The following is a 133,657-nucleotide window of genomic DNA, read 5'->3' as shown; positions in this document are numbered from 1 at the left end:
CAGTGGGGATGATGACAGAAAATCGCTACAAGTTTATTTATTGATTTTTGTAATAATATAGGGAATTTTGTCCTTGTCATGTTATATATGCGCTAAACATGTGCAGTCCATCACCTCCTTTAGTAGCTTACAAAGAAATACGGCATGAATATAATATATGATCGGAAATATAATAAAAGGGTACAATGATCATAACTGCATCACTTGTGAGATGTGAGTCACTGTGGCATATGATTCATTCAATCAAGGCTGCAGACACATCTGAGTAAAAGAAGGTCTGACCCTGGTAACTTTCCTTGTAAAGTGAGGGTAAATGACTAAAACCAAGCACAAAATTGCCGTTCTACTACTGCTTTGAACAGCCTCTAACTGCGCACTGATCCAGCAGCCTTGTAAGCAGTGGGAGGAGATATTTTGGGCTTTCAAGGTTCCAGAAGTTAAATTACTGCTCCTGCATAGCCAAAGTTTTGTGACTTATCAGTGGGAGAATGGCCTGGATTGACATGAAGTTATTCCGGTTGAATTATCATTCCCAACAAAGAGCTGAGAAGATGAAAAACCAGTTTAGAAGGCCACATACAAAAAACCAAACCCAGGGATAGATGTCAACTATGCCCTTTAAAAAACCCAAACTTTCACATGGAAGTTATTTCCTGTGTGAGTTATGACACTATTGTGACAGAAGCAAGCAGCACGGAAGTAAAGCAGACGTCAACAAAATATGCACCTTTGAACCTTTTTTTTTTAGAGCTGCTACTCAAGATTAAAGGTACATCAGGGGGATTTTCATTTTAATTTGTTAAAATCGTGCAGCGTGGCGATTAGCACTGTGGCCTCACAGCAAGAAGGTCCTGAGTTTGACTCCACCATCTGGCCACCATCCACACAGAAAATGCCTTTCTGTGTGGAGTTTGCATGTTCTCCCCGTGTTTGTGTGGGTTCTCTCCGGGTTCTCTTGCTTCCTAAAGACACGCAGTTAGTGGGGTTAGGTTAATTGGTTAATTGGTCAAAACCGGTCAAAATAAATAAATTGCCAGGCAGAGCTAAGTTGAAATTTACAGTTATTGTCTTAAAATTTTGACTTCAGAGTAAGATAACACTTTGGAGTGTGGAGTATTAAGTTAGTAATTACTGCTAGCCTACATAAACTGTGCAGGCCATGCACAGATAAGGGCACATGTTAGTTACTGTGCAGTAACAGTTCAAATTCACCTACTAGAACTTTACTCACACAAACTGAAGCACAAATAACTGGACCATATAGCAAGCTACGTTATTTGTGATACAATTCGATTAAAATAAATTCCCCAGCAGCACAATCAAGATGGAGAGATGAAGTTCCCTTACTGGAATTCATGCAGATGAGGCCAAGGAAACACCTACCAGCTGATGTAATAATATGAGGGAAGGGAGAAACCACTGGAGGAAATGCAGTTTTAGGCGCTCCACGACAACCCAAGCAGTTCCTGCTTCGGTCGGTACCTCAAAGTGTTTGTAAAATGTCTCCCTGCTGAAAAATAGTGGCTTGATCTCTTTGGATTGGGGGAAAGTTGTTGGAGTTTTGTTCCTAAGTGAAAGAAAAAGAAAGCGTGAGAATTAAAGGTTGACTGTCATCAGCAATAAAGCAAACCTGAGCCAGAGCAAAAGCTTTTATTTACCTGTCAGACATGTTCCAACCTATGGCTCCACTTTGGGAAGTGACAAAAAAATTGGGTGAAATTAGTTTTGTCCAAGGGTCACCCTTAGAGGAAGTTTAAAGAGCTCGAACACCGAGTTGCTGGAGCTGAAGCGATTTCACATTGAAAGGTTTGTTTCAAAGACTCTTTTAGAAATCTGACTTTAAAGGCTAGAAAACCCCACCCACCAACCCAACACCCAGTTTTATTGGCTTAATAATCTGTTAGCCTAATAATACAATACTACAACAATATATGTTGTTTAAATTGTGCAGAATATTAATGTGTAAAAGTTTGAACCAAAATTTTTATACCTCATACTTTTTTCTTGACAGCCATCCTTCTAGTAAGACCATTATTTACCTCAGTGAACAGCAGGTCAAGGTCAAGGTCAAGTTTATTTATATAGCACATTTCCAAACTGTCCATGCTGCACAAAGTGATTAACAATTTAAGTAGCTGGAGCTGCAGCAGTAGCTGGATCAAATGAAGGGCTAAATTAATTTCTCAAGCAATGTGTCAGGTCTTGTGTTCCTATTTGTTAAGGACATGAATTTATGACATTGTTCATCCACTGTAGAGAGTTTGTTATGGACTGACACTCTTTTGTTCTCCACTTGTCCAGTTTACTCCAAGTCTTGAGGCACACCATGCTGAGATATGCTAAAGTTTTTGATTAATACCACTTTTTGGAATCACTTTGTTGGTGGAAAAATAATATTTTATGTCTGTTTATAAAACTGTTATCTTTGGCATTTTTTAAAAAATAGATTCAACTAAAGAAATTGGAGCAAATAATGTGTCTTTGGAACAGGCTTCTAGTAAAAATGCATAAAAACACAATTTAAAATTGATTCTCTGCTAATTTGTTTATTATGTGACACAACACTGGTCCATCCCTTGAGTAAGGCATATTTTATTGTGCTTTTAGGTCAGTGTTCAATGTTTAGGTCTCTCTTGCAAATGAGACATTAGGTCTCAATGGGACTACATGTATAAATAAAGGTTAAATGAAAAATAAATAAATAAATAAAAAGCTAGGCTAAGTTTGATTATATTTTTCCTGCTGTTATTGCTCCTTTGCACAGTTGTGTCTAGGAATATAATTATTAACTAAAAAGCCATTGGCACTCAGTTTTCTGAGCTATAAACTTTTCATCGGCCCCCTATATATTATTAATTTCAATCAGCATCTTACTTGCTGAATGCATTTTTTAAGGTTTACACTGAAACTCATATGACAGCAGCACTTATGGCGAACAAAAGATTCAATTTGCAGAAAATCTCATATTGGCCTGTAGCATGTGTTCAAATGAAGGTAACTCAATAACCGTCACCAAAATCTGTTTATAAGACTGTAGATTCACAACTATAATGGTCTATTGCCATGGTCACACATCCAAAACACTTTCTGTAATCTCCAGTCTAGAAAGGAGAAATAATTTAAGCCAAAGGGTCTGATGGTGAGGAAACATAAAGGGTAAGGAGGCTGGTGATTCACATGCTTGTGTTCATTTGTCTGTATGGAATATTGTATTTGTTTTTTAATTGTTATATTGTTATGTGTTGTATTTGTTGTAACGTCTAGTATCCTCTTGGCCAGGTCTCTCTTGGAAAAGAGATTTTAATCTCAATGAGACCTTTACCTGGATAAATAAAGGATAATGTTAGTGACATAAACCGATCATCTAAGAGCAGAACAACAGGAAAATGAGAAGCATGTGAGGAGATCAAATGGAGGTTATTCCATAAGGGAAACCATGGTGGAGCTGTTCAAGTCATTTCCGCTCCACAAAATTTCTGTCTGAAACTAGACCCTTTGGCTTTGTTCTCCTCAAATTACCATTATCTACACAAAAACCACTGATGCACAGGGAAATTGATCCATTCCCCACTGTTGACCATTCAGTGCAGTGACGTTTGAATCCCCATCTCCATTTTATCTGTTCAGAAAATGTGACATCAAAATTCTGCATATGCTAACTCCAAATCCACTACCTGCATTGAGACACATTATCTTATATGTTGGTTCACTGGACTATAACACAAAAACTCTGAATCAATAATCAATAATTATAATTCTTTGATTTTAAAATGATTTATCCTTATTAGTGACATTAGTCCGGGGGGGGGGGGAATTACTTGATCCCCTGCTGAACTTGTAATTTTGGTCACTTACAAAGAAATGAACAGTCTCTCATTTAATTTCCAGTTTCTTCTATTCCAATCTCTCCACCACCATGGGCAAGAAAAAGAGCTGACAAAGGACAAGACTGTATATTTGCACAGGGCTGAAATGGGCTACAAGACCATCAGGAAGTTTGGTGAGTAGGTGACCACTACTGGTGCAATTATTTGAAAATGGGAGAAATATAACATGACCATCAATCCCTTGGATAGCCACCGTACAGAACTTAAGTTTGCCAGTAATCATCGAAATTCAGACAAGGGCTGGTAGAACGAACTGTAGTCAATTGAAACCAAAATCAAGCTCTTTGGCAGTAACCGATCAACCACAACCAACCCAACATGTTTGGACAGAGAAGACCATCCCCACAGTCAAGCACGAAGGTTGAAACATTATGTTTTGGGATAGTTTTTTTGATAAGGTTACAGAACGACCTCACCACACTGAGGCGACAGTTGACGGAGCCACATACCTTAAAATGACAATGACCCAAAACATACCAAGAAGGCAACAAAGGAGTGTCTAACGAAGAAGCACATTATGGCCAGGGAGTGACTTATGTTGACAAGTGGCAGCCCAGAAACCCTAATGATTACATAGTTTCTTAAAGAGGAGTGGGACAAAATCCCTCCTGAAATGTGTGCAAACTTGGTGGCCTCAGCTACTTTTTGTTTGAACAAAGCCCATAATGGGTTTAAATGGACTGATACATATATTGCACCTTTCTTATTTAGTTCGAGAACTCAAAGCAGTTTCCATTAAGTTCCATTCACTCAATCACACACACGCATTCATGCATTGCTTTTAACTACACTTAATCATTTTTATCTACCATTTACATACATACTCCTATGAGTGCATGGGGGCAAGACACATGGACAGAAAATCCACTGACAATCCACCCACGTTCCGACTGGTAGGTGACTCGCTCTACAACACCAGCTTTCCCTTTCATCACATTGGAACAGATGTCTTGTACAATTTGAGTTGTCCCATTGATGACTATGGATGTCTAACCAGTGGCAGAGAATATCCTACTTAGTGTGTGTCAAATGGATGTCTTCTTTTATGAGTTACTTGATCCAAATACTTGGTTCATAACAATAAGACTGATAACCCAAATTACCAGTAAAAATAAAAAATTAATTCAGAAATTGAGACTTGACTTTTAAAATGACAAAAATGAGAACAGGCATCAGTGTTCTGGTATTATAGGAGTTATAAAAGCATTTGCAGTTGTAAAGCAGCAGGACCTTTGACACTTACAAAAGACCTCTGCAGTTAGGAGAAAGAGGTTTAATTTTGGCCTGTCATTGAGCTAATCACGAAAATACCACTAACTAGCAACAGTTCATTTACATGTTATTTTTGTCCGTGTGTCAGATTAAGATGATTATAGAGTAATAAGTTCTTGATGTGTTTTTGATGTGACAAAATACAAGCCGATCACTTGACCAGTCTTAATACCTTTTCACACATGAATCTGGACATTGTTGTCACAGTCGGCCACATGAGCACGTTTTTACTTTCTCGTGTGTATCACACAGCTGGAGACAGTGAACATCAACCCCATTCTCGCTACCAGAAATACTTCACTTGGTTTTGGTTAACATTCTTCCACCACAGAGTTTGGACAGAATACAGGTTGATTGTAAATTTGAAGGATTACCTCTCTATTTTCACATCGGCGCAAAGCGTTGCACTAGGACATCATGCTGCACTAGAGTTGACTGCACTGGATATCCACATTCTCACTTGCACACCCATACTGCTGTAACAGGGGTTGTATAAAGGACAGCAGCTTTAAAAATGCATCTTACATCTGATAAAACAAGAAAGGACAAAATGTTTTTCTCAGATAAGACTTATTTAAATGTACCTTGGCTTTGGCATTTCTAGTTTAACTCTGAGAGGACAAGTCTGTTACCTTTCATTCCAGGTATGTATCAGAGAGTTGCAGCGAGTGCATAAGAATTAGAAAGAAAATGTTCACATCGTGGCTTTATACAAAGCAGGAAAGGGGTCTGTGCTTATCCTTACACAATACAGGACCTTGTAAAAGCAGCTCTATCCAACTGAGAGTGATAGATGGCATGACAACCACATAAAAGTGTGCTTGACATTTACATTGGAGACTTGAAAATATCAGCCGAAATGCGAAGACATTACTCATCCAGCTGGATTGCCTGTTATTAATGGAGTAATGTTTCCCAGATCTTTGACACGGAAAATTTTTTTAAGTAAAAATGCTAGAAAGACGTCATGTAACACCAGATATTTCAATTTCTTCATGAGCAAAAAAAAATATTATGCAAGAAAGGCGCAAATTTTTTTTTTTTTTGCAGATCATGGTGCCATTCTAGTTTAAACCAGGGAGCCTTGGCATCTTTCCATTAACAACATTATTTACAGTTACATGTTTCTTGCATCAATTAAGCAACTACAATAGTAAAATCACTGGCATGATATTTTTTCAAATTACTGTTGCCCTTTAAAACCAGTATTATGACCCTAACACAGTTATTTTTCATCATGCTTCTCTCTGCAAGGTGTGAGTCAAAGTAAACAAAGAAACACACACAAAAAACAATAAAATCAGATTGATAAGAGAATATTCTGACCAGCACTCGCTGGTCAAGATCCTCACGCCACATGTGAGATGTTTCTGTCTCTCTCATGCATTAACCCACAGGAGACTCCCTCAGCTCCCTTGAGGACCACTACATCTGATACCAGCATACTGATGTTAAAAGCTCTAAGTCGGGGGAACCTCCATCCTGCCATACTCCATGTCAGTTACTGAGGAATGTCTGAGTAGCTCTGGGGGACTGTGAGTAAGAAACATGGGGGTTTTTATCTCCATCACTGTGTGGTGTCATGGGATGACAAAGCTGTCAGCCTCCAACCCTTAAGCCTTTCTTTTGAAAGAGAGTGTGTGTTAACATGTGCGCTCAGAAGGATAAAGCGCATACAGCTTGTGTGTCCATATCTGTGCCTATTTCCAGCACAAAATGTGTGGCACATACGCAGTACTCAGTACAGCTAGATGTAGGTGTGATTCAGCTCCACAGTGAGAAAATTATTTACACTTTAATAGACTAATGGCCCATTGTGCTGGGTGAGCAGTGTTACTGAGGCAATGAGGTCAATGGAGAAGGGAGATAATGAGAATGACAGTGATGTGTTGCCTCCATTAGAGCCCGTGTCATCCTGCTTGCCCTTTGATTTGATCACACAAAAAGTTCCAGAGCCTGATAAGCGAGACCCTCATCCCTCACTGTCACTGTCAAAAGAAGTCCTAACACACCAACTCTCCCCAACATGGAGGCCTAAACAGAATAAATGGCGGCTAAATAGAAAATAATCATGTTGCTCTACTTGAATTACAACAAAACTAAATTATTTCTTCCCAGCTGGAAAAACGATATATTTTTGGGTGAGTCCGTTCGCTTTCATCAACCCAGTTTTTCAAATGATAATTGATTACATACAGTAGAGGCATGTAGACCTAACTGTACGTAGGCGGCTTTATTGTTCACGGTGTAGCCTTTGCATTATTTCATATACATTTGGTGTGTTTGCTCTTTTATTTATAGTTATAGTTAAAATTAGAGTTTGGCCAATTATCAAACCATTTGTCAATCACTTCCCCACAAAATAAATTTAAATAAAAATGTCCATCTTTGGCTCTCATTTGGCTCTGTCTTCCCCGCTCTCACGACAGACCCAAGTTCAACCAAGCCCCATACTCCCCACCATTCTCGTCCATCGGGAAATTTCAATGTAGACAGAAGTAGACAGACACTGTGCAACCCTACCCTTCAGATTTTGTATCAAATTTAGATGCGATATTCTCTCAAATATATGCCAATTCATTTAACCAGTGTGTTATTAATAAAGTTAGATGACATCTAATCCATCAGCAACCTAGATTTCGCACCTGGTCCAAAAAATAGGAAGTCAAGAATGACAGCCAGCTGTAACTTTTATAATCAGATTGGGTCCAAATACACAAGCTGACACTATTCAGCTGACATTACTCAGCTGAGACCCGATACAATTCACACTGCTGCTCAAAGGGTGAACAACTTGCCATCCCCTTCCGGAAAAGGCAGGAAAAAAACAAGATACACAAAGACTAGCATGAAAAACATGCATGTCCTCTGGGTGAAGACACATTTAGCTGTAGAGTGAAAGCACATGATGTTTTCATTTGTGTTAGGCTCTGCTTTTTATACTCCAGATGACCTTGTCTATCTAAACAAAACATCACCATTTCCAGGTAGCGCTGTTTTATGCCTCAAAAGTGTGAATATCTACAAGCCGTACGAGGACTGTGATAAGAGTGAGTGTGTCCCAGTGTCCCTTTTCCAATTACCGAGCCTCTTTTTAGCTGTCAAAGGACTGTTTATTTTTCCGGAAATATCAAACTATTTCAATGGAATTTGAAAACATACAACAATAACTCTTTTTATTTTCTATTTTAAACACATGGCTAAAAGGGATTATTTATCCAGTCTAGTAAATATTGTCCATATTATCTTACCATACATTTCGGTCTGTGGCATACATGGAATGAGACATTCTATAAATCATACTATACAATTCAAGATTAAGTAAAAACTATTGAATCAAAGTTATCTGACGTTTCACTTCTGGCTACTGAGAACATGAATTTGAGTCAATAAGGGACTTACATTCAGTCATAACTAGGGATGGGTATCAAAAACCGGTTCTTGTTGAGAACCGGTTCCCACTGTTTCAATTCCTTGGAATTGTTTGCCATTTTTGCAAACGATTCCCTTATCAATTCCAGTCGCCCCGAATGACGTCACCACGTTGCATTTACCTGGCAGGGAACACGCCGCCTAAGCAGCACAAACGCTCAAAAGTTTGATTATACTTTACGAGAACGGATGACAACAGGGCAACTTGCAATACTTGCAAAGTAGATATTTCATTTAAGGGAGGAAACACTACGAATATGCCAAAGCATTTGCTCACAAAACACGCGATGACCTTAATAATAACCTTAAATGAATGTCGTGATTTTAATTCCGCTCCGGACTCGTGAATCTCAACCCAGCAGCAGCGGTAACGTTTGCACGTCCTCTCCCGTTAACACGGCAGGTAAATAATCAACTAACAGTGCATATTATGTTAGCGCAATCTGCCTTATTACAAAACCTGCCATTGCTGTGCATTTAGGTGACCATGATGAGAGAGACAGACAGAGTCTGGCTGGCGCTCGCTGGCAGTTGTCGCTGCAGTCTACCGGTAGCGTCTCCTTTCAGGCCAGGATAGACGAATGTCACCGAGCAGTGACTAAGTTTGTGGTCAAAGGTTTGCACCCATTTGCCACAGCAGATGCCCCCGATTTTCGGTAAGTGAATGTGTTTAATTGTAGGAAGGGACATTACTGGATATTCTTGTGTAATTGCTACAGAATAATTTATGTTATACTTTGTTATTGCTACAGAAGAATATTTATTTTATTATTTTACATTTACAATTTTTTTTCCCCGGGGACCCTGTGACACCCCATTGAAGAGCCATAGGCTGTGGATCTCTTAAGATCTCACTGTTGGGTTTGTAAGGCCATGTTACTCCTAAATTTCTATCTTGTTCAAAGAGAAGATATAAAACAAAGTTCTAAGCTAATCGACCTTAGTGTTCTCCTTTTTTAAAAAGAATCGATAAGAGAATCGATAAAGAATCAAATCGTTAAACAGAATCGAAAATGGAATCGGAATCGTGAAAATCTTATCAATACCCATCCCTAGTCATAACTACTCATGCTTATGACCAAGGAGAGTTTTCAGCAGAGCCATTGATTCTCTGCTGACCAATGCACAACTTACTGTCACAATACTGGAGTAGGAGGGTTACACAGCAAAGATAATCCACTTTCATGGGCCAGAAAAAGCCTATGGATCACAGGATACAATTCAGACAGAAGATTAAGGTAGAATTGAATGGCTGTTTGTGCTGTAACCTAGCATTCACACTGCATCACTACAAGGAATAACTTGCTGAAATAAGCTTCCTTCTCCTAGCCTGACATCAAAACTCCCTACCTTCCCATTCCAGATCTTTTTATTCTATTCACATCTGTCTCCTTCACATATTCCCATGTCCACCTGTTACTTTTAAAGCCACTGAATGATAAACAGCCCTCCCCCGGAGGTACTATGTGTTGTAGTATCATAGAGGGGAAGATGTCAAGCTGCAGACATATTTCTGGGATAATGTTCTTTATCACAACCCCCTGGGTTCTTGTGCTATCATTTTTCCCTTGAAAAAACACAAAGACTCAACCGAAACACAGACACACCCATGCTGTTCAACATACAAATGGATACAGTGCTCTGCAGGCACACAAACTGGATTCAAATACCGCTACACAACAGAATGAGGTACAGACGTGAAGTAAAACATATAATACGTCAAGCATGCAGTCTATACTCTACCTTGCTGTGAGTTCATTATCCATAGATTGAAAATGTAAGTTCTATGAGACTTTATCCTCTGGTGCAAAAAAAAAAAAAGCTTATGAAGAGGGCTCTTATTCAAGGATGTTGGAAGTGAAGTAAATGGAGGAATGATAGGCTGATGATTTTCTTTCAAAAGCTATCCTTGTTTGATCCTAAACTATACTCTCCCTCTGTCCTATTTCAAATGAGGCAGTTTAACTGCAGTAATTTGATTTTTCCCATAAAGTACAATGAAATTCAACAAAAGCAAACCAAAACAAACACACTAAAGTGCATTGCTGTTGCACTGGTTTATATGTTTGTTTTAGAAATCCGAAACAATTACTTTGCACGTAATAACTTTTACAACCAAACATTATATGGTTTGTGTCCATGAATCTCTTTCCATTTAACACAACAGCATGACCTCAGTTGTTTGATTTTGCCACATTCAAGTAAGTAAGTAACTACATAAAACACTTAATGACAGCATGTTGAAAGGATGAGATGGAAGCCACATGGGCACTGTGTGCAGTCTGTTCTGTAATTCCACGTATCTGTTACCATTTTCACAGGATGCCACCATAACAAAAAATGCACAAGAGACTATTAAAAAGGCTCACCAGCCTCCCTCTCTCAATTATGTCCATAAATGTTGTCTTCAACTGAACAAAGACCCATCTACAAAGGCTCAACGTTAAACTAATAATTGTAAAAATGTGTCTAAGCATAACTATAAACCTGTATTCAGTTTTCACTCTGGTACCATTTGCTGTTCTATGAGTGCAATAAAACACCTCTGATTCGTCTCATATGCAGCTTGTGAAGTGCTAACTGTGCTGTGGTTATCACCTCACAACAACAGGGTTCTGGATTTGAAATCAAAGCCTTTCAGTGAGGAGTTTGCATGCTGTCCTTGTGCCAGTCTCCTCTGGGTCATGTATTTCCTCCACCAGACTAAAGACACTCTAACTGCATTGGCACCCTGATAGACTGATGACCTGTCCAGGGTGTAATCTGCCTCTTGCACTATGACAGCTGGGATTAGCTCTGGGTCCCCCCACAACCCTAAATTGAATAAGCAGTTAAGAAAATGGATGGATAGCAACCACAAATCTTTATACATTTTGTACTCCATGAATAATGTGCCTATCACAATTGTTGAAAACAAAAACTTATTTGGATATATTCTCTACACTGCTCTGCCAAAAGGCTGCGGCACATAAAAGTAAAGAGATCAGGGTAATGATTTCTATATGAGAAGTTATGAAACTGTCACCATCTGCATTTCTATTTCTGTATGCTCTCGGGCTTGTCTCCATGACTGTTATAGATTTTCAGTTTCTGAAGAATGTTACTTTAACAAGCAGATGGGCCAGGTCATCTTAACATTGTTAGATCCAGGGTTGAGAGTAGTCATACGGCAGGGGTAAGCCCAGTGCTACTCCCTGCCAAATCCAGGTATTCTGATCATATCTCTTTGATTACTGCCTACTCTTTTGAGAAAAATAAAAGCGCATCTCCTTTGGCACAAACCTGGTCAGTGCCTCGGTATCACATGGAAATTGTTTATCCTTTTTGTTTGCGGTCATTTGTTGTAGTTTGCAACAAGTCGCACACACTTTTCCTGAGTAATTCTTCTTTAGTACATTTCTCATGCTTCTCCAGATTTGATAATCTTATGGGATGTACTTTGGTCATCAGGGAGCAATATATTTTTTTGGTCTTTGTCAAGCTGAAAGACAAAGGGACGACCACAACGCTTGAGGTTTTCTTTCTTGACTCCTTCGACCTTGTCAAGATTCCCACTTCCCACTTAAGCATCCCCACAAGATAATTCTCCCTCCATTGTGCTTCACAGTGGAGACGCTGTAGTTTACGTTGCATGGCCCTCCCTTTCTCCAAACATAAGCATCATCTCTATGGCCAAAGAGCTCTATGTTTTTCCCAGCATGCATAATCTTTCTCTGGGTTGTCCTTAGCATACTCCAATTAACGACTTGACTAAGTCATTCACTAGTGTCTTGGCGGTTGTTCTGGGGTCTTTTCGACTAGTTCGCCCACTAGTTTTCTTTCACGAGTCTTTGAATTCTTTTGGTTTTTACCTCTGCCAGGGTTGTTCTACATTGTTTGGTCCTCTTTGAATATCCTGATGATGCTCTTTTCTCCAGTTCTTGACACTTGGAAATGCTCTGATAACTTTTTATATCCTTCTCCTGCTTTGTGAGCATCAAGAATTCTTTTCTCAAATCTAAAATAGTTTTTGGCTTGATTCTTTCTCAAGTAACAGCTCAAACAAATACAAAGATACGTTTTTCAGGGCTGGCAAGTTTTTGTTTTTAGTAAATAATTTTGCTATTGTGTGCAAATAGAAATAATTTATGATTGCAAAGAAGACTAGTAAGTTTAAAAATGCTCTGTTAATAATCCAAGTAAAAAAGCACTTGGGAAGGGGGGAGGGAATCATCTGTAATCCTGGCAGAATTGGTGAAATACTGGCCATTAAAAAGTATATATTATATATTAATACATCAGGCATTAGCCAGTAAAAAGGTGGCACCTCTGCCACCTGAGACATCTCTTACAACAGACTGCAAGCTGTCCTTGATGTTGAAGGGTACATATATACCCACTGAACAGTATTCTGATTCTGATTCGTTCATAACTGCTTCAGTTGTCTAATAGATCATAGCATCGCACAGCTGCTGCAGAAGATTTGTCACCTGTGACGCAAATCTCCAGTTTACTCAAATCCCAGAGATGCTCTATTTAATTGATATCTGGTAACTGTGGAGGCCATTTCAGTACAGTGAACTTGTCATGTTCAAGAAACCCGTTTGAGAAGATTTAAGCTTTGCAACATGGTGTATTGTCCTGCTGGAACAGCCATCACAAATCAGCAACAATACTCAGGTAAGCTCTTATACACTGTTCTGCATACCTTGCTTATAATGAATGATTATTTGGGTTACTGTTACCTTCCTATCAGCTCAAAGCAGTCTGGTAATTCTCCTTTCACCTCTGGCATGAACAGATTACTTTTTTTTTGTTAGACCATTCTCTGTAAACCCTAGAGATGGCTGTGCAGGATAAACCCAGCAAATCAGCAGTTTCTGAAATGCTGAACACCAGCCCATCTGGCACATTCAAAGTCACGTAAATCACCTTTTCCTCCCCATTTTAATGGACAGTTAGAAATTCAGTGAGCTGTCTTGACTATGTTTACATGCATAAATGAACTGAGTCACTGCCATGACATTGGGTGACTAGATATTTGCCTTAACAAACAGTTGAACATGTGTACCTAAGTGGCCAGTGAGTGCACAATGTTAAGAAAAACTTTTTCTCAGCATCTCACTATTTGCTTTATTTGTGTTGTAGTTATTGTCATCATCATCACTGCAATGCCTTACAGTTTAATTTGAATCCAGATAATTTTAAATGTTTTTCTTTCTTTCTTCCTGGCCACACTTGTGGCCTACACACCTTTCACCCAGTGTAAACTTGAAAAATGAAAAATTTAACAGTCTGAAATTTCCCCTACCTACCTAACAACAGTAAACTTTATACAATGGAGTATGAGGGCCACATTAAGAAAATATATATACATTGTTGATCATTTTGAGAAAATAGTCAAAATTTTGAGAATGAAATTGAAAATTCGAAATACTATTTGGAGACAAAGGTCGAAACTGTATTTTAAGAAAAAAGTCAAAATGTGGAGATTTTTGTTGTTTCAACACAAACTGACACGGCTGCTATTCCCTCTACAGAATGTCTTGTTTAGGTGAGTTAGTGAAACAAGCTGATCCTACATCCTCTTTATTGCACGAGGGTGTAACCATCGGCAGCCTTGTATCTGTCCATTACAAGCCATTTCATGTTGTACAAATTGTTGCAAATCACTCTTAACCTCCGATCCTTTTGTCACCCAGCTCAAAAGAAACACTCTGAAATCACAAACACTTGCAATGCTTTTATTTAAACCAAACCTCTGTGCAGAGGGAGATCATGCAATGTCACCAGCAGATCTGATGGGGAAAACCTTACATTTATACTCGGTGGCCACACCCCTAATGGTCATTTACAGCATCCAACACAGCTTTCCTAAATGACTATATGTGGATATACGTATGTGTGTCTGCGTGTGACACCAATGCTCAAGCCCCTATCAAACAGGATGTGTGGGGATATGCCGTACCCTCTCTGCACCTCAGGGAGAAGGGTAACAAACTTCTTCTCTCTTTAGCATCCCCCAACTGTGGCTTCCTATTTCCCTTTATGACAGGCAGACCCCCACTGTCAATAAATTCCTCTCTCTCTACACAATTACACACACACTCAGGCCTATAGCTAAACCAACCTAAAACACACACACACACACACACACACACACACACACACACACACACACACACACACACACACACACACACACATTCACAAATCCTTTCCTATTCCTCTGATCTACAGCTGGACCCCCTCATCTAAGCAAACTTAAGCACATTTTATTCTAATCATTGTTTTCTTGTGCTCACAAAATACAGTCTTGCAAGTTTGTGTGTTTTTCTGTCTGACCAGATACAGCATTCTGCACATAGGAATACTCAGCATTGTTATTATTTCCTTAACTGTTGTCAACAAGTATTGAAGAGCAGGCTGGGAAGTAACGAAGTACAAATACTTCGTTACTGTACTTGGGTAGAATTTTCAGGTATAAGTAGCCTACTTTACCTGGTAATTTACTTTTCTGACAGCTTTTTACTTTTACTCCCTACATTTTAACACAAATAGCTGTATTTTTAAATTTTTTTTAAAACAGGCTCATTCAGCACTACATTTATGTCATTTATACTGTGGAGTTAAAGTGGGCAGGGACAAGTGAAGGTGTCCGTGTATTGTAGTCAGCATCTAGCTAGCGCTACAGAAGAGGAATGAGCATAAAGGGAGTAAACGTTTCGCAACAACATTTCTGTCAGCTCAACAAACATGAGCAAACATTTTTCTCAGAATTCTGAGCAAAACTTGTCTTAATGCATCCATTTCTGCGCAGTGTGTTTGTTTTGTTTTTTTGTCATATGTAGATCATAACGTCTTAGGGTTCTTGATCTCCAGAAGAAGATTTCTCCATTATGCTTGTATTAGACCAATGTGGTCAACGTTGAAAAGTGCAGCAGGGTTGGCAGAATACATTTGTATGTACTCTGTCAATCTTCATGGCATAAATCTGAATACATATCTGGGACCTTTCTGAGTGGATCTTACACATTTTCTCTTTTCCTGCATGGGTGTGACACGCTGATACTGATTTATGCCAACTTTGATTTTCTTTCTATGGACGATAACTGACAACATATACAAACAAAAATACAGAGGTTCAGCTGGATTAAGGTGATTTTGTATATTTCCTTTCAAAACTAGAGCTATGTTTTTTTCTTATGATTGTGGCTTTCACTGAACATTTCTTTTCATGCATATCAGACTCTCTTAATATCAGTTTAGAGAACTTGAAAAACAATTTTTAATGGAGCTGAGTAAATGTTTTATTTCTGCTGGTTGACATCAAAAGACTATACTACTACTGGCACCCAGGAGGCTGCCACCACAGGGAATGGTTTAAGTGGAGATAAATGCTTTCAGATAAATTTGTAAAACATGCCTGCTCCAGAGACTTCCTCAAGTGTACAGTATAAAGAAGCATAAACATTTAACACAGGAGGATTTGTCATTTGGGGTTACATTACTTGTACAGTTGCCAAAATTGCTGTTGAGTACGATTCCATTGAATATGTTAAACATTGAGTGCTGTATAATCTAAATGAAAAGATAAACAGATGAAGGAACACGAGGATTGTTTGATTTATCACAGTGCCTCTGCTATGTTCTGCCAAACACTTTTAACCCACGTGGTCCAGACACAATCAGTTGCTCTTTATTTTGTATTTTGAAAGGGACTCATTGAACATGGAACATAACCCCACCGTTAGTGGCACAAAATCAGGCTGTGTTACTGGCAAGAGCTCCTGTTGTGGGTGTCTGGAATATTAAACTGGGCCGCCTGGTACTCTGTAAGACCATGAGCTCAGCAGACATGAGCACACTGTTTGGCCATGATTTGTTAGAGACTTCAGCAGACAGTGAGGAGCTCTATCTCCTAGATGAACATAGAGCTTTGGAGCGGTGTTGTGCCAGTCGGTTCAAAGACGAGCAACAAACAAAGCTGAAAGTACGGAGATTAAACTGCATAGCAGCAGAGGGTGAATGACAGCTTTACTTAACCACTCTGCGTGAGAGAGTTCCAGCACTTACGCAACTGTGTACTGTATGATCACGTTAGCATTTTGGTTATTTAGTTCTGTTCCAAGCCTCACACGGATTAGTGATCATATTTTTGGCAACATCATTTAAGAGGAATTATCTAATATGGGCTTTGTCATTAAGTGTGCGAGTAGGAAGAGACAGAAGGAGCCCAATTATGTGTTTATATGTGAAGTTGTGAGGATGAGTGGATGTGCACAGCATATTACTTTATGTCTTGTCTAAAAAATTAGCAGGCTTAAAGGTTTCACTAGTAGTTAAACATAATCATGACGGACACTACAAGATGCTGTGTAGGTTTTATACATGACCTCTTTAATCTTACTCACAAACACAACCACATCGAGGCTCTGCAGGCACGTGGCCATTACCTACATGCATCTTGTTAACTGTCCACAATTTTGGAAGATTTTAGACATCCTGGACATTTGTGTGATAATCATGGTTACAGTGTAGGTTGGAAACCACTGTTCATGAGGATAAAAATATATACTCCCTGACCGGATAACAATTGTTGATAGAGGTTGCTGGGAAAATGATTGCTAAGCCCTTGTCATGTAGGCCTACAGAACGTGCAGTGACCCCTGAGAACTAGGGACAAATGTTTGTCCCTCAGCTGATTGGCAGAAACCTCCTTGTGATTGCTTTGATCGTTAACATGTTGCTGTGGTTTGAACGGAAGTGACAGACTTGCCTACAAACACTGTCCAGCTTATCTATGAGCTGTAATAAAACTGTGAAAAGTCTGACACAAACAAATGCAAATATGTTGGCTGCAGTGCTGAGATACTTCTTTTACTTTGAAGATGAACCTTCTTCAATTTTGGTTTGTGCAGCACTTTTTCAACTTGTACTACCGCTCGGCTAGTAGTTAGCAAGTGTTTGAAGACAAACATAAAAAACTGCAGGCAACCAGGCCACTCTGTTAGCAAACAAATCAATCACTAGGATGTTTTTGGTGCAGGACCTTCTTTGGAAGTGATTTCATCCAGTTTCATTACAGTCAGCATCCTCCAGGAACCACTGCCAGCCTGTCAGGAAAGTCACAATATTTCCTAGCAACCGGTGGTTTTATCACGTCCAATACTGGGAGAAAATTCTTTGGCAATGTGTGCATTGCATCACACAAGAGACCTCAATAGAGTTGTGAAAAAGATATTTTTCTTTCTTTCTTTCACTGAAGTATTCTCTATAAGAAAATATTCACGACTCCAGAATACTTTGGTAAACAGAGGAGTTCATATGGCTCGATACCAGTTTTTTATGTCCGATACCAATATTGTAAATTTGGATATTTGACGATACCGACATGAATCCGATATATTGTCTAACTCAGTTCAGCAATACTGGTCTTTTTATTTAAATTTTTGGTTCTGAAAAACAAAGGAAGAGCAATATCAGCATGGAATGGCGTTTATATTCAACAACTTAAAAAAAAATGTAGACTGGACCCTTATACTTAAAGCTTAATGTAAATAGACATCGACAGTGGAAAGCAGTGCCAATAATTGCAAACATGGCTTCTCATGACAGCAATACGGCTTTTTGCAAAGAAAAACTTGAGTCTATCCATCGTGCACGTTAAGCTTAACGTGGTGATGCTTTACAAGCATTCAGAAATGAACTTACATGCTTGTACTTCTCTGGGATAGCTTGCTTGGAGATGAATTGCCGGTTTGGCAGCACATAGCGAGGTTCCAACTGCTCCATTAAGTGTTGAAAACCAACATTTTCCACAATAGAAAGGGGTTGGTAATCAAGCACAACAAATTCAACAATTTTCTGCGTAATTGGCTTTGTTTTATTGCTTTCTAGTGGGAGATTCTCACGCTTCTGATTTTTTTTTATGAAAGCATGTGTTGGTATGGTACACTTTTCTTCATAGCATGGAGGCCTGGATCAATTACATGTAAAAAAACAACAACAAAAAACACCGCCACCATCATGCAAAAGACTTATATTGCATAAAGGTCTGGATCGTACGTATGTATATTGGATTGGTGCAACCCTAGTTCATGGTGGACTCAGTATCTGCAAGGTGCAGCAAGGACCTGTGGATCCACAAGCCCAAAACGTCACCCCTCCACCACCGTGCTTCACACTTGGCATGAGGTGTTTGTGTCAAACATGGCACTGTGAATTATTACCAGATGTTTCTACTTTGATCTTGTATCCAAAGGAACTTGTTCTTGTGCTTTAATCAACTTAGCAAACCTAAGCTATACTGCTATGTTTTTTAATGCATTTCTGGAGCTCATTAGATGGCAGAGTAAAGAGAGACAGGAAAGCACGGAGCGAGAGTGTGGGGGAAGACGCGCAGCAAAAGATCAGATCAGAATTGAACCTGAGCCACTGCATTCAGCCTTGCGACATATGGTAACCTGCTAGGGCTAAATTCTGGCCCCTTCCTTTTTTTTCTTTCTCTCTCTTTTTTTTTTTTTTGCTCCTGGCAACCTTTTGTAGAAGCTTGTGGAACCTTTTTTTTTAAATTGTACTGTCATGAACTTTAATATTTAAAAAGCTAACTGAGGTCTGAGGAGTCATGAGATGTGAAATTGGGTTTTTTGCGACTTCTCTGAGCCTTGCACTGTCTGACCTTGAGGTGAATTTGCTGGTTAGTCCACTCTGGGGAAGACTGGCACTTATCTATATTATCGTTTTTCACCTGTGAATAATCTTTCTCACTGTAGAATGATGGACTTCAAACTGTTTGGAAACGGCCTTTAAACCCTTCCCAGATTGATAGGATTGCTTCTCTACAATAATTCTCTCTACAATACTTCTTGATGTCTTTCCTCCTTGGGATTGTATCAACACACAACTGAATGCTCCAGACCTGCAAACTGCAAGAATGTCTGCTGTGAAGTTGGTCACCAGAGGTGGTAACAAAGTACAAATACTTTGTTACTGTACGTAAGTAGAATTTTCAGGTATCTGTACTTTACTTAACTTTCTACTTTTACTCCTTACATTTGTAAACAAATATCTGTACTTTCTACTCCTTACATGTTCAAAACTGGCTCTACTTTATGTTTAATGGTATGGTTTATAGTATTTATACTCAGGGGTTAAAGTAGTTCAGGTGCCCTTAAGTTATGTTTGCGGTACTTCAGCATCTAGCTATTGCTAAAAAAGAGGAAGAAGAAAGAAGGGAATTATGTTCTTTTTAAGTGTCAGATAATTTCAAACACAACATTTCTATCAGCTTAAATAATTATCAGCAAAACACACAAACTGTTTGTGTGGAGTTTGTCACACTGTGTGTTGTTAGCTAAAGGTCTAACTGTTGTATTTCACAGAGAGAGAAAAGAAAGAGATAACTTCACACTGAGACTGAGAAAGATATAGCAAGACAGACAGTACAGGAGAGGAGGAAGAGAGGATATATTTAAAGGCAAGGACTACTCAGTGGTGCTTGACAAACTGAAATTTTAATCACATATTAGATCTGTATGCAAAGTGTTTTGATAAATTGTGTATTTTCATGTTTTCAAAATATCCTGCAAAACAAACTAAACTATAATAACTTTGTGTTATTCAAATGTTGCATGAAAATACTGGGTGGCTTAGTGCAAGATAAACATTTTAGTTTGCAGTGTTGTGGTGAATTGACAGTAAAGCACTGTGTTGGACTGATGCACAGTGGATGTGGTGCTCATGGTCAGATTTAGATCACATTAAGTGTAGCAGAGATCAATTTGCATTTAAGCTGATGATGCTTAGATTAATTCACTGGATTCCAACTTTATATCAATTGTATAAAGATAGTATAAACTATATAGTGTCGATGTAGGAAATGAAAATAAGCCAAGATGTCTGTGAAACAGCTGCTGACATTTTGTAGAATTCGTTTGTGTAATTCTGTCACTTGATCATGTCATCTGATCACTGCCCTTATACAAAGAAAACTTGCTGAAGCTCATAATAGAAATTATTGTGAGCTGTGATTCTTTTCCCAATGCGGAGCCACTACACAGATCTTAGGGTTCCCCACCTGCTGCACCCCTGACTGTACTCATTTTACCATTTAGGTGTGGAGGCAACGTCAGCATCTACAATGTAAGCAACAGAAAACAGTTCTTTTCACTGCTTGTGTCCTACATAATGGAGCTGAGTACATTCATTAAAATTACAATTTAGATTTGAATAATATTTGTATTCTCGTGTACTAATATTATTTTACTGTTATATTAATATAACAGTAAGCTTGTGGGGATAGGTTAATTGGATAATCCAAATTGCCACAAGGTGTGAATGTGCGAGTGAATATGAGTGCGAATGGTTGTCTGTCCCTGTGTGTTGGCCCTGCGACAGACTGGCGACCTGTCCGGGGTGTACCCCGCCTCTCGCCCTATGACAGCTGGGATAGGCTCCAGCACCCCCCGCGACCCTGAAAAGGATAAGCGGAAGCGAATGGATGGATGGATTAATATAGTTACTTTTGTACAATATAGTTAGTTACCTTTGTAGAAATGTCCTTCAAGGAGCTACTTTTTACTTTCTTTTTTAGAGTCCAATTCACTGTACTGTTTAAATTTTAGTCGAGTAAAAACATTGCTTCAGTACTTCAACTTTTACTTGAGTATTTTGTTAACACAGGTATCTGTACTTCTACTTAAGAAAAAAAAGTTTGTACTTTTGCCACCTCTGGTGGTCACACTTGCAGATTGAAATAGCACTGACTGCACTTTTTTTTTGGCAGGTTCTGATTTTCTTTCTAATTCAGTAAAAAGGACCAGATGTTACAGTCCCTGATAGTGCGTTGCTTTAAATGGAGAAAATCTTGAGGGATGGCTGTTATGAGGAAAGGTAGCCCAGACACTCTACCAGTTTGGGACACATCGTCAGTAGTGGACCTTTGGATTCATCGGGTGTGTCGGCCATTATCACTAGACACCCTCATCCAAGGAGGCTCTGCCAGGGTTGATCAGCCCCTGGTGTGTGTCACTGGTTTATGTTAACTTGTTATTTCTCTTCTTCTTTCTTCTGTTTAGTTTCCTACAGTTTAAGAACTATAACATATAGCAAATACAAACAAACAAATACAGAATTGTATTTTCACAAAAAAATTACTAAAGATGATTTAAAAACGTTACAATTTTCCCCAAACTAAAGCAAGTTACAGGATTTTCTCTCAATTGGAAAAAAAAGTGATCTGCTACTGGAAAGAGGTACAAATACTGAAAATGAGCTGCTGTAAACCCACCTTTACCTAACACATTTTATCTTAGCATACAAATATAGATTTATATAATAAAATAAATGTCTGGTACTTACATCATTTCCCAGCATTTTTATAACTTAACCAGGAAAAGACATCAATCCTTTTCTTTTTTCTTTATTCACCTCCATAATGTTTCTTTGTAACTCCTTTGGTTGCTCATACCAAGGCTGCTGGCTACTTTGATGGCTCTGAGCTCTGGGTAGCTTTATCTTTATCGCCATCGTTAGCTTCTTTAAAATGTCTGTGTTCAGTTAAGTGAGGTGATTTTAGTGCCTTATAAGTTTGTTACAAACATTTTCGTGATTCCTGTGGAAGCAGTAAGGATGTACTTAGTTTTTCACATGACTGTATAAAGTCCAGAAAAACATTAAATATGAATCTGATCCCACTTTGTAGTCAGTCAGCACACGTAAATACATGAAGCATTCTGTAAGCACATTTGTCTTTAGAAAGCAGTCAGAGCGTAGTTTGAAATGAAAACTTCATCCATTCTTGTTAGAAATGATCTTCAAAGGCAGGGAGGATATTTTTGAGCACATGTGTGTATGTGTCCATGCAGCTGCTTCCTTTTCATGTTTGAAAATGATTATTATGTGGCTAATCCAGGAAATACACGCCCCTTTTCCGCTTATAGTTTTCAATGCAAACTGCATACTGATTGGTTAACTAAATGTAAATGTCTATTATTTGTTCTCCTTCCATTTCATTATTCTTGATTTTACATTTCACTATGTCCTTTGTCAACAAGCAGAAGGATTCAATAATTTAGAAACACTTGCATCGAAGAAGAGTGGGCCATTTGTAGTTACAAATGGCTTTATATTTGATGGAACAAAAAGGACGTTCCACTCTGCATTCAGACAGTAGAAAATGCACAGGGTAACAGAACAGCAGACACATTCACTGAGATACGGCATATACATAATGCAGAAGGCACAGAATACCAGAGAATGTATGATTAATAAGAAACCAGAATACGGGGCAGGAGGTTGGGCAGGAGGAGGCGTAAACAGCAGCAGCTGTGTGTAGCAGGTAGAAGCAAACTGCATAACCAGACCCTGGCCAACAGAAAAAAAGCTAGCACAGTGTGATAACCTTCCTGATAACATGTGTAAGTCCCCAATTTATATGACTGGACTACAAATAATGATTATCATCATGTTTGCGTTAGTTCATTAATCATAAAGTCCCGGAGCTGAAAGTGTTCTTTCTTAATTCCTTATTTTGTGAGGACTCTGTTATGTGACGGCTGTGTGCAGACAGGAATAGGACCCAAGGTGCAGACTCCGGAGACAAACGTGAACTCAAAACAGCTTTAATGTTAAACTCAAATATAACATAACTGGAAAAAAAAAATCAAAATAAACTTAAACCGGAGGACTGACAGAACACACAGCTAGGTAAACGGTAGATCACGACACAGACACAAAGAAACACAGGGCTTAAATACACAGAGGGAGCAATCAGGGTATGGGTAACAGGAGGGAAACACAGCTGGGGCAAATCAGAACTGACGAGACAAGGAAGCGTAACCTGAACACACTGAGATGAGACAGAGACCTTCAAAGTAAAACAGGAAACACAAAACACAGACTGAACAAAAGACAAAGACTCACATGCAGGCACTACAGAGGGAACAGAGACGTGGGACCAGGGCAAACACAGACACTGACTGGACACGGGGATATAGCAACTAAGGATACACAGACGCGAACTAGACAAGGGGATATAACTGACAGGGGAGACAGAGCGACTAGAGAAGACAGAGACATAAACCAAAAGACAGAACTCTAACAAAGAAACCAAAGACTAGAATTTATAAATAATAATAAACTCAAAAACCCTGGGTCAACGACCCAGGCATCCTAACACTCACAGCTGAGGACTCAACGACATTCAGTATTAATTATCTGAAATACTGAAGAAGCTTTAGTTTGATAAATGATCTCAGTAATGAGTCTGTTTTATAACTAAAACTGCATTTATCTTAAGTTGAACACTGGGGATAATATGTTATTGAGGAACCTAAAAACAATTTAAATATCTATACTGAGGCTGTTTTTTAAGGCTGAGCAGGAATGAGTTTGATCATGTGTTTGAGTTTTGGAGCACTGTTGCTTTTCCTCACCTCCATTAGATCACCATGTGGGCGAAGCCACCTGATGGTTTTTTTTTTTTTTTTTTGCTTTCTCACAGTCATTTTCCCTGCAGGCCAAATGCTATGCCAATCATCAGACCCCCCCATGTAATTCAATAAACAGACCTGAGGCCTTCTGGTGCTGCTGCTTCTACGGGGAAGTCTGTCTAACTAGCACACTTCAATCAACTCTCAGGCTGTAGCCGGAGCTCCTCAAATATAGCTGTCAGAATTTCCAGCCTTGAGAGATCTGCTGGAGTCTTTAGTAACAGCGAGTTAAAACACAAACTCCTCTTGACAAGAAACGCAAGTTTGATCATTTATAGTGTTTCCTCTGGTATTTAGAACAGTGAAATACTTTAAAAATTTCACAGTTACCTAAAGGAAAATACATCCCCAAAACATTAGATCCATAAATCAAGGTACTAGCTACAAGTCATTTTTTGTAGAGGAGTCAACTTCAGTTGCCAAAGAGATGAAGTGCAAAGCTTTTCTAGCCTTTCCCCACAGGGGTCCAATCCATCATCTGCTGATCTGCCTCTGAGTCTCTATTAGTCCCTCCCTCTCATTAGGGAAATAAAAGCCTTAATTGGAAATTGTGTTAATTCTCTGACATGTTTGAAACTGGATCTCCCCTTCTCTTTCTCTAAATTGGAGACACACTTGACAAATTTGGGGAGGCAGCTCCACTGATGCATATCCTGGTTTAAATGTTTTCAGCTTCGCCCACTTTCCCCTGTTCACGTCACATTATGAGCTCAATGATTAATGCCTTCAAAACTCACAAGCATGCTGGTTCACCAAAATTAATCGGCGGCGCATAAAAAGAATTTTGTTTTGAACAAAGAATAATCATGTTGATGACTAGTACAGCATAGGGGCTCATTGCTTTCCTCATGTAGGAAACACTCAGAAATAATAAATATATACTTAGAAAGATGTGGCTCGCAAAGGGCCTAGTTAAAGGTTACTATTGCTGTCAGGATTGGGGATGTTTCATCAGTCTCGAATGTGATCACTTGAAGCAATATTCTTTTTAAAAAATGCTCAGGTGAAACTACAGACTCTAGTTTCTATCATATCACCGCAGCCTGATGAAAAACATGTTTTTATAATGCAGTGAGCAAAGGAAACGGGACCACATTGTGAAATGTTGCTGAAATGTTATTCTGTGTTGAGACAGTGGGGACGTAATATTGGCTTTTTACGTTCATCAAGAGGTTATTGAGAACATAACGGTGTATGCGTGTAACAAACAAGAGCAATCCTGAAACAACAGAGGCCATTGAGAAATATATATATATATATATATATTTTTTTTTTTTTTTCAAAAAGCCGTTGTAAAGCTCTGTTACAAGTTGTTATTGTCATCATTAATTGATCTTGCTGTCTTTTCAGAGACTCATTTGTCTGTGGAATGTATGGCTGGTATAATACCAGATATTTAGCAGTCAGTACTACTGAATTTCTGCTACCTATTACTGGATGCTCTTGCTAACAGTAACAGAAGAATTACATGACTCAACAGAATATCCCAGATACTTTATGTAAACTCTTTTATTAAACATTTAAAATCACTGACTCGGTGGTGGCAGACCATTTATTTAAAACTGAGTGAAATGTTAGGATGGTTGCCAAGTATCCTCATATGTTTTTGTATTATACAGTGTATGTATTATTTATTAATGAAATTTCACTGCTCTCTTACTAGCACTACAAAAAGCAACAATTAACATTTTGCTTTCATAATTTGGGTTTCAAAAGGTTTCATGAGAGCTGGTTCTGCTGACATCCTTTGCGGCATTACAATGGTAAAATAAATATGTATGAATGCTTTTCAGGTAAAGCCTTCCTTTCATGTCTGACCTGGACTGGACTGGGTGTCTAAAATACTCGCTTTTGATCAAAAAGTGATTATAATAACACTGAATTGTGTTCAATTTTGCTTAAAAAAATAATTATAAAATCACTTTATCACTGAAACACTGATCTCTTGATTAATTAATCTAATAACTCTTTCAGTTCCATTTATTAGTAGTGTTTGTGTTGCTGCTGGTAATGATATTTGTATTGGCCTCAAAATCCAGTTCTGATGTGGCTACTGTTGCCAGACAAGGTAGGGGAAATTGCATTTAAATGCTGGCACATTTGAGTTGGAAGTGTCACAATTCTGGATATCAATTTTGATATTTGTATTCAGCTGCCAGCTTGGCTTATGCATTAGGGGCGTGTACTTTGGAAAATTTGGACAGAGGAACGTTTTTCATTTGTGTTTGGTTCTGTGATTGCCAATACTGGCTGATTCTGGCGCATTGTTCATGAGTAGTCTGGAATAAGTCCAGCAATCAGGCGTGTTTGATTAAGGTCCCTGTTTGACTACCTGGCGTCATGCGAAGTGAGAACACTAGAAAGATTCACCCATCAACAAAGTGGCCCTTTAACAGTGCACCAAAAGCAAAGGAGGGAAAAAAAATAATAACAAAAAAACCCAAAAAACAGCACAAGCAGGAATCAATCCTGACCAGGGCGTTTACCTATAGCTGCCACGGTTTAGTTCACAGCTCTAAATTTTGTGTGGCTGTTTAGCATATGAATGATGAGATATGATAAAAGGAGTTTAGAGAGGGCTGATGAATATGTGTGGTTTTGAAGCGGTTCTTGTGTGATCGTGTGCAGATGAGCGCGTGGGAGGTGTCGTGTGTGTGGATATGTGTGTGTGTGTGTGTGTCTGGAAGTGTTTGCTGATGAGGGTGACATTTGTGCTCACAGTGAGAGGTTTAACCACAAGCATCTGGGACTCTGAACCCTAAAACGTCAAGCCAGGAGAGGTAAGAACCAAGCTCAGCCTGGTAGTTTAGTCCTTTATCCTCCACATGTATGTGTGTCAAAGTGAAGATGCTGCTCTCCGCACACTCCACACAGGATTTCAGCACTCTGCACATACTCTGTGGATTCATCACCTTAGCAACCGGTCGATTGAAAGATGATGAATCATGCCAAAGACTGCTAATTTCTTTGCAGTTGTCAAACATGAACAATGGGTGGTAAGAAAGAGTCACAGAAACGTCACGGCAGACAGAATGTTGTGTGTGTGTGTGTGTGTGTGTACTTGAAGAACAATCGAAAGAAACAGAAAGGAAGAGTGGCAAAAAATGAGGCTAATCCGAGGATGGTGATAGAAGTACAAGTTGTGGTGGTGCTTACTGTTTATACTTTTCACTAACCAATAGGCACGTGCAGGATTGATAGCTATACACGAATGTAAATATAAATACAAGCCCCTGACAATTTCAGGTGAGAGCAGATGGTGTTGATGCTGTATGATTTGATTTCCTCCATGGCTCCAGTGAATGAAGCTGCAACAACACCTCTGACCTCATCCTCTCGATGTTTTATTGAGCCTGGATGCTCTTCCTGACAAATAACAGTCTTTGTTGTCAAGAGGGAGGGTCTGAGAGGTTCATCTGAGAAACATTAGTGCCACACAATAATAGCAGTGATGGTATAAAAGACACCGATTGAACACAGACATGTGTCAGCTGCAATACACTAGGATTCTGGGAATAGCATATTAAAAAGAGGCAGCCCTCAGATACTGCCAGCCTGGTATGCTGCTACTAATTCAGCAACAAGATGCAAATGTGGCTTCAGTTGATTCCTGTAGAATCAATAATAATGCAGTGCATGAACAATTTATGTCGTGCAGTATACTGAAGGCAAACAGCTCCCACTGCTGGTAAAGATGCTGGAGGCTTGTGCTGCAACAGAGACTCGGCTGCTTTTTGTAACGCTTTGAGCTTCAGAGTCTGTTTTCCAGTGGGGCTGGAAATGTGCCACGATGAGTGGTTTACTGACCAAGATGCCGTCACTAAACCGCTCATTGCCTAGAAGCAAAAGATGCTCAGACTTCTGGTACACAAAGTAATCAGCCATGATTTTGACAAATAATTACCTCTTTAGGTTGTTTATCTGCTCTCTTTTCTCCTGCAGAAGATAAATAACATTATTTTATCCCGGCAGAGCGCTCATACATCACTGGTTGCAAATGGTCTTATAACCAATTTGTGGAGCAACCTTGAAAAAATGATCTCATGCAACAACCCTTTGTTTATTTCAGTGTTTTGTGTATCGTTTACCACATAGATCTCCATGCCAAAAGAAAATGTAAAAATTAAACACTGATCAGGCAGCAGTCTTGACAGCATTTACTGCTTTTCTCTGTTTTATAAAATGTGTTTATGGTCAAAACTGTTACTTGAATAAAGGAGAAATATTATGTTTTATGCATGTTTTGTTTGTTTTCTGGTGATTTATAGATCTAAAGCAGAATTGCACACGAGAAAACAAAAGTCACTCCTCATTTTGTATCATTTGCTAGGAAAAAAAGACTTATATGGAAAGACAGTACAATTCTAACAAGCTTGAAAGTCTGTGATTTTGTGTCCAGTTCTCATGTAATTTGGCATACCTCAAACCCACTGAGACCATTTCTCATGAGATCTTCGTGAAGGGCTGTCTGCGTCTCTCGGGTGCTGCGTCAGGTCTCTGCTGGATGTTTTTAAAATATCTTAAGGGCATGATTTTCAGACACAGTTCATCTGCTGTAAGTAGTTTTACGTCTTTTGTCCTCCATAGTTTACTCAAATCTTTTAGGGATGCACTGCACACAATGTTTTCTTCTAATGGATATTTGGGAATAAAATTGTTGGTTAAATTGTTGAATTCAGCTGAAGAAATGGGAATAAATGATGCATTTTTGTGACAGGACTTTTCCCATTTTTATTTAAAGAAAATACTTAATAATGCTTTTTAACTGATTCTTGCAGCTCTGCAAGAGATTAATTAGTATTTAAGATATTTCATCATGACTAAGTCACTAACTCAAAATGAATCTTGACATGCTTGACACCAGCTGATGTTATTTTTGCTGTTACGGGCCTGATGATGTGTAACCCTGTAGTGTGAATGTTTGTGGGAGCTGGAGGTGTGGAATGTGCCATGTCCTGGTCACAGTGTTCCCTCCTCTCTACCGGTCACTCAGCAAGAGAGTTCCTGTGGGCAGAGTGAGAGAGCATCACACTCAGCCCACACATTTGTCCTCCAAAAACCACAGTCATCTTCATAGGCAAAAAAGAAGCGAAACAAATAAGGCTGTGATGCTTTGGGGCATATAGTCAAAGATTTGTAAAAAGTATGTCAGATAAATGCTACTATCAAATGAGACTATAAATGACACATGAGGGTGCTCAACACGTCTAAATGCTTCCTTTCTTGAGTTTTAGCCAATCTTTTTCTCAAAGAAAAAAATAAATGGACATGTGCAAGAGAACAAACTGGCTTTGTAAGAACTTATTTAGTAAATACTTGCTCACGAAGTAGTTGTGATGATTTTATTTTTCAATGTTGACCATGACTTCATCCAAGCCATTTCCACTTTACAAATAAGCACAACCCAAGGCAGTAACAGTGCATGCTTCTGTTTCTGGAAGTCATACACTATTTATAAGGAGGCTGATCTTGTGTATTATTCATTAGAGAGGCCCTTGTCTAAGACGTCTGCTGCATAAATTCAAGTTGGATGCTTTTGAATTACCCAATACTGTCTAGTTGTCCCCTGTCAGTTTAGCAGTTCAGTGAACAAATTGTCCTTTTCCCCTGCTTTTTTTGTACCTATCTCCCTACAATAATACAACAAATAATGCCAAAAATAACCAAACATTTTAAATTTGGGCCTTTTGCTAATGATTTTCAAGCCAGTTCTTCTTACTTACCTTCGGCATTTTCCCTGTTTCCTTTCTGTAAGAAGCTAGCTGAAAACTTTGGACTACAAAATATGGCTTCTTGACAGGCTGGATAAGAGCCAGAGATTAATAACCAGAGTTGGCAAAAGTACAGACATTCTGTACTTAAGTAGAAGTACAGGTACTACTGTTAAAAACTACTCCAGTAAAAGTTCTACTTCAACAACTTCAAAAAGTACCAGCTCTGAAACGCATTCAAAGTAAGAAAGTTAAAGTAGCTCTTTGGAGGACGTTTCTATTTTTGTGCAAAGCTAACTGAACCTTGTGCAATTTTAACACAATGATAAAATAAGATTAGTAGATGGAAATACAAACTTGAGTTTAACTATTTTTTATACTAATTATACGCAGCTTGAATCTAAAAATTCTGAAAAAAGCTCTATTTTCTGTTGCCTACATTGTGGAGGGTGACTTTTCCTCTAAGCAGATGTTTCATGAGTTGTCCTGTCTGATTTTCATCCTCTACACTGACAGTGCACTGTTTATGCTGTCTTTTTTTTTAAATGGTATAAAGTTGGTATGAAGGTGGAATTCAGTCAATGAATCTAAGCATATGAATCTGTGCTACACTTGATGTAACCTAACTCTGAGCATTAAACCACACATGAAACCTCAGCTAAACTACAGAGTATTTTCATGTAACCTTCAAATAGCAGTTAGTCTACTGCAGTTTGTTTTACAGCATATTTCACAATATGAAAAAACATAGTGTTACATGTACAGGCCCACTATCTAATTTAAAAACATGAGGACTTGCATGTAAACCCACTGAGCATCATAACCTTTAAATCTAACCTCTCTTCTCCCTCTCCTCTCCTGTCTTTCTTATTTTTCTCCATCTCTGTTTGCTGAGCTGATTGAAACATTGCATTTGAAATTACCTGACACTTAAAAAGCGTTACTCCTTTTGCACTCGCTCTTCTTTTGTAGTGCTAGCTAGATGCTGAAGAACCACAACCGCAACTTATGGACACCTGCAGGAAAAACCCCCAAAACAAAACAACACTGTCACACTTTTAACCCCTACATTTTGGCACATGTCATCTCTTTTTATGTGACATTCTCTGGTGATTAATAAACTTTCCTTTCATGTGTTACTGTTTAGGTTTAAATTGGTTTGATATTTAGAGGCCCACAGTCACGAAATAATAACTCTTCCCAAATGGGTTAAACAGAAAGTAAAAGGCTGTTTTTAAAATGTAAGGAGTAGAAAGTACAGATATTTGTTTAAAAATATGGGGAGTAAGTAAAAAGAAGTCAGAAAAAAAACTACTCAAGTAAAGCCCAACTACGGGAGGGCTCAGGGTGATCCAGCCCTAACTATAAGCTTTATCAAAAATGTCATCCCCTGCTTGTCATTCAAAATAAATACAGGTTTAACAACGAGAGGGTTTGGGTTGTTTATTTGGTTCCCCACTGGCCACTAAGAAGTTAGCAGCCGTTCTTTCTGTTGTCCAGAGAGTTAGTCATTACATTATTACATAAAATGTCTGCATGGATATATGTATAAATACACCATAAGGCATGTCAAACAGGAAGCCTGATTTTGGTGACCATACATTTGTGTGCAATTGCATTTTCTTTGACTTCCTGAGGAGGGCAGCAAAACACCTGCATAGTTTATAACAAGAGACCAGCTCTGCAGATCTGTCTTGATCTCCTGCAGGATCTGTGAGCCTTGTCGATAAACTCTAGCTTCTTAGCTCTTCAAACACGAATTCTGTGAAATGTTGGGGAAAAGGTCATGACATTTCTCATGTGTGGCACACAGTACAAAGTGTTACCATGAGTTAAGAGAAAATAGAAGCATTACTTCCCCAGGGGGGGAAATTTTAATACTTTTATTTAACAGAAAGTTGGGAGATTTCGAAGCTTTTTCTTTGAAATCTGATTTGAGTAGTGAATAATGTAAATGTTAGGGGTGCAACGATACACAAAATTCACGGTTCGGTTCGGTTTGCTACTTTGGTGTCACGGTTCGATATTTTTTCGATACAAAAAAAAATGTTCATGCCTTTTTAATTTGTCATTTATTAAAATTATAAATATATATTTTAACTCAAAAGTACAGTTTTTAAATTTAATGTGAGAATCATGTGCTAACGGCTGTCTAAATGACTCGGCTAAAGTTTGTAGCATGCGTGCTTGTTGTTTTTGTCTGCTTCCACTTGTCTTTGCACTAGAATGCTGTCGGAGTAAATGTGCAGTCATATTCGTTGTGTTCCCACTAGTGCTGTCAGCGTTAATCTCGTTGAAATGACGTTAACGCCACAACACGGCAAATCTCCGTTAACGAGCTACCGCGGATCGCCCCGTGCGTGGGGCAGGATGGCCAACACATTAACGAGCAAACTACGCTAACACACTAGTTCCCACCAATGTAATTGAACAGTTTTACTTTTGTCCATGACGCGCTTACCTTCAGGGTCATACGTCACATGAAAACCAAAATAGTTCCAAACGTCAGATCTGAATGAGGGTGGGGGAGGTTCAGTTTGCCATGTTGCATAAAATAAATTAAAAATTTTGTATTGTTCGATACATATGCGTACCGAACCGAAAGCACTGTATCGAACAGTTCAATATCGATACGAGTATCGTTGCACCCCTAGTAAATGTATACATTGCTTTTGAATTGCTACTTTTGGTTGCTCCCTTGTTCACAAGGGATCACCACAGTAGGTAGTTCCACTTCCTGATGCCAAAGTCCAAAGTGATTCGCACCTCCTCCAGAGATCAAATCAGGGGTCTTTTGATTATTAGGCACTAATAGGCCACTATATAACATTTTACAATAACTACTTTAAGTTACTACTGGAAATACTCCATGTGATTTAGGTGATGGAGCTGTCCCTGTAGAGTGTGTAGACACTAGCTCAGTTTAGCTGTTTATACAACAATATGTGATTTTTATTTATTTATTTTTTAGTGTTGCAACTACACTTTTTTACGCAATCATCTTTAGATCACGAGTATTCATGTCTCAAGTTTGTTTCATTGAGTCATTTCCTGTGGTATTCTCACATTGGCACTAATTGTGCCATCGAAGAGGTGGCAGGTTAAAGATTAGTCCGGTACAAATGTGTCATGCATTTCATTCACACAGCACAGTGGGTAATGTGAAAAATTAGGGGCTACAGTGCATGGCAATGGCTTGTGTGGCTTGTTATTGAACAAACAATTCAAAACCAGAAGATGTATTGTTTGTTGTACACAGTGTGTAATGGTCCCTGGTCTTTGACCCAGTTTTGAGTTTATTATGGTTTTGCAGTTTATTTTATCAGTTTATTCTGTGATTGGTACCATTTAGTTTTGGGTCCAGCTTTCTAGAAAACGTGCTCTGATTTTTATCTAAGTCACAAGTGCTGAAAACATAATGCGCCCCAATGCTAATGAAGCACAATCACTTACAATCAATCATTACCACCGTTATGGAACAAGGATTCACGGTACTGGGGAAAAGAGAGTGGATCCATTGGGTTGACCATCTGGTCAAACTCATTTGGCATCATTGCCTTAAAAAAATGGCTTCATATTAAACCTTCTCAACATTTTGGAGATTCTATTTAATATTATTCCTCATAAACCTGCTTTGTTTAAGCCACTGCACAGCTCTCATACTGTTACTGGGTCATGAACACCATGCTTCCATCCTTTAAATCTGAATTGTTGAACTTAGGAGGTAATTTCCCATGACTAACTCACACTATGGATGTTTGGATGATGTGTTTTATATGGGACAGAACAACACCGTGTTTGTGGTGTAAGATGGATTTGTTTTAAGACACATGCAACATTCAGTAGAAATACTATCAGTTTTCATTTAATCTTGCTTGCCTTGTACAATGATGAATTTCAGCTCATGTTTGTGAACCTCAAACCTGCAAAAATATTTTTGCTTAAACAGATATTATACTTGAGTCACTGAATACAATTTCCACTGTGTCTTTTTGTCATCATCGAATGAAGAATCCACTTTTGTATCCACATAATAATTTCAGTTATCATCCACCAGAGAGCATAGTTTGCTAAGGAAGCAAAAATTCTGCTGACCATCCTTCAAGATTTGAAGATTCAGTTGCCATTTTTTTTTAACATTTTCCCTCAAACCATACCAGAATAAATATACTAGTTTTGAATCTTTGCTTAATTGGATAGATGTCCTTGTTATTTGTGTGTGTGTGTTTTGGAAAGATTACACATTTAACTGACTATTATCCACAGTCCTGCAACCCTGAACAGGATAGTAGAGTCCAGAAATAAGTATTTTATTCCAAAGACCAGCTCAGTATGAGAAGATCTGCAATCTTAATAGGCAAGCTCACAAATTTATATTATATAACACATATTTTCTGTTCTTGAATTTTTTTTGTTGAACAAAATAATTTCATGTTTCTGTGGTAAACGTAATGAAATCATGTACGATCTGCATGAAATTCAACGCAACTTAGATTTATTGGTGATTCTAAATTACCTAGAAGTGTGAATGTGAGTGCAAATGGTCGACTGTCTCTCTGTGTTAGCCCTGCCATAGACTGGCGACCTGTCCAGGGTGTATGCTGCTTCTCTCACTATGACAGCTGGGATAGGCTCCAATTGGAATACAGTACCAGAATTGCATAAAGCTAAAATAAAGCAATTTAATCGCATGGAAATCCTTTTCTTCTTTTTTTTAAATTTCCATTCAAGTAGTTAATTTTTTGAGTGTTGTTGTATCTCCCAGGTCCTGCGTCAAGTCTTTGCTGGAGTTCTTCCTTTTTTTAAGGGCATGCTGCTGTAGCTAGTTTTTTAAGCCTGTAACATGTTTTTTCCTCCTCTTGCCCAGTTTCCTGTTTTTTTTTTTGTTTTTTTTAGGATGCGCTGCATACCATGTCAAGACATCAAGTTTTGGATTAAGAGTAACTAATAGTTCTTTGGGAATCACTTCACAGAGCAAAAACACTATTTTGTGCCTCTCTTGTTACCTTTTATGTAGACTGAGACATTGGAAATGGGACATATTCTTGTTTGAGCCTACTTATTTACTGTTTGAATGAATCCTCAGTGTTTTAGAAATAAGGAAACAAAATTAAAAAAAGAAAAGATTCCTCTGAAAATGGTCAAATACAAGAATAAACAGAAAATGAGTGTGAAAGCAGCCAATGTCCAAAGAAAAACTTTGAAAGAGCTGCAGAAAGCCTTGAGAACTATTGCCCTGAAGAACTGCTCAACACTTTTGCCCAGTGATTAATTATCTTTGGATTATCTATGGGTTCATACATGTTAACTCTAGTTGTAACCAAGTGGATTTTTTTTTTTACACAAAGCACTCTTTGTCTTTGCCTCATGTGCATTAATAATTATATCTTCTGACCAAGACAGCAGATGAAGAAAAAGGCTTTTTAATTTTCTCATAACGTATCCTTATCTCATATATTACTGTTTTCTAAGTTGTGCTTTTCTGTACTATACTGAATGTAGAGCAGAGGCAGTAATGTTGCTGAGTGGTGGACCATCTTAGCTGTTGGTAAAGAGCTCAGCACTTTCCTAATGGGTGTTGTATTAAAGAGATTTGGGGCTTATGGGTGTGTTCCTCTCACAAGCCTGTAATGGATTTAATGTTGCGAGGGTCACTCTCACTCAGTAGGATACTGTGGGACTCAGATGTGATACTTTATTTTTCTTTCCTGGTCTTTTTTTTTTTTGTTTGCTTTGATTTTGGGTAGCACATGAGAGTAATGAAACTGTATGAACTTTGAAGTTACTATTACTACTTTAGTGTAAGTTTTGGCATCATAGTAATGCTCTATTATTTTCTCTCTCCAGTGTTTAGCAGTTGTTGCAGGAAACTATGTTGGAAAAAGAAAAAACTATGGAATAAAACAAAATCAACATCCAGTATTTAATCAAGAGTCTAAAATTAAGCATTCTGCAAAGCCTATATTTGTCAATATTATTCAGGATTTACTAGATGATGGAATTGAATTTGTAAATGGATGTGATTAATATAGAGAGATGCTATCCATTAGCAGCCCTATGCAAATTAATATTGAATGAAAGTTTAATATTTTGGCTAAACGTAAGCACCTTAAATTAACACAGTTAAAATAGATTTCTGCTAAAACTCACAGGAAAAGATGTCCATATTAGTGAAAATCCCCTAAAACGTCAAATTTAGAGCTTTATAGCTTTGAGCCATGTGGAGGAGACTTGCTGAGATATTAAGAGACATCTGAACTGATCAGTTTCCCTCAGTTGTAGGTTTAAAGCTGACTGCACTAAAACCTTATTTTCTCGCTAGACACGATGTTGTTAACATGCTTCAAAACATATAGTCACTGGATAGCGCCGTGTTAGACGTGAGCAGGTGTAACCTTAATATCTTGATGAGTGGTCATTAATGTTTGCAGTGGTGGCTGGATTAGTTATTAACTGTGGCCTAAATCAGTTTGTGCTGACAGATTGGGAAAGTGATAATCCAAGGTGTGCCTTTAAAAGCCAGACTGTAGCCACCTGGTTCCATTTGTAGCATTTGTACCATCACTCTCCCAAACACCCAGAAGAAACACCTCTGAAGGGCTGATCGCAACCACAAGCCGCAACCATGAATGGCACAGAGGGACCCTTTTTCTATGTCCCTATGGCAAACACCACCGGTATTGTCCGGAGTCCTTATGAATACCCTCAGCACTACCTTGTCAGCCCAGCAGCTTATGCTGCTCTGGGTGCCTACATGTTCTTTCTCATCCTTGTTGGATTTCCCATCAACTTCCTTACTCTCTATGTCACCATTGAACACAAGAAGCTGCGAACCCCACTAAACTACATCCTTCTGAACCTTGCGGTGGCTGACCTCTTCATGGTGTTTGGAGGATTCACCACAACGATTTACACCTCTATGCATGGCTACTTCGTCCTAGGTCGCCTTGGCTGCAATCTGGAAGGATTCTTTGCTACCCTCGGTGGTGAGATTGGTCTCTGGTCACTGGTTGTCCTTGCTATTGAAAGGTGGTTAGTCGTCTGCAAGCCCATTAGCAACTTCCGCTTTGGGGAGAACCACGCTATTATGGGCTTGGCCTTCACCTGGTTAGCGGCCCTTTCTTGCGCTGCACCCCCTCTTGTCGGCTGGTCTCGTTACATCCCTGAGGGCATGCAGTGCTCATGTGGAGTCGACTACTACACACGTGCAGAAGGCTTCAACAACGAGTCGTTTGTTATCTACATGTTCATCTGCCACTTCATGATTCCACTGACTGTTGTGCTTTTCTGCTACGGCCGCCTGCTCTGTGCTGTCAAGGAGGCTGCTGCTGCCCAGCAGGAGTCTGAGACCACCCAGAGGGCTGAAAGGGAAGTCACCCGCATGGTTATTATGATGGTTATTTCCTTCCTGGTATGTTGGCTGCCCTATGCCGGAGTGGCCTGGTATATCTTCACACATCAGGGATCTGAATTTGGACCAGTCTTCATGACCCTCCCAGCCTTCTTTGCCAAGGCCGCTGCCATCTACAACCCTATTATTTACATCTGCATGAACAAGCAGTTCCGCCACTGCATGATCACCACCTTGTGCTGCGGGAAAAATCCCTTTGAAGAAGAGGAGGGAGCATCTACTACTGCCTCCAAGACTGAGGCTTCCTCTGTGTCCTCCAGCTCTGTGTCTCCTGCATAAAAGGGGCGTCAAGCAACGGCTCCGTGATCCGCCATCCAAGACGAAGACTTCTGCTCCCCCAGGGAAACTACTGAAGGCTAATGTCTACAGAAATAATTTCCTTTTTGTATTTTTACAAACGAATTGATTCAACCTAAAGACAGTTGCAGTAAAGGTCAGCCCATTACAGAGTTGTTCCTGTATGTACAGAATATCCAACTTAACAATCGGTGAGATTTTTTTTTCCTGAGAGGAAAAGGAAAAATGCTAATCTTTCACAGTTGGATCCTATATGATACTGGCTTATTTTTGAATGTAGAGGCATGTAATCAAGGCAACGTAAAATAAAACGCACTTTGCAAATGACACATCCTGTTTATGTTTTACTTACAGTTTGGGTGGCAAAGTTCATATGATTGTAGTATATTTAATCAAATAAATAAATGTGAATGACCTATTCAGAATGCATTTATGTCTTGAGTCGGTTTAGACTTTAGAGCTGTTATTGCAGTTACTACTGCTCATCTACTGTTAAACTTGATGAAACAGTACACAAAAACTTAGTACTTAGTGTTTACAAGTGGCCTCTATAATCTCATTTCAGGCACAGGTCACCTTGGGCTTAGAACTTGGCCTAATAAAGAGATTACAACATTATAAGATCTTATTATCGGTGACTATGCATGACACCAGACACAACTTTATCTGATAATAGATATTAATCACATTATGTAAAGGTTGACAAAGATTTATTAGATGACCAAATGAGTCTAACCAAGTGACACCTTCATGCAAATTCAATGGAAACATTACAGGTAGTGTGAAAGGAAGAATCAATCAAGACTCTATTACACGTAAACCTAATTAGTATTAATAAGGAGTATTGATATTTAATGGTTTATAAAACTCTCTAATGTTTTAATAGCATAATAGTATATTACATAAACAATAGTATTATACACACACACACACACACAGCGTGGTGCTTGTGCAGTGGAACTGCATGAGCACAATATGAGCACAGGTCTTTTTGCATCACAGATACGTTACTGAACAAAATGAATTGTGATGCTTGTACTCTTGGTAACTTGGAGTCCAGAGCAAATTTCCTTCCTCTTTGGGGAGAATGAAACATAAAATAAAGTAATGTTAGTCATTATTATTATTAATAATAATAATAATGATAAAACTGAATTTACATTTTTAAAGCCAAATTTGAGCTGGCACACTGGACTTCTCTAAGAAATCAGAAATTACTCAAGCATTCAATTACCAACATTCAATCACTAAAAATATTTTTTCTGTTCAGGACTGCAAGTAAATAACTTTTTTAAAAAACATTGTAAATTCATTGATAACAGCAATAATGATATTTTAGTATTAAAAATAAAATTTCGTTTTTTACAGAAACACTTAAAATATTATTTTGGTTATTTACTGGTACTGTTAATTTAGGGTAACTAAACTGTACACTACCTTGTGGTGTAATACATTTGTTAAACTGGTACACTCATTCCTATATGGCAATGAGTAATTATCTGTTTCACAGTTCCAAATTGTCCACATGTATTAAAACAGCATCCATAACAGCATGTTAGCTCCTTGTATCCATGCTGGCATGTTATGTTTTTGTTTTGTTTTTTTCCAAGTTACCCATTTGAGTTACAAATTAAAACTAAGACATGAAACCTATGACTGTGGATCTGTTGGACAACTACTTGCCTTTTTCCTGCTTTTCTGCACAGTGTTCAGCATTTACATAAGTAGACAACCTTCAGACACTGACTTGGTGTGTAAACTTCAGTTTTTTACCCCTCAGCCATAAAAGGCTCATGTGGTGTTGTTGTCACCCTCCCAGGCAGACAGGCAGACAATGTGGACACCCGAGTTTGTTAATGCGATAACTCGAGAACGAAGTGACGTTTGAGATTCAGATTGATACCATCAGTGCCACTTCTACGTTTGAATCACAGTGATCTTGATCTTAACGCCAGAGGTTAGGTTTTCTGAAAGTCTTGTGAATGGGATAAGTTGAGAAGGAAATCACCTATACTTTTCAAATTTATACGATAGGTGTTTGTACTAGGAGGCTGATGGGTACCACTGGGTACCCCCAGTATTTTTTACACAGATAAAACTGATCAGAAATTACTTGTGTAGTTGATAAAGAAGAATGAACTCTATGAGGCAATATAACTAACGGCCCACATCGATGACTACTATCTTACATGTTTTTTTTTTGTGTGGGAGTCAGTAGACACATTCTCCTCTTCTGAAGAAGGTATTTTTATTTTTTTAGAGATGTGTGTGATCAACAGATAAGCAGTTTTTAAAATACTCCGACCAACCCATTTGGCACAAACAACCATGCCACGTCACCTTTATTTCCCATTCTGACGTGCAGTTTGAACATCAGCAGGTTGTTTTGACCACGTGTGCATTCCTAAACCCATTGAGTTGCTCTCGTGTGTTCACATAAGCGAGCAGTTGTGCAGCTGCACCTAAAGCATCTGCGCATCTGTAACTGGAAGGTCGCCGGTTCAATTCCCGGGCTCTCTGTCCTGGTCGTTGTGTCCTTGGGCAAGACACTTTACCCTACCGCCAACTGGTGTTGGCCAGAGGGGCCGATGGCGCGATATGGCAGCCTCGCTTCTGTCAGCCTGCCCCAGGGCAGCTGTGGCTACAACTGTAGCTTGCCTCCACCAGTGTGTGAATGCGAGAGTGAATGAATAGTGGCATTGTAAAGCGCTTTGGGTGCCTTGAAAAGCGCAATATAAATCCAATCCATTATTATTAAAGAAGTGGCCAGTGACTGTACAATCACCATTGTTCTTTCTTCCGGTTGCCAGTCTCTAAACTTGCACATCAAAACCACGACCAGCGACGTGATCAAAAAACCTGAACAAATGCAAAAGCTTATCCTGAGATGTGCAGTCAGGCATAAAAAAAGAAATCCTTTTGAATTTGTATGGAAAACTTTATTTGATAATAAAAATAGCATTCACAGACTTCTTTTGATAGCTACATATACATTGTAATCCATCTCAAGGAAAGAAGCTGGATAAGTCCACATCTACTTGTACTTTGACTAATGTTATGTATAGCTTCATGGGTCAAATAAAGCTATGAACAATGTAGTATTTATATATGCATAGTTATATAAAAAAGATTGGCCCATATACATGTACTGCTTTTATCAACACAGAGACAGCATTATGTCTGGAGCACGTTGCAAGAAATAATGCTTGAAGAACACAGACTGCATACAAGTGCTTTATAATACAAAGGCAGGCTAACCATTGAGAGAGATTCAAACCATTAAACAGTTTCTGATTGACCACATACAGTCTTTCATTTTAAAATGTCTTTACATACCTGATCCAGAGTAAACCAACATATTTCCCCACAAATCATCAGGTCCACTTCAGAGATATAAACACAATGTCACATTCCTCACTGCTGAGGGTTTTCATAAATTTCTCTTTTGTACAAGAAAAAGGCAACATTTTATTCCTCCACAGGTTCCTTGTAGTTACATTGGAGAAAAAAAAAATCTTTACAGGTGATGGCCAACACTTCTCAGATGCGCTTCTTTTTTGTTAAATACAGTACCATGGTGACAATGGTGATTAAACAATGCATTTGTTGTGGTTCTCCCCCCTCCTCCCAATATATTTTTAGTTTGTAAATGAAACATAAAACAGAATACACACAAAACAACAGTAAAAAGCAGCAGTCAGATTCCAGTGGCATGACAGCATGGCTCAGCATGGCAGATCAGTTGTCCCCTGTACCGGGAATCTCCATGTTACCGACACACGTAACCACATTGGCTCTGCGCCTCTGTACCCAGGAGGTGGTCGGTGCACAAACGTGCTTGTAATAAACATGAGGACAGGGCTTAAAGTTACTGTGGGATTACAGTGCATGTTCCTTTATCAATTATTCTCACTCAGACCCATCAAATAAAGTGATCACACTACATTTTAATTTACACATGCATCTTGCACAGGGATAATTTACATATTTATTTACTTTTTTTGGCATATCTCAAAAATCATATTTCATGGCAGCTTCGGCTGGTATTATGGCATAATGCAGACTTGTGTAAGGTGAAATTACATTTTTCCACAACAGAGAACATTGTTGCCTGTAGCTGAAAGCGAGTCGAGCTCCTTTCCCATCGCATCAGTACACACAGTTTTTTCCTCAATCCTTCTCCAGGGAGAATCTAATAATAGCACTGCCAATTTTCACATAATTCGTTAGAGTTTTGGAAGCGTGTATTTAGGCAAAAGAGGTTACACTGCCTCAGCATGCATTTCCAAGTCCATTGTATACTTTTACCTTGGTCCTTAATAAAAGATCGAATGACTCTTACTGGAGATATGTGCCGAATCAAAAATAAATAGTGAGCAAATGCAAAAATGTCATATATTAATTATCTATATAATCTTAACATTTAGATTTTTGCAAAGTCCATTTTCACAGTTCTCGTGAACCATCAGTGTCTTGTGCTATAGTTTTTTTTTTTAAGCAATTCAGGAATGGATAAAGACATCTAAAAACAAGTTGAAAACAAGCTTAGTAGTTACCACAATTGGAAGCATGTTTCATACCTCTGAGGGAACAAATATTTAGAGTCAGCAATGCCTACAAAAAAGCAATATCACTGATTTCATATGCAGGCACATACAATACCTTTACTATAGTACAACAACCTTTGTTATGCTCAAAATAACCAAAACGATGACAAAAACAGTGTGAACTGATAGGACTGTACTCCTGCTGTTTTATGAATCTCTGGATGGGATCACAAGTAGTAAAGTTAATCAAATCAAACCATTCGACCAAATAAAGCACGAGAGTTAGTATCCTTAGAAGTCCAATTCCAGTGTATGGTACATAGTTTGCACAGATAGAGAGAGTGGTGAGGGGGATCTCTGCTCTGCTCTAGATGCTGAGGTCTTTTGGGCTTTCTTTGTACAGCCTTCTCTTGGGCTCAGGGAGCTGGTTCGGGCTGCGGCCTACTGCATTATTGTTGTGGCCGGTGTTGTTGAAGGCAGCGTTATTGTGTGCAGCGTTGTTCTTCATCATGCTGTAGTAGTCTTTTAGTCTTGGTGCGGCTGCATAGTTCAGCTCATCCCGGCTGTAGGTGCTATCAGGGGAAGAGTCCCGCTCAACTCTGTACAGTCTCTCCATTTTCCCGTTTGTCCGATGTCTCTCCTCTCTCCTCTCCGATGAAGAGTCTCGCAGAAGGTTGCCGTTCTTTGTGGCTCTGTCGTATGTGCGGCCCCTAGCTTGAGAAAAGGAATCCCCTTTGTTGTTGGTGCGCTCGGGGGTGGTAAACTCCCTGACTTGCCCAGTCATCTGTGAGTCCTTGAGGAGCCTCCGCTCATTGTACTTCCGATCGGGGGTGACTGCGAGGAACCCTCCATCATCGTAATCCCTCTCAGGTGTACGGTCGCAATGTGCTCGCTCTGCCCTGCGGTCCATCGATTTGGCCCGCCGGTGATCAGGGGACGAGGCGCGCTTTCGGGTCGGTGAGCGGTCGAGGGAGCCGCGGCGCTGCGGACGAAATCTCCCGTCCAGAGTAGAACTGCTATTTGAGAGCTCTCGCTCCCTCAGTTTCTCGGCAGCTGCAGCTTTTTTCCCCGAGTTGTCCTTCCTCAGAGTCTTTAGGAGTTTAGAGATGCCGCTCTCCGACTCAGACTTCTTGACTTTGCGGCCCCGGCTCTTCTTGTTGCCATTGCTACTGCTGTTGCTGTTGTCAGGAGACTGCTGTCTGGGGGAACTTTGACTGTGATTGTTATTCCAGGTGTGATGATGATGGGGTTTAAATTGCCAGCCTTGGTAGTCCATCTGATTTGACCCATCCCTGTCCCTGTTCCTGTCCATGTCTCGGCCACGCACAGCCTCCTCCTGGCGTGATGGTTTGTGAAGGTCTGGTGGATAACTGGACTCCAATGAGGTGTGATATCGGCTTTTGGGTGGCAGCGTTCTCACTTCCGGAGTGTTTTGTGCCCCGGGTGCGGAAGGGTGCCCGTCATTGCTGCCGTCTGCAGGAGGGGAGAAAGAACGGGAAATATCTTTTCAACAAGTATCGGAAAGAAACTTTAAAAAAGAAAGAAAAATCAAAAACGTGAAATTAATTGCGATCAGCAGACATGATTTTCCTTGTTGGCTGATTTGAGCTCTTGCATTGACATGATACAAACAAACAAAAAAAAATCAATGCAGATACTGATGGAAATCATGCATACTGGTATACTTCCATTTGCTGCATTTATTCTTAGAATAAATCCGGCTAATGTAAGCTGATGTGTAACACTTTTTTTAACACATCTGCACACAAAAAATGCATTGAAGTTATACATGATTTCAATATGATTTCGCTATAAGGGCTGCAGGTTAAAACACAAGGTGACTTCGGCAACAACAGCAGGTGCAACACATCAGCAAGTGTAGGGCAGGGGGTTATCGATAACACAGCAGGCACCTAGGAAATCATTCAAAATAAAACGATGAGTTTAATGTACATTAATTGGAAGAACAAAGCAAAAAAAAGAAACAAAAAAAACTGTTTGGCTGAAAGTCTGCCAACCCCCCCCCCAAAACAGACAGGTTGCAGGTGACAGCAGCATGTGATGACGAGTTGAATTAAATTAGTCCCATTAATAAATGTCTGGTCTGAAGCTGGCACATGGGTAGGGATATCATATGCATAAAGAAGTTGAATAACATGGGTTAAATGAGGCTGACAAAGCTTGTATACAATGTCAACAGGTCTTCACGCCAACACACACACACAGTGGGATGCAGGGTGGTATGGGCTGAAAGAAGGGGTGAATATAACTGAAAGGAAAACGGTGACAGGGAGAGTGGAGTGGGACAGACTTTTGGCTACAAACCGTTGTCTGATTTTGGCCCATTAGGTAGAAACAGGGCTCTCCCATCTTGTCATTTCTCATTGTACCAACAGCGAGATGAGGAGCCATCATCGCTGGAGAGAGTAGGAAGAGCCCAGCAACGAGAGACAATCAGAGAGAGAAAGGAGGAGGAGCAGAGAGGAGAAAACAAATAAAACAGACAAGAGGCTGTTTTACAGTACATCTTAATAAGAGAGAGGAAGTTATTCTTTTGTCTTTGACAAAAAGTATCGACACAAACTCTTTATAAAGCATCAAAAGAAAACAATCTGAGGGTAAAAGAAAGTGTCAGAAAATTAAAATCCCAGTTGAACCAGCAAATAACAGTAGATTGACAATGAGAAAAATAATCCTACACAGGAAATCTGTGCAATAGCTCTATAAGATCAAATATATATTTGAAAGATCAGTTTTGTGGATAAACAATAAATGACAGGTTGTTACATATTAATCACACTTTGAACGTGTCTTCCTGTTAAACATTTATCAGTTAGGTTAGCAATGCAGCTGAAGATCATTTTTAAGGAATATAAAGTTTTTCTGGTGCACTACAAAGATAAGAAACTTTAGCCTGCGGTTCAGCAGTGACAGTGAGTTTCAGCGCCACACCATAATGCATTTACCTACCATATTCAGGTACAGATCCATCTCCCCGTTTGAGGACGAGCCGTGCCCTCCGACCACCATTCTTGATCAGTTCGATGGCACGTGAGTGCTTCATGTTCTTTGTGCTCTCACCATTAATCTCCAAAATCTCATCTCCCACCTGAAAACAGAGAGGCCATGTTACTGTGGCAACTGGCTAAAGGTAGGGCTTCATCGACACTGTGCAAAAAAGAAATTTAGTACATGAAAATGTATTTTGACAGAGAATCAAAATAAAAGAACCCAGATTCTTACCCTCATCTTGCCATTTCTTACAGCAGCCCCGTCCTCTGCTAGTCTTAACACATATAGGTCCATGTTGTACTCCCGGCCGCCTCTCAAGCTAAAGCCAAAACCTTTACTGTCTCGCTCGAGGTCCACAGAGTAGAACTCTGCATCCTAAAAGATAGAAAAGGGTTGACAAAGAGAAAGTCACAGAGACACCAGAGTGACTAATCCATAGTTCAAAGAGTCAAAAGGTGATTTCAAACTTAAGGGCTAATCAAGCCCTGTCCCAGAAAAAACTCAAAGTGTCAATGGCAGTGCAATACCTTCAAATGCATGAATAATTAATGATGCATGAGCCTGTGAGCTGGGTACAGATCACTGAGGGAAGGGCACCGCAAGGGCTGGACCCAAAACTTACCTTTCTCATGAAAAAGTTAAGAGTTATGGAATCTTCCAGTGCATGGAAGAACATGGTAGTGTGTGTAGGGGGGGGGGGGGTATCTGTATGTAATAAGGATTATTTGAATATTTGACACAAAAATATTTATACCATCCACATGTGGTACATATCTCTCCCCCCCCCATGTTTACTTGCGCTTTTCTTTCTCCCTCTTCTGGCCTGAAATGGAATATTGCAGCACTGCCATCTATTGATCAGAAAATAGCGTGGTACCACTGCCTGCTTTTTGTAATGCATCACATGTGTAGGGGCTCCTCTCATTTTCTTTCTCATGCAACCTTAAAACCACTATCCACTAATTTTACAGTATGACCTACTTTTCAGCTGACAAGTAGTGGAAATACATTAAGGTGACATTCCACAGAGGAGTGGAAGATTCTATTGCGGCCATAATGATCCTTTTATTTCCCTTTGATAATAACTGTAGCATATCTTACTGCATGTTACTGATAGATTGAAGTAAAATGGTGATGACCATTAACTATGGATGAAAAATCCATTCTTACCTGTGTGGTCAGAGATTGTGTGGGAGGAGGAGGTGGAGCTCCTTTTGACTTTGGGTTATTCCTTGGGTTATAAAAAACAACAACAACAACCTGTTAATACATGTAATGCATAGATATTGTGCTGTATTTACGGCTACATCATTCGCCACAACAGTGAAACCACTGTCAGGTGAAGTGAAACATTATCTCATTACAGTGCAATATTCTGTCACCTACATACTGTTACTGGACACGTGACCCAGTAGATAACTTTCTCTTTACTCAGCGTCTAGGCCCTCTTAAGTCTAATTTTTGCTTCTTTTTTTTCTTTGTTTGCTTTGAATTTCATGATTTGGCTGTTTGGCTGTGCAAATAGTTGGAACAACTATTTGCCCTGAGATTGGCTCTCGTTCACAGTCTGCCTTTTGTCCCGTGTCTCTGGCAACCTGGGCCCGAGTCTGAATCTGTCAGAGGTTTGTTCCTGTTAAAAGGTTGTTTTGTTTTTTCCTTCTCACTGTCACCAAGTGCTTGCTGTTTGATTGTTGGGGTTTCTCTAATATTTTAGGGTCTTTGCCTTAAGGCGACTGTTGTTGTGATTTGGTGCTATATAAATAAATTAAAATTGAATTAGTAATGAGTTGGTTGCAAAAGTCCGCTTAGTCACGATGTCATTTTTGCAGTTTAATTGCCACTGTGCAGAAACTACGTCAATCTTTGTGGAAGAACTTCTATTTAAATCTACAAGGCTCTGGCTTGACAGTGAATGTAAGTAGTTAATGTGAATTTCTCTGTAATCAGAGACGCAACAGATGGCAACAGATTTTAAATCTTCAATGATTTATCACGGCTAACTGCTGTATTATCACAAAAGGATTGCTTGTAATTGCCAACTTAACTCCTTTTAACTGCAAACCAGTAGCAGAGTGAGACACTGACTTGTCTTATTATTGCTGTCTTTATGCTCCTAAGTCTGAAGACAGCAAGTAGTTGCAGGCCCAGTCTTTCAATCAACCATTTCAAACAAAGCAAGATCACATTTTGCGCATGTTTACATAAACATTTATTCATGGAAATTAAAAAACAAAACAAAACAAAACAAAAAAAACCAAAAAAAACCACACATCGTCACCTACCGGGAGTCTGCAGACTGAGGTGTGTGTGTGGTGGTGATAGTGGCGATCTTCTCAGCGTTTGTCAGCAGAGAAGCATTGGAAGATTCTGAAAAGAGAAAATACAATAAGGAGATAAACAATATAAAACAAAGTGACTACTTTTGTTAAATGCATTTGCCTGTAGCTGCGTTTTAAAAAGATACTCTGGAGAACAAAATGTTAGTCTACAAGAGTCCCCTGAACCACCCACAGGCAGTTCTATTCAACCTGATGCTAACTGCCTGTGATGCTGTCATTTGCCATTTACTCATGTACAACACTGGCCCCACTGCACGAAAGAAAAATAGCATTAAAGGAAAAGAAAAAAAAATGACATGTATCATTTTGATTTAGTCGTTGTTCCAGGAGGGCAAAAAAAATTTAATAAGAGCAAGAATGACTGTCTTTTCTTGCTTTTCTGTTGTATCACAAACAAGCAGCACATGTATAAGTTACCTGCGCCACTGATAGGAGTACAGCTCTGTCTGCAAGAACATCAGCCTGACTCATTTGTCTTAGGCTCCTTACTCACTCATGCCTACTTCCCTCCTTACTTAAAGAAATACGACTTCCTTGCAGCCACCTCTCACTTTCTCTGAGGCACAGGGCTTTCTAAAGCCACACTACCAAACTTTGCCTTGTGATTCTTCATGAGTGAGTTGCTGAACATGTGCGCGTGGGAGTTTGTTCCCACCTCTGTCACCTCCCATCTTCATTAAGCTTCATTTTATGTCTCTACGGCGTATGTAGCTGCGTGGCTCTTTGCGATGTCTGCATGAGCTGACCAATGGCTCAGTCTTTAACATGCACTTTGTGTCAGCGCTTGACATATTTTTGCCAAAACGTGGAGCTTTGAGTCACAAACTGCTTGTGCTGCAATATTGTGCAGTTCCGTTTCTTTTTCTAGGCTAAGCTGAAGAGCTTAACACCATCAGGAAGCACTTGATTAAATGTGAGCAGTGTTTTTAATCCGTTAAAAGTGACAACAAATCCAGAAAATAAAATAAACCAGAAACTCGGGGGGGTGGAACGAAACTCGGGAAGTGTTATGGCAGTTTCTGGGGGCAACTTCACCTTACTCCTACTCAGTGACTCACTTTCAGGAGACGAGGGTTCACACCCTCGTGAAAAGTGCTCTCGCCTGTGAACAGAGTCAGTGCCCTTTGCTTCCCACCACAACCATGAATAAGTCACATCACACTGCATTATGAAACAGCCATCGTGAGGCTGGAAGCCATCGCACGCCTTACCATCACCGGGGATGATCCTGAGCGAGACTGTGTTCCCGGCTTCCTTGATCAGGTTGACGATGTCAGAGTGCGACTTGTTGGTGATGGAGCAGCCGTTAACGGCCAGTATTCGGTCCCCGACTTTCAGCTTCCCGCAGCGGTCCGCCGGGCTGCCCTCAATGATGCGTCCTATTTTGTGGGGCATGGCCACACAAGCATTTCCAGCTTTTGTGTTAATAAACACGTTTGTTTTGTGTGTACATTTTGCACGTCATGATGATTTGTTCGATTGTGTTGATTGGTTGTATCGATTTATAGTTTGGAAAAAAAAGAAGAGAGAAAGAAAACAGGGAGAAAGAACGAAGAAAGGTTAATTATGCAAATCATTGCGTCCCAGTTCACCCACAGAAAACCAATAAAGCTGAGGACCTGTTGAAAAATACATATGCACTGTAAAGTATGAGGAGAACAATATAATTTACAGGCTCTTTGGGACAATGCAGATGATGTGGTAATCAATGAGCAGTGAAGCAGGTGGAGCACCACTCCTGTTAGATATTCAACTAAGTGAGCTTGACCAGCTCCGAAATCAGATGAATTTGGATATGTAGATGTTCAGACTATACTGCAGTTGGAGTTTAGTCAGTGCAAATGCTGCAAGAAATACTTGCAGCAGCAGATTGACAGTTTTCAACACTGCACGTCTCGTTTACACAGAAGCTTTAAACAGACCCAGGGGATCTCCAGCTCTTCTCACCCTCACTCCATGTTTTTCCCTTTATCTCCGCTGCTCACGACACTTTTCCCTCCAGTGTTTTTTGCGGCATCCATATTTATTACATCACCTTAGTTTACCCTTCTTGTGTCTCGATTAAAAAAAATGCAGTTGTATTCTGTCAGTCTATCTAAAAAATGAAATATGGGACAGGGTGTGTCAAGGATTTAATACCCAATCTGTTAAGCACAACACTAACCCCCAGGTCATGGGGGTAGGAAATGGGGGGGCGCAAATGGACTCGTGCAAAGTGATTTATGCATCACTGATGTATGGGAGACAGAATCAGCTGAAATTGCTCTATTTTCTCCACCAGAGCTTTAAAAAAAACCCATCTAGCCTCCTGGAAGAATCCTTGCAGCAATGTCATGCCATGTTTTTATTTTTGTTTGGGCTTTTTTTTAGTAATACACATTCCTCTTTCAGTTTTCAGCTCGTGTCCCACATGGTTAGAATCCATTAAAGCAGTGAGTGCAGGATGCTACAGCGTGATCCTAGATCAGTGAGTGAAAGCACAAAGTCAATTCATCTCATTCTCCTGAGAGGAATAGTGACAGAGCAGAGAAGGGGGGAGCACAGCGAGGAAGCAGCAAAAACAGGCACCTCAAAAGTAGAAGTAGTCTAGACGTGGTTGTTGACTAGCACCGTCACAGGTGTCATTATAAATAACTCATTAATTCTTGCATCGCATTTTGCAGAGCGACGCCCTCAGCCTGTGGGATCAATGAAATATTCCCCAGGCACTCAGCATGGGTAACGTGTCATCCATTCTTGTGTTATGCCTATGACAGACCACAGTACATCATCATAATGGCTACTACACAGGGGACCTTGCTATGACATTCATGTTTGAAATTCATCACTCAGAGGTTAATACCAAATTTGTTCAAGGACGTCTACAATTCCTCATCAGTGCCTGCCTCACGTTAATACATGTGATTCTGCTTTTTTGCTGCGGTACATAAATGGTACGGACAGCTATGGACTGTGCCGAGTATATTTCAATTACATGCTGAATGAATTGGTGAGGGCACCTCCGAGGCATCAATGTGTGATGATGGCGTTTGTGATAAAGCTGCAGCCGGTTCGATCCTGAGAGAGTGCACTCGCACACGAAGGGTTCCTTTATCCTTAAGCTTATGATAGTCTGTGACCTCAGTCTGTGGCATTAAGCACCCTCCTGTTAAACACCTCCCCCCTGCTGCGTATAAGCAGGGGAAACTCAGTGGTAAATATAAAAAAATATGTTAATTCTGCCAGGAGATAGCATCAATCATTTAACTTTGTAGTGCTTTCATACTTTGTATGGATGTGTTTTGCTGGAGGCAGTTTCATGTACCACCTGTCAGTTTCTTTGGGATGAACTGTTTTGGCTTTAGTTGTAATAAAGAAAAAAAAAAAAACACACACTCTAGAACGTACTAAAGTTTTTTAAAAGTGTTGATGTATTTTTTTCTTGCCCTCAAAATGCAGTAATTCTGGGTATACACCGTTTTTGTCTCTGAAGCTGGTGATCGGGGGATAATCTATAAACTAAATTGAGCACAAGATGCTGTTCGGTGCTTTTTTTAATTACAGAAGTTTCCATTTATTCCGTCATTTACTCATTATAATCATTTCAGTACATTCTTAATAGTCACTGGCATACACACGTGTGCGTTTGTATATGATCATGACCGGAATTTTGCTTATTTTTGAATTTTTTGCCCATCCTGCTCACAGCCAGAAAGTGAATTAATGACAGAGACATAAGGATAGAAGAAGATGAAAACATCACTTGCACCAATTCAAATTACAAATGCCCAAACAATCAAACTGTTAAATCTGATTAATGTCTAAATTGAACTGTCTGTAGCTTTGAAGACAGAGCCGGGGTATAGTAAACAAAATAATTTCTCTTGTCAGACTGAATTGAAGTCGCTGTCAATCTCAACTAGCTGCAGTTCAGTCTGCCTCGCTTACCAAAGGTGGTTCCAGCATCGGGCCTGGAAACTGATGACACGATGACAAAACCGAATCCTTCGTTCTCTCCTCGTTGGATCTCCACATCGTACGGTTGCAGGGAGGCCGGCACTACTGCGCTACCGCTGCCTCCTCCGCCACCACTGCCGATGCCACTGGTAGATCCACTTCCAGAACTGACAGTGTTGAGTGAGTTCTGGCTCCCCTGGGGGGTCCGCTTGCCCTCTGTTAGACTCGGTGCCTGGGTGCTGCTGTGGTGGGAGGATGCTGGTGATGGAGGGACATCACCTTCTCCTTTTGAAACTTGGGATGAGGGGAGTGAGAACAGACTACATTTCAAGCAAGAAGCGTGTGATATATTTGCATAAAATACATGTGACTGTGCGCGAGTCATGCATGAAAGTTTTATCTAAAACTTTCCTCACCTCCATATCCAGGGCTCTTGCGTCTGACAGTGAGGTTGACATGACCCTGTTTGGCGGCCTGCTGCATCAGCTGCACCACCAGCTGGTGAGACTTGCCCACTACTGCTGTGCCGTCCACACAGATGAGCTCATCGCCCGACCGCAGGCGACCATCCTCATCTGCTGCCCCGTACTTTACTATATGCCCTATGTAGATCTGCCAAAGGGAAAGCACATCAAATGCATGATGTAAATGTATTGCTACAGAATAATTGCATTAGCTTAGAAAACAAAAGATCATTCAAGACACACCGCACTGAATCTGTGTGATTTATACAGCAGCTTATCAAAGTTTCCCGTTTCAGTACTTCAAAGTATTTGTGGCTGACACAGGAAAAACCAAAAAGGCCGGTGCAGCCTATTGGGGCGGTGGAGAAACTAGTGTGCTCTAGGCATTGTGTGGGAGAGTACACACAGGTCTGCCAGAAACAAGTGCACAAATACCATGCAGCATGTTTGGCACAAACAACAAGTACTAACTCCTGTGGGGCAGACCTGAAACCTGCTGCCATTTTATTTCACTATCTGCCTTCCATTCGTCTTCTCGAAACCTTCTTTAAGACAAATATATGGCACACAACCAGAAGGAATGGTGGATAAAGCCTTTGCTGTTCTTAACAAGCTATCTATACAAATCTCCAGAGAGCAACAGCTCCAGTTAAAGAGAGAGAGTGATGCATTAGGTCTTTCTGCTATTTGGTTTAAAGGCAGACTGAAAGAGGCACGGGAAATGTAAAACACAGCGGAAACTAATGAAGCAAAGAAACTGTTAGGGAACAGAGCATTTAGTAATGGTTGTTGTGGATGGATGTATATGTAAACAGTATTCTCATTCACAAGCAATTATAATAAACTGATGAGACTTAAAGTGAAGGAAGACTTACAGGCTCCCCAGGCTCATTTCCTCCCAATATACGAAAGCCAAAGCCTGTATCCTTCCGCCAAAGGAAAATGTCCTGCTCCTGGCAATCTGGCACTGAAACACAAGAGAAACAGTGAGGACTCTATGGACATCAACAACCAAACCCAAACCAAAGATTTGCAGGTTCTGCTCAATTTTTCCTGCTAGAATCTATTTAGACTGATCACTGGATCCTTTTTTCTCTGATCAAATAGTTCTGGCTCCTGTGTTCGCTTGATTATGGCAAATCTGCTGATCAATAAGGCATTTGCATTTCTAACAGTGTCAGAATGAGAGCAGGCTGGATCAACAGCTGCTTGCCCCTGCCTCGTGCTCATGTTCAGAGCGCAAACTAGGCTGCAAGGTCTCGGGCTGTCACCTCATCACACTTGCAGACCTGAAATCTAGAACTCAACGCAGAGCCCTATTATTAGCTCTCATTTACAGTCAAGTCTTTCTTGCATGCATTAATTTATAGCATCTGCCTCCCATGCACTATTTCTGTACACACACACACACCTCCCCTCACATTTGCATGCACGGACATGGCAGACTGTGGAGGAGGACACAGGCAATTTGGTGTCAGTCTGTTCAACCCACAGGGCCAGTATGTACAGAAGGCACAGGCCATTTCTTCCTGCTCTGCCTGCTGCCTACACGGCTGCCACGCAAGGCCAGTAGTGAACCCATTAGTTTCAGCTTTCTAGGTCCCTCGATAAATTGCCTGGTGTGAATTAAACTGCAGCTGTTGGACTTGTAATTAACCCTCTGCTGACCCGCAACTATAGAGTAGTGATCAAAGCTCGATGTAACTAACAGTGCTGCTTTGTGACGCTTCATCATGCAACAGGTAACATGAATTCCCAAAAGCTCACCTTTCAGCCACACTGCTCTGCCACTGAAACTGTGCTCTTCTGGTGGATGCATGAATGCACCTACTCAAAAATTCAAGGTGGGTTTACTCTTATGTGGCAGCATGCACATGAATAAACATGGAAAGAGACAGAATCTGGGCCTCTTTTTCATTCGGCGTCTCCCTCTCTTGTTTCATTGTGTCGCCTCTCCTCCCCCACTCAATGGAAAAAAGGCTAGAGCTCCTTCAGGGGTTATCAAACAGATATACCAATCAGCTACAGCTTAAAGCAGACCTCTCCAGGCCCAGTTAATATTTAATCAGCAGCAGTCCTAGATTCTACAGGCAGCCATGATTGTTAATGCACTGCAATACACAGGATGTGGGCAGCTTGCACATCTGGCTGGGAACAGTCACAAATGTGTGACAAGCTAATGCAACAGACTTGCCAGAGACATCACTCTCTCTATTACAATGCAATCTCTGGCAATACTGAGGTTTATTTCACAGCCCATACAAATCCATCCTCCTCTTAAGTATCACCAGTGGTCCCAGTACAGGAGGCGTGAACGATGTAATTCAGCCAGAACGGGCGAGTGGAGTGCTTCTTTTTGAGGATATCACACACTCCTCTATTTCTTGCAGACTCTGCCATTAGAAACACATAAGTGGTTTGACACCCTTACAGTGTTACCCAATGAATTATGCAAGAGTGGGCCGTGACTGCAAATGATATTGTGGAATTTTATGTGGAGACTGCCCACTTTCTAGTGTTCCAGTTTTGAATTTTCTGTTTTCCCTTCAGTAAACATGGCACAACACATAACTGTTTGCCTACTAATAACATAAACGCTTTCTTTTATAAACTTTAGGGAAAGACGATGGTAGTTGCACATCATCCTTTGGAAAACCAAACCGGGTGCACTCGCATTTCACATCCCAGAGTCTGGGGATAATATCGTGTGTGTGCGACTGACATGCACAAGCGCCACAGCAGCACTCGTCAGCTGCTTTTGTGCATTTTCAAGGACACTTCTCTCTTGGAGGCACCTTTTGTCACAGGATCAGCTGTGACTGGTAAGCACACAATTGTTGAGCAAACAAACTAAAGGCATTAATGGACACAAATGCGCAGGTAAATGCATTTGCTGATCTACTTTAAACAATCAGAACCTTTTCCAGGGCGTTTTTTTGCTTCATATGGGTCAGCATAGTGGGAATCTTTTCTCCTACCTACATGTCTAATCCACTAATCACACAGTAGAGCTTTTTACATACCACTAAACTGACATTGCTTACTTACCTTCAATTAAATAATGTTAAATATCATAGCATAGAATTTATAGAATAGAAGCCCGCACACAAAGGAAGGAAAACATTAAAAAAATATGTGTCGAAAAGCCTCAGATCTTTAAGGAGATTATTTTTTCCTTTTCGTTTTCATCTTGAATCTAAGCCATCGCGTCTATACTGACAGGCTGTACTCATTCTTACAGACGGTAAAAAAAGAATAAAGAATAAGTCCTCCTGAATTTTTAAACTCTAAAGTCTGCAAAATTTTCATATTCTTCAAAAAATTAAAGAAAATACTCACGTCGACTCTCATACATGCTCCTGGACTGTGCCCAGATCTTAAAGGGGTCTGGCTTCTTCTGGAGGGTGAGGGTGCCATCTGCGGGATCCTGAGGGGGCAGACCTGGCAGGGGCTGGGTGGGGGCAGCAGGAGTGGGAACCACCGCCTCACTGGGCATGACAGAGGGTGGGTGGCTGGGAGAATCAGTGTGGGTGCTGCGATGACTGCACACACTGTGCTGGGAGCTGCTCTGGCTATCTTTTCTTTCTAGCTGGTGCTGGGTGGACAGAACAGAGAGAGGGAGAGAGAGAGAGATTGAGGTGTGTGTATATAAGCGATGGGGGCGGATATAAACATACATGCAGAAGATGGAGATAGAGGGCAGAGAGACGAGAAGAAAGAAAGAGTAGAAAGTGAGTCAATGTTAAGGGTGACATAGAGGACAAACAAGACTACTTAGAAAAAGAGTTGATGGAGGACAAAAAGAGAGAAAAGTATCCAAGGTCATCTTTTTTAGATGCAGCAGAACATCTCCCACTTTGACAAAAAAAAAGAAAAAATCTCGCCTTGGTTTCCATGGTTGCGAGACAAAGACAGACAGAAATATGAGGGAATTTTAATGAACAAAGATATTGCCTTTTATAAACCCTGTGATTCTTTGTTGATTGCAGAAGGTTCTCTGCATGAAAACAGAATCAAGGTTGGTCTGAGTTGAAACAGGAATGTGTGCCATCTGGTTTGAAAGCAAACTAAAATCTCAGCTGTAGAGAAAATAACCCACTGAAATTGGTGTGCAGAGTCGGTCGTTTTAACTGAATTTTTTTTTTTGGTTTACTTCACGGTCATAATCACATGACAAAATAAGATGAAACAGTCATAGTTAATTCTATCTGTTTAAGCATCAATGAAAATAACACCCATAGCACTGAATGCTTGGTTTGAGATAAAGAGAACTACGTTTTTATGGTCTAATAATGCAGTTCTATACCTCAACTTTTTGTTCTGCTCCTGTAAACAGAAAACGTGCATAGATGTTATCATGTTATTATTTGCTGATGTTCTTTTTTAACAGGTTATAACTTTAAAAATGTTCCTACGGATAAAATTACTAATAATAATTCTAATACTGAAAAAGCACAAATGTGACTACTTAATCACTTTTTCTGATATGAATAACAAAAAAATGAAAAGATATAGAAGTCTCCCAGTCTCTCACTTATCACACTATATGAGATGAAGGGTCAAATTCCAGTAATGCACTGCATTACAGCCATGTGAAATTGACTTCTTGTTTGATCACTGCAGACTTGCTTAATGAGTTGAGACAGCACAGTCTCTCTTGCATATGGAAGTTTACTGTGAGCATCTATTTAGATGCTGAACTGGAGGCAAAGCGGTTGTTCTGGGCTGACATGAAGTCGCATGCAGCGTGACATTTCACTGACATAACACAGAGGGAGGGAAAACTGGCTTTTCTTCAGTGGAAAGCTAATCCAAAGTGACAGTCAGGCTAGGCCACTATTAGTCCCACTCAACCCCCTTACAGTGCCCACCCCCTCCTCCATCCGCCACACCATGTGATCTGAGTAGGTGACACCCACAGCTCTGACGAATGCCATTTTGAAACTAATCCTAATCCCAATATCCAGCAAGCTGAGGTGAGGCTTTTAATGTTGATGAAGAGAAACTGGTGCAAGGGTGCAAGGATTTCTGCTTCTCAAGTGGGAGGAATTGAACCTGCAACTCAACTTGGTGGCTCTCAGGGGGTAAAACAGGGTGACAGTAATTTGAGACTGTACTGATTTGTTATCAGGCTGATGAGTTGTAAAAACAAAGAAACATTTGCTTTTTGGACTCTTGAATACCTGCACTGGCCCACAAAAGACCCCTCACATTGCCCATCCAGTTTTTCTAGTCTCTTTTCTCTTATCAATAACATCTACAAGACACTTTACAATCTATCAAAGTCCCCCATCCAGCTTCCCCAGCTCCCTAATTGTTTGATTCCAGTGCACTTTGGAGACATTGCCCCGTTTTCCCTCCGAGTTAGCCTCAGTGCTCCCTTTTTTATCTGTGGGCCATCACAGGCATTCACTGCTGTGGGCCAATCCATTTTTCTCGTTCTCCTCCTTTTTCTCTATCTTTTCTTCATGCTTCTTTCTCCCATTCTCCCTCGTCTGAGGCTGTGTGCCCTCCCCAACAGCTGGTCAATGTTACACTGCTCTGCCTAGGCTATGCTTAATCAGTCACAGGATGGCAGCATGGCAGGAGCGGAGGGATGTAAGGAGAAAGCGAGACAAAAAAACAGATGACAAAAAAGCAGAAAAAAAACCCTGAGAGAAGGATGTAGGGAGAGCCAAAGTGTCAGACTGGGAACGAAGTAAAGAGATATGATGGCAGTAGGAACAATGGGAAGAATTTCTGAAACTGTAAAAGCGGGAGTTTGCTATTTAAAGAACAAAAGACAGACATATGATAGCTCTCTTTTCACTCAGTGGAAAGCGCAAGGAAATGCACAAACATGAAAGAGTTCATAGTACTCACCACCAGCTTTGGACTCCTCTTGGCTGGCACCACTCCTGCAAAACATCGGCAGAGAGACAGAGAGAGCATTAATGACCTGCGGTGCTCTTGGCTTGTCCCCTCTTATTAAAAACTCCCCAGGACAAACGGATGAACCCTTGATTCCTGCTGCAGAGCAGAGCGCAACTGGCCCGGTTCTGTCTCCTCTTCCTCCTCCTCTCTGTTGCTTTCTCTCTGAGCAACACACTGCGCTAGGCTGCTCGCTAATCTAAGTGATCTCCGCCCCCCTACGCTCCACTCCGCGCTCTCACCCGTGCTGCTAGAAGAAGAGCTACTGATCTATCCGCATTAGACGGGCTGACCGCCTGCCGCAGCCTTGTACTGCTGGTACAAGCTACAGGTCCTCATAAGCAGCCACAGTCCTGCCTCCACAGCCTGCACAGCAGCCGTCTCCGGCACGAGAGTAAGGGCTCAGCAGTTTACCAATCATGTCAAAGGAAAGCCCGAGTTTCTGCCTTACTATGCACATCCTCTTTGTAACTACAGAGCTGTTTTCTCTCTTCTCAACTCCACTGTTTAACTCAGTGCTTACAATGAGAAGGTTTCCCTCTCTGCCCTTCTTCTTGTTCCCTCCACCGTCTCTTCATATGTGCACCATGACTTGTTGTGCCTCTATCCCTCTCTCTCCCTCCCTCTCTCTCTCTCTCATATATGTGCCAGTTAATACAGTGTTAAGAATCACCAAGACGATCAATCTCATTTGTGCTAATGAAATATTAATACATGGAGCCAGCTGTCAGGAGAGATGTTTCACAGCAGACTAATATACATTCCAACATAATAGCCTTTCCCCACATCCATCACAATCAAACAGTTATTCAGTGGGTATGTTCCTTTACCTCTAACACCAACCTATCGGCTCAGACTCCACCTGACTGCTTTGACCTACACACAGCTTGTGAATCGCTTTCCAAGAACGCTATTTTCCTGTCTTAAATCACCTTTGCCCGTCTCTTACTACGGCACAGTGCGCTGAGACAAAAATAGACAAATGAATGCATGAACGACGTGAGGCGGGATCGGGACAAGGAGTTGCCGTTGCCACGGCAATCAAGTCCTTCTGTATACAACGATGGCAGTCCGTTTTGTTAAGCATAAGAATTGAGCAGCAGTGCAACATATCTATATTAATTGCAGACCTTTGATCTGTTGCAGACAACTCCTCCATCTATGCTGTCAAGACCAATACAAATATAAAGCAGCTAACGGACCGGCACATGCAGGGATTATTAATGGAAACTTCCAGTGACATTAAAACACGCAACAACATGCAAGCATCCATCTTAGGCTCTTTCTGCTGCATTGGCAAAAAAATCATTAAATGTTAAAACTCTGTTGCTGCAAAGCCCCTCTCTCTACGTGATTCATAATTTATCCCTATTTTCTCTCTCCCTCTCTCTCATATTATAGGGGGGCAGCTACTGGAGCAAGTAGAACATCTCACAACTGCTGACGTGCAGAGGGATGCTTGTTTTTTGTTTTTTTTCTTGAGCGAGAGACAGCGTCAGAGTGAATGTGTGGGTGTGTCTAGCCCAGGATGGACATACACAACAAGGTCAGATGTCAATAATAATGGTTTCTTTTTACAGCACTGTGGAGCCAGTGTGGAAGGTTAGTGAAGATCCTTAACTTTTAAACAACCTCTGAAAATCTCCAAGCGGGCAACAACGTCACCATAGTCAACATTAAGGGTATAGAAATTGAACTCAACTATGGCCATACGGTTGATAAATTTGAGCACGCAACTAAAGGGGAATAGAAATTAGAGGAACAAACTCATATTGACCCCTGCTCTAAATTCATCCACCGAAGTGTGTGCCAGCTAGAACGGTAGCTTTGCATCTTCATGCGTGATGCAGTCTTTAAATCTGCTTAACTTAATCTAGCATTGTGATGTTGATGTGTTGTATACATGGAATTCAAAGTTGATTGGATCTGTTCGAATGTAACATTTATGAGCAGCCGAGGCTCAGTGAAATAAGTATGCAGATTGCATGTTTGTGCACACACGCAGCTCACAAGAAGCATTAATAAATACGTAGAGCGATACATGCTATATATGATGACGGCACGCATTCAAGAAGGTGAACGGTTATTTATGCAGAGAACACACACACACACACACACCATTTACATTAGGCACCTGTTCCATAATCCTGTTGTATTCCGGTAAAGCCATGCTCAATATTCCATAAATAAACGTAGTTCTCTTTAAAAGACTCTGAAATGATGATTAAGAACAAAAGGCCAACTTAAAAGTTAAGCATTTATTAATACTGAGACGACCTTTAGACGGAAAAACTAAAATAGCATCCATTAGCATTCATATGGGAAAGGATGTAAACAATCTAGAAGTGGTTTTGAGTATCAGTGTCTAGAAGGCAGATTCCTCTCCTTTTACAATAGAGAAGTATGCTTGTGACGTCACACAGCATTACAGATAAAGACGTTAATGGCATAATTACTGAACGACTCTCAAGCTGCACACAAGTTTCTTTTACTCACTTGCTTTGGATTCCCAGACAGTTACCTACTCTATTCTCACACTGGCGTATCTGGGCATCACATGCACGTTGTACTGGGAAGCCGGCAGGTTGAAGACTGTTTAGTGTCCAATAGTACTTTTGTATGTCTATTTTCACATTAGAAAGCTGCAATATTACAACAAACCAGTTGACATTTGTGTTCAGTAGACTGAAAGTATGCATGTAAAAGAAAATCCTCTGTATGATGGAGTAGGTTTGACCTGAGATAAGGTTTACCCCCCCCCCCCCCCCCCTCCCCTCCCCCCATTGTCATGTAGGTAGTAAATATGCATGCAGGGGGGAGCGTTCTTTTATCTTAGAGTGACAAGCAGTGAAAAAGCTTGAGGGCTTTTTTTTAAACTGAATCTGCAGCACTGTGAATGGCCCACTATTTCAATGTGCAACTGATGCTGTGGCCTTGGTGGGTCTATGCAGAGCCCACACAGAGTGAAGAGTGCGAATGGGCCTTCCTCCAGGTATTCTATAAACATGGTCAGAGGGTGTACAGCATGAGTAATGTTCTTTAGCTGAGACAAATCTGTAAATATTTGTCCCTTCACTACATATAAGAATTGTCCCATTATCCAATGGGGTTCTCTCCATTCATCTACCCTAAATGATATTGCCTTCACTTCCTCTTCATCTCTTATTGCATTTTCCTTCTAATGCCTTTATTTCCTCTCCATTTTTATTTCTCCTTTCTTCCGGGTTTTCATTTTCTCTCGTCTTGCTCTCTGTCTCTCAGGGGACAGGAGCTCTGTGCACGATTGTCATGGCAACAACGATGGGAAGACAAGATGGAGGAGTCATAGTTGGCCTGGCCTCCTTTACATAGAAGAATCATGCAGTTGAGAACACCAGATGTTATCTTTAAAGTTTTCTAAGAAAAAAATTTTTAAAATCGATTAAAATGCTAAAAGGTGTACCTTGCAATCCACACTTCCTCATTGCACATTAGTCACATGAGAGTGGATTTATTTGTACAGTGGTTTTAGATCAGGGCAGGTAAAGTGATAAAAAGTAGATAGTAGAAATTAGACTCGATTTTAGGAAAATACCCGCCTGGCTCGAGAACACTATCCACAACTATGTTTTCGATTTTTAATATCTTCTGCTATGCAGGAGTTTAACATGTACTTCCTTCACCTGTACAGGGTACTTTTGCACGTCTAATTTTAATTGCACACACATTCTGCCTTCCTCTAGATCTAGACTCCTCAAAGTGTAGCCCGTAAGGCCAATAGTGCAGCAAGAGTGTAGTGAGGAAAGAACATTTTAATCATCCATAGTTCATGTCGTGTTACTATCTAGCAGCACAGGTGGTGACCAAAGGAGGGTTTTTACTTCACCTTCCCATCTCAGAAATACAGCAGACGTTAAAACACTGCAACAACCACATCCCTAATGTTAAAAAAAAACAACCCTAAAACCTACAATGTCCAAAATAAACCACCATCCACCTACACCTAAAGTTTTTTTGTTTTACATGAAGCATTTTTATTCTGTGAAGCCATTCAGAATATGAAGGCTCTCTAAAAATCAGTCACCAGAACTTTGAAATCCTCTGCTCGAGATGTTTGATAACTACACATTTGGAGGAGCAGCGATTGCCAATGTGGCTCTGCTCATTTCACTGTTATGTCACTGCAGGGAGCATTACAGTTATTGCAAATGCACACCCAATGTGTTCTGTCACAGAGCTTCTGAACTCACTGTGCACATTATCTCACATTAACCACCACCAAACTGCCCTGACATAGTTCAGAGCAATGCTGCCTCAGAGCGACAGGGACAAACGAGTGTACGACTCCAGAAGATGTTTTCTCACTTTGTTGTGCATATGCGATAATAGAGACAACTCAATCTGACTCTTAGAAAGCAAACAAACAAAAAAAACTTAAACTATGTTCGTTTTTGTTTTGCACATTTTCTCAACCTATGAAGATTTATTTCTAGTTTCGCCACAGAATATTTTGTATTAAAAGAAAAGCAGGCTAAAAATTGCAGCCGGCGTGGGAAACAGAAAAATAGCTGTCATATTTGAATGGAAAACAATCCTGGTGATAAATCACTGTGATGTTCTGACCTTGTGATTTGCGCCTTCTCCTAAGACCGGACACTGCTGACTCTGAGTCAGACGACGCAGATTGATGAGTCACAGATGAACCGATTAAACTTCTCTTCTAGCTGAAGTCCACCTTGTTCTTCCTCCTCCTCCTCCTCTCCATCTCAAAAACCAATCCCCTCATATATGCTCCCCTTGCTGAACTTTCAGTGCTGTTCAGCAAATCTCACACTCTCTCCTCTGATCCTCCACCTCCAGTTTCTCAAAACATGATCCCCAGTTCTCATATTTCTCATCCTCTGCTTTTCCTCTTATCTCACTCTTTTTACCTCCTATAACTGTTGTTTGGGAACAATTATGTGCTAGCTACTAGCGATCCTTGAAAGGTCACAGCATAAGTCTTAGAAAACAGAGCACAAATCTCGATCAGAACAACAGTTACAACCATAAACTATTTTTCATATTTATTGGTTAATCTGTCACGTACACCTACTCATAATTTACCATAATGGCATTTTAAAATCACCTAATCGACAGTTAACGTGATCTAGTTATCGAACGGACAGCTTTTTGATAAATGCCTTCAAAGTTAATTTTCTTTTGATCAACTAAAGGTGGCTTTTTACACTCTTAAATACGTGCATTTTGCTTCCAAAGGTATCAGACTTTCTAATTTTTAAAGTGGTCTTGAGCAATAGCTCTCCAGGATTTCCCATCCTTGTACCTGACCATTTTCTGAGGAATTTCCTTTTTTTTGGGTAAGCCACTTAATACTGACCTATGAACTATTAAAGTATAAAAAGGCACCTAATTGAGGATACTGGGATAAACCAGTATTTGTGTCAAACAACTTAGCAAAGAACCAATGTTAAATTGTGTCTTTAGGCGCGTTATTACCATAAACCTTTTTGCAAAAACACATCATTTGTTACCAATTTTTTATCTAAAATCAACAAACAATCCCGAAGTTAACAGGTCTGATTTTTTGCACAAGAAATTGAGTTATTCCCAAAGAGATATTAATGCAAAGCTTGGCACATGTCTTTAAAAAAAATTAAATACAATTTGAAAAAACAAACAAACATCTATCTACAGCAGATGAACACAATCAAGTATGTCTCTAAAAACAGGAAAAAAAATCAGCAAAGATGTGACTCATCATCTTTGCTGGATTTATGGCCCCTCACTTGATCCATCTACTCATCAAAAATGGTCTCGGGCTGTCAAGAGGCTTGACTTCTTTAGGAAGGGAAACAGAAAAAAAATGGCTGAGAAGTGCCAAACTACAAATATCTGGACTGAAAAATCAGTGGCAACAGGTATTAATGGCAGGTTTTTTTCACTTTGGTTCAAATCATTGTCAGTAATGGAAGGTCAGAAGCCATGTGTGACCATGTGTAGCCTTTATAGCCATCTGTAAAACATAAGGCAGATCGAACCATGGTTAGGGACTGGATTTCAGACAGCGGTGTCAGAATCGATGGAACTATGGATGCAGGAAAGTATCATCAGATCAGTGCTATCTATCTAAATGGCAACGGCTTAAGTTTCAAACATGATAATGATCCCAAACACACTGCTAATGCAGGAAAAGCATATCTGGGTAGAAGAAAAAACTGATAATGGAACACTATCAGTCATGGATTGGCCTCCTCAGAACCCAGACCTCATTATTTAAAGATTGTGGGATCATCTTGATAGAGAACGGAACAAAAGGCAGCCAACTAACTTCCTAAGAAGAGCTTTGAGTGTCCTTCAAGAAGCCTAGAGAACTATTCCTGAAGACTACTTGAAAGAAACATGCAAAGGCAGATTTATATAATGTGTGCTCAACAGTCACTTGAACAGCTACTCTGATAGTATCATAAGATGGTCTTTAGTGAAATTTGCATTAAACACACTTCAAAGATGTTGCATTGGTCAGCGCACACTGCATGCTTGCAGATGTAAGTCACATTGTAACAGTTTTGTCCTTCTCTCTGAATTTTGCTCGAGGTCATCTTTTGTCATCAAAGCTCTGAACTGGCAGTCTTTGTTTAGAGGCTTTTACGAGGTTTATCTCACAGTTATCAATGTTATTCTCAGACAGCAGCCCTGCGCTAGACTGGCAGCCTATTCAGGGTGTACCCCACCTTTCACCCTATGACAGCTGGGATAGGTTCCAGGTACCCCGTGACCTTGAACTGGATGTCAGCTGTTAACAAAAGGTATTAAGCAGCAGCCTGTGGTTGTGTACTTTGTCCTTCATCACCTGGTCACTCACCTGATCCAACAGTAATGGCAGGTTGATATCAAACATAATGGAGATGATCTACGTTGCTGTCAGTCACCAGTGACTGCCTATGGCCTCCTCCTTACTTTTGCACCTCTCCCTCTCTGCTCTGTCAGGGGGAAATACTGCTCTGCATCCATATTATTCTCTCTCCCACACTGGTCCATAATGATGCTGACATTTAACACAATACAGTGGTGTTATTCCAGCTGCAGTGCACAAGGTCAGCTCATTAGAGGACATAATTGATGTGGGGTGCAACCTGCCACTAATACAGATCTGGGTCAGCCAACATGAATGACAATTTAACAACAATAAGGACTCAACACAAACGAGGGACCTTGAATGTCATTCAGTAGCCACGTGAATACTCTAAACTCTGTCACGCAAAATGATTTGTTGACATTTCAGCGAGAGAAACGTTTAACTCCGGGTCGTTTCAGGTCAAAAGTGCAACATCTCGGAACAAGATTGGCTAGGGAGCAGATTGAGAAATGAAACGGCCACAATCACGTCAACACAACACCCCCCCCTCAAAAAAAAACAACCATTATAGCTGAAGCCAGAAGCGAAATTGTTCAACAATGACTTTTCAGGATGCTTTCAGGACCAAAGTAATTTCCAGGGTAATTTGGAAATAAAACACATCAAAACGGAAGATGAGAAGTCACACCATTCGCTCAACATGTCAAATAACTAACATCAGGTACTAAAAGTGAAGGCCGACTCTGATATACGAGTCCCTGACCTAACGTGCTCCTCCTCTCCTCCCCTCTCATTCATTCATCTCAGCTCTTACCCGTCCTCCCACTCCTTCCCACACTCATCTGCTCGTCCACAGTCATTCTAATTCATCCCATCGTCTCTTTACCTCTTCTCATTTCATCCGCTCTGGTCCGTCCAATTTTCATTCTGCCACCCACTCTCCTCCTCACTTGTCTCTGCTGCTTCCCCCCCCCCACATTACTCTTAGTGTGCCAACTGCTCAAGCTGTTGTCTGTTCAGCACTATATTCTTTTGTGTATTTGATCTCATAGCCTTTCATGTCAAAACTTGACTACCTGCATCTATTTCTCTGCCCCTGTTGATATACATTTATAAGACATGTAATACATACCTCTCTGCACCAGCATAGTGACCTCGCTGCCTCTGGGACATTTGCTCAGCAGGTCCACCACCTGGTTGTGACTCATATTTTGGACATTTCTTTTGTTGACCTCCATCAGAATATCTCCCTCCTTTAGGCCACGGCACCGCGGATAGTCCACTATTTGTTTGACCCGCTGACCCCCCCCTGTCAGGCTGTCAGCAATAGTGAAGCCAAAACCTTTGTCTCCCTTCTCCATGTGGATAGTGATGAGCTCGGGCTGGGTGGCTATGGACGAGGCCAAGGTGACCACATCGCTGGTGTAGCCGTGTGAGCCGTTAGACGCCACCTCGGCTGACGGGCTGTGCGGCCGTGGCTCACGCAAGCCGTTAATGGGTCCGGCCTGGTTGGAAGGTGGGTCAAACGTTTCCTGTCCATTGACGATGATAGGCTCTTTGTCCAATATTGCCACCGAGGTCACCAGGCTAGTGTTGGGGTCATCAGGGTCAAAGGGCAGCGGGTACCCACGACATAAAGACAGATCGACCATGGAGCCGATTGGGATGGATTGGAAGATCTTCACAACCTGAGCATGGGTGTAGCCCAGCACAATGGTGTCATTCACACTGACTATGACATCACCTGCACAAAGAAAGATCACAATATTGGTAATGTTGCCGTTTACAGTTAAAACCCCTACCAGGCCAGATTCACATTACACTGTTAGTGATATCTGGCATTAATCACAGCTGTGTGGCGGTTAGACTCAAAGAATAAAGAGATGGATTCAGGAAACGACAACACAACGTTTTTAAAAAGAAAACAGTGCCCTCTGTGGATGGTGGTCATGTACTGCACCTGTCTCCATCTTGCCATCCAAAGCTGCAGGCCCATCCAGCACTAGACTTTTGATCTGTAGAAACTCATCTGGCTCGTCTCCTCCAACCACAGTAAAACCGAAGCCGCGGCAGCTTTTCTTCAGCTTTGTGTTGATAAAGGTTCCTTTCAGCTCTGCTGGGTTTCTTGTAAAGAAAGGTTTCCCCCCTGCAGAGTGGGGCAGAAACAACTCTTGTATCCATCCGCATAACATACATTACAGAACACGAATAACTTTTAGGTGGCATGTTGGGAATTTTGTCCTTCAGATTCAGAAGTCACATGAATTTACTGCAGTTAAATATGTGATGACTATAAAAATGAAAGAAAAGGCACAGTTGTAATTTTTAGTGGAAATGAAAACAAAAATGAATGTTTTTGAAATGACTTTCCTGTTTTCACTCAAACAACACTACTGGTCAAACCACACCCACTTCTCCAGTTGGTATTGAAATTTACACGATGCATCTTTCATCATTTCTCGGTGTAAAATCATTTTAAAACATGTATTCTGAATGAATATGCCCCTAATGTTACTGCAGAATGTTCCTAAAAGTGTTGCATTTATTAGGTTGCTTTGCTTTCACAGCTCTGTTCAGTTCATCCCAAACCAACTTGATGGGTTTTAAAACTGGACACTGTGTTCGTCTGGTGTCCTTTGAATCCTACTTTCTTATTATTTTCTTTGGTTTGTATTTGTTTGCAATATACAGTATGCCTTTTTGCAGTACTACTTCCCATCTCACAATAATGCATTGATGGTCGAGGTACACATTTTTCTTCAATGCTTTGTATAATAACAGAAGTTGGGAAATTGGCAAGATTTCTTAATCCCCGACAAAGGAGCTGTTTTCTCGGAAACTGACTGTTCTATGAAATGTACCATTTAAGGCTATTAGGTGGACTGCACAGTATTTTGTACAGGATGTAGTTTTGGGACTCTTAAGAGCGCATAATGAAAAAAAAAAAAAGTAGTAAAAGGCTATTTCTCAACCAAAGCTAAAAATTCCCTCGACAAAGACACGAAATCAGTTCCAGAAGGCTTTCTGGATTGGTTTATGATCATATTTTTTCAGTTTGTTTTTCTGAAGATTGTGTGAAAAGTCCAATTTTGCTCTATTGTAAACTGTATAGAATCCTTCCAAAAATTCCTGGATTCACATCCAGATCCAAATGGACTCCAAAAATTACCTCCTGAGTAACGCCACCCACAAACAGACAAAGAAAAAGCAAGCTGAAACAACTCCTTTGAAAAAACAAATAGTAATAATATATAAAGTCTATAAATATAATGATTTACGTTTGACTCCTGTAGGGACAGGAGGTAGAGCTGGTGGGACCTGTGGGTCCCTGTAGGTCTCCAGATGGTTTGGTGCGTAGTTTGCCAGTGGAGCTGCTGCAGAGGAGTGCTCCTCTATCCACTCTGTACAGACACATTTGTATCCAAACGTTAATCCACACACGCGTGACACAGAGGTGTATTTACATGCCACACATGCACACAGAAACACTTAACAGCAAAATACACACAAACACGGAGCTGAAAGGAAGTACTATTCATACTTATCTGTACTTCTACTAGTGTTTTTTTGTCGTGTATATCATACTGTTGATCTCAGCAAATGTTATGCAGCAAAATTATATCCGTTGTCGCAAAAGCGTCATATTACAAACACTTTACACAGTCTGAGTGTTAGTACAGTTAAAACAAATGAAAACAATTAATAGAAATGGATGTTGTTACTCTGTTATTCTTTGACTTACATCATGCAAACTGTGAAATGCAGTTATCACATTTTGTGGGTTGTGGAGCGTGTGAAGAGTAATGTTTTCATGCAGTCAGTGGCACTTTTAAAAATATGCTGAGTTACTTATGAGTGAGTCACTTCTGTTCTTATGGACGTACAGGCAGCTTTCAGTGACGCCGACTTTAATTCACAGCAGTTGTGTCTGTGTTGCGTTGCCATTAGCCTGTCTGCCACTGTACTGAATTTTTTGCGTACCTTGAACAACAGTGACTTAAACTGAGTTGATCATATCTGAGTTTGAATGAATAAATAATAGACAAAGTTTACTTCTGAGATGAAAAAAAGAAGAGATACTGGAACCAATCAAATTTGCTCATGGACTGGCACAGCTAAGAAATAACAATAGAGCATATGGCTATAAAGGCAGAATACTGGCTATTGCATTAGTATAGCAAGCAGGCCAGTTAATTTGCTGCTAATATACTGCGTTTCAATGCATTTTATTACTGTTAGTGCATCATCGTGAGCCCTTATCCTCATGCATGTATCTTTGCCTCACCTCTTTCAGTCTTTTCACCCTCGACTGCCAACTCAAAGTTTTTGAATCTCTAAAGTAAACATCATTCTTGCCTTTTCATGGTAATGCAGGATAAATGATCAAATACAAAATGGCACTTATGACTATAAATCACATAAATTAAAACCTAAACATCAAAGACAACCCCTGGCTTGGGCCAGTTCTACTTTTGTGAAACGTCCTTATGAGAATCCATTTTTAATCCTTTGGATTTCAGTAACAATAATATATATTTATATATATCATTAGTAAGTTAAAGTCGAATTAATTCAGAGACAAGAAGTCTGGCCAAAGCCCTGGATAGTAGTGGACAAACTATAAGGACATGACACTGACAGACATGAAGAAAGAAAGAAATGGTGCCGTGCCAGGGCAGGAAACGAACCTCGAATATACCGCTCACCTTCTGGAGGCTGCGGCTGTTGCTGCTGCTCAAGGATTTTTCGACGCCGCGCCTCCACCACCGGGTTCTCATATTGAGTCTTCCTGTTTATATGACTGAGACAGAGGGCGAGAGGGAGAGAGAACAAGATAATAACTTGGAGACTGATTAGTCTCAGATTCACTTAAGCAGAAAAGAGATTTGTAAAAGGATGTTTCATCTGGAGAAACCCCGTTTGTCTTTGCAAGCTGCCAATAAGGAGATTCACTTACTCTACATAGTACACCCCATACACTGGGTCATCTATCCTCTCCCATCCTGGAGGCAGCTCTGAAATAGAGAAGGTACACAGCATTGAAGACAAAAATTACATTTTAGCAGAGCTCAGTGGGATAGTTTGGTTTGGGTAACACAGTCTTTCTGTCCCACAGTTATAGGAGTAAAACTATTTCACTAGAAAGGACACGCTGCCTTTATCCCAACGATGGATTTTAACATACATGCCAAAAGGGGATGAAATTGTAGTTTTGGTTTTGTCCTGCTGAGCACTGAAAAACACTTTTCATTGTCCATGTTAAAACTTCAGCTTTATTACCAGGGGTGCACATAAGTGGTCGCAGGTGCGCATTCGCTGTCAAAATAAAAGACGCGTACCAGATAAGAAGTTGCAACGCGCGTTTGCGTACATAAGATTTTCTGGAGGAGGACAGACATTTGTTTCGAACTCTTAAAGATGTCGAAGAAGCAAGCTCCTTTAAGCAGTTAGTTTGGTGTTCCTCCACCTCCAAAGAAATGTCAGGAGTCCGAACTGCAAAAGAAGCGCGTATTCTTGGAAAAGTGGTTGCAGGAGGTGAGCTGGCTTCAAACAAATGATGAACGCACAGAGATGTGGTGCAGAATATGCTGGGAAAATCCGCAAACGCGCGTTGCAACTTCTTATCTGGTGCGCATCTTTTATTTTGACAGCGAATGCGCACCTGCGGACCACTTATGTGCACCCCTATTTATTACTTTTTGAAAAAATGTGCTTGGAGCACAAACTCTTCTCTTTTCCCTTTACATCGTAAGGATTTCAATACATGGGTACCAGTAATAAAGTATTATTAAATAACAAGCTGGATATCTCTCCAGCTGCCTGGAACCAATTTTAACATCCTCATTATGGCCAAAACACAATAACTGAGAAAATAACACCAAACAGCTTCAAACAAGACCGCAAAGGCATGTGGCTACAAATGCAGTCTGACCATTTAATAAATAACTGAAAAGCATGATGCAGTTATTTTGCTAAGTATTACCATACATTACATCACTACCTCTGTGAACACACCCCTACACATTGTACACAGACCTAACCACATTTCATGACCACGCGCCTATTAAACTGACATGTTCCCATTAAGATGTTGGCATCTCAGATCTCCTATCTCGCTGTATTTGATTTCAGACAAAGACATTACCTCCTTGTGTTCCTGTGGGCTTCTCTGAAGTCCAGTAAACACTTTTATAAGAGTCTAGATTTCACAATCAATAATCACAGACCGTCTGCATCTGAGCAGCCTGGAATAATAAAGGCTCGAAGCCAGACATTCAGAGTCTTGTTTAAGACTGAGCTTGCGTTCCATTGCATGGCTGTTTGTGTTACTTGCAAATGGGATGAGAATCAGCAGCTGAGCAATTTACCTGCTTGCGAGAAAACTCTGAGTGCATATATGTACCTGTGTCCCCAGTGAAACCTCAGCATAACATATTACAAATGGTACTAGTGCACTTAGGGCTAATAACTCTTCTTGTTCATGCAGTAAAATATCACGTTTTATTGCATCCGATGCAGATTACATGATTCAGATCTCCTAAAACAAACAACAATCTTGGAAAAAAATTCAGGTCCAACAATAGCATACAGTATATTTCACTGTAATGCATGTGATGGATAAATACTGTGGTTTCATTACAAGCCGAAAGCCTAGAGAGAGATATCTAGATAGAAGAGCAAGAAATATAAAACCAACAGCCAAAAATCGACACGTACTAAGATGCAAGTTATGATGGTACACTGGACAGATTTATTTGCTATCCTTGAACTGACGCCATCTTCACTGCACTATTCTCACATGGGTGAAATCAGACATTACACAGGCTTTGTAGTTTGGAGCGGGCAGATTAAAGATTGAACATCCATTCTGATGTATTCTTACTAATAGCTCTGCTTGATAATGTTGTGAGATATTCGAGAGAAAAAAAAACAAATTTTTTCCACAAAATCCAGTAGAATATATTATGGTCATCATCCCTCGGCACCCATGAGATGAAAATATAACTTTGCATTAGAGCAGGGGTGTCCAACTCCAGTCCTCGAGAGCTACTGTCCTGCACTTTTAGATGCATCCTTGTTCCGACGCACCTGTATCAAATGAATAGCTTGTTATCAGGCCGTTGCCAAACTTGATGGCATGCTGAAGAGGTAATCCAACCATTTGATTTAGCTGTGTTGGAGCAGGGATGCATCTAAAAGCTGCAGGACAGTAGCTCTCGAGGACTGGAGTTGGACACCACTGCACTACAGCATCATGCATGTTTGTTTGTTTTTTTTAAAAACAACTAATTTAAACCCTTGCAGCTACCTTTGCTCTAAACTAAATTAATATATATCTTCCTTACAGAATTCGGGGCCTTGGATTTGAAACTGATGCCCAATTAAATTTCCTCTTTGAGATGATCAGTTTTGAATGGCATCTTTGAAATAATATAATTTTAATATAGCAAAATATCCTCCATAAAACCTCCAAAAACCTTACCTAGATCACTCTCCAGGTCTTCTGTATGAATCCCTTCTTCTCCAAGGACAAAGCAGGATGAAACAAAGAAGAGAAAATGAAGAGAAAAAAAAAGGGGATGATAGCAGATGGAAGGTGGATCAAGGATGCAGGAATCCAAAGCAAATAAGGAATGACGTGACCAGTCAGAGAAAGACAAAAGAAAAGGGAAAGCCCTTAGAAAAAGACTGTCTTGGGATATAACAACATCTCAAAATACCCTGAGAAATCTAGTGAGACTTGGGGTGCCATTCTAGATTTCACCACTTGATGGGGCAATTATGCAATTTGTGTTTGGAGTGAGCTGTAAACAAAGTGTCATTTGGAATTAATCAAATGTTTTTTTCTGTTTATTTGAAAATTATATGTCAGGTTTTGATGACAGTAGAGCTAACAACAAGACAAATGCAGCACATTCCAATTTCTAACAAATCTTTCAATCAAAACCAAATGAATGTACTAAAAACAGCACCAGAAATTAACAACAGCATCACCCAATAAACAAGAGGAGCCTCACTTCTGAGACCCCGAGCATCCCCTGCTGTTCCTGAACCACTACACAGGAGTGTGGATGAACGCGTTGATTTAATAAATGAGGAATAGAAGCTTACCATCATCGTCACACTCTTCCAGCGGTCTGGAGGCTCTGTCTCTACACCGAGGATCCAGCCATGATGTGGTCTTTGTATTGTGGCTGAGAGGAAGCAAACAAGAGAACCGAATAATTCAACACAGGCCGTCGGACTGACATATAAAAGCACAGCAGGGGGACACGAATGCATCAATGAGAATTAGGAAAAACACGTCAGCAAGTTTACAGCGGACAGAAGGTGTGCTGCAAACACAAATGAAAAGAACAGAGAGGCACAGCAAGGAAATAAACAGTAAGCGACCTGACTTTTCCCTCAATTGTTAAACAAGAACATTCTGTAATTCAGTGATAGCAGAAATGAACATACAAGCTCTGAAAATACACAGCCATGTCCTGGTGTTGTGCCTTTGCCGTGCTGCAGAGAGGACAGAGAGGTGGAGGTAGTCAGGTGATCAGGATGTGATCTCCTTTTGAGATCGGGACATGCAGGGATTAACAGGAAAGCAGTAGCACCCAGGGGGCTGGGCAGGTTGGCTGGGAAGGCCTAAAAACCAAATCAAGTGGGAAGACAAGCAACTGGACGAACAAAAGGGATAATAGTGCAGGTAAAATGCAGAAAACACCGACTACAGCGTGAGCCATGGCCAAAAAAAATGTATAAACAGGCGACGAGAGTCTGTTGATACATACTCTATGAAGTAAAGTTCCCCGTTCTCAGTATAGGCCATCTCCCAGTTTTCAGGCAGTGGTCCCAGCGGGTCTTCTGGAGAGACCTGTGGTTCTGCAAGGGTTTGCTGCCCGCTTTCTGCGGTAGAGGTGGCCGCATTGTTCAGACCACAGGATAGAGCATTGTCACGTGCAGGGTACGGCCGGAGAATGCCGCTGCGGCTCTCATCCTGGTCGTTAGGGTTACCTGCGCACAGCAAAGGAGAGGGAAAGAGACTACGTACTAAGGATCCTGGGTGACGTAACAACAACACAGCACAACAACAGAAAACAAACAAAATAATAATCACATTTCATGTGCATGCAGGAAAGGAAGAGATTAAAAAAAGCAAACATGCTCAGTCTTTATTCTCTTTAGACCACATCAGGCAACTCTAGCCACACTAAAGTGCTAGCACTTCTCCCTTCTTCTGCTTGGTTCCCGCCCATTTCTAGTGTATTGAAAAGGGTCACAAGAATATGCTAATTGCCTCAGCAACTGTCTCTCAAACTCACTTTGACCCCCACCCGTTTTACCTCTCTGCCCACAGGCCTTTTTCTCCTAAAGCTAGTCAATCCCAACCCCCATTCCCATTCCTTCCCCAGTTTTGGCCAAATATCCTCCACCACTTCCGTGGGCTTTTCAGGGTTGATCAAATGCAAATTCAACACTCTGGCAGCCTAGCAGGGGGACACAGAGAGGGCATAGTTTCACAGGATCAAGTAAAAAAAAAAAAAAAAAAAAAGACACCATGTCTTGCACTCAAAACAGGCTAAACCCCCTCAGAAGAAAGAGAATCGTGAAAAACTTTGGCTCATTCTTTAATTTTTTTGTTTAGGAATTAGTTTATAACGGCAGCTAATCTCTTGACATATGCTGAGAATCAGCAGGCATAAACATGATTTCAATCAGCCAAGGGACAAATATTCAGAATTGGTATGTGAGTAAATGTTAGGGGCAATTTAATGAATAAAAGCTTTAAAAAAAAAATAATGTAGTTATTGAAACCAGAGCAAGGTGGTGGCAAGGAGAAAATTCTGAACACTGAGTGTAGTTTGTAATCTAAACCTTCCCCCACTACACCCCTCCTCACAGGCAGATGGCAGTGTTTGGAGGCTCACAGAAAAGGAATCAGCATCACAAAGACATGATGTAACCGCCAGACACCCATCACCGTACAGCAGAGGAGAGGATAATAAACATACACACATTATCTCTTTCCTTCTGTGTTCCTAATCTTGGGCACATACATGTTTACCGAGACACGCTTAAACAAACATCCAGTGGAGAAGAAGCAAAGCACACGCGGGGAATGCTACACATGCGGAAACCAAGAAAGCTGGATTTCCAAACTTTGGGATCGGCAGCGTTGCCCTCACCTGTAAAACTGTTGTTCATTTCCGTGGCCTGGTCGTCATCGTCGTCGTCAGCAGGCACTACGCGGGCGTTTTGCATGTCATTGTAGGACTTGGTGCGTGTTGGGGTGGACTGATGGGAGCCTGCATCACTGAGAATCACTGTCCCAATGATGGGCTGCCTTGGCGGCTTGGGGGTCCCATAATAGTTACCTAGGCAACAAGGAGGACATTAGTATGCTTGAGAGAGACGCAGAAGGAGGGAGAGCGAGAAACAGAGAAAGGAAGACGGGGATAAAAATGAAAGAGTTGGGGACAGGAAGATAAGCAGGAAGAGCGTCTATGAAACCTCCTAATCTTACGCTAGGAGGAAAAGACAAAGCTGGACCACAATGTGACTAGAAATTGCAGAAATAAGAAGCTGGTTGGAAAGCTAAAAGATTTTAGTTTGGATTTGAGGCTTTAAAGCATAGCGATCAAAACTGTGGACCAGCTCAGCACACAGCTTGTTTTAGCCACTTTTTAGCTCCAAAAAAATTGTTTTGGGGAAGTGGGAATCAATATTACATCCTTGAGTATGTTTTTAGTATCGCGTGACAAGCTACTTAGTGTTTGATTGTCAAAGATTAAGCTAAATCTAACACAAACAAAGAAATAGCTTGTTCAATATAACGCTGGTCTGATCACAAGGTCTGGGTTTTGTGGGAAACTGAGTCCTCAAAGTACTCTTCAAGTTAGTATATAATGTATATGCTGTATAGTGTTATGTACACCACATAATGCCAGTGTGAACTCAATAGCCATACATTCAATCAATTAACTACTCTGCAGCAGAAACTGGCCTGGCGAACCAGTTAGCGCAGCTTCGCATTAGAAAAGAAAAACAACTAGCTCCGTCCATGGGTTACCCAAAAAAAAAAAAAATCACCTACAAGCCTATCTGAGATGTAAAAGAAAAAAAAAAAAAAAAAGCAACTGACCGTAAACAAGAACCACTTCCAGCTATTACCAGAAGCAGTGAATTATTGCATGCCTGCCTGATAAAAATATACTCATTGTCTTCCTTGCAAAACTCAATAAATCAATACAGTATGTTACACCCCGCAGCCAGTTTGATGAGCTTTGACTTAAGACTGGAAGCAGGGAGAAAAGGGTAACCTGCCCTATCCAGAAACAAAAACAAACTGCAATTCTGAATCCCCCCCCCTTTATGCTAAGCTGAGCTACCCATGTGGATTCTATAGCTTTACATTTTCATGCATGTGACCCGTATGACTCGTATGATCTTTAAACTTAAAAGGAAGATAAGAACATTTGGCAGATGGTCAAGCCATCATTTAAATTTGGTTATATCCTCTCCCTTCATTTCAACTCTTCCACTAAAATCAAATTTAAAAAAGAGTGGCATTTTCTTAAGTTATTTCTATAGTTATATTTAGAGATATTTGAACATCTCAAACAGATTTTGCTGAGAATCAATCATCCAATCTTCATCTACTAGCGTGGATGGCCACAGCCTCCTGTGGATAGGTATTTGACATTGTCTGCGTGAAAGGAAGAAACGTGCCAACACACAGCAGAGTCGGTGCCAAGCAGATTAATGTCGTAACATTCCCTCCCAACCAAGCCCATGCACACACACACAAATCTGTGTGCATAACACACTGCCTTGTGAACAAGCACGCACGCGCCCACAACAACGCACACAAACACACAGGTTTGTGTTAGTATGAGACTTAGCGCTGCACAGCACTGTCCTAATCAGAGTGAGAGGGCCAGATGTGGAGTGACCTGCTGTCTCCTGATGCATCTCCTCCCATCATGCACTGTATAATCAGAATCAACTGAATGCATGCTTTTGTAGCCTGCCTACATGTAGGAAACACTGTGATGGCTGCTACGCTCATTGTATCTGTGGAGAATGAGGACACCTGCGCAATCATGAGTCACATGAAGTGCCAGTTATGATCATTATCATCATCATCACCCTCCTCCTCCTCACCTTCATATGTTCCTATTTCCAGTAGCGTGCCACTCTCCTCAAGTTCTAGGAACTCCTCCACAGACAAGAAATTGTAATCCACCCCTGGGACCTCTCCGTCTCTAGGGGGGCGGGTTGTACCTAGGGGTAGGAAAAAAAACAAAATAGTTTAATAATAAACTGCAGAAGTCAACCCTTATCTTTAGGATAGAATGACAGTAAAATAAGACTTTTCCTCCTTGCGCAACATGCTCAATATACTTCTCTCTCTCAACTGAAAAATCTGTCATTAATGTTAGAAATGCAGCCAGCGCTGCAAGATTCATTCAGCTTTTTGAGATGATGACCAGCCACAGCAAAGTGTTCTGAAATGAAGAGGGTGTGATTGTAATTCAGAGCCATCACTGGCAGCGCAGTGTCTGTTGAGTGGCTGTGAATATTACGTCAGGAAATTAAATCAAGGCTTTGCATCTTGAGCCATCGCTCCGTCTCATGGGAAAGTGCTGCCCGCTAAGATGAAAAAAGGTCACCTTTAGCAATACACTAGTCCTGATAGTGTTATCAATCTCTCAATTTCTTCATGGTGAGTTTGAAATTGTAAAATGGACTGACATAATACTATTAGAGTCGTTTTGCCAAAGGGATCCTAACTAAATTATTATCGATTGTTAAAGCATGCATGCTCACTGCTTGGAAGCTACACTGCATTTTGAGGTGCCGTTCGGTTTAACCGTAGTACAACAAATGCCTTTTAATTTGAGACAAAATAAAGCTGGAGCTTATACCTGAAAGTCAGTATATTTGACATAATTCTGAAAGAAATGCTCATTAGAAGTCTGATCATTGTCTTTCTTGCTGGCCCAACTGCCCTGAGCCTGATCTCCTGTTGGAGTTAATGATTAGCGGTTTGCTGTGTTTTACTTTGTATTGAGAACACTTTATAGGAGGAAGCTGACACCAGACAATGGAGGCATGGGGCCATTGTGTCTTTGACTTTATTGAAGGGAGATGAGTTGACGTGCCAGATGGTTGATGGAAGTTGCAACCCATCTGTGATCAGTACAGGAGCATTTACATACACACAGGAGGTACTGCAAAACCAGGCTTAAACAAGAGACTTGAATGTAACACGCAACCCTTGCACCAGTGTGAAGCACTGCAGGCCACATTCAGTTGAACCTCACTGAATTAAGCAGGAGTTCAAACCTGAAAAGAAATCGCTACCTTATAACACAACTGAAGCTATCAGTATAATCCTTCAGAACTGCTTGTTGGATGGTTGAATAGTTTCAGATTAATTAACACTAAAAACAAACTGAATATTCAATCTGATAATGCACTCACTACTAACATTACTACTTACATTTAATCAAGACTGGACATATAATATAGGTGTATGGGCAAAAATACAAATGTTAATCTCTGTCGTCAGGGGATCACTGAATTGCTTTTGAGTTGACGGGTGCAGTAATTGTGCTTCTCACATAGTTTAAAGTCACTGTTCTAGTCGAGCGAGGAGTACAAAAAGACTCTTTCATGTTTATTTTCCTCAGCCCATGCAGTATGCAAGCACACAGCCTATCCCTCAAGGTACATCCAGCCCACAAACAAGTCTTTACCAAGCACTGTTAAGTCCCACACCTGCCCCGCAAAGGAAACGCCGATTCTTTTTTGCTTTCCTTTCTGCCATTTTGAAAATGATACTCGAGATAAATAGATAAGGGAGGAGGAAATTTTATTACACAAGGCTGTCTAAGATTTAAACCATGAGTAAAAATACTCACATGAAGAAAACATGATAAATCATTAAACTGTCTGTATACAGCAGCAATACACGAGCAAAGTGATGCTTTTTATTCCTCTTAGTGGATCACGATAAGATGAAAGTAACTGTCTCTGGGAGTTTGAGTCATACCACTGGGTGGTCCCATGGTGGAAGATGATGTTTCTGAGGCTCGGTGTGCTCTAATGACACTGTCTGCTGAGCTGGGAATGGAGCTGTTATTCAGGGCTATTCCCCACAGTAGAGAGCTCTGATAGGCTGACTAATTCTGATGTGCCCGCAGTATAAAATATTAAAGCTTTTGTTACATCAGCACACCATCATATATAAAACAACATTCTCTTAAAATATTTTTGTCTTTTAAACCCCATGAGTGGAGCTGCATCAGTAAAGTAAGGACCACTCTTATTGCTTGCGAGCAATCCATTCCCAAAATGCCATCATATTTGGGTGCATTTAATAAAGTCGCAAACATAAATCCCCATGCACCGGATCTCAATCCAAACAAAGTCACCGTGGGTCACTGCTTACTTACACTGTAGTCAATTAAAGCAGAAACTATAAGAAGAATTTTACTGGAAATTTATAGTTTACATTTTTCACACCTAAACTAATTCTGGAATGAAATAAATCAATTAAATAAACAACATCTAACATTTAAAGGATCTTTTGTGACCAGCATCATCATGCTTGGATCTTTTAGTAGCTGAATCACTGGTCAGTGTTATCAGCATTATAAATGAGCAGAATTAACAGGTGGAACGATCTGAGATAGCCGTGTCACAACCAATGTTGCTCCAGGACCATCACTGCAACTGAGGAATCGTAATGATGTGATGTCTTGTTTATAATGGCTCAGGATAAAAAGACTAGTCAAAAACTACAGTACGGATGAAAAGCCTCATCCTTAAAGTAGTTGAGTACTATCCCAAATTTTGGGATAAATAAAGTACTTATTACCTTAAAAATAATGTAAAAGTGTCATGCAGATAAACCTATTTTTTGCAGAGAAGAAGGTTGTCTTTAAATGGTTAAAATAGCTTTTTTAAATCAGATTTAACACGTGGTTAACATTGTGAAGAGGGTCCATTTTAATCCAAGCCACAATCTTTTTCTTTTGCAGTAAACGTCTCACACTACTGTATCTTCTTGTTCCCAAGAGTGAGCCCAACTTGATACTCTTGTAGTGGCTGTAGCACAGTGGTTAGCACTGTTGCCACACAGCAAGAAATTCCACCATCAGGCCGGGGTCTTGTTTGCATGTTTTCCCCGTGTTTGCGTGGGTACTCCAGCTTCCTCCCACCGTCCAAAGACATGCAGTTAAGAGGGATAGGTTAATTGATTAATCTAAATTGCCCATAGGTGTGAATGTGAGTACGAATGGTTGTCTGTGTCTCTATGTGTTAGCAGGTCGACAGACTGGCGACCTGTCCAGGGTGTACCCCGCCTCTTGCCCTATGACAGCTGGGATAGGCTCCAGCACGCCCTGCGACCCTGGAAAGGATAAGCGGAAGCGAATGGATGGATGGATGGATTAGGGCTGGGCCATATCATACTGTTCACGGTAATACCGGTATAATTTTGGGCAACGATAGAAAAATGAAATATCGCGATAGAGTATGGGTTAAACGCGCATGCGCAGTGCCTTTGTTTTCATACGCACACGTCGGAAAAAGCATGGCGGCGAAAGCAAATCGTTGAATGAAACGGATGAACCAGAACTGGTTTGTAAAAATACTGCAACTTCAGTGGTGTGGAACTGGTTTAGCTTTCGTCCGTCAGACACACAACAAAGCACTATTTTTGGTTAAGCCTGCTAGCGGGCCGTCGTTATTACCGTGTTTTTTGGAAAATACGGCACACTTAAAATCAATCCTTCGATTTTTCTGAAAATCGACAGTGCCCCTTATAATCCAATGGGCCTTATGTATGAATTCTGGTTGTGTTTACTGACCTCGAAACGATTTTATGTGGTACAGGGCGCTCGAAAATCTGTCAAATGTTTTAGTACGACTTTGCTAAGCTACGAACCCGGACTGCTTGATGGATTGTCGGAGCATTACGGCTATCATAATGTCAGGAGCCTGGCGGAGTGATACGTACTGTGCTTCAACATAATATTACCGTATTGTGTATGTATAACCTCTTTTTAAGTTTTGTGGATATTATACATGGTTATGCTGAGGAAATGTCGGCCAATTTCCACTGGAAATGCCTTTTGGTTAAACTGTCAGCAAGGAATTTGCACTGTTAAATTTTTATATAACTAATTCACATAAAACAGCTGCTTGTTTAAGTGAAAATACAATGATGTTTTTTTTTGCACTAATAAAGTTGTGGAGTTGTAAAGTATTTTGTCTAGTGTCAGTTATATCGTCAGTTATATCGTTATCGCAAATTTTCAAATGTATATCGTGATGAATATTTTTGGTCATATCGCCCTGCTCTAGGATGGATTATTAATCCAGTGACCAGGGAATGGGAGTCAAGTTAACAATTATCTAATGACACAGCTCCACGGTTATGCCTTACAAACTTACACCAGCTTAAGTTACCAGAAAAACAGTCACTTCAGTGCTACAGTGCCTTTAATCCTCTGCTCTGAAATTTATGATGTAGTATTTTTTATTATTTCCACAGCCATGTTAAAGTCTGTGTCCCTCTCAGTGAATAATAATCAACAAGAAGCAGTCAGTGCTTTGCATGTTTTAATAAAATAAACAAAGGGTTGCAGTGTTAACGAATACAGTGATGTTTGTTTTGTCAAAATCCAGCAATGAAAAACCTTACAGTACTGTAGTCTACTGTAAAAGTCATATTACAAAGGAAACATTTTATTAATTCCTAAAGGAAAAATGCCAAACATTTCCTGTTCCTGTAAATCCCGTTTCACTATAAAGGAGCTTTACTTATTAATTTCAGTGCCTAATACCTTGATACATTCAGAGATATCTAAATATGATAGTGAAATCCATGACAGTTGACAAATTAATATTGTGTGTTCGTTTACATCGCCATGTTTCCCCTTTGCTATTCCACAGAACAAATTACTTTGCGAAGCTAAGATTTAAAAACTCAGCGTCTGACAGTCTACTTGATGAGGAGATTTGTGCTCTTAAGAATCACTGATGTCTTTCTAGAAAAGTCTATTCCGCCAGATTCATAAACAAAACTAAAGGCATTTTATCAAGTGTAGGAAATAATCCCTGTTGAATAAACAGCAGCACAGACAGCTTCAATGCTTTCACTGTAGTAGGTCAGTAGCAGTGATGTCAGACTCAACTCTAAATTATCAGTGTGGTCAGTGTCTATTTTCTCTGTCCAGTTAAACAATGACAGTGCCATGGTGAGTCCTGACCCCAACTCTGATTAACTAACTCTGTCGGCCATCAATGGACTTTATTGTTTTACTGTGAGAAAACAGCCTGTACAAGGACGGATGGCAAATAAGAAACAAGCACATTTGGAAACGCCTTCACTTTTAACACTAACATATACAAGTTGAGCCACTATTTGCTCAGAGAACATATGAAAAAGTGCATGTAAATACTCAGTCTTCACCAAGTCTGGTACAGAGGGTGGACATAAACACTAACCCCTTATAAAAAATAAATAAATCAAGGCAGTACCGCAGCACAATCCAAAGCTTAAAACTAAACAAATGGATGGATGAGCTCTCTCGACAAACATTATAAGCTTCACAAACTCATTGCACTATTGCAAGACTATACAGTGGATTAAATTTTTGACTTTCCCGTTCCTTTCCCTGTATATCCAATTGATATTCTAGTGATTAAAAATCTGTTTTACTCAATTATTACGGACCAGAACCTACATGCACATTCAAAAAATTAGTAATTCAGCATTTCATTGTACGATTAAGGAAATGTTTCTGAATTTCTGTACCTTTGCTGGATATACACCCATCCTGATTTTTAAAACATCATTATTTGTTAATAGTGAAACCATACTGGCAGTGCTTATATACATTTTCTAAGCTTTGCTCTTTGTGCTACATAATTATTGTAATTTGCAGCAATAAGCATTAAAAATGGCTTATGTAAAACCTAAATCTAGCACAATGCGTTTTGTGCTACTCATAAACAACACAGTCGTAGCATTATATAACAGTGACGGGCTGAGACTGTTTTTTAGACAGCTTGTTCCCGATAGAGAGGCTTCATGTCAGGCTTCAAGTGTACACAGGAGCTCCTTCAACAGTAACTCAAACATACTAATCTCACCCAGACTGAAGCTACCACAGGGACTTGCTGCTGACTGTGTGTTCACTACTGTTTGAACATTTTTCTTAAATCCACTCAATGTTAAAAAATATATGATGACATAGGGTTGGTTTAGTAAATTGCTAACATTGTTAATTCAGTTTTCTTTACATAGCCAATTCATAATAACATTTAACTCAAGGTGGTTTCTATCGTAAGGTAAAGATCTTACAATATTAGAAAGAAACCCCATCAATCAGTTCTCACTCTTAGTGTAACACAGGCTGCTATTCAATAGAGAATATTAACTGACTAACAAAGTAAGGATATGCAACAATATTTTTTTTTCCTTGCTCAGGTCAGACACAGACACACAGACACACATGGGAGTTTTCTGCTGAAACACATTATTTCCCAGTACATATTATTTTGAGCTAATGTTGAGGGTTTTATGGGTTATGAGACTGTAAATACCTTTGGAATTATGATATATAACATATTTGCATTTCCTCTAATGTCAGTTGTTAAATACAACATTTAACAAAGAAAAAAAAAAACCTTGATATTTCTACTTTTGCAGGCTGGAGTGTGATAAGCAAGGGATTTTTACCCACTTTGAAATTTTTCAATATTCCTTGATTTTTTTTAAAGAGCAATTCAATGTTAGTTTTTTTAATAAAACAAAAAGCTTATAATTAATGAGAATATTTTTGATATGTTATTTAGAGCATATATGTATGAAAATCACCAATGTTATGTGTGGCGTTGTCGACTTTTTCAGAACTGTAATGTCTGTAACAGTGCATATCTTGAGTGATGCAACAGCAAATACAAATATTACTTTACCATACTTAATTATTCATAACTTCTGTATATCCCATGCATATGATATTACTGCAGGTACAACGTTAAATTATAGTACAGGCTCGTGGGACGAGTTGAGTAGCGTGGTGCAGGCTGCAGTGTCTGTAACAGTAAATGATACACATGGCTTATATGCAACACATATGTATAAATAAGATATCATTGGTTAAAATGTATCAAAATGTATTTTCTATTATCCCCAATTATTGCTGGGTTACTTAATATTCATTTATGTATAAAAACAGAGACATTTTCAAAAACAAAAGAATTTTACATGGGTGAAACGCAACAGTCGTTAATCTTAACCATTCTGTGATTCTTTATTCATCATGAATACTACTTCACAAAATTTTACCCCCTCCTCCCAAAAGGTTTAAATGTCTACCTTGGTCACATATTAGCTGAAGGTGTCTTTGGCTATATCCCAAAGGTACAAAATAGTGAACTGAAGTACTTCAGTTTCATTTCAGCTCACGGGACAAACCCAAGATTTTAGCGGGAATAACAAACCTTTATCTAAAGCTGCACAGTGAGGGCTGAAATAACAATTATTGGAGGCATATCCTGTGCAAATAAGCTGGGTATGCCATCAAACAGGAAATCCATCAATTGTATTCCGTCACAGATCAGCTTTGTGTAATTTCATCTGCGTTTGAGTTCACAACTTCTGCAGCCTCCTAGCCACTGTTAATGACTTCTTTGAGGAGAGTTTTTCTATCAACACATATATGGGTTTAAATATGCAAATCTCAGCATGGTAGTAGATGCGAGAATATTGAGGTGTTTGAAAATAAATCAAGAGCGGGATACAGAGAAGTAGAAATTCATCGTGGATAAAAATTTTTAAAAAGCTTCCAGGATGCTTTCCAGATAAGTATTTGCTTTGCTGGCATGTTTGCTCTGCAGTGAGCAGGAAATTGAGAATGTGGTCAATGTACTCAAACCATTGTAATTTTGCATCATCATTGTCTGCGGTTGAGTCATTGTCATTTTAACACCATTGCACTCTGGGGCTCTAGCAAAAATAGCCGTACTTACTTGCTATGGGCACCCTTTTTTGGTTCTATTGTGCACTCGTGGATAAATTTACACATTCAGAATTCAGGCTGCTAAATATAATAGTGCACATTAAATGAAGCAGACTATACATTCAGTAGGAAGTGATTTTGGACAGAGCACTAAGAGACTACTGCCAAGCTGGATAAGAAGTGACAAGATTACCAAGATTCCAGTTCACGCTGATGGAGACTTGTATTTGTCATAAAAATTAATGCAACAGTTGTTGAAATATTTCACTAAAAACAGACATTTCATTATCATATCAGTGTCAAAGTAGTAGACCGTGCCATGCTAAACATGCAGGCCTGACTGCTGCACAAAATACGAAAGATCAGCCAGTTCACCAAGAGTCATGTGATGCAATGTGTTGTGGTTAACAAATCACTGTTTGACTTGCTAGAACAAAATCTTTAAAAATAAATAAATAAATAAAAATTAAAAAAAATCCACCACTAGATGTGGGTGGATTACAGATTGCAGTCAACTGAAGTCTGCTTCGCCATCCCTCCCAGTTCAAGTGCATAATCTTAGCTATGGTGGCCGCTGTTCATCTGCAGCAACTGTAGGCTGTCAGTCTGCTATATTTACTCTGGAGGAGGCTGTAAAACTTTGAAAAGATTCTAATATAAGCGGATGAGTCAGTAAAGGTAATTTCTGTCTGATGATAGTGATACTGAGGCTTGTTGAGGATACTGTGAACTTTTCTATCTGTTATTTTCCACCGTTAGTCAGTGTTAGTTATTTTACTTTAGTATACACTGAAATAAGGTATAGAGCAGAACATTTAAAGCATTAGGTTTGCCTGTACTGTTTAAAGTGAGGTTTGGATCTTTTTACATCTTTTTTACGTCATATCCATTAGTGATATGGAATAGAATCAAGGAAAATTTGCACCCATGTCACTCACCTATCCCCTTCAGTGCACTTTACATTAGTTTGAAATGAATAATTGTAAATGTCACTCTCCATTTGGAACTGTTTTTAAGAATCTAAGTATCTCACACATTTTCCTAATTCCTTATTTGTTAAACATTTATGTTGCTGTGAATGGTCTGTGCCTAACGATCACCTCCTCTCTTTTATCTTGGTTTTTCACTTCACGTAAGGTTAATTTGTCTATTTCGCTTGATACTTTTGAAAACGTTTCTGGGTTTTAGTGGGCAGGCCCCGGCAAATCACTTCTAGCTGAGGTGTCCACCACAAAAAGTGTATCTTTGCTAGCTCTTTGCAGAGTTTACAAACCAAACACATAACATCCAATCAGTACCTAGCTCTCTCTTAATGTCAATCAGCCGCTCCGGTCTGTTCCCAGAGGGAGAGGACGTACAAGGCTGTTATGACAGAGAGCATCTGCCAAATGGTGGAACAGCACAGAAGAGAATGAGAGAGTGAAGGAGGATGAAGGCAGCACAGATACACAGCACACACACACACACACAACAAAAATAATCACCTAATGGCCACGTGACATCTCTTGCAGAACAAACAACTCACACTTTCTCACTCAAACATACAACCACGCCTCTGGTTTTCCTCACATCTCCACCGTCATGTTGTTTTGGTGTTGTGATGTTGAGTGAATTGCATCTCACTCTCTAAGAAGCTGGATATGTGCATGTTTGAGTGTGTGACACACAGAGCATTGCTAAAAGGATGAAAGAGTCCAGGCAAGCCTGTCCTCGCCTCTCCCACATCATTAACATCATCTCTGCGACTGTGCCACTGTAGTGCTGCAACACCTTTCTGTGCAATATCAATGAACTGATTAGATGACTGGCAAAAATGAATCGGTCAGTTCGGATAATCAGTTACAGGTCCTTTAACAAGCAAAATCACTTGATGCTCAGTCGTTTCTGCCTTTTTGACGGAAAAAAATGCTTTATTTATATGTTGCTAAAGAATATTTAATATGCTGTTATATGATGTATTTTTATTAACACAGCTGTCAGTTTTCCAGAGCCAAAGGTGATTTCTTTAATCCCAAACAATTAATTAACATTCATAAATCGACTGATAGATTTAATTTACAAATATACAAAACGAAAAGTTGCAAACCCACATTTGAGAGACTGAAGCCAGTAGATTGTTTTGACATTTTCACTTGATTAAATAACATTCTTGTATTTCATTAAAAAATAATTTTAAAAGCAATTTAAATAAATTATCTTAGACTTCAGTTTTATTTTTTTTAATTTCGTAGATAAAGCACAACAAATTGTTCAGTAACGCAAAAGTGGTCAGTTGCAGCACTTGAGCATTTAGGAAAGAGACCCACTACTCACTTAACTCGAAGCAATCTAATGCAGTAATGCTGGATTTGTAAAGCAGATTTTTCCAGTTTGCAGAGTGATTAAATTATTGTGCAATAGACTGGATGGTATTGTTATGCATTTGTGTTTTAATGACCTTCCTGAATAGGAAGTGAAGTACAACCATAAGAGTGTTGCGTATCTGCCTACGTTTATCACTGCTGCACTTTGATCTAAATTTAGCTCCAATCTGTATAGGACACCAAATTAACAACAAGAACGTACATGCCGTTTTGAGCACCCACACTGACATATGCACAGAAGAAGCTGTTTTCACACATGCGCTGCAGCTATGAACTTTTCTTGACATTACCCAAGAGGGGAGCTTGGGAAAACTCAAATCAGTATGAAATGCAATCAGTAAGGACATTAAACAGTCTTTAGCTCCCTACTACAAAGTCTCTGTGAAGTCTGAGTGTGCTGATGTGAGAATAAAGCAGGTAATACTCCAATGTATTAACAGCTAAAGTTGTCATCCGGTGCCCATTTTCTGCATGCTGAATCCAGTAGTGACAACCTGGCTGAACAAGTTATCACTTGCAATGAGCAGCTGTGAGCTGTATGTGGCCAGTGTCCCAACCTTTTTCAGCAACATAAGACAAAGATAGAGGGCAGAAGTAGCATGTAAATACATATATATAGTGTATTCAGAGTATGGACTATAAATATCAAGCTAGCAAAGCCAGCTTCTGTCCTCACTGGCAGTTCATAAAAAGCTCTGGAGCAAGGGACATGTGTCCCTGAAGTGGCCTGTTTGAGTGCATGCTGTGACCCACATCCTCACTCCTAATACTGGGCCACTCACTCACTGCTACTGAACATGCACCATAAACTGCAGGAGCATCTGAGCTGTGCTATGAAATTAATTACAGACCTTGAAGTTGCACACCTTAGAGGAATGTCCTCACCTTAGAGTAGATGCTTTGAGTACTGGAATAATTATGTTAAATGGACATCCTCATGGTGATTCATTCACACGTATAGCAACTGTCTTTGCCTCGGAGCGTATGGGGGTTAAGAGGATGTATGCGATGAAGGCTCACAGCTCAGAAAGACTCAAAATTGTTCAAAAGAGAAACCTCTTTTCTCAGCTAGGTGCCACAAATAGAAGGAAATTGTATTATCAGCAACTATTGGAGTGACTGTGCTGGTCTTACCATCTCCAGGCCTCTTCCTTGACATGTCTTGGCCACAAATATGATGACTGATTTATTTATATTCCATGACTTCAAGGATTACATTGGCCAAGATTATTATATTTAAGCTTTCGCATGAAGTCATACAGAGAATTGCTTTAGAGAACTTTATTTCTACATTTCACATCAACTTCCACTTCCATTTATCTTAAGTTTGACTTGGATATAATTCAAAGTTTACATTCTCCAGATTTATTTGAACGCTTCTGCACGCTGTAAATGAGCTCCCACCCGAGTGATGAGCGGCAAAACATTTAGAGGCCATTTTATCTAGCTTCAGAGAAAAGCAGATTCTAAGGCCATCTGGCTTCTGAATCTTTTACAATGCACAAGGCTTAACTTTCACCGTTTTGGCAGTGAAAAATCCATATTTTTCATCTTATATTGCTCTACATCATCAACACAAATACTGAGCTACCACCAAACCAGTGAGTGTTTGCACAAAGGTCACAGATAAACATAAAAATGGTTTGACCAGTGTAAACAGTCTTTTTACGTTACACTGTAAAAAAAAAAAAAAAAAAAAAAAGAGAAGAAGAAGAAACATTTTTTTTTGCATGCAATTAAGTTGCACAGCAGCCTTTTCTGCTGGCCTGATGAAAGCTATGAGAGTTTGTGCTGCGGGAGAAGCTGTTGTCTGTGGAGGTTGACTAAATATTTCATTCATGTAGCTGAGTGAATGTTTGTATTGTATAAAAGTGGTTCAGGCCTACCAGGGATATCCACATTTAACATAATGCACTATACATGAGTAAAAGGAATAAAGGTGAGATCTGGTTCTAATGTTGCACTTACAAGCTAAAAATAAAGGGGAAAGAAAGTAGAGAATATCTGAAATGGGCATTTTTCAAATATTTGATTTAAATTACATATTATAATTATAGTGTTTTATGGGTAGACTATGTCAGCAGCATGGTAAGGTTCTTGTGACCTGATCATCTTCCTTTGTCCAACCTGAAATATTACAAATATTGGATTTCTGACGATAAAAACTCCAAAGTGATGATCTGTGATTTTTCCATTAGCATCACTATCTACTGCATAAAGAAATAAAGTATGTTCAGGTTTTCAATTAGCCCACCTCAGTAATTGTTGAATGGATTTCTATGGCAACTCACTAATTAGCAAATATTAGCATGGAAGGCTAGTGTTTTAAATCAGTAGTTAACCTAGCAAGCATGTCTTTGGACTAAGGAAGGAAGCAAGAGTATCCATGTGCTCACAGGGAGAACATGCTAACCATGCTAACCATTGGATTTAAATCTAGGACCAAAATCTTTTTTTCAGAGGTGACGAAAACGACTTGATGATGATGAACACTGTAAACACGATCTTGCTTTCACATTAGTACATTAGCATTTTACTCAAAAAACAGAAACAACCACTTGCATGAACTCTTGCTTATGGTGAATATATATGCCTTGGGAGGGGCAAGTTTGTGAAAGGCTATCCATCTCATGGACTGAAGAAAGACAGTTACTAAGATCTGCCTAATGAGGCCGAAGGATCGCATCATCACTGTGCTATTTTTTCAGACAATCCAGCTGGAGCCCGAACAAACAACTGAAGAAAGCCACTGGGGAGATAATCACAGCAGCCAACATCAGCTCAAGATGGTTCTGGATGGTCGTAGCTAACCTCGTCAGGTATACAGGTTAAGGGGTGAAATCCTGCTTACCCCAAGATACCAGGTGAAGATATGGGTGGGTTCCCAATAAAGAGAATAATCTAGTTGCTTCAGCAATTTGTAGGTATAGCAAATAATATTTGAGGTTTACTTCACCTGTATTTTATATATGAACACAAATGCATAGAAAAACAAAACAAAACACCAGCACAGTTTATAGATTACTGTAAATCTGCACTAAGTCTAGTAATCTATCAGTAGAAGACCCACCCAAACCCTGAATTTGTAGAATATTTTAGCTGTTTCACCTGAGACTTGGTTTGTGGTACATTACTGAAAGGGCTCCCGTGGGCCATTTGAAGAATTTTTCAAAAGCCGAAAAACAACAACATGTTTATTATTATAACAGTTTAGGATGGGCTGAGGCTGCCAAGCAAAAAAGTGCAGTTTGAAGAGTCTGTTTTCTGCTCATGTGAAGCCATCTGATAAGATTCTGCTTCTCACTGCAAAATCGTTCCTCTTTTGATGTTGTTATTTACATTGAAAGGTGAAATGCAGGATGTCAAGCAAAGTGCGAGAAGCTGACTACGTCCCGTGCTCACGTTGTCCTCTTCTGACCTTTGGGTCAGTATGGTTCAGTTACCTGGGGCCAAGATGACCTCTCTGACTGCAATTACATGACCTGAAACTCTGTTGACTTGCTGAGATCTTTTCTCCCATATACAAAATGTATATATCAGATATCAAAGACAAATGGCCAGTGACAGCGAAATCTTAATGAGTTTGTAAAATGACGCAAAAAAAACATTCCTTGCGTGCGCACGCCACTGCCACCACAACAACAATCGCATCCGAACGCACACAAATCCAGGTGAAAACCGTCCTGAGTATTAACAATAGGCAGTGGGCCAACGGCACTTTGGTGACATCTGATACCCTCAATCGCCTTCCTGCTGTTGATGGTCTGAGGAGCTTCCACTCATTGTCTAGCAGACATAGGCAAACTTGCAGACACACACGGGGACACACGCACACCGTTTCAGCCAAACATCTGCTGTTTTTAACCCCTGCTGGTTGTGAGCGTGAGCATAGCAGGAGGGAGAACACAAAAGAACAAGCACTGACCTGAGAGCGAGATTAACCTGATGGCTGGATTTTAGCAAATTAATGTCAGACAATGCTCTGAGTGTTTCAGTAATGAAAACAGCAGCTGGATTATTTATTTAATTAGAGTCATAATAAAATAAAAGAACAAACTTTATATTCTTAAGAAACCCAATCTTATCACACGTGCTCGTAACAGTCCTGTGTACAGCATCTAAACCACAGCGAGAGCATATTTTGGGGCATTGTTTCCAGAATAAACACACATCTTTGTGTTGATGGGGAGGGTGTGTGTTATGAAAACAGAGGCTGAGAGGTGACGTTAGAAGAAATTACATGAACATCTCAGAGCAGACCGAGCGGAGGCGGGGCAGAGAAAGCAAACAGTCGCGCAGGGAGTTAGCATGGAACTGTCTTGGGCCTCTAAGCCAATTATTGGAGCTGCATTGATTGAGGGAGCACTTTAAGGCCTCATCCACACAAGTAGTCCCTTAATACACTGGTCAGATGATGGAAGCTTCTCAACCGCAAACTATGGTTAGGTGGCCATTTGCATCCATTATGGTGTGAGCTGGACAAGTCTTTAGCAAAGATAATAGGACAAATACATCATATTATAAGATATTTTTCTATTTTACGTTTTAGGAACATAATTTGAACATAAAATTAATTAAAGGATCCAGCCTCATTCTGATGCTTGAAGGCTAGAAGTCTGCTGCTGTTGCCGAGTTGGACAGGTTCTGGACCTGTTTTTTGTAGCCCTGATCAGGACCAAGATGATTTTTATGTCCCCAGTACCATGGCTGCGTTCAATCAGCACTTCTATCCCCCATTAAAGGAAATGCTGGCCCATAATGATTGATGAAGGGGAACAGGGAGAGAATCAATGTAGTGGAGGCCCTCAGATTAATGATTAAGCAAATAGCAATCCCACTCCAGATCCTATCAGGGGCTGAGGAGCTGCTAGGAGCATGCCATGCTGTAGCAGGTTCAGTTAACTACCAGTGTGCTGGGGATGGTTCAGCAAGGTGCTGCAATGCCTCCTCCTGTCTCACACAAGAAAACAGAGGCAAAAAAAAGGCAGATTTGAAAAACTATCAAAAACAAATGCGTAGAGTATCTGTGTCACCCGTAAGCATGTATGTCAGTACTATTTTTGTAGTAAAACTGTGTGAGTGTATGGATGGCTGTCAGCTAATGGGTCTAAGAAATGCCAAAAAACACCCTCAGTAATAATGCAAAAGATTCTTCAGTCTCAGCTTCTCAAATCTGAATATTTCACTCTTTTCTCTGTTTTACACGATTAAATATGTTTGTGTTCTGGACTGTTTGTCAGACAGAATGCTTACTACAGGGCCTGGAGGACTTGGAAATGACATTTGTCATCTGTAGTTTTTAATATTTTATAAGCTAATATTTATTATGAAAATGGTATTATGAAAATAACTTGGATAGCCCTGCTATTCAACCTGAACAGTTTCCGATTTATACCTACCTGCTTATTTGGTTTTTGATCAGATGGTAACATTTTAAATAAAATATGAAACCATCTTCACAGCCTATGTGTTTTTCCTTACAACTATTAATGTTTAGATGAGGTTGAACATTTAAGACATCAAAGATCTTAATGCTGCTTTCATGAAATATAGAAAAATCATGCTCTCACAAGAAAGTATTTTGCCAGCACTGTGTGTAGCACTTTTATTTTATTGGGGCTACAATAGTTTTCAAACAATACCCGGCCCTTTACTTATGAAGAGGCCAGGTTGTGTATCAAAGAGCCTATTTATTTAATTATTATTAAACATAGAAAAGGTTTCTCGCTGTGATTGTTTCAATAAAGGATTGATGGAGTTGCCCATTAAAGAGAAGGAGGCCAGACACACAATACTGCTGCTGCCCAGCACAACAGGGCATTCTTTCAGCTCGCGCCACAACAGTCCTCACTGCCGAGTCCAGCCACTGCTCTCCTGCTGCTTCCACAGCTCCCTCCTTTTCAATATGGGGACGAAGAATAAGGGAGGGTAACTGAAAATGAATAGTGGGCAAGCATATAAAATCCGAAGCGTTATTAGCTATAAATCTAATGAAATAACATTAAGATTTCAGTTTGGGGTTTTTGTGGGGTTTTTCGCCTTCTACTAGAAACCGGTGCAGAAATAAAACCCAAAATGGGAAAGGAAGAAAGGAGCTTTCATTTAAAAGGCAAAGCTGAGAGGAGAACAGATTAGCTAGTGCACAAGAAAGGGTGACTCAAAGAAGGGGAGAAATGGAAAGGTGGATGACAGAAAGAAAAAGATGTAGCTGCAGGAGCCAGGGGCAGGGCAAAATGTCCTCCTACGGTAGTGTGTCAACAGATCAGTGTTTAAAGTGAGCCGCTAATCAAATATCAGCTCAGACTGACAATAATGCATGTGTGTGCGATTAAGAGAGCCGCCGTCATCAAAGACGCACAGCACAACACATCACAGCTTATCAATATCACACCACAAATCTGCATAAGCACCGGTTCCCACAGTCTGTTAAAAATCCACCTGCCTGCATTTCTGCCTCTGTGTATCCATCTATTCTCCCCACCCACATCTCTTTCAACGTAATCCCGGAAGACACGGCATCATTCCCAGGAGAAGTAGTAAATGTCACAGATTACCTCTACGCCGCTGCTTCTGTGCCCGTTCTCTCTGGTTATTCCACAGAAATATTCAAAAAGATAAATCCAAGCAGGATGAATTCTGCTTTTCTTGCTCCATCCAAACCATCCATGGATCATCCAGCTGTCTGTGAGCAAGTGCTAGCTCCCAGCTTGCAAACTCATTCAGGCAGGCAGCTAGTAGGCAGCTGCCGTTTTTCTTCAAAGCTGCACAAGCAGAGCAAATTAGAGGTCCAGCCCAGCTTAGAGGCTAAGCCAATGTGAGCTATTCACACTCCAGTTCCTGTCTGAGGCCAATGGCTGCAGCCCCACAGCCCCTTGCATACTCCCGCCCACTGCCTCTCTCTCTCTCTCTCTCTCTCTCCCTCTCTCTCTTTCTCTCTCATCTGCCTTTCTGTTCTACCCTTCTCCAGCTATCTTAGTCATAAATATAGACTCTTGGCATTACCTAACACATGGTCCCTCATGATATACAGCCAGCTTTGTGCAGGTGCCTTGACTGAGAAAACCTCCCTAAGGTTGAACACTGGGTTAAAGAAGGGAATACAGCACAGAAAGATGAGAGGGGAATACAGTAGAAGAACAATACCACATATATTGCCACATATAGTCTACTAAATGCTTATGTACAGCGTTTGCTGGTTGGATCCGTTTACTATCCTTTGACCAGACTAGTCCGGAGAGGCTTGACTTAATTAGTAACTTTCAGGGATTAAGCTCCTAATGGCTGACCAAAGGAAACCTTTGTAAGCACAGGTCTGTACCTGTGCAGACATGGACTGCTGCCCAGGCATCCTGACCACAAAACCCCGGAGCATCCCTGAGGGAAGAGGACTGCAGCTTTTTGTTCTGATTCACTTGGTCCAACTTCAACATAAGCCCTCATTGTACCACAACTAGAAGTAAAAAAGTAACTTATAATAGCACTGCTGCAGTGAAAAATTAGTGAGAGTTAGAGAAGATCAAAAGCACTCTGATATATGCACACTGAAATGAAACTATAGCAAGCAGATTAGCCTAGCTTAGCTTAATGACTAGAAGCAGGAAGGCTCATTCTAAACAGATTATGTCTAACAGTACCATATACTTAGAATAATAAAAAAAATATATATGATGAATATGTTCACATAAATAATATAAATAACTTGTTTAATGTGTACAAAAATCAATGATTTAAAGGATTTCAAGCCAACCTTGAAATGTAATGTTTCTAAAAATAGTTCTAAAAACACAACCAATTTGCCATGTAAAAATGTGCTCATCACTTACACTTTGCAAAATGGACAAATGCACTACTCAATTAACCAGTTACGATATAAAAAAGAAAAGCCCTCAAGGACATTATGAGGTTCGGTCCATTCTTAATATGTCATGTAGTTAATGCACCAGTCGGGCAATAATCTGGGTGCAATTTGACAACAACTATGGCTTTATCATGAGTAAGGGAGTGTTGATCCAAACTCTGATACCGCAGCTATATGAAGATTGACTTTATCTGATTGTAGAGATTTTGAGCCACAGTCATGGTCACTGCTTGCAGGAACTGGCTAGCTAGAATGTAGACTAGCTGGCCACCACAGCAGATCCAAATCATCACGAGACAGACAGACAGACACACACACACACACACACACACACACACACACACACACACACACACACACACACAGACTAGTCTTCATGATCACAACAAAGAATCCTTGTTCAGCCAGTTTATTTACACAATTTAGTTCATTGAACTCAAAAAGTTCAAAAGAGGTGTCATTGTCACACACAGCACTAACAGCTAACCAGCTAGCTTGACTGCCAGCTAGTCAAAAATATTCTCTAAACACACATGCTTTTTTTTCCCTTCATGTGAGGCAAAGGGCTCTACTGTTGCTGAAGTACGAGTCTAGTCTGAGCATGCAGGGAGTGCAATCACCCCGAGCTAAACTGAGAGAACTACAGTATATGAATACGTCTAAAGTTAAAGAACAAGCTAGTGGTTCATTAATCAGGGCCCGATCACCTTAACTTGACCCAAGTGACTGAGACTAGCCTCTCAACGGTTTTCACATCCTTACTTGAGTATTCACACGATCAAAGCATGGCTGTCTTACATGGATGAGCTTGATGAGGAAAGCAGAATGAGGATTTTAAATAACAATAACATTACTGTGAGCCTCACTTTATATTCATGATCACAGTGGTTCTTCAGCAGTATTGATTGAGTTGATGTAAGACCAGGCTCAGAGTACAGTTTGTTCTTACCTCCAAGTGCAGAAATAGAAAGAGAAACAGAGGTTGTGCTTTGACAATGGTAATTCTGAATAGTGTACCATAAGAAAAGGGCCTGAAGGAAATTGTCAATAACAAAACAACATAGGACCATAGCAGCCAGGGCTGACTTTCACCCACTTGCCAATCACAGTGACAAACAAGGAAGAAGATCTGCAGTTCTTTTGTAGATTTGAAAATTGGTTCTGTTATTTACTCTAATAGTAGGAAATAATAGTCATTTGTGACTGTATCTGCAAAATGTATTAAAAACAAACACCACATGCATTAAACATAAACCTCACAAAGTCCTTGAACACAGAGGCTGCACCTGTCCTCATGCATCATTACTATGCAAAAACACATATTTGCCCAGCTTCCTCAGTGAGCTTAGAAGCCATCATTTTTCCTTCCTCTGCCTTTTCTAGAGAGAATTGTGTGTTAACGCAGCTGATATTTGGTCACGAAAGAAATATGAACCGTGTGTATGTGAAAAGAAGGCAAACAGAAGCTGGGGCCCACTCATCCGTTACAAGAATGAATGGCCATCATTAGCATGAGGCTCCCCAGCAGCACCCTGCAATGCAGCGACACACACAATGGCGAGTGCCACGCTTCCCCCTGCCGTTCCCCCAGAGAAGCCCTTTTGTTTGAGCAGCATCTGGACCTGACCTCCATGTATTCAAGGCTGATGACCCCCCCTCTCCATTCCCTCTCAGCTCCTCATATCTTCTCTTCTCTCCTGTAGTAACCCCTTCTTAAAAACCTGCTCTGCCTCTAGAGCAGCCCCCTCCTCCTTCCTCTCGTATACCTTGTCCGTTCATCACATACAGATGCCCCCCCTCCTTCTTCTAGCTAAAGAGAGCAGCCATCTCTTGCTTCTTGAAGAGAAGGTCTGTGTATTAGTGGGCCTTATACAAAGCCTGCAGGGTGAATTAGAAAACCAAAGAGGAAAAAGCACCAGGGCTACTGGCCATCTGTCCCTCTGGGTTGGACGTGCCTGCTCCAAGTGTGCCTGCCCCCCTCTTTCCCTCACATAATTCCCACCCCTACCCCCACCTTCCCTGATTCCCTTAGCCTATATACACAGCATCAACCACACACACACTACCATGCATACATCACAGGCTTTGGATTGTGGATGATGGTGAGAGTGAAAAAAAAGAAGGAGCGAATAAGGATAGAATAAGGAGCTGCCACTTGCCTGGATGCAGAGAGAGCCCGGAGCCAACAAATCAACCCGTAATCCCTTTCTTTGTGTGAACGGCAAACAGAGAAATTTGTCTCCCACAATGACTTCCCCAAGATCGGCAGTGGAGTGGAAAACAAGGAAGCGAGGGAGTGAAAGATAGCAAGGAGGGGAGGGAGAAAGAGAGAGAGCGAGCAGGAGATGGTGGGTGAGAGCAGTAGAGGCAGGGACACGGTGGGAGCAGCTAGAGTGTGACAGAGAGAGACTGAGGAAGGCAGCAACCACCGCCGAGCCACAGGAACGCTGACACTCACAGGAGGATTTGATGTGAAGAGAGGAGAACGACAGAGTGAGGGAGCAGAGAGAGAGCGACGGAGGGAGGGAGAGATCAGGTGGGGGAGGGAAGATTGGTTCACTCTGTTGCTCAAAACACTGAGATAACCCTCATCCGCAAGCAGCAGCTGTAGATGTGAGAGAGAAATGAATCCCACGAGAGAGCAACTTGTCTATCAATTGTGACATTTGCTGCACATGATAACAACGGCCATCTGTATCAGCAGGGATATGCGGGAGAAGAGGGTGGGTTGAGGCAGAGGTGCTCTTACTATAAACACACACACACACACACACACACACACACACACACACACACACACACAAGCCCGAAAGCAAAAAGAAATACCTCAGATAGTGTCAGCGCTAAAGGCACCTGTTCGAGTCAACCAAGTGGAGTGGGAGCAACACATGTACCCAGGAAAGGGGGAGGAGACACGAGAGACACAGACAAAGGAAGCACAGGGCTGAGAAGTGTGTCCTTTATTTGACTGCTTTTGTTATTCTGCCTTGTCATGCTAAGACTATATTTGCATGTGTGTGTCTGTTTGTGGTAGAGACACTATAAAGGAGGTGGCATGGATAGTAAGTCACTAAAGGGTGAGCAGACGGAACAGGAAAAGGGAGAAAGGGGGTAAACAATATAAACGTTTCAATGTTATATATATACACACACACACACACACAGTGTTGTGACCCAAAAAGGGCCACAAGACAATATGTCTGTGTGTCTTTCCAGCTGCTTAATATATAGCAGCGGGATAGTCTTTGGAACAATAGGTTGGGGTTCGAATCCTGGTCAAACCATGCATCCTGTAAGGACCTCGAGGTTAGAACCCCAACCCTACCTTGGAAGATGATCAAGAGATGCAACTAAAGTCATACTGGTTCAGTTGTTACCCAGCTTAGCAAGGTGTTGGAGAACCATCAAATACTGATGAGAGGTGGGCTAGTGGAACAAGTCATGGACAAGGAGTTAATGGAATGCTACTATCCAAGCCGAGCAAAGCCATATCATGTTACAATGCATGTACTATGGACAAGTGGAAGGCAAACATCCACATTGACCTGGTAGCTCAATGCTATAACATCAGTGTAAGAAAGCTACTATTGAAGCTGAAGATCCAAAGTACAGAACAATATGAACAGTAGTGAGCAGTGTGGACATAATGAGCTGACCCTGATAGACTGGAGTAGTCTAGCTGAGCTACATAATGCCCACCCAACTGCTGTAGCAGTAGCATCTGCTGAGCTGAGAATGAACGATGTGGCCAAGGTAGCCACAAAATCAAGGACACGACTCCCTGAGCTCACTGACAAAGTCCCAACAGACAAGAATAGTTGTCAAGTAGTTGCTGCAAACATGTTGGCTGCTCACCCATGATGCAAATTTCCTGTGCAAGATATCTGGTGACAGTGGAGGTCATTTAAGTACAGTGAAATCATTTTCATGTTGAAGAAACCAGTTTGATCTGTCTTGAGCTTTGTGACATTTTCTGCTGGAAGCAACCATTACAAAATTGGCACACTGTAGCCATAAAGGGTTGGATGGGGTCAGTGACAATCGTCATCCAGGCTGTGGTGTTTAAACAATGCTCAGTTGGTACTATGGGGCCCAAAATGTGCCAAGAAAATATCCCAAAACCATTACACCACTATCATCAGCCTGAATTTTTAATACAAGGCAGGTTGGATCCATACTTTCATGGTTCAATTCTGATCCTACCAGCTAGATGCAGAAGTAGAAGTAGACTCATACCAGGCAACATTTTCCAATTTTACATTTTCTTCTGCATACAGCAAGTGCAACAAGTGATTGTGCTACTGTTTTCCATCAGCTTAAAGCAGTGTGGCCATTCTCTTCTGAGGACAATACAAAATACTGTCGCCTTCTGGATATTTTTATGTTTTTCCAGTGTTTCTCTGCAAGCTCTACGGATGGTCCTGTGGGAAAATTCCAGTGGAGCGAAATATTCAGTCAAGCCCATCTGGCACCAACAACCATTCAGAGTAATTTAAAATCACCTTTCTTCCTCATTCAGATCTTTGCTTTGAACTACAACAGGTCATCTTGACCACGTCAAAATGAATTAGCTTGCTGCCATGTAATTGGCTGATTACATTATATTCAGCAAAGTGCCAAGTCAGTATATATTATATTCGACTGCTATTATGACCGTTTCTCGTATTTTTATCAGTCGTTTCAACAACCTTGACGCCAAACCAGCAAAACCAATACCCTTGATCAGACTGTGTGTTTAGTGCTAATCACATGCTAAATTATTGTTGCAAATCTGGTAGATTACACCAGCTACATATCAGCATTGCCAATGTGAACATGTTACTGGCTGTAGTGGCTCCACCAGGCACCCTTCAGTGTTCATTTTTTTTTTTTTTTTATCTTTCACACAAACATAATTAAATAAAAAATTTGGCACATAATCTTGCTTTGATAATACTTTTATTTAAAGCATTTGTTTTCTAATCTGAGTACATAGTGACCAGTTCTGTCTTAGGCTTTTTTATTTATTTGCTAGTAACATTTACCCTAAGTGTTTCCACCATGCTCCGAAAAACTGACCAGCTGGGTTAGAGAGATTTTTATACAATATGAGCAGGAAATGGAAGAGTCCAACAGTGGACTGAAAACAGGGGATATGAAATTGGGAGGGAGACTTTAAAAAAAATCTATATAGATATATATTAGAAATATGACTATATCTGATATAAGTTAATCTTGATTTGTAAAAAATATTAGTTGACTGATGTTATTTTAAAGTTTTCTAAGTTTGTTTGTTGTTATTGTTTGTCTAAGTGCCCCACCCTTTTCTGTCTAACCTGTGTCTACATTAAATCCGTGTGCCTGAATTGTTAGGTGAAGTTAGTTATATTAACCTAATCTCAGTTTGGGTTTTCTTTTGTTGAATTTAGTTTGAGTTTTTGGATGTCTTTACACCATTTGGGATTTTGTGGACAGTGTTACAATTTTTCATTTAATTAAAAATGATTAAAAAAATACTTCTTACATATTTGCCCCATGTGCCTTACTGTTTGGTCACTGATATTTAGCCCTGTTAACAGCTAAGTTTAGCTATGTAGAGGTTTGTTCTGTACACATTTGTTAGGAGTCTTTAAGGTCAATGACGGATCAGTTAAACACTGTATCACAAGTCATGCACAAACAGCACAGTATAAGAGCTCTAAAAACATTGAGGGTCTTTGAGAGAGAGCATACAAAGCACAGTCCTGCCTCACTGACCTTAGAGACTTAAACCAACCTTCATGATGGTACATTTCCTCTCTTGTGGATTTTATCAGTCAGCTATGATAAAAGTGCAGCCTCTTAATAAAAGCACTCTTATAAAAATAAAAACCAGTGTGCAATGACCCAAAGATTAATTTCTTGCAGTTAAAGACATCTTAAAAAGTTTTACTAAATCTGCTGACAGTTATCTCTAAAAAGGAAGTGATTTTTGTATCTCTATTTGTATCCACAATTTGTTAGGGAAAAAAGTCAAAAAAAAAATTGAAACAAAACCTTGCAATCATTTGGGTCTCTCTTACACCACCTTACAGTAGAATTATTTTGAAAATCTCTTGTTGTTTAGTTTTCGTTTTGATGTTTATGTCAGCACTGTCCTAGCACACAAGGGCCTCCATCATACAATGAACTTCGTAAGAGTCCAACATGCTCATCACATAATCGGACAGGAATCTATTTTCAATATATCAGAACATCATAATCCCAGGCAGGGCACCGGGTGAGGCTCAGAGAGGCAGATTTACCAGTCACATGGCTGAGCGTAAGAGAAAGACACCCAGAGATGGGGAGCAAAGAGCGAAAAGGCAAAGAACAAGAGAGTGACCCAGGGAGAGAAAAAAATCCATTAGACTAGAAGCCACATTTTATTAGGAAGCACTGCAATGCAAACACATGCAAACCAACACCGAGTCCCATTTCAGAGAAACAGGAGCGAGTGGTCATGGTGATGCTGATCTCTGTTGTGCCTGTTTAATTAATGTCTGTACATATCATAATCAGATAAAGTTCTCAGGGGGAAACATTAACATACACTTGCAAGCTGAAAACATCTACTGTGCTGCTTTGCTGAAACACTTAAGGCCTCAAGCCTCGTGGCCAACACAATTCAAGCCAAATGCTTTGGAAACACAAACGTGACATGAGTACAGTAGGAAAATGAACTGAGTAAAGCTGGGCTGTGTCACCCAGCCGCACATCCAACTGTTTGTGACGTAAGTGAGCCCAGCTGTGGAGTCTGGCACAGCGCGGAGTGTTTGGCTTGAGCCACGCTTTTTGTATCTTTCACAGTGATGTGAGACAGCTGCAAAAATGGTACTCTGGTGTGGTCAACATAAGTGGCTTTAATGGGCAGTAATAAGAAAAATGACAGCGAGTGTGTTTGAAAAATACATGTTTCCCCTTTCGCTGATTAGAAGCAAAGCTTGTGCGAATTTTAAATGATGACAGGAACATAAAGACTAACAGAATAATTTATTAAAAAAAAGGAAAGGATTAAATTAAAAAAGATGGTAAACAAGCCATAAAATAAGCCAGTGATGAAGAAATTATGTAAAAAAAAAAAACAAAACCCAAACAATAAAAAGTGATACTCACAAGGCACAGCATGACGATACAAGTTGGCTCGGATTGTCTTCTGCAGTTCGTGGTCAGGGGAAGACTTCTGAAACCTCAAGCTCAGGTAGTGCTTCAGATCCTTGTTGAGCTTGTGACCTGGAAAACATGGCCAGACAAAAACAGCTCAAGTAAATAAACCTAAAAAAAAGGACATCTTTTCACTGCTGACATGCTTTCATTCAACCTCAAGTAATGTCATGAAAGGCCACGACATTTCCATTGTTCAAATAGTGACAGAGGACCAGACCTTTCTCAGACAGTAAATAAACAATAACTTGTTACACATACATCTGATTCACAGTGAAGAATACAGTAAATATGTGATAATATGACATATTATCACAAGAGAATTAGTGGTGCTTACTATGGGGCTAATGAAAAAAAAGAGTTGGGGCCTTATGAACAGTTTGACTACAGCAGGGAAACACACACATTATGTACTAGGATGGTCCGTTTATTTGGGAGAGACTGAGGGAGGTTTGGGTAATTGTTTATAAGGCTGTCTGATTGGCTGGAATTTTCATGCACACTCATCAACCATCCAATCAGGCGCGAGGATGCTGCTGGCTGAGTTTGAACAGAGCTCCGGTGCTCACAATGGGGCCAGATGGTCAGAGCTCGCTCTCACGCCAGGGTCTCATTTAGGACCATTTAATGATCTCCAAATATATCATCCATGTCTGGGAGAGCTGGCACGCAGTTCTTGGGGGAGGTGCCATGGCCTCCTGTCGGGATCAGTTCATAGTAGAGGAGTCTCTCCTTGATCTGTGCTTCCTGATGCCAGGGTCAGTGTCCTTACTGAGGATGTATTGTTTACTTTACAACTGATGGGACTTGGAGGGAATTTAACATTACAGTAACATAAAAAGGGCCAATTATTTGGCTCTTGTAATGTGAGAGAAAAGAGGAATGAATATGGTAGATCACAGCTACATTCTCTTGAAATGTAAAATAAAGGTTCTGTCAACTGGGATCCAGCTGATCCATGAAGTGACTAACTACTGCTGATCTAAGCGATCAGTGTCAGTAAGGTATCTCTAATCTATGAATAAGATCAGTATGATTGTTTCCTGAATTAGTACACCTCCAAGGAGCAGGTCATACAGCACATATTTTTAACCTTCGTTTGACAACGATTAAGCAAAATTTAAAAGATAAAAGTTTGTTCAAGTTAATAGAATGGTTAATGGTTTGAGTTCCAACAGAACAGTTAGACCTGGAAATGCCATAGCATTTAGAGTAAAGTACTTTTACTAAAACCCTTTAGTTTCAGTAAAGGCTTTTCAGGGTGGAGAAGTCTAAGCCAGGAAGATTTTCCAGTTTTGGAAAAAATTCTATTCAGAAGTAGGAAAAACATTACAAAAAAAGAGACAAAGCAGAATCATCAGAAGGAAAAAAAACCCCAAAACTACTGGTCATCTATCCTGAGGTTTCGTGTAACGTGACATCATCATCTGCCCCTCGTCACATCCACCCCATCACCCTCTACTTGGACACGACCATAGACACTTGAACACTGAAGTAAAACCAATAATGCAAGGCGCAGAGAATTAAGCTTCTTACACTAGAGTAACAAAAAACATCTAAATCAAACATGAATAAAGAATGAGATTACAGTTGCAAAACAGTTTGTTTACACACAAATTTGAAGCTCTGTGAAAACAATATTAAAATAGAAGTTGAGAATAAGTTTACAGCTAAGATTCAGAAACAGTGCTGGGCTAATAATACCACAGTGATTCTGCTCCTGGGTGTTTTCTGCCCTAAAACTGGAGACAGTGGCTAAGATTCTATGTTGTTGTATATTTCAGTTTCTGTGCACACACGTACACACACACACATGCACACACATAGCCCACCGTGTAATTCAGTGCAAGCAAAGCACAGTCAGGTAATTGTTACCTAGCAACCAGCCAGTGCTGACGACCATCATTACGGTCCCTGCTAGGCAAGCAGAAGTCAGATTGTAAGAGGAAAAACAGATACAACAGCATACTCTCTCAGACATGCAAGCACACACACACACACACACACATGCACACATATTTTTGAATCACTGCATCCTTTGCTGTTTTCATGTCTGTAGCAATTTGATTTATACAAACAATGCTTCATCTAAAATAAGATATGTTACACATACATTAGCGGGCGCCTTTACTGTCTTGTCAGTTTTGCTGGCTGAGATGCTTTCCCTGAGATAAGACCGCTGTCGGGAACAACCCCCCCGCTCCCATGGGTGTTACAGTTAGCAGAGGGTGGGCCGCCTAGGTGTCATGCTCCATCAATGAGAAAGTCATCAAATATTCAATATGAGGATTATAGGCATGTGGATCACAGATTACCACTGCACCACTGTGGCATGCGTATGTGTGTGTGTGTGTGTGTGTGTGTGCATGCACTTTATATGCCGTTTATTTATATTCTACCTGGATTTTTAATTACAAATGCTGTTGTGCAAAGCAAATGAGCAATTGGTTTGGTGGTGAAGATGCAGCCTTCTGCAAGTTAAACTGTAAAATTAAAAAATATTTCTATAAAGATGTTGAACAAATAAGCACTCCTCTCATGGAAAATTCATGGTTTGATTTGATACATATTAGCTGTGTCACAATTTCTGATATATTTTTATTACAGCAAGAAAAAGGGGTCTTGGATTTTTTTTTTTTCAATTTCTTACCATGTTCAAGGACTTTAACTAAAACACAATTTTTTTCTTGACCTATTTAAAGCGGTTTTCCAGCAGCATGTGACACAAACAAAGGCAAAGCTTTAAAATGCAACAAAAACAACCAGATGTGGTGTAAAAAGTGGAGATAATATCTCAGCGACGACGGCGCTGCAGTGTTCCACAGATTTTTTGAACAATGGACATGGTGAATTGTTCAATTCACCATGAGCTGAATGGAGATCCCTGTATTGTGTACGCTAAGAGCGATGTATTGTTACTGGGAATGTACTGGACATTCTCATACAGCTACTGCTAATCCACAACTAATCTCTCCTTAACACAGTCTTTATAATGCTGTTGTTCTTTTTTTGTTTTGTTTTTTAAAAAGGCACATACTACTGCACTGAACATATACATTTTTGATTTGAATCTGATATACCTTATAACATGGGAAAATGTTAATATCTGTGATGTAATGTGAAAAATACATTTATAGTGTAGAGTCATTGAATTCTGCACAGTAATCTGTCATATCCACTTGCACAAGTTCCACTTTGGTGTTGTTTTGGCTGGTTGTGTACCTCTCAATGATTCATAGATAATACAGAGAGAGATCATGCAGCAGATTGAACTTTCTGGAAGAAAATTATGTGATTAAAAAATGTGCAGCTTCCTTGAATCTGTGTTTGGTTTCTTCTCCTCCTGTAATAGTGCTGATATTGAGGTTTTGTCTGAGTGGTGACACCTATTGTTCAGGAGAATACTGCAGCAAGTACCCACACTCTCAGTACTGATGTTACTGGTACAGAGCTGGTTGTGTTGGTGTTTGTGCATAATGCGTCCAATGTGGTGGGTATGAATGGGCCATAAGGAATGGATGTCTCTTAATCAGGTTAAGAAAAGAAGATATGTAAGCAAGTAAAAACTGCTCTGGTAAAAGAAGAAGTCTAAAAACAAGAACCAAGGGCTTATGGAAGCGGAAAGTCAGAAATCTCGAGTTGCAATTGGAATTTTCAAATGGAACTTCCCACTCAGAAAGTTGGAGAAACCCTTCCAACCCTGATTTGTCCACAGATCCAGGATGGCAGCAGTGCTAATAAACAGTAGCAAAACTGTGACGCTTGTACTCTTTACTAGGCGTGGTGTGCATTTTCTAAATCTATACATAAGCCACACACAGAGCAGTGACACAGGCTCCATCCATGAATGTGTTGCAGTTGCTAGAGGAAAAAAAATAGAGGATCACAAGAAATAGTGCCTTCATCCTCTGGGAAAAATAAATGTTTCTACCAAAGGACATATTTACTTTGTAGTAGTTAATGACTGACTAACTAACATTGCTATCCTTACAGCAAAACTGCTTGGATAGTTAAGAATTTGAGGCGAGACAATGAATTAGTTAAAAGACAATGGTTAAATGCTTTTCCTCAAAGATCATATTTACAATAGTTACAGTTTTATTATGTAAAATATGAATATTTTCTGATCTTATCTTCTGTAATATAAAGTTATTATGGCATATTATCAAATTAATTACATATTATGATGTCTGTCTTACTTTAGTAATGAATATCAGACCTTAGTTTTGGTAAACTCGGGCAATATAGTAAGTATAAATATCTTTCACGAACACATGGAGCCCAAAAAATGCCATACCATTTTGTCAGTGAAAATGACAGAGAGTCTGTGTCTAAATGATAAGATAGATCCTTTAAGAAATTGAAGAAGATATTCTTGATTTTCATAACAATCAAATCACTCCATCAGGGAAAAATCTGAGACACCAGAGACATTAGCGCTTTGAGAGATGGTTCTTGGGAGTTAGGATGTTTGTGAAGCTGGCTGGTAAAAGACTGTGTGTGGCAGAGATTGGTGCTTTTCAAGTCTGATGAGGCAGAAAAGAGATGTGTGAATATGTAAGGGCCCCTGTCCTTTTACAGATTGACAGAGAGCGCCGGAGAGAGATGGATTTAACCCAAATAAGAGTGGATTATACACATCCTCCATGCCTCCAGTCAGCATTACATAACCTTAAATCTAGTTATGCATCCCTGTCTCATTTTGGAAATGGAGGTGGAGGCTGGGGGTTGGGGGGCGCAGCATGTGCACTTAAACATCTAAAGAGATAGAGATTTACACATTCTCACATTTATTGACGTGACTGTGAAAGCAGAGATAAATACACGCAAAATGCATCCACGTCGTGATCATGTGATGTTAATTGGAGAGGCTATCATAAGAGCTTGTCTTTAGAAGAGACATTTGAAGAGGATAAAAAGAAAATCTCATGCATTAAAACATGCTGGGCAGATGACAAGAGCACGCAAACATATGGCCGTGGCTGGCTAAAACATCAGCAGAAGACTGTGCAAAGCAGCTGCAGTCTATAGTACCACAGAGCAGCTGTCGTCACTACGAGTCACTGCTACTGCCTGTCAATCAAGCCTGTGGAAATAAACATGCCATTCAAACCACAGGCTTAGGCATCCAAACACCAGCGGTGTTGTGGAGGTGTTTGTGATTGTTTTTTATGTAAAAGTAGTCAGCAGCTTTTGCCATCAGTTTTTAGGAAATAGCCACCATATCTGTGTGTTTGCTGTGCGCCTGTGAAGCTCTGCTCAGCTGCTGATTGGGATTCATCTCCCATCCTAAAGCTCAACACTGCCCTCTGTGTCTCCAATCCTCATAGCGTGCAAGCCTGATTCCAGCAGATCCGTTACCATGGCAACACAGAGCCAACCACAAATGACATGAGCCATGTGTGGTCATTAGAGGATGCTGCCCTCCAGTGGTGGATCTCAATTATGTGAGTTCTAATAAGAAAACATAAACAAAAAGAAACAAAAAGATGTGGAGATTTTAGACCAGAGTGCTTTCACTTCATTTGTAACTTTGTAATTTTGCTTTACCACATTTCATAGGAAAATGTAATTTAAAAAAAAATCCTTTAAAAATACTATACTGCTACTGCTGCTTTTACTTAGTGACCTTAGTTTTGCTTCCACCTCTGCCACCAAGGTGTTTGTAGTAGTCAAAAAGAGTTGGACAGCACATAAAAACTGTCTGCAACCAAGGTCTGATAAATCATGTGTAACAAAAAAAAAAAAAAAATCAACACAACTGTTTAATCCCAAGATAAAGACCACACAAGCAGGCGTAGTTTCATGCTGGCCATAGCAGAAAGAATCCCTAAATTACAGCTGCTCTCTGGGAGAATGCTGCACAGTTTATACTCTGCAAGTGGTAATTACCATAAGAAAAGTGTGTATTGTATGATGAGATGGTAATAATGGAAACTTTAAACACTTGTTTTCCACTTTATTTACATTAAAGTAGACTCAAAACAAACATAAACATCCCCAAAGATAACTCTGTAACACCAGCAAGCCTCTGGAGAAACCTCCCTTCTCCAGAGGAAGTTGCAGCTGGCACCGGTTAGATGTTAAACGATAGGCAAGTTGCCCTTATGTGTAAAGCAGGACAGTCAATCATGCAGACGGACACACACACACACACACACACACACACACACACACACACACACACACACACACACACACACACACACTTCTGCCTATTATAAAACGGCACCTGTGGTGATGACAGAAGGATTATTGCTTAAGAAAAGGTTTACTTCCAAGCAGAGGGTGTTAGGCAAAGGTGACCGTGTTAAGATATTTGGGTATAAAAATTCCAGGTGCCACCAGTCATTCTTTCAAATTACCTAATATGTTGTCTTTTAAAGAAAGTTTTAATTCCTGTTAATTTCCTTGCTGATAGTTGAATGGCTTTGTTGGCTGGCTGAGCTGTTGAGCATAGTGATTGGAAACAGAGGGAGGCTGGTATGAAACGCAGAGAGCTGCAGAACTGCTAGTGCAAACTTCTGTTGTGTTCAGTCAAAGCCAGCCTAACTGTTTCTAGTCCTAATGGTGCGCTAATGGCCTGCTGCTGCAGGTTAGCAGTGACAGCACAGAGTAGTACTAACCTTCTCATCTCAGCTATAGTACTAACCAACTGTTTAAACAGTAACTTACAGAAGCTAGCAGACAGTTCATCTAGAGCTGTTCCCCATCATAACACCGTCTACATCAGGATGAGATGAACAAAGAGAAACATCCTGCAAAACTGCGAAGGCCTTAATAGCTTTTTCGATCACAGCTTTGAGAAGGCTCCACTCTGGCTGCGTCCTTCTATCTGTGGCACAAAGTCACGCATGGACCGAAATGCTTTCTGTGAATGTTTCAAGCCATCTCAGGTTGATAACCCTGAGCTTAAACAAAGAAATGGTATTTCCTCCAGGTGACAAATAATATTGTATTTCCTCTGCTGATTCCAAATAATAGCCACAGAGAAGGAACTGGAAATGTTGGTTCTTAAACAGTAAATTCCATTGTTTCAGCAGCTTCCTGTGGGTCTCAGCACATCCCGTCAGTCAACATTAGACTCTCCAGTTACAGATGAGAGCATTTAACTCTACATTATCCAGTAATACAAGGAGGGGCTGTCTGAGAGAGGTTAACATCGGGTGGGATGCAAGAGACAAAACTAATCAAATACTCCTGCTCTCAGTGATGTGCTTCACTTGACTCTCTCGGTGTGATAAAGTAGCTGCAATCTCCAGCTATAACACATCCATTACCCTGCCCAGTTAATGACAGCTGATACAGAAGACTTGATAGTAGTGATATTAAACATGGATCTCACATTTTTGTTCTCATGGGAACTGAATGCATACACACGATTTCTGTCGCTCCCTTATAGCCATATGAACATACAGAGACAGAAAGGAAGTGCTTTTAGGGTCATCTGCACATGTTCACCACTAGCAGCCCTGCAATCAGAGTGCCAAGGATGGAGAGGAAAAAACAACAATCACAGATAGGTCTGCCATACAGCTAAGGACTGGTCCTCTGCCATCTCCTCCTATAATTACCTCCATAACCAGCCACACCCAGAACTCCTTTTATGTTACTCCCACTGTAACATCCCGCTTTCAATGGGACCATGGAGAACCCGAGTGTCAGCATCATATTCAGCAAATGTTATTTTCTGTGGAAATAACACCATCTGGGCAGTGACACAATGTTAAAGTGAGAAAAGTCAGTCTTTCTTCCTTATATCTGTTTTCATATATATTTTTTTGTTGGCCAATTAAAAAGCAAGAGTCACGACTGCACAAAAGTTAAAAGTTACACTGACTTTGCTAACAACAATAAGCAAAAACTGTGTTTGTGTTTTGCTGCATATTTTTTGAATAACACATTTCGTAAATGCAAAAAAAAAAGGGGGGGGGGGGGACAGAGCGGCTTGAATGGCAATAAAATCATTGTATTGATTAATCTGACAATTATTTTGTCAAACATGAAAAATGACAAACATTAAAAAAATGTCAAGCGTCTCAGAGGGGACTTGGTGCCTCCACAGTGTAGCGTTTACACATTGTTCAGTTCTGGGAGGAGACACGCAAGGATTGCATCAAGAAGGGCACCCAGCATGAAAATATGCCATAACATGTGGCAGCTCCTCGTGAATAAAGAAGCAGCCGAAAGTATTTATGACTTATTTTCCTTTCTCTGCAAAATTAAAAAAAACAACAACAAAAAAACCCCTTCTTATTCAAAGAACAATCAATCAGGACGGTCATCACAAATAAACTCAGCTCTCCTAAACCAAAGAAACACTGTCGCATAACTTGGTCACCTTACTTTGGTGTGGTATGGCAGGTCGTCACAGTTTAGTCAGCCACTCTTTACATGATTCATTTTCACAACTTGATGCCTTCTAACTGTATGCTGTCCTTCTCTGTAGTTTCTAAATGCTAGATTGGAGCATTTCAGGAAGCCAGTCAGACCCATCTGGGCTAAATGTCTGACACTTCTCGTCTATGCAGTATTATTTTGTATTTCTATTATATGAAAAAATCTTTTTTTTAAAGTTAGCAGCACATAGTTGATAATAAGCTTTGTTTTTTGTCAAGGTAGTTTAATATGCAGAACCCAGTCCTGACCCAGTTGTCCTGTGTTGTGCTGCTGAGTCAGAGTCAGCAGAGCATGATAGGAGAATGGGTTTGAAGGAAGAGTCACAGTCAAAGACACGCAAAAACACACAAGCGCACACAGCAAAGCGAGCAGAGGCGGTATGTTCCACTCCAGTGCGCTGCATCTGTTCATTGCTAAATATAACCAGAGGAACCCAGGCCTACTCTTCCCTTTGCTCCGTGTTACTAGCTGAGCAGGACAAAGGATGAAGAAAGAATGAAAAAAATGCACAAGGAGGCAAATCAAAGGTTTATTCAACTATGAAAACTAAAAGAAAGACTAGAAACCTGAGGTTTGAGACAAGGGTCGATCTTAAATGATGTGGGCACGATCCAAGATAAACAGCCAAAAATATTTTTACACAGACTAAACACGGACAGATTTTCCTGTCAAATACTGGAACACCAAACTCAACACACTCCAGATGGCAGGATCTCTATTCTTATCCCTCGAGTTCATTTGTAATGTGAAGGAAAAACATTTCTTTGTGCCACGTTTCTAAAAAAAAAAAAAAAAATGCACACAAAGCAACTATTTTAATACACCATTGTATCTGTTTTCCTCCCATGGGCAACATATGTTAAAAAAAAGATGCTTTGGGCGAGTTGAATCCTCCCTGATGCTGATAGAGAGCATCAGGCTACAGTTGTCGGTATGCAAGCGTGCCATCAGTTCTAACTGGCTGCTTCTGTTAAATGTCATTGCCTGCCTGGTCATGACACACACAAAGGGCCCCTCTGTCATTAATGTCCCCTCTTTCACAGGAGCCAATGACCACGGGCAATGAGACAGGGAAGAGATACGTGTCCCACCTCCTCTTTTAATTCCCCCGCCTGTCGACTGCTGCAGCAGTCTGGAGCACATCACACCAGAGGGATGAACATTTCATCACCAGCCAGTATATGATGAAACACAATAAAACACAAGACAAGAAATTACCACATTAGGCTTGAATTATGGTTTATATGTATTTAGATGAAGGAGTGGAAAATGGGAAGCTTCTCCGCCCAGTGTAATAACCACTAATTTGTACCTTGAGGGCTGTAATTGAAGGGACTGCTTGTGCTGTTGATCCAGCACACAAACAAACCAGTGAAGTTCGCTCGAAGGGGAGAAGAGGAGACGGGACATCCAAAAAACTCTCTGCTATGTTAAACTAAGTAATAATGAATTTACCATATATGAAGCCCTACTTTTACAAAGATAGCCTTCCTAACTTAGGGGTTATCCATCAAATATACAGGGCTCTGTATAGCTGAAAAACATGAGGACCCACAGGGAGATTCATTAAATTATAACCGTCATGTGAATTTCCTCACTTTGTAATGCAATGGCTACCAGGATTTTGTGCTGAGAGGTGGCAGTATCTCAGAAATGCCAGCTGTGCAAGTTTGTCAGAGGATTTAGCTAATATACTGAAAAAACAGTACTCCCAACCAGAAAGTGAGCAGGAATTACAGGATATAAAGTGGGCTCAATAAACCTTCTTGCAGACCGATGAGGGACAAAAAAAAAAGCAAGAATGTTTCACTTACAGATGAACACACAAGCACAGATAACACACGTCAGACTGATACCTGGGGATCAGCAGCTGAGATAAGATTAAAGCCTGAGTCAGATCTAAAGTCCTTAGATCTGAGCAGCCAGTGTGGTTATTATGATGCTGAAAACCTTCACAGGTGCATTTCAGTCCTGGCTATTCAAAGAGAATCATCATCAACACACAACACAAGCTCTCTTTCCTTAAAAAGAAGACACAAGAAAACAACGGGAAGACAGACGGGATAGCATGAAAACATTATATTTAGAGAAAAGAACTCGAAGAGACAATCAGTCAATCAAACGGTGCAGCAGAGCGTAAACAGAAAAAAAAAAATCGGATGATCTGTTGTAGGATGCTGCCTCCCAAACTCATGCACCGCTTCTGGCTTTTGGTGATGCAACGTGATTTATTGGTTGGTTAAATCTAAGCATCCCCATGGGTGACAATTTAACAGATGGTCCAGAGAACAGAAGAGCTTGTCCCGTTTTGTAAGCGCAGTGTAGAAAACATGCAAAAATGGACAGACTTCAACCCAAAAAGATAAAAAAGACTCTTACAAACAAGAGACAAAATAATGAAGACAAAAAGATTGGAAGATTTACCACATGATGCACACTGTGCCATCAAAAAGACATTTTAAGCAACACAAGAACCTACGTCAAATAAGGTTTTCTCCTTCTGCTCAGCACATAAACCATCGGTGCTGAACTGCTTCAGACTAAAAGTGAATATATGTCTGTGTATAATGGTAGACTGCAGTCCTTCATACATCACTGACCATCAAACCATCAATTCCCCGACCTTCAGACTATAAGAAATCACAGATTTTCCTTCACAGCTGGACAGCACAAAAAAGGCTGGATCAGAGGGCCTTTAAAGAAATGAAGAGGCAGCGTTTGCATGGTTCATTATGCTGCTGTACCAAGCGAGTGGCGATGTGGACCCGTGAGCCTAAAGATGGGAAGTCTTCTGCAATGGAAATTCTTTTTATAACTTATTATTTCAGCTATTTTTAAAAGCTATTTGTTGATTTTTTTCAGTCATATAAAAGAGCAAATCAGTTTTGGACTCATATTAAATAAAACAAGATCTGAACAACATGTGAAAGCGATTAAAGTTGACTTAAAAGTAATTAAGGGGGGTCAAAAAACACAATAAAATCATAAGTTGTTCATTTAGAAATTTAACCACATATTACATCAGTCTGTTGAGATCACTACAATGAGATTAAGCACTGCTTCCCAATCACTTCTGCTTCTGTTAAGTTTAACTGCGAATGCTTTAAGTGCTTTAATACGACACAGTGTTTGATGTGATATAATGTGTCAAGTACTTGTGCTATTGAGCTCTCTTTTAATGAGGCTGCTGGTAATGGGCGACTGCATATCAACACTTATAATATCAACCAAAAGTAGGAGCAGTATTCATGAAGGAATCTGTTTTTTTAAAAAATAGGTTTTCAGATGTTTTCAGATTATAGTGAAGAACATTCTTGGATGTCTTTTGTCATTACTTCCATTGTGGGTGTATTGTAGTCAAGGCTATTGTCACATGAATGTTTAAACCTAATTTGTAATCCCTTCCTTCCCACATACTTTACGTTAATATGACAAGAAGGGCCATGACAATAAGACTGGACCATTTCCAGTGCTTACTCAGGCATATTCAAGTCAGTGGTGTGTTCAAGATATAATACAAGGAAGGATGTGTTTTAATTGTCGCCAAACATAGTTAAGACCTTGTGGCTTTTTAACAGCTTTTCCTGTTGAAAACATGCACGACAGTCAGAAGCTACAACTCACATGAAAAAGACAATTAAATAAAATAAACTAGTAGCTCATAATGACAGTTGATGACATTTAAAAATGTAAGACAGATAGTAAAGACCAATGTAATAATAGCACAGTGGTCCACCAGGCCTTTCCTGGACCGACACACCAGGATTTTTTTATCCGTCAGTCTATATATGATGAAATCAGATACAAAAGCCTCCAATAAATCCTACACTGAGCCTTTTCTACAACATGGTATGATGGCACCTTTGTAACCTTGATGATATAACCTTTTTTATGCTTATTTATTTCTGGTATTTCTTTATTTATTTTGACACGTTACATTTCATATTTATATTTCTTTATTTAGAATAGTGTATGGTGCAGTTATTGTACAATGTCTTCTCTTCATTGTTTATTTTGTTCTAAAGTAATGAAGCTGTCATTTTGTGCCGCGTGTGATTGCACTGTGCGGTTATTGCTGACCAGTTTGTTCAGTGTTTCATTTTGAGTGCTGCTTTCATCATTTGCAATGTTTCCAGTTGCATCTTTGATTGTGCAACTCTTTCCTCTTTTCCATGCTTCTCCAAAGACTTTGAGGTTTCTTTTTATAGACAAAAGTTACAACTATTAACTTTGCTAATGTATCTTATGAAGCTATGTTCCCAATTAAATCAAAAGATGAAAAAGCCTTAAAAGGGAATTAAAGAAAGAACCCTCAGAGTTGAACAACCTATCTGGTGGAAATCCTCTATGTAAATTGTTACATTTTATATATGTATTCTTATTTCACCATGACAGCTGTGCAAACTTCATCTGCTGCAAAGTCACGCTAGAGACATAGCCTTTGAGTTGGTCAAATTAAAATAAGAAATGTATATATTAACGTGTCAGACATCTTCAACTTACCTGAGAAAGTCTGTTTGTGTTCAGTTTGATAGCAAAGTTATTTTCTGTTTGAATGTCAGGCGACAGCTTTATCTGAGAAAGTCCAGGTTTCATTTTTGTCATAACTGCAGACAGAGAAGCAGCTTTAATCACCGAAATCATAACTGTGACACAGCCAAGTGTTTCTATTTTTATCGTAGGAATTAAACAAACTCTTCAGTACAGCTTTGCTATTCTCCACTAAAACTGTTACATGGCATTAAAACAAATGTTAAAGGTAGGGCAAAGCTCGATTTAAACAAAAGTAACTTAAAAATCCATTTTAAATCCACCTGTACGACAAACACTTGATCATTTTTTTAAAAGGGTTGCAAAAAAACATCTGTAATAGCAGAAATAGAAAGGTTGAAACCCTGTATTTATTTAGTCATGCATGCAAACTTTATGATTTAATAATCAGCACAGAAAATCCTTACACTACTGAGAGCCACAGTATTATACAGGCCAGTGGACATTCTTTCAATGATGAGGATGTACACATCCTGGACAGAGAGCAACGAGTGTGAGCAGCGAGTCAGGGAGGCCATTTACGTGAAAAGGTAAAGACCATGTCTGAATCGTGGAGGGGGCTTAAGGGTACATCTTTCGCCATCTTACAATGCTGCGATTGCAGCCATTCCCCAAGTCTCTGTGAATGGTACTCGTGTCCACTGATCAGTGGTCTTTGATCAATGGTCATGAGAATTTCCATGTTAATGATCAAGGAACTGACCTCCCAGCCCATTGTTCATTCAGTGGTGCTAGTTTCATTTACTGTGCAAATGTAATGTTTATAAGATTGGGGAAACCTGCAGTCAGCTGAGACTGAAGAAGTCACGTGGATGAGTGATGAAATGTTTCACCCACTGAAAACGCTACGTCCAGATGAACACAATCAACCTTTTGGGATTTAACCATGCAGTATTATATTACATTATATTATATTATATCATATTATACTATATTGTACTTAATTTAAAGACGTGCCAAACTTCTTTTTCTTCTGCCATTCTGCAAATGTACTAGAATTGCTAACTTCAGGACTGAAGAACTAAATGTTCAGTGTATCAAATGTACAATTGGAGGACAGAAATAGATCTTTCTAATCTAGAAAGCTATATGGATTATGCTTTAATTAGTCCTATCCTCTATGCAACCAGCTCAGAACAAAGTATTTCTACTCTCTGTATGCCCAGCTCCCCCGTGGGCACACCTCACCCCTGAGCACAGCCAGATGCTGCCAAATTGTGATGAACAGCTGCAGCCCAAGGTCAGTCCCTCCCTTGTACAGGCAGAAGCATGCAAACAGTCCCAGAAGGTGTCATGGATCTGTTTTATCTTAAAAGAACAGCAGGAACAGATATTTAGCTTTTATCATCGTATAATGTCTTCTGCTGAGAGTTTTAAAAATATCCCCCCTCCGTGTCTGCTCCTCATTTTAAAACAGTTATCTGAGGATATTTTGGTCAGACTGTGGCATTTGCAGTGATGTTCAACTGATTAAACGGACTAAGCTACCATATATAACCTCACACAGAAGCTCTATATTGAGAACAGAAGTAAACATAAAAGAGTACAACATTATTTTTCTTCTGCAAACTTAATAAGATTCGAGCCAGCTTCAGGTCAGGTTTATAAAGGCAGTGTAACAAAAGAAGAGACACAGAGTGAGTTACACGAGCTGATGTTCAAAGTAAGTTTAGCTGACAATGACAGCTCGGTAAAAGTGCTTCCATCAATTAACTCACTTTGACAAGGAGTCTAAATTTACAATACAGTGCTTCAGAACAGCTGTAAGAAAAACAGCACGTGGTCTGATATCTGGACGCATGCTTCAGATTGTAGTAAATTTGTACAATATTCTCCCTCAGTCCTCTCAGGCCAGAGGACTGAGGGAGAATATTGTAGTGATCATGACCCAAAACATGGACCAATGAAACACTGTGCAAACAGAAACAAATAAAGATAGATAAGAAGCAGACTGACTTTGACCGCGATGATTGCACATAAAACGTGTCACAAAGCAGAATGTCTGGTTAATATTTTGAAACCAAACAGTAACACCTGGAATTGACTGACCATTAGCAACTCTGAAGCATGTCTATGTCAAGAAAACATGCAGTCAGCCATATGTTTTTCTTTCATTATTTCTCTGTCACTCTTTCGTGAAGCTACCAAAGATGTGTCCCTGCAGCACAAATCAGATTTATTGTTGTGGCCTTCCTTTCCTTCCTACTGTGACTAACTCAGACCACCACAGACGGAACTGTCTTCAAGCATCACAACAGTAATGAGAATATCAGATGGAGGAAGCCAGTTCCTGCAAAGCTTTGATGTAGATAAGGTGTCCTTCCACCCGTTACAAGTCACAAATATATGACTGGGAATACAGGGGAAAATGTGAACACTGGGACCCACACACAGATGCACAGAGTTCATAAATGTGTTTGAACCTTCTCTCCACCTGTTCAAAGCTGTCAGGGCAATGGTCTGACAGGGCAAAAAGTCAGGGAACAAGATCATGAGAAAAGCTGGCTGGGTCTTCTGCACTTCCAAGATCAAAGTCAGCTCTGCTCACTGACTCCAGTCATTGTGTATTAGGTTGGGTTTAGGTGTAACATCGAGAAGAGAAACCTTTCCTTTGAGTTTACATCCCTGTAAGCCACAACACCCGCGTGACTAAAAACAATGATTAAGTTTCTGTCTTGTGCTCCAGTGTGCGCTGTAAGCTTCAAATAATGATTAAAACTCAACTCTGTAACACAAAGCAGTATTACAGAGAAAAAATTATTTTTTAATTGAGTTTTGCAGCTCACATCTTATTTGAATTAGCAGCCTTAGGAATGTAAAAATAAGCACTACTATGTCCTTACTATGCCAATATGTTTTATTCAAATATTTCTAAAACTGTATATGCCATGCATATGTGCATTATCTTATTACAATGTTTTTGATTCAGCGCCATCATACATGAATTTAGCACTAAGGTGACCTACTTGTGTCAATGTGTCAATTTTATTTCTATAGCACATTTAAACGCAACAAATTTGAGAGAAAACCATAGAAACCAGTTGTTTTGTTTATATAAATATGTGTTATTTGAAATGATGCTGTTCAGAAATTATGCAAAAACAACAATAAGAAAATTCTCCAGAATAAATCCACATGGTGCCAGCGTGCTCACAAAGTCTTTATTTATGATCCAAATAAGGTAACGTCATTAAAAAAAAGATAATGCAATTTTGATTGTCACTTTAAGAGACTGAGGTTAGCACAGATGTTTGCTAAGCCAAACAAAAGCCTGGACTCTGTGTACCAAAGCAGAATTAACAAGCTCAGCTTGCTGATGATGTTCCAGGAAAAGTATTTCATGTCAAAATTACTCACATGTTACCCCGAAATTATATATCATTGTAATAAAAGTTTGTGCACTGGTGTCAATTAACACCCCCAAACTTTCTGTTTTAATTTTTGCCTTTCTGTTTCAATAAAACAGGTGTTGATTCTGTGATAGAGAAACAGACATTAGAGGGAATTTCCAAATCTGTTTCCAAGGCAAGTTAACCTCTTACAGCATGAACTCACCAACCCTGTAAATCATTACATTTCAACAAGCAGGGCGGCCAGAGGATGAGTTGTAGAACAACAGCTTAATGTGTGTTACATACAGGAACATGTGCCCTTTCAGATTAAATGTTAAAATTAAAGCCAGGATATGAGATGATGGTATAACTTGTTTTATATGCTGCAAAAACCTTAAAAGGTTGGGTTAGCCTCTCAAGCACTCACAAGCAATCCGAGTCCCTGGTGACTGACACACTAGAAGTACTGAAAGGATAAGGAGCAGAACAAAAAGCCTCTCCCTCAGTGCACATAATAAAAATAATGGTACATTTGTAGCAGCATCTTATTTTACAAACAATCAAATGAGCGCTTTACTGAAATATTTTCATCTCAGCATGATGTTCTGCCCCAGCTGATATAGAAACCCAGCTGATGACAGAGGAGCTTGAAGAAAATTAGAATGCTTCACACAGTATATGCAATTTGTTTCTTATAGAAGGTGTAATTACTGTGCCTGAAAAACCACAACAAAACCAAAGAAATATGCTAAAAGTAGAACTGTGAGTCACGTGTATGAAAAAAGAGCTCCAATGGTACTTGATTCACTCCAGATGTATGATTGAGGAGCGAAGTTTAAATGTCAATTAATATCCAGTGTGTGAGACTCTCTTGCGGTGAACATGCAGATGTGTGCTTGATTGACTGTAGAGGATCGTGTATGAGCGCCACTGCATGTGCAGAGACTGCCTGAAAGGGAAAATCTAGTGGAAAGGCCTTAAAACTTCATCAGTGTGTTTTTTCCCTGGATCACCTGCTTTCAAGCAGCCAATCAGAGCAAAGATAGACTAAGTCAGTAGCATTGAGAGGAAAAACCTTTCAGCAGTGATGTACAATAGGTTGTTCTGACTGGCTACTGCACCAGTTTATTAAAACACACAGTACATAAATCTAAGCACCTCCACTGAAACTGAATCCATCCTGCTCACAGCTTCAGAGCCGTTTGCTGAGTTTGCAGAGTCATAGTCACGTTCTTAACTCAATGAAGTGATGCCTAACAAGGGACTATTTCATACACATGTGCAGCACATGGTTTATTTACCAGATCATGAGTATTTTCTTGTGATACTATTTAAAATCTAAAAACCTCTTATTTTGCTACTTGTGTCACCAGGCTGAAAAAGTGAATATTTGTGTGCACTATAATGTTTGCAGGCTATGGCAGGACAAATCAAAGACATTCGTGTGCTGAGTTTATTCTTCGGACAGCTCTTCTTCACGAAATTCCCAGAAGACGCACAGCCCTACAGGCAAACGTCAAGGAACAAAAGTTTCTGTAGAAACCAAAAAACAATAGATTACTTAAAAGAGCGTATCCATATTACCAAATCCCTGCACCACTTCCCTGTTTCAACCCAACTGTACTCAGGAAGAAAAAAACAATATAAATCCAATCTATATAAACAGGTCTTATAACACCCACTCTATTTATCAGTGATGATTCAAATTGCAAAATGTCCAGTGCAAACAAGGCTTATTTGGCTTTTTTTTACACATTTAGGGCATCTGGTATCATGTTTAGTGTATATAATACATTGCTTACACCTGAAGGCCTTTCAACCTTACACCGAATCATACTCTGCTTCCATGGAGCTCAAAAAAATGACTAAGCACTCCAAGATGTTTATGTGTATCATAAAGAATTGCTGACACTGAAAACACTATTTAAATATTGTAGCTGAACACTACATGTTGATGTTTGCAGGTGCTTATTTAGCCACATGACCAAAAAGGGCCCGTATTTGCCATTTAGCTCTGTTTTTTGATGGTTTCACATACTAGTTATTGTGAAATAAGGTTTTATATATATTCAGATAGATAATAGCATATGAGAGGTACTCCAGAAAACAGCACAGTAACAAAGGAGAAAAAAGACAGCAACACAGAGAAAAATAAATAACCTCAGCTGGGTTCAAACTCCTATACTGATCAAGTATTACTGGTAATGTGCATGTCTGTATGCAGATGAAAGTGAAATAATGATCTCAAAAAAGATAATGTCAGTTTTAGATTAAGTAAAACTATCAGAAGCACAGGCGTGGCCTCTAAATGGGGACAAACCACAAACATAGAGTCTGCAGTTGGTCCTGAAATATAACCCATTTGAAATTATGAAGAAATATGTCATTTCTAAGTAACAATAATAGATAAACCAATTTAAAAATAGATATTCAAAATGTGATTTATTTTTTCTGATTCCAAATTTACTTGCACATTTGCATGTGTTCACACTGGTGTTATGATTCGTGTCCTTTATTTTACGACTGGGTTTCATTTTTTCTTGTCTCGAAACTACTAAGACATTATATGTAAACATTTCTGCAACAAAAAACATTTTTCCTTTTAGTTTGGGCTGAAATTTGTCTCTCTTTTTTTTTCATAATTGTGACTAAAAAGCCTATAAAAGATTTGCTTAGAGATCGTGGAGTAACACACTGGTGCAGAGAAATTCCATGTTGAAGCTTCAAGTTCACCATCTTGTTTTTTGAGGTCTGAAAAGACCACATTTTTGAGAAAATGAATTGTTAAGCTATCAGCCAGTGTGCTTGGTTCATGATCTATGGATGTATTGTCTGCTAATCAGTCCTAAGCAGCAAATAAAATAAAATGACCAACACTGGAGACGTTTGCTCTTTGTGCATTTGTCCACACTTCAAACCATTTTTCTTTAAACTTTTTTTGATCAGATGGATAAATTAAATTAAAAATCCTCCAAAAGTTGGCGATTTCTTCTTTGGAGTTAACCAACCTAACATGTGGTACTACATCTGACTCACTTTTTATAGCCAACCTCAATCGGCCATTTAATTTATTTATTTTATTGGCTTCATTTCTCAGTCTCTGAAGTTGCTGTTTGAAGAAACAGGAAAGTGATGAGTATTTTTTTGTTAGACATTTAGCTGAATGCATTTTGCAAATCTACATACAGTAACACACTGCCTGCAATTCTTTTTCTGTGTGCAATGATAAGCAAGAGTAAATCAGTGAGCACTTTTTACACCCAGAAGGCTCTTCATGCTTGTTACAGCTTTGCTGTGGAGGAGTATCTCTTCATGAACCTAATGACATGAATTTACCCTTCTTTATCACCACGGCATTCCTTTCAAGCTGAGGTCATTGGAAACAAATTAAGCACATTTTTTATGATGAGAACTGCACAGTCTGAAAAGCTGTCACTTTATCAACCATACACTTGGATGATATGTTTTTTTCTACACAGCATTTTCTTATGAAAGCTGGTTGTAGATGTCAAAAAGCTCCTGTTATTCCAAGCACTGAAAATAAATTCAGTGATCACAGAAATCACCTAATGGATCTTCACTCAAATTACACTCAAGGTCATATTTGTCATTTTACAAGCACTTTTCAATTTTCAAAGCATAACCTTCATGCACATAATTGTTGCTAATGATTAGCTGAATAGTGTTCCCCTCAAACTTGGAAAGTCATTAACACATAATTCTTGATGCTGATAAATTTTGCATGCTGAAAATGATCCACGAGAAGAACTTCATAAAATATCAAGTGATATGATAACTTCAAATCTCACTTTGCCAAAGACTTTGCATATCACTTGCATCTCGCTAGACGGGGATGATCAGAATCTTATTGGTAATGACCATGGAGCGTGAGCCTGTTGGTTGACCCCCCTGTTGGTGGTTAGTACTGTAGGTACCATGCAAGCTTACCAAGCAGGACTGTCAAAATAACTGATACTCAGACACTAGTTTACATTTTACCACTGAGAAGGTTCACCTTCAAACACAAAAAATTTACTGATATGGTCCTGAGACTTATGAAGTGAAACAACATGGCCATACTTTAATATACTGACAGCAGTTCAGCTTAAAATACATTAAATGATTTTTTAAGAAAATATCTGGTTGATTCATTGATAGTGCGAGTATTATAAAGTATTATAAGCAAAAGCACGAATTATACATCTGACACTGTATGTCAGGTTTTGTATGGTTTGATATATGCAAAAATAATGTACACCCGACAAGCCACTTTTGCAAGGCTACAGAGTACAAACAATGAATGTCTTTGCCTGAGAGAGCATCACATGCACAGCGCTGGTTTTTTCTTGTAACCCTTCTGGCCTGCACTCCATCCTAACCTCATTGTTACAACACCTGAGGCAAAGTCTGTGAATTGCACAGCCATTTGTTCAAGCTTAAATGACACAAGCTGCTTATGTGCTCCTCGTATAGTTCCTTCACTGGTGCGCTGCCTTTATTAACATTCATCAAGTAAAACTGCAGCATATAAACCATAAAAAAGCATGCGCTCATACAGTATGAGACACAAGAAAGTACGGCTATATTTACACTTATTTTGAAGACATCCACAGTAACATTTCTTATAATGTCAAAATCTTATTTTGTGCACACAAAAAAAGCATAAGTGTGAAAAGATAGGAACACGCAAAACATCTTAGAGGCCTCACTGCTGTCTAAAACAGCTGTCTAAAACAGAGCTCTTAAAGAGAAGGCGATTAAGGAAAGGAAAGGAAAGGAAAAAGCAGAAGGAACAGAGCCCCTGACAAGCCTTTCAAGGATATACTTACATGCAGTCGGTTGCTTTTAATCAAGACTGACAAAGTCTTCGTCATTAAAAAATGCAAGGAACTTGCATTCTGGAATAAGCCTGTAAGGGAAGAGCTCTGCATCTGCAAACACTGTCATGATGCCTGTAAGCCTTTTTAACCACACATAAAAGATAGTGTAACCTTTAAATCCCAGTCAGTTTTAAACATAGAATTTAAAGGCAAGCTACAATTAAATCCAGTTTTGCTAAGTATACTTTCTATTTGTTTCCCCATATAATCTATTTATAACAGATGGATGCAGCCATATCACACATTTATTTGTGAATACAGTTTTGAAGCCAGTCTTCATTTTTAGAGCTAGAAGTAATTATTTGGATAAGAGGGCGGGTTGTTCCATCATAAGCTAATACTAGTGAGGAAAGTTGAATCCATAAACTGTATGGACTGCACAGACACATACATTTGCTTATTAATTAATTATAAATAAAATATTACACTTATTGTACCAGGTAAACCTAGAAACAAACTATTGGTCTGTCTATGAGGACCATCAACAACAACACATCAAATGGCACCAACCGCTCTGAAATCATCACATACAAAAGGCAGGACCCATAGGCTTCACACTGTGCTACTTTACTGACATTTATCAGCATGCGCCTCAGTATGAAGTCCAGTAAAGGTCAATGGTTGTCCCTCAACATCTGAAATAGAAACAGCAAAAACAGCGAAAATGCTTTTTTTGGGACCGTCATAATCGGTCATTGTCAGAAAAGCTTGTTGCAAAGGGGAGTTTTAATGCAGTGTTTGTTTAACATAGTGAAGACTAAATCTGACCAGGTAGGTTAGGTTTAGATCAGCAAAGGTATAGTCAAAAATGTAAGTAAGTGACTAAAGAAAACTGTCCCAGCAAGGAGTCAAATTCTTGTCTTCTGTTTGAAGGTCATATGATCGCCTCTCGATGTTGACTTGTAGGTTATTCTTCTTCCCCGTGTTGAAAGGAGGTAACTTAACCGTGGTGAGAAAGGGTTCCTGACTATGCATCAGTATATAACTCGTCTGGAGAGAGAATGCGTTGTAACAACACAGTCAAGAGGTCGAGTCCAGTGACTCAACATAGCTGACGTGACATCCAGCAGAACCACGAATCATCCAAAGTGGTCACGCCCATCATCAGGCGACTTTTAACCCGTAGTACAAAAAGTTGTGAATTTTATAGAAACTCACAAACTTATGCACTTGAACAGGGGAATAAGGTGATGAGGCCAATACTATTTTTATATAAGACAGTAAACGGGTCTATTTCTGTACTATTGTGTGGACCCAAACTAAAGTTTGCATTTGAATAACTGCAATTTTCTTTTGAGCATCAAAAATCTGAGTGGAAGTAACAGAAATCTGACCAAAAAAGAATGAACTATATCAAATAAGTTTTCATCACTGTCTGAGTATATAATGTTATGAATAAATAAAGTGAATGTCCTCAACCATGTGATGTTTGACTGGCTTTTATCATTTGGTTGTGCCCACTTCTGCTGCAATGGTTTGAAAAGCACCCAGCTAGAAAAGTTGTGCCTGAAGCTATTTATCTAGATGTGCATAACTTCTAAAATTTGCATAACGCAACACTGGATTGGCTCATATTTCATTACAAAAACATTTAAATAAAGAACTGAACAACATATATCTTTAATAGTGTTTTATTGCCACTGAAGAAAATATGAAAATGGAAACAATATGTGTTTAGCATATAGAAATGAGTAAACTCAATCAAAGCAGCCAGGTGTGCTCCCAAATGGGAATGATGATTAACTGGTGAGTCTGGTGGTACTAAATGTACACACAGGTAGCTGTTAGTGACTCTAAAGCTGTTTGTAATGACAGATGCTTACTATCACAATAGTTTAAGGACTACACAGATAGTCTTGTTAATAACTATACCACACTGCATCCAAGGACTGAGCAGGGTGATGACAGAAAGCAAGAGAAGGTCTAAAGGACTAACTAAAAAGGTAAAAAACGTAAAATTTTATGTGTAAAAGTCTAGCCAGTTTCATCAGAGTGTTCCATTAAGAGCTCATCTCCACCTCCCAGGAATGCCTGGCATCTAGCAGACTGGCCTGATTCCCCTCTGTCTGGCTAAGGTTCAACACAAGATCTAAGGGGAGTAAGGGCTACTTGAAATCAGACAGCCTGACACCTGGCCCAGACCCTCTCATGATCATAAACCCCCAGACTCTTGGCTGCTGGAGGGCATCGTGGTTCTCTTAAAAGATAAATAATTCAACTGTTGAGAAGACTGTTCACACCCAAACAGTTTCATTCACTAGCACTCTTGTTAGTCTAGTATTACTAAATGACCTGATATAGAACTGTTGCGCTTTTACAGACACTAAAAGATGTCAGGCTATTATAATTGCCTCTGTTTAACCAGGAAGTCCCATTGAGAGCAAATCTCCTTTACAAGGGAGACCTGGCCAAGGTAGCAGCCATTCAAGCTCAAAACACAGTGACAACAAAACCTTTCATCACTGAGCTGGATTCAACCGATGATAACAGAGAAGAGCTGCGTAAGTAGGTCACAGTCATAAGATGTCTCAAAGAACTCCTTCTTTGGACTTTAACCTGAAAGTTATGCCACATCAGAAAACTATTTTATTCGCCTGACCTTTGTAAGTATCACTGTTGTTAAAACATCTGAAGTAACCACAGCCCTCTGGAAGGGCTAAAAAGGAAAGTATGGGCCAATTGCCTCGGAGTGTTTTCCTTTATGGTTTACTTTGTTTTTATTTCGGGTTGAATGAGCTGGAGGTTTTCAGATGGATACAGTTGTTGTAAATACAAAAGGAGTTAAGTTACTGTGATCTGGCAGAGTTAGCAGCTGTAGCTGTGATACTAGACGCTTTGCAGTTTGGTTACTTTGAAGCCAGTTGTACTTATAAGCCACAATTTACATTTACTGGGCACACCCTCTCTGCCTTATAACCATAAAAAGAATTATCAATCCAAAGATAAAGTTTACAGTTATTTACTGTCAATAGTCATTAGACACATATGATAACTACCTTATTTTCCTTTTAAAAAATTTTTTTTTTACCACTTTGTTCTGGGTAAATAAAGTAATCGTCTTCGTAAAAAACAAACTAATTAAAGAAAACAAAAAAAATCACCCTTTTTAAAAATCTTTCTGACCTCTATTGAACAGGTTTTTTTACATGTTATTTGCTGAGTATTCTACAGCTTCTTTTTTTTTTAAAGCGTCAGGCATCAAGATCTCACAAGTTTAATATTCCACACTCTCTGCAGGAATGCTCAGGTTTATTTCAGGTGTTTTTTTTGTGCATTCCTCTGAGGGAGCGACACACCTGTGGGCACCGTCTACTTGCACATGCTGATTGTGTTTCCACCTACAGTACCGAGGTGATGTGGTCTCGTGTAATACGACCCACAGCTTTCTGGAATGAAAAGCAGAGAGATCTGATCTGTCTCAACGGCCTGTCATCTGGTCTGGGACAACTTGGATCGCTATCCCTTACCGGTTCTGCATGGGAGCCCAGTGGACTGCCAGGCACAATGAAAGCCTTGTGAGCTACTCGGATAATCAAAGAATATCCCCCTCCTTTAATTAAGAGACAAGGAGAATCTGCTGACTAATGCAAGAAACTAATGACAGATGGGCCAAGATATCCTTTATGTCTATGCGTTGAGTGTTTCCATAGGAGTTAAGAATAATTAGAAAACTACTGGATCACTGTGGATATTAAAAATGTCCCATGATGCAAACATGCTCTGATTATGTGTCAAACAAATGCCAGTTCTGCAAACACAGAGCGGCATTAGTGCTGAGCTCTTGTCCCTGAGGTCGAGACTTCAGTTTCAGAGGTGAAACATTCACTGTGGAGCCACTAATGGACATACAGTACAAAGATGCTACACTGACACTACCCACAGTTATATAACACAGTTAATGATTTCCCCAGAGAGGAGGCACTGCAAGCTTTGTTAAACAGTGAATGTTTGGAAAGAGACGCTCGGAATAAAAATATCACAATAAAATCAGATTTTTAATTTTTTTTTTTTTTTTTTTTTTTTGGGGGGGGGGGGTTCGAATATTGCAGCTTCCAAAATAACCTTATCCAATAACAAACAAAGAAACAAGTTCAAGTTTAACTTTGAGGCCTCAGGACTGTCTCACATGTTCTACTCCTTAGAAAATCTAAAATAAATAAACAAATAAAAAGACAAGATTTAGAATTAGTGGCAGCCCTAGAAACAGGAACATTTTAAAGTGTTGGAGTATTATAGGTGGTCTAATCTGTGACGCTCCAAGTCTGACCCAGAGTGGCTTTAGCAATATTAGACAAATGGGGGCAGGATGACTGTCAGGGCAGCTTCATGTCAAATCCAGTGAAGACTCCAGGCTGCTGAGGAGGGATGAGCAGCAGCAGCAGCAGCAGCAGCTCTCCTCTGCCCTAATTCACTCACATCCCCATTTTGTTACTGTATATGAGCTTTTTGCACCACAGCTGTACAACAGCCACCACTGGCTTTCATCAGCTGCTTTGTATGTGTGCATTAGTCACTCTCCTACACACCTGTCATACGCACGCGCGTGCATGCATGTATGTAAACATGCATCACTTTTTTTAAATGGCTGACTTACCTTGGCGCACAGTTTTCAATCTTACGGGACCTTTGCAGCAACTGATCACAGTAAAAATGTCATACAGAGGTAATCCAGACACAGACAGCCCCTCGACTTCCAAGAGCAGTTCTCCTTCGCTAAGTTTGCCGTCCTGATAAAGCACAGCATCCTCTTTAACTTGCCCGATGTATGGAAACTCTCCATTCTCAGCTCCGCCGCGCAGCTCTACATTCAGCTCCCCGTACGCGTCCCGGATGACCGCGCACTCGTTTACTTTGGTGATCCAGTGGTTCTTCCTCTGAATGACTTTTGACATGGTGATTCAGGTCCAAACCAAACCCGTTAGATCCGAGGAACGGTGCAAAAATCATCCGATTCACAGCCCTGAAACTGTCCCAGAAAGAAAACTTTAGTGTGTTTGCGTCCAATCTGGAGAATTTTCACTCTTCTCCTGAGCCAAGACATCCTCCTGCCAGTGCATGTAAATATCACAGTGTCTCAAAATCCAGATTGTTGTTGCTTCTGATGTTGTTTCCGCATCTTTCACAACAGCACACGCTCTGATTCCTCGCAGTGGGATCTAATCCGCTCTCAGATTGTCAGCTTTACATTCAAAGACTCTTCTCCTCATTCATCGTTTAATTCTGCCCCCTTCCTTTAACTATTTGGCACTTTTTAAACTTTCTACTAAGAATAAAAATGTTTATGTTCACCTATCCCGTGAGCAGGTTGAGCTTTTCACACAAACCAGCGGCGCCTTTAAGCAGGTATAACACGACAATTCATCTCATTTGCTCCTGGGGCTGGGGATCGACAACTAGTGGAAGGGGGGGCGCATGCGTCCAGCTGCTACTCCACGAGGAAAAATCCTACCCGGCCCACATCTACCGGGTCCTAAAGCTCCTCCCCGCCTGCCGGCCCGCAAACGGATTACAACGATCTCTGCGTCTAATCCCCCGCGAGATCCAGCCTGTTGTCTTTATTCACAAATAAAGGAAACACACAGCGGGGGCCGATTCTCTCTGAACACGAAAGAGCTGCATGTTTATTAGCGCTCTTGGTTCAAAGTCCAAAACCGGAAGTTATGTAACACATCATGAACTATAAACGGGTAAATTCAGTCACACCTTGGCTGTTAACTGGTGTTTCAATGCAGTACAAACTCAAGTTAAAACTGTACTTTACATTCAGTGGTGTCGCCTTAAGTTGTTAAAGAGTTCTGAAACACGAAAGATCCGCGTATAGTTAAATAAAATCGCCAAGTAAACCACAAACAAACAACAAAAAGATTAATAAACGGTAAGTAAATGCCTTGACTTAAAAAAAACCTACTTGAGTATAATATTATAGAACAATTATAGTTGGCATAGACTGACATTAACGAGTCACAGAAAAGAAAACTGGAAAAATGTATGATCAGCACAATTCAGTAAAACTTTATACATAGTAAAGAATATAATGTGTTTTAGCATGTAATATTTAATGTGTTAACCAAACATACAAATCACAATCTGTAAAGTTAAACTAGATTATTAGTGGAGAAAACCAAATCCAGTGTTATTCTACATTTTTTACTCTACTAAAAAAATACATACAAAATATATAATTTTCAGCACTTATGATCTCAGAGGTAGATAAATGTATTACTTTATGTCCCAGACAGCAAGCAGTTGCTGCTTATTAAGAATGTTACCCTTTTGTTGAGTTGGTGGTATAAGCACTGTGGCTTGCAGGAATGTGCGAACCTGTGGAGGATGCTGCTTGGTCACCATTTCCAAGAACAATTCAAAACATGCATTTTGGAAGTAAAAACCTAAAGTAGCAGTTTCATGAAAATCCTTGAAACAGATTCACAAGAGAGTACCAGAGCAACTTCCACCATCTTCCTGTCAACTTCAAAGAGAGGAAGTCACTCAAAAGAATCAAAGAGAGTTAGGATCTCGCGACCAAACTCAGGCAGACATAACTGTCTCACAAGCTTGTTGCCTAATCTTTGCAAGTGAAACAAGATATTTAAGTTAATGAGTCTTTTTTTTATTAACCTCACAAATAATTTTGTCTTTACTGTTGGGGGAAAAAGGGTTTTTTGTTTCATTTTCTGCTTCCTTTGACCAAACAAAATGTGATTTTTGACATTTAAACAGAGTCCCAGTCAATGGACTGCAGTGTCCACATTCACATTACCTAGAGCAATGCAAATATCTGTGGTTTCTGCAGTTTGGAAAAAGAGAGGAGGGATCAGGTGAGAAACACATGGCACTGCAAGGGAAAAACAGGCTCTCTGTGTTTCCTGCCTCTTCAGATAAAGTACAGTAACTGGCACTCTACCACTGTGAGGGCAGTGGCCTGGATAGCAGTGCATGAAAGGCAGCTTTCCATCCCATTTCATCTCACTGGTGAGTGCTGGGAGTCTTCATGGTGAGGCAACAGTGACACTTTTTACCTCTCCTGTCTATCTCATAAAGCGCTTGTTTCAAATGACCAGGAAATGGCATCAATCCTTTTCTTTTAAGATCTAAATCTACTTGATTTATAAATGTTTTTGCATGTTTTACTATCATTTCCTCTGTGTGTTGCAAAGTGGGCTCATTTGTGATGGTCACACATCACATGACGTTCTCAAAACAGGTGGGCGTGTGGTGGTGAAGTCAGCATAAATAGCTGCAAGTCATGGTGCATGGCACACATCCCTGGCACTGCTGTATTCTGAGTGGAGAGGCGAACTATTTCCAAGATGAAGAACTTCAGTTACATCACCATCTGAAACCTCCACTGCATATATATGTTTGTGGGCTTTGTCTGGAATGAAACAATGTACTGTACATGGTTCATTTGCTGTTTGATCACTTACAAGGTGAAAGAAAAATCAAAGAAATGCTGATTCAAGTTGCCAGTTTTCAAAAACTAAAATAAAGCTTAATGTTTCAGACACTTTTCGTACACCCTCAAACCAGCAATCAAACCACATTTTACTGCATTTGTAAAATTTAAATGCCCTGAACACACACACACATGCAGATATTTTGAGTTATTTTAACTATTTCAACCTGTTCTGGGGGTAAAGTGGAGATTAGTTTTAATGAGAGGTATCAATAATTCATTTTCACACCAGGCAATTTGACAGGCCAAAGATAATTAATTCAAAAAAAAAAATTTTAAAGGGATTTTTTGGGACCATACCATTTTTTGTGTATACCATGATATACACACATATACCAGTCAAGTAAGTCAAATGGGAAACTCAATAAAATATATTGAGATAGAATATGAAGTCAGGTGACAATGCCAAACCACTCCTGTCTTCCATGTAATGGCAGCTGTGGACCTTTAACCCTTTGTTAAATGAAATATGCCAACATTTCAATTCTGGAGTTTTATTAAGGACATTACAAAACTTTATTTACTCTGTTGATTTTTTTCCCCACACAATTTATTGTTTATGTTGCAGATAAAGTTACCACATATCGTTCCTCACTCAATAAGTTTGTGACTGCATGTTGCAATATTATGCTGATTTATGTCCAGCAAATGCATCTGATCCCCTTTCATAATGTTCTTTAATAAGGAGCATTTCTTGTGTAAAGAAACAAGGTCTTGCTTATGAAGGAGCATTATAGGAAGAAGACTTTTAGATTTACTATCTGTAATATTTTTCCAGTGTGGCTGCATCTGCCTCTGTCACTGTTCTCCTTCACTACATCCGTGAACTCCATCTCTGTGCTCTTTCTCTTTTTCTCCTGCCTGGCAGTTCCATGTTCAAGATCCTCTGTCCAGTGTATCTTCTATTCTTCTATCCTCTCAAACTTTGCCTTAAAAATGCAAAACATGAGCTGTTCCTGTTCTATACTCATTTCTAACCCTGTCCATCCCGGTCATTCCCAATGAAACTCTGCCACCTCCAGCTCGTCCTCCTGTCTATTGACCAGTGTCACTGTCTCCCAACCATAAATCACACTGTAGCAGGTCTCACTACCTTCTTGTAAACATTTGCTTTCCCTATTGCTGCTATATGCTTCTGTCACAAATCACCCCAGCCACTGTGCCCTGAATGCACTTGCTTCTTCACCTCTCTTGTGCACTATCTGCTGTTTGGATGGTTAAGTCCAGGTATTTAAACATGTCCATCTTCACTGCCTCTACTCCTCACATCTTTCCTGTTATACCCACCAACAGAACACGCTAACACTTACACAGTTTACATCTCCAACTGCGTAACTATTTTGCTTTGAATCCTTAGTAGAGGGTAGCTTCAGGTCTCTGAATAACATAATCTGGTTACAAAGTACACAATACATTTTTAAAGTCTGACTGATTGCTAACATAACAGGGTGCTTTTGAGGCAAACAGACTTTCAAATTCTGAAGAGGATCAAGTGTGTGCATGTGTGCGTGCGTGTGTGCGTGTGTGTGTGTGTGTGTGTGTGTGTGTGTGTGTGTGAGCATACTTTGAATTTGATTAAACTCTATAAAATCTTTGAACCCAAATTAAATAATGTACTTTTTGTAAGGCTTAAATCTGAAATAATGAGTAGTGTTACATAACTTTGCTGGGTTAAAGAATTCCAGCGCTACTGAGAGAGAACATTTATCTTTCTTTTTACTGGTGTACTTATTTTATATAATTGTCAGAGACCAAAACATACAACAAAGAAGAGGTAAGAAACCCTTAACATGTGTGCTTTTGTTTTTTTTACCAGTTGTACTCGTGAACATTATATGACATGTTAAAAGATGTTAATGTCAAATGAAAGCAAAAGGAAGAAGTATGCATGCCCTAAAGACAGCAATGCATAAAACAAACTCTTCCACACACTCTTGGCAGATAATTAAATAACTCAACTCAAAACATTAACAATTTGAACAAACAGTTTCTTTTATATGAAAAGAAAGTAAAGTAAATCTCTTTGTTAATGACAAAAGCTTGACTGTGAGTGGTACATAAAGGCAAGCCTGCAGCAATGACTGGTGAAATAATGAATTCAAAGCTATTACTGTGTAACAGAGATGGTGTTTAGTGTCAATGAGTGACAGTAATTAGTTGTCCAAACAGCAGAAATGCCACAAGTTCACAATCAATACACAGCTGCTAAATATTAACCAGCAAGTCAAAGATTGTACAGATTTCTTGTGGCCACCAGGGAGAAAAATCTATCGTATCAAAGAGAGCGTGGTGTGCTAATACGAAGTGTTTCATTGAACCCCCCCATTGTTCGCTTTGTAAAGAATTCTCTTTCTTTAGGTGATCTGTTTAAAGTTCTTTTATGCATTGCACCATAAACACAAGTCCTTCAGCAAGTACATCCTTATTGTGCGAGTGCATTCTTTTACACATTGAATTAAATGTCATTACTTTGAAACTTTACCAATAAAAATATAATATATGAGAGGTAACAAACTTTTATAGTCAGAAAACATGAGACAAAAGTTTATCTTTAAGTCTTTGTGCAACTTTGTAGGGGGTTATAGCCTACACCAGGAAAGAGGTGGCATACACTGATCCATCACAGAGACAAAGACAATCATTCACACCTACACCCAAGGTCAACTCAGATTTAGCTCTTAACCCTTTCAAGCATGTGGACAGCTATTCAAAGGCTGTTTGCTTGTATTTGTCTCAGTGTTGATGGTATACTTGCACATAAACCACTACACTGGACACTGATGTGTCCCTCCATACCCTGACACCCATAGATGTATGATGTGTTTCATTGTAATTATTGTTATTTAACCCTGTCACGCATGAATTATGACTACCTCAATCATCTTTTCATGCCTAAAGATGAATAAAATACTCAAGAAAATGCTCAAAAATCCTGATTGAGGTAGTCACAATGCATGAAAGTGTTAAGATAAAAGGCATGTCTTTGGTGTGTGTGGGAGGCAGCATTGTTATAGTTTTTTAAATTTGAGTTTATCAGTTTTATTTGAGTTCACTTAGTTTTCAAAGTGGACTTTCTGCTTTCAATGTAGTTTTT

The 133,657-nt window shown here is 39.9% G+C and overlaps 2 protein-coding genes across 10 annotated transcripts; one reads left to right on the top strand and one right to left on the bottom strand.

Moving 5' to 3' along the window:
* Positions 1 to 36,306: 36,306 nt before the first annotated feature.
* Positions 36,307 to 37,810, top strand: LOC146364523 (rhodopsin). Its single transcript, XM_084915928.1, has one exon. The coding sequence runs from the start codon at positions 36,401 to 36,403 to the stop codon at positions 37,463 to 37,465; it is 1,065 nt and encodes a 354-aa protein (XP_084772054.1). The 5' UTR covers positions 36,307 to 36,400; the 3' UTR covers positions 37,466 to 37,810.
* A 2,590-nt stretch (positions 37,811 to 40,400) lies between these two features.
* LOC146364522 (membrane-associated guanylate kinase, WW and PDZ domain-containing protein 1-like) lies at positions 40,401 to 128,436 on the bottom strand. Of its 9 annotated transcripts, XM_084915904.1 has the most exons (25): positions 127,702 to 128,436; positions 101,897 to 102,013; positions 76,686 to 76,805; positions 74,708 to 74,896; positions 73,313 to 73,535; positions 72,990 to 73,037; positions 72,644 to 72,724; positions 72,013 to 72,062; positions 69,487 to 69,544; positions 69,218 to 69,330; positions 67,808 to 67,930; positions 66,490 to 66,675; positions 65,662 to 66,273; positions 57,644 to 57,678; positions 55,121 to 55,376; positions 52,657 to 52,748; positions 51,734 to 51,929; positions 51,309 to 51,611; positions 48,593 to 48,796; positions 47,325 to 47,409; positions 46,213 to 46,273; positions 45,274 to 45,417; positions 45,001 to 45,139; positions 44,356 to 44,447; positions 43,334 to 43,503 (listed from the first exon to the last, which is right to left on the bottom strand). In XM_084915904.1, exons 1-25 carry the CDS (start codon positions 127,997 to 127,999, stop codon positions 43,447 to 43,449), a joined length of 3,882 nt encoding a protein of 1,293 aa, XP_084772030.1. In that variant the 5' UTR covers positions 128,000 to 128,436; the 3' UTR covers positions 43,334 to 43,446. The 9 variants fall into 9 exon arrangements, with proteins under 9 accessions (XP_084772022.1, XP_084772023.1, XP_084772021.1 ...); XM_084915896.1 differs by lacking the exon at positions 44,356 to 44,447 and having other exon boundaries at positions 40,401 to 43,503; positions 72,013 to 72,051; positions 72,642 to 72,724; positions 127,702 to 128,426; XM_084915897.1 differs by lacking the exon at positions 44,356 to 44,447 and having other exon boundaries at positions 40,401 to 43,503; positions 72,013 to 72,048; positions 72,642 to 72,724; positions 127,702 to 128,426.
* Positions 128,437 to 133,657: the final 5,221 nt, after the last annotated feature.

This window comes from Perissodus microlepis, chromosome 20, assembly GCF_051167445.1.
Source record: "Perissodus microlepis isolate ML-2025 ecotype Zambia chromosome 20, ASM5116744v1, whole genome shotgun sequence".
Taxonomy (NCBI): Eukaryota; Metazoa; Chordata; class Actinopteri; order Cichliformes; family Cichlidae; genus Perissodus; species Perissodus microlepis.
Note: the sequence above shows the minus strand (reverse complement) of the source record. Positions and strands in the feature narration are given on the sequence as shown.

Excerpts from the sequence above, each read along its gene's own strand:
- LOC146364523 (XM_084915928.1), top strand. The coding sequence starts at position 36,401 with ATGAATGGCACAGAGGGACCCTTTTTCTATGTCCCTATGGCAAACACC.
- LOC146364522 (XM_084915895.1), bottom strand. The coding sequence starts at position 127,999 with ATGTCAAAAGTCATTCAGAGGAAGAACCACTGGATCACCAAAGTAAAC. Across the intron at positions 76,806-101,896 it reads GTATCGTCATGCTGTGCCTT|GTACAACCCGCCCCCCTAGA; the intron begins GTGAGTATCACT and ends TCCTACCCCTAG. Across the intron at positions 73,536-74,707 it reads AATGAACAACAGTTTTACAG|GTAACCCTAACGACCAGGAT; the intron begins GTGAGGGCAACG and ends TGCTGTGCGCAG.